We start from the raw sequence: 144,179 nt of genomic DNA on the forward strand, positions 1-144,179 counted from the left end.
ATTGCCTACCCCTTTTTATGTGTGTGTGTGTGTGTTTTATATCCCTCTCCCCTGTTCCATTTCCATAGACCCATCAGGTCGGGACCCTATTAAAATAGGATCCCGACCCTGTTCCATTTTCCCTTGTCGCTCAACAGACCCAAGATTTTTTTTTTCATATTCAATTCCCCTTGAGGCTAGAGTGACCCAAGATTTTCCCCCGTGTTCAATTCCCTTGACGCTAGAGTGGCCCAAGACTTTTTCCCATGTTCAATTCCTCTTGACGCTAGAGTTGCCCATGATTTTTTCCCATGTTAAATTTCCCTTGACGCTAGAGTTGCCCAGGGGGGTCTGTAATGCTAATTCCCCTTGACGCTAGGGTGCCCCACTTAACTACTGTCTGGGGCCAAAAAACGTCAAAAGCCCTACTTTTCTGCTAATATTTATCAGCTCCAATCAGGGGCATCGGAGCTGGAGCGGCGATCACCGCACCAATAATTCGGCAAGATAAAAAATTTGTGTTTAACTCCACTGTTTATCTGGTAGGAATATATAGGAAATAAGCATAAATATGACATATTATTTATCACGTTGGTAACGAAGTTCGATATTGGTAAAACGGCCTCTGTTTGCGATTTGTGTTGAACAATGCAGGACCAGTTATTGTATAATTGGAAGTGATTAATGCACACAAGTAGATAACATTGATAGATGATAGGCAAGGTGAGTGGAGACGTGCCGAACGAATAACCACAACGGAGAAAAAAATCCGTACTGGCAAAAATACTTTGAGGCGATTGATGTTACTGTTAGTTGTGTGAAAGACAGATTTGAAAGCCAGGATATCAGTCTTACCTGCATCTTCAAAACATGATTCTGAAATGTGTTACCGACGATGCAAAACTCAGTGACGATGTGGACTATGTCGATGCCTTCACCAAGGACGACATTGATTGTATCAACCTTGCAACACAACTACAGGAATTGAAAGTCTTCGTCAAAAGTGAAGCCGAGGATATGGAAAGGCTCACTGTGCAGAACATGGTTGAAATGATACAAGAGATGAAACCAGCCTCTCGCCAACTATTCTCAGAATTTGTGACTGCGCTGAAATTGATACTAGTAATGCCAGCTTCAAATGACACAAAAAGATCGTTTTCCGCGTTACGAAGAATAAAAACATATTTACGCACCAGTATGACTCAGGAACACCATGACGCATTAATGACGATATACGTTTCCAGACAGGCTACGTAAAGCGTGGACATTTGTGCAATCGCAAACGACTTTGTGGAATTTAAGTAAGCACGCCTGGCAATGTCTGGGAATCAGAAGGAAAGTACTAATCTGCTAATGTAAATGAATTGTTTGAATTAAATGTTTAAATCATTATTTTGATGGATTTATGTATTAAATGAAATAAAGAGAAATAACCGATTAAGTTTTAATTTGAATATGCTTTGAATGCTCCAAAATGCTCAATTGTCTGTGTCAATGTTTTTTAAAAGTCCATGGGGAAGGACCCCCGGACCTCCCCCAACAGCAGGTGTGGGATTCCCACTCCCACACCCATCCCTGTCCGTCGCCGCCCTAAACTTAAAACTGCTCTAGCGTCCCTGTCAAAGCCCCTTTTCTAACCGTCTGAAGTTCTATGGTATTTTTGTTTTCGATAAAAATGTGGGTCTATGAAATCCGTATTGGTATTTAGCCTAAGATCAGATAAAGAAGTAACTGCAGTATACATTTAGAATTCGTAAATTGAGAATATCATGATGAACGGTGTGTGTCTGCATTAAATCAAATTGTTTGAGTCAGTGATTTAGCTTATTTTAATAATATTCCTGTTATTTACAAGTATTTGTGGCCGTTGTCAGGCTTGGAAGTATAATCAGCTTTACGCAGTTTGTGTCATTCTTTAGGTATAAAAACTCAGTTTATATTAAGTTGCAGGCATAGATCTACATATCTACAGCTGCTTTCCGTGTTAGATTCGATCATGTTTACAATCATTAACTTTCTCAAACATAGTGCCTTCCCACGAAATATTGACTGCACCACTGAAAGCAAAACCAAATGTTTGCTCAACAGCACTCGTTGATATATTACCTGTTAAAATGTAGTCCTTGCAGTGTTATTAATTTCATGTATGGAGAGTTGCTGAGTCATTCATGTGACAGTTGAAGCGGCATAAGAATGATTCCCCATTGACGTGATTGGCATATATTATATACATGTTTGGGTGACATTACATACAACAAATGTTGGTGTATATTAGAGTAGTTGTAACATTCTAGGAAAAAAGAGAAAAGTGTTAAGTAAGCTGCCACAGTAGTACATGAATATTTACCAGCAGCGTACACATGCAAGGGGAGGACTATTCTGTTTACAGTATCATCTATCCGAGATAACTTTGTGTAGGAATCATAGTGGAGTTTGCTTGTGGTATGTATAACACATTCTTGTCTTTCTTCCATACGGCATTAAATATTTACGAAACCCAAGGCAACTGTATCCAGTTGTGATGTTTCAACGGTATATATCAAAGGGTAGTAAAGCGAAATGTAATCTTTGAATCTCTGTGCCAAAAATAGATATTCCTTTATAATGTACAAAAGTTTCCTTTTTCATCCAGCAAACGACAAACTGAATTTAAGGTGCAAGTGAATATGATACATTCTATTTCTGGAGTCAATACGTCTGGCATGAATTTATGTTAAAGTTAGAGCAAGTGCGATTAAACTGTACAATACTTGCTTATGTATTACATATCTTGTTTTGAAAAACTTGATATGAGAAGAGTCAAATAAGCCATAGGCTCAGTTTTAAACTACCGGGCGAGTTTTTTTTTATTACTTTACTTGTAGGTGACATTGGCAAACTATTAAGTACCTTTTGGCAAGATGGCCCATATACTGCTCGTTATCATTATATTAATATAAAGAGCATGAAGCTCTTGGATGCATATTATAGTATAATTAGAACTCAATGTGGAATGCCAAACAGCAGTAGCTTTATCATATTGTTATATTCTTTAGCATATATATATATATATATATATATATATATATATATATATATATATATATATATATGACATGTTCCATTTTAGGACAAATATAATGCTAAAATTGAGTCATGACCTTAAATTCTATTTTCGATTCGGTTCTATTGGCTCCACTAAAATAAAACCACATAGTCAGAATGTGGGAAAACATAATGCCTAATAATGTGCACAGAATATGTTAATGTGAACCAATCTGCACGTATGGGAACTTTGTTTGAAATATATATTTTTTATGTATACCTATATTGTGTGCTTAACCTTTGACAGTAATTGAGGGTAGAGGCCGACCTGACTAATCTTTGATTTCGTATACAACATAATACATAGCTAACTCTTGTCTATGATTTTAGATTACATTTTACGATCATAATTATCTGAAGGTAAACATGCTCAAGACATTGTTATTCTCCTGGAAAGAAACCCTTGGTGTAGTTGATGCTAGTCATGTTCTTTGCTATGGTTTCGGCAAAAGACCTGACCTTGTTTCCAACTTAGAATGTTCTGGAAATAAACTTTGGACCATCATCATTGTTCTGTTATTGTGTCTTATTTTTTATGTAACCGATGTAATCAATAGAAAATTACTCATTCCTATTTTTGTCATCTGTTTAGAGGAATCGGTCATTTCTTGTGTTTATTTGAGATGATTTAATTTATTTGTTTAAATTATTGGTCGGAATTACATTAGCATATTCATTACCATTAACAGTTGGCATTGTGATCTATTCTAGGATTTTGGATCCAAAAACTGAAATAAGCTTTTATGACTACAAATTTGATGAATCTTCGTCTATTGATGGGATCACGACCAGAGCTTAAGTTATTTGTTGTCAAGCGGTGTGTACGGCGATGACTAGTCAGATCAATCCGGGCACGGAAGTCTCTCCCGCATGTGGAGCACACAAGGGTTGGTATAGGAGTACAGGTGTTGTAAGCTCTGGCCTTACGAGTGGCACGTTTTCTCGGCGCCTCAGCAATTTTCTGCTCTTCTGCTGTTCTGCTGCGCGGGCGCCAGATGTGATTTAGATGCGCAAGGAGAACATGTTTTGCGCAACTGTATCTCATAAAGCACTGTTGATATGAAGATTTTTCAAGGACACCTTCAGTGTGTCTTTGAAACGCTTCTTTTGGCCTGCAACAGCACGCTTTTGCTCGCAGAGTTCGCCATAGAGCAGCTGTTTTGGAATCAATTCCTCGGGCATGCAGACGACGTAACCTGCCCAGCCCTCTATAGCACAGCGAAGACATATGGAATGACGGCCACGTGAGAAACTCGGTATCAGGAATTGTATCTTCCCACCTTGTATTGCACAATCTTTCGGAGACAGCTCGTGTGGAACCGACTAAGTTGTCAGGAATTTCTACGATATACAGTCCACTTCTCTATGGCATACCAGAAGGTGGTGACCATTGCAGAATGGTGCACTTTCAGCTTGGTGGTAAGAATGATTCGTCTGCGGTCCCACACATTTCTACGTAGTCTCCAGAAGGTTGGGCTGGCTTTTGCAATTCTCAATGTCAATGTTGACTGCTTTTGAGAGGCAGCTGCCCAGATAAGTGAAACGCTCGACAGCCTGGGTTTTCTGACTCTTCATTGTGATACAAGGTTCGCAATATGGCTTCCCAGGGGCAGGATGATATATGACTTCAGTCTTTTTGTTGCTGATCTTGAGGCCGTAGTCGTCGCATGCCTCAGCGAACCTGTCTTTATTATTTCATATTATATATTATTTCATATATAAATGCACTTGGAACTTTTGCGTTGCCTACTCATTCGCTAAGTAAGCCTATGGTTTGATTTTGCATCCGTCGAGTCTTTCTTCGTCCATGAACAATTGTCGTATCAGAGTTTGATCGAATTTAATGTATAAGCTTATATTGTAAACTCATCAAAGACCTATAACTAACGACCGAGACATGCTTATAATCGCTAGATGTTATGTCTTCTGACTGGCAGGGCATCATTTTACTCTATAGGTCATATTTCGAATCAGATTTTAATCCTGGTAGTGTAGCTGATTTACCAAAATTTAAAATATTCGTCATTACGAATAGTATCTGTATGTATAATCTTGAATTTTAAATACCAAGTTTTCATGCTAAAGAGAAATATATGAAGATGGCAGGAAAGATAATTTAATGTACATGTGCTGAAGGCGTGTACAAGATAGATAATATATAGTAATCTTAGGAATCATAGAGACAACATAAGTGCCATTCCAAGATTAAGACATTGCGCAAATAGAAATGGATGGCCAACATTAAGATGAAGAAAATGAAAAATACTGAATGACTGTGAGTATTAATGAAACTCAGAGTATTATCGTTGAATCCTCCAACTTTCATTATCATTTTCGTCACTTTTTATATATATGTTGAGAGAGAGAGAGAGAGAGAGAGAGAGAGCAAAGACCGCATAACGTTTCTCGGTGCATCTTCAATAGGCAAGGCCCGCCAAACAAGTTATGGAAACGTTATGTCTCTGGTAGCATGATTATTAGATAAATTAATAAAATAATTTATTATACTTATTTCCGACCGAGACATACAAAGACTTATAAAAATGGTACTAGAAGCTGCTTGCTTGGCGCTCAGTATTAAGAGGTTTGTGTTAGGACTGGTGGGCCTGGTGTCAGAATAATGTGTCTGAGTGAGGCATGATGCTAAATGTCTGCGACATGATGCCCCAATGCTATACATCACTATAAACTGCCATACTGCAGACATCGTAGCGATATGACTCAAATTGTTAAGCTACGTTGAAAATCCAAAACACCCGCATATTATTATTATTATTATTATTATTATATGTACCAACACACGTGCAATCGATAGAAACACATGCGATTTTTGCAATGTATTTTTTAAAATATTTTATAATTTTATATCCGTAACATAATGATTGCTATCCTTCTGAGACAGTGGGTTCCATAAGTAAAACAAACTTTTGGTGCCCACTTGGAATTTTTATATATATATATATATATATATATATATATATATATATATATATATATATATAAACCACCTGTGTATTGACTATTGATAAATATATTCAAATAAAATGGGCTTAGGATTTAGTTATAAAGCCTTCTTAACAAATATTCAAAGTATACGGATATTAACAAAAACACAAATTAAATGTTGAAACGAACAACTTGGACTGAGCTGACAAGAACGCATTTACTGAAATCGGCCTTTAGTCCCTTAATTTCATGCACCTCAATGACACTATTTAAGCCAAAACAGACCCTCATATATTCGTAAAGGTATATCGTTTTCGACCGGTATACATGAATTAGGGTTTTTTCACTATTGACTTGGCTATCGTTACAACGCTACCGTAAACAAAAGAACAAACGTATAACAACAATACAAGTAACAACATTAGAAACATAAAAATAAAATAAAATAAAAAATAATGGGTACTACAATAAGTTCAATAATTCAAATGAGGATAACATTCTAAGATATAATGTATTATAATGTCATAAAAGAATATTTTAGCATTAGTTCAATATATTGGAATATTAGAGAATCACCAACATTTCATTGGGTTTAATAAATTAAGTAACAGTAGGTCTTGTCTATATTTAGTCTATATAATCATGCAAATCAGTGTCGGATCCACCTGAAGAGTAACGTGAAACCATTGCATAGTGCTTGGTATGTGTAAAAGAGATTTTGAATATCTTGTTGATATTTATCATGCATAAGTATAACAGAGTTACTAAAATAAATACATAGGTTTCATATATACTTTGAGATACCAAAGCTGCTGTCTGAATGTTGATATCATTGAATGCAAAAAAGAGCTTTAATATCCCACCCCAACATGACTGGAGATAAATTAGAGAAATATCATATTGATTATAGGCCTGTAATAACATATACAACTGTACATCAAGTCTTTGAGGAACCTGCACCACCTGCTATGTTACTACCTTACAAACCATGTTATGGTTACGGTGCTGGAACAGTTGAATAAGGAATAATGAAGAAGGAGGGTATACTTTAGTAACGGACTACCAAATGAAGGAATAGTGTATCTGAATCATATTATCAAGTCACATGTGATTGCTATTTTAGATGTTCAAATACGAAATAGATTAAGTATCACACAGTTTGTTTCTCCTCTTCAAGGCACGGTAAAAAAATAAATGGAAACTTCGAAATAAAAATCTGTATTTAGGTTCGATGGAGAAGGTTATAACACAGATAGAAAAGTTACTATATAATTTCAAAAATATCTCGCAGACTCAATTTAAACTCGGAGTTAATCTTACTGTAGGTATCAAGGTGGTAACGATTACAACAACAACTGATGGTAATTCATCAAACGATATGCAGGAAATATTATAAAACTCATAATAATTATGTTGACATGCATACATTTATTCATTATATGAAACATGATTACTATTTCTTTACTTTGTCTGTGCTGGCAAGAAAGAAATAGATTAATTTTTGTTAGATCATTTTTGTTACCACAAATAAACCTTTTAGAAAAATATCAAATAAGTCAATTAATGCAAGAATTAATAGAATGGTATTATCAGCCATTAAAAAAGAATGGGAAAGTTTATTTTATCTGGAATTAAAGTCTCCAGTGGGTATTACTTTGCAAACGGAAGCAGAATATTCAACGAGGGACTCCAGACTATCAATACATTCTTTGTAGAAATGAAGACTGTCATCGGCAGGAAGATAAACACCAAATCCGAAAATAAGAATTAGATTCGGTCGTTACCACGATCTACTTACTTGAGAGAATATGCAAGAATTTCTTATTGCCACACCGCTTTTTCGACTTTAAGTTTTTAAGTCATGCTCACTATTATCTACTATCGTGTAAAATTTAATAATATTTCTTTGAGTGGCTTGTTAACTTATGTTCACATATGACTGCAATATGAATGTCTAATAGATCAAACAAATTATATTAACGGTGTGCAGATGACTGTATGCCCTTTATGTTCCAAGTAAATAAGCTGAGACCATTAACAGGTAATATAATAAGAAACAGAACAAAAATAGGCAAGGTTATAACTTGCTTGAATCTGAGTAAGAAACTGAGTAACAACATTCTAAGGAAATTACTACCACTCAACCTGCGCTTCATAATATTCTTCTGGGCTGGTGTATCGCATATTTAGAGTCACAACGGTCATCATATTCATTGTCATAATCATAGTTATCATAGCTATATCTGTTGCTTCTTTCACCACATAAATTGAATGTCTGTTATGATAGTTATTGTTTCCATTCGAACCAGGTGATTCCTTTTCTCTAAACACCTTTTCTCTGTCATATCTTGAATGAAGCTGGTTTCTTGTCATCCTCTTTTCACAGGTTACGCCGGACGCGGCCAAATAAAATCTCGATTTCCTACAATTCCTGACTTCTCAATAGGAATTTTTATCTTTACAACGATGTTTCCTGTGTTTCTTCTACAACTGGGTAATAACACTTCAATTGGTTTACTTTTCATACCAATTGCAGTTATATCTGTACCTATTTTTGGTAAGACAATGTTGCTTCAAGAATATATAAATCATGTTTAAGTACAATATTGTGTGTGCCATCTGTCTCTAATGTTTGAAAAATTCGTTGTATTTATAAGTAATTAATCGTTGACTATCAACTGAAGTTTATGGTATGGTCACGATGATAAAATATATATACAAGCATCTACTGAAACACGAGTTATTCTAACATGACCTTAGTAGTGTGATAATTTATATTTCATATCAATACCAACTCGATACCAGTTTGGCGCTATAACAGTAACACTTGAAAACGCACACTCGTTGGCTGCACCACCAGGCTTGAAATAATTTAGGGATCGTATCTTAAACGAGAAAGTGGAATTCACCGCTGAATCCGCCATAGTTACATTTACAAACGAATACGTTACAGTAACATTGACTCAACAACGACAAAAAGATCTCGACTGTTATTTAACAAGGACGTAATTATCCGTGCTTCAGTTCTTGGGCGAAGACGAAAACGATAGTGTCAGATATTATTCAGTGGTAAAATTAGTATGGCTTGATAGAAACCTGGAGTTAGGCCCCGAGAACGCAAACTTGCCTGCAATTTAAATATTCCCCAAGTAGATATTTTCTATGATTGTATGACTGGTATACAGTAGTAATTGGTTGGAAGTGTTCTTGTACCTTAACAAAGGCAGCCTGTCGAGCAATTATACTATATGACCACTTCATTAATAGAAGAAATATAATGGACTCTAAGCACTACCGACGTGAAAAAGTTACCAAAGCGGAACAACAACTGCAAGATGAATTCGCAATGAGAATTATTTTGCCTTTGAAATTCAAAAGTGCATGCCAATGCAATTTGTGGAATCGACACGGAAACAACCGTTGGTTTGCATGTGGTGGGAATCACAGTCACAGGAACTACCAATAAAGTTTGTTGTTGGAGCTATATAGATAGTAACCGGTATCACGGCGGTCCTATTCAAATCATCTCGATACGATTACATTCGCGAATACGTGTCTATTTAGAACTTATCGCAAAGGCAAAAAGAAAAAAAACACTCAGTACGATTAATAAATTCTACTCGATCGCTATTGAAGATATAATAATTATAAAGACCGAGATAGAGACTCTACTGGTGGAATTGGAAACTCACCATCGGATCCACACACAGATACGAAACCGAGTCGCTATCGACCAAATACAGCGGATTTATAGATAGTGAAAATGGATTAGCTGTTTGCCTTTGTATATTAATCGGTTTGTTAGACTGACTTTGCTTTGCAGAATGGCCTACGTGTTCAAAGAGTGTAGTAATTGTATTTCAGAAAAAAAAACTAATAATTGTATCCCACAGGAAAAATAAATTAAATAAGTTAATAACAGCTACACACTTTTAAGCTAGCCGATTTTAGTGTATAAAATAGTTCACACTAAGCAGTCTGCTTATATTTTTATTGTCTCATAGCGCTTACACATGCGTGCGACAATCGAGTAAACGAAAATACCTGCAAACAATTTATTTTCCTGTAATACAAAGTGAAAAAGAAAAAGGAACTTGCATTATTGTGAATTAAATTCCAAATAATCCTTAAAGTTCTATAACAAGTCCAAAGTTTAGAGTGTTCCGAATGAATTCCAATCTTGCCTGTACTGATGTACTAATAATCCTGAATAGGTTGATGTACCAACAGTGTTGATGTATCACAATGATATATTCCAGAATGCCTTCGAATGAATTCACCATATTCCCAACATAGTATTTTAGTCCAAACTTTCAATCAGCACTTTATAATTCCAATGAATATTTTAAATGAATGATTCCTTTCATATTATATATGAAAACAACTAAAAGTGATTCATCAGACTCATATAAAAATCGGAATGGGGACATTTGTTGACAAAAATATTCTTTTATATACATCCGCAATTGACCTATTTGGCAATAGCATTAATTTTTTTGAAAAAATCTCAATCATCTTAATGGAAAATTACACCATAAACTTTGCTTCCAGAACTTTCTAAGGTCATACTAAGGTCTAGATTTTGAACTCAAATTCAAATAAACATCTTACAAAAAGTGACAATCTTCAGGAAGGCCAGAATTCTACCCTAAATCACGGACAACGGTCAAGCACACAATATAAGTTAGATATACATAAGAACTGTTGATTTCTCACGGAAGTGTTCCTGATGACTGAAATAGGTGCATATACCTGAGGCGTTATTGTATCTGACTTGCTGAGCATCTTTACACTGTATATGTTCTATTTCTCACTAGATTTTAAGGATTCCTGTATTAAAGGTGATTGTGTCAAGATCTCAAGTTGTGTTTATTATGAATGAAATATGTACGCTTTATGTGTGTGATTTAGATTTTAACTTATCCTTAAAACAATTTTAGTCATATCTCTATGAAGGCTGCAGTGTGGCAGTTTATAGAGATGTCTAGCATTGGGGCATCATGCCGTAGACATGTAACATCATGTCCCACCCAGTCACATTATCCTGACACCAGGCCGACCAGTATTAACACTAACCTTTCAATGTAGAGCGCCAGGGAGGCAGCTGTTAGTACCATTTTTATAAGTCTTTGGTATGACTTGGCTGGGGTTCGAACCCGCAACCTCCCGCATCCGAGGAGGACGCTCCAATCACTTAGGCCATCGAAGCGGTTGACACTCTTAATAATCGGTCTTAAACATCAGCGTTACATAATACTTGTTGACGGCACATATAACATTTTAGTGTGTAAGAGATTCGATGTGTATGTATATCATCGGTCATAAATGTGTAATATGAGCGAGAATATCGTTTTAGAAAGGGGATATATCTTTTTCTGTAAAATGATAATAACTGAATTGTCTAGACAGCTACCAAAGTCATAATTGAGACATTTCTTACACACACACACACACACACACACACACACACACACACATATATATATATATATATATATATATATATATATATATATATATATATATATATATATATATATATATATATATATATATATATATATATATATATAACCCGCTAGGGTTCGAATTAATCTATACTGCACCGACAAAGATAATACTGGCTTTGTTCTCTCGCACTGCATTTATTAAAACCTGTCCAAACAGACCGGATGCCTCACACAAGAATCATAGCCAACTTAAGATGACTAAATATATTATGCAGTATAGATTCGTGTGCACAAAAAGGAAACTCAAATACTCTCACATCTATTAGGTCCTTTTGTTTCTTCATCTTATTTTCTGAATATCCCATTTTAATTGTGCAATATCTTAATACTTCAGAGGCATTACCTTAATATCAATATTTCCTAAGAGGTGTTTCTTCTGCATTTCACACATTCAACACATACAGAATATATTTTTCCCTTATTCATCCCACTATCTTTCTCTTTAATACGGAAACATTCACAGAGATATAGATATTTCGATAATTATTTAGTTTTGTATTCCTATTATATACGCACATGCACACCTGAGTAGGTGTTATAAATAACCTTGAACAACAAACTCCCGTCGTATTTACCAGGCGGGCTAATGTAAACAGATATACGTGCCATTTGTAAGGTGCATATTCTGAAAGCGTAATCCATACTGTGCTCGAATGAATGCGGGTTTCATTAGTATCATGTTCCTTGTACCCCCCGGCTGACTTGCTAAGGATATATGTGTCTAGAAACCGGTATTTACAGAAAGAGAGCGAAAATAAAAATACAGCAAATGACTACCACAGTGTGAAAGTATTATTCCATTTGCGGTTTTTTTTTAATCTCACGTCACACAAGTTCGCATTCATTTATTCTAAATGGTGTTAATAAAATATTTCAGAAAACGCACCCTAAGACTCGCGGGTGTATGTGTGTATATATATATATATATATATATATATATATATATATATATATATATATTCTTTTTCTACTTATAAACGAATATATTTCATTGTACAATACATAAAAGTGATATTTTAACTAGTGTACCACAATCAGAAATATATCCTTTCCATTTTTAATACACCAAACTTGTTCATACGTCGATTTAAGAAAGTATTCGGTTTGGGAACACCTAATCTGTTGTTATACATTGTGTTATTGTCATTTTACTATATCTGACCACTAAGCAAGTCCGATTCAGCAATACAACTAACTGAACTTTTAGCTGTTATCAAGACAGTACAAGGGATATAACTTCGAAGGGAAGCGAACAGCGCCGGGTCAAATATCTTCTTGATTTTTTTTTTTAATGACTGAAAGGTAATTTTATTTAACAAAGTGCTCATTTTCCTTGATGCTCTTATGTTATGTGTTTAGGCTTTAATAAACAGTAACAAAAGAAAGAGTGAAAACAACAAACTTTGAAAAATTTAACAAATAATTTATTTCCCTGGAAAAACAATGTAACAATGAAAAATAAGAACTTAATGTTTTAAGAATCAAATCCATAAATAATCCAAGAACATTCCACGAATTAAATTTTAGAAGTCCTAGCAGTGAAATGTTCCAGTGAAGTCAAGCTCTAGTCCCGACGAAAATTCCAAAATGGACGGCAATGACGTGTACTGTAGTCAGTATAGCGCTGATTTGTTTACAGTTCTTTGTGACCCAAATAAAATAATATTCAGGTGTTTGAATTCCGAATAAAATTTAAAGAAATGTCTTTGTCCAAGAACTCTGTATGAGCACTCAAATATATCCAGGAAAAAAATTGATCTTTTAAAATCCAAATCATTTGAACAAATATTAAAATATAATTCCAAATTGGTCAAACACAAACACTTTCCAGTGTTCAAGGTAAAAGCCCAAACTGAGAAATATCTCTCTAAACATCACTATTAAATCTAAATACTGCGTAATTTAGGAAAACCCAGAATTGCGAAATAGAGGCTGTTTTCATCTAAAATTCACATACTCCCAGAATGACCTTGTTAAAAACCAATCATTTTACTTCCAGAATAAAATAAAAATAGAAAGTTGTTTACTTGTCTCAGTGATTTCTGGATCAAGATCGGATTCCTAGAAAACAAAATTACATTACTCTTACATGTAATGAAATTAAAAATAAAAAGATTATACAACTTACAAACAATTAAATTAAATCAAATATAAATCAAATCAAATATACGTAACAATGCATTCATAACTTCTGTTAGGCACATACACTCAAGTGTAGAAAGGCAAGATGGGAAATCGTATATTTTTCCCTGCGAAAATAAGGATGTATTTCTTACATGATTTTATACAGTGCCGTAGAGAGCGATCATGGGCCCTGGGGTAAGAAATACCCGGGCTTTTCTTAATTCTTGTTCAAACAAAATTTTTCTGTTATAAAATTTGAAAGTGTTGTTCGGCCCGGGCCCCGGGGATATATCCCCGGTTGCTCCTCCCCCTCTTGTCGGCCTGCTTTTATATAGTTCACGCGTCACACTTCTTTCTGTACACATACTTACACCATAGATTGACATCTATGTTTATAGGTAAATAGATACAAGTGCGATGCGTTTACTGACATATTATTCCATGAATACCATGTTGTAATTAATGCCAATTTGATTGACATTGACTATAAAATAATATTATGTTTGTCAACTGAACGAAGTTAAATACGTTGAGATAAAGGGATTGAATGAAGTCAATATCTAGTCCACTAATTTGAAACAACTTTAAAAAGCTATTTTGCACAGCCTTATTATTTAGCTAGGATCATTGAAACGTTGAGCTAAGGAGGTCTATCGATTTACAACGACATTAGTCCACGTTTTCAAATACGGAATAGTTTACGCCAATAATGATAGAGAACACATACTGACTGAGCTAAAATAGACGCTCAAAATGTAAAATCAAATAAATCTCACATTAAATGCAAATTACTCAGCCTGTATTTTGTACAAGATTGGAGAATTTAGCGATAGCACATTTAATTGGTTATATCAGGTGGACCGATCGATTTTTCAATATCTGGATGTGTCAAGATATCGATATCAAATAGACATGGGCGAATTAATGTGTATACAGAGGACTTAGCTGAGCGCAGCATATATACAAGAATTCAGGTATGTTACGTTACACGAAAACTATTTTGACAGAACTACATTATCAATGATGATAATAATTTATACATTGAGCAATGTAGTTTCATGTACCTGCACAACTGTTATAAATTGCCATCTTTTTCCGGACATCTTCATGCGTTATTGACAAATGATTGTGACAGAATCAGGATTTGTCATCACATCTATGGTCAAAACTCTTTTCAGCAATATGTGCAAGCTTTTGGTAGGTTTCAATACATCACTCGGGACTCGGTAGTGTATTTAAGCTAGACATTTATGTGGCCCCATGTGATCACGAATAAGGGGATATGAAAGAGAAGTTAGTTTTCCTTGTAACGACAGACTGAGAATTCTCCAAAATTTGGCTGAGCGGTTTGATGGGCTGATGATATATCTTGTGATGACGAGATGACGTCATGTTTTGCGAAATTATGGAGAGCTTCTTTCTCTGACTGAGACAATCCTTCCTGGCTGTAAACAAAATAATGATGAAACATATAATTTAATCAGCTTACAATGTAACTTTGACGTGAATATTTGCAGAAAGTGTTTAGATAAGATTTGACACACACACACACACACACACACGCACACACAAAAACCACACACACACTTTGTATCGTCTTTCTTTCGGCTGGTTTGTTCGTAAATGTTACCATCATTCATAGGTCAAGATATATCGTCGCCTGCAACTGGCATAAATCCGCTACTCACGTTTTTCACGGATTTTCGAGAGAGAGAGAGAGAGAGAGAGAGAGAGAGATGGGGGGGGGTAGTTGCAGGTTTTGTATAGACTTACCTTAATATTATTACTTTGTATTGTCCATCCATATGATCTTATGTTGGTCGATTAATCTAATACCGGAGGGGGGGGGGAGAGAGAGAGAGAGAGATTAATAATTGAAACGTCATCGTTTGTCTAGAAAGAATATATACAATAGCCTACTGTTGAAACCATATTTACATTAGTATTTGGTGGTCATGGGCGGATCACAATTTGATATACCAACAGTATTGGAAGATCAAATTGCCTTTTATCAACACTTTACTTTTTAATGCGATTGGTATTTATCCGACGCAGAACACCCTAAGCTAATCATATCTTCAACTGTGCATGGCCTGACACATTACTTAGATCTTGTATCCACCCTAGCCTAAACATAGTCCCTATCATACTATTTGTTTGTATCATATGCAGCTGAACCTGAGCTGCTGTTTTTTTTTCAGGATTATCCACTAACTGGCATTCCTAACTTGAGACATATTCATTAATCGCCTGCCTAACGCTAAAACGTCAGCTAGTAAACATTCTTTCGTTCCAAATGAGCCAAAGTTTTAGTAAAATTTTGCTTCAGTATCATACATACTTGCGTTAGCCCCTAAGCGCATATCAACCATGACTGCTTCCCCTCCAAGACAACACCCAAATGCAGGCTTCGTAGCCACACTGGAGTTAACATTTTCAGTGAGCAGACATTTTTGCTTCCTACTTGAAGACATCATTGTTTTTGCCTGTTTTCCTTGGGTATTCCACAGAAAAAAGACGAGGCTCTGTGATACTGTGATTGAATTGCTGTTATTGGGGGGCTTTGCTACATCAGGGTCTGCATTAATTGGCCATGCAACTTTCAGCTAATACAGCGCTATCTTACATCCACTGAAGGAGGTCTTTAAGGCTGTCAGGTTTTGGTCAAACTTTAGTTTGCCAAGTGTCTCAACGAATGCATTAAACTCAGTAATATAACTTAACCAGTTTGGAAACTTGCAAATATCGTTATGCCCTCAAGACGATTAAAAGTTGGAGATGTCGGTGATACCCTTCCAGTATTCATAAATGATATGGATTCAAGTACTGATCAAACCTACCACTAATATATTTAACCTTTGTGGTACTGCCTTTGACTTTTAACCCACGTTAAGCAACCATAATACAATTCATAAACGTATTCATTACACATGTAATAAAGTTCATATATGTAGTATATTATTTCAACCAACAAGTTTCACAACACTGGAATGCAAAATAGTACAACATTCTTAATACCAAATATTCAAATGCATTGACTTAGATTTTGTTTTAGTCTATGTTTTCAACACCATTTAAATGTTCCTATGCTTATATACTCTCATCTAGTCCGGAATTCATGGCCTAAATATGGAATGCCGCATCCATCTCTACGTTGGTCAATTCACAGTCCCAAGGTGGGACTCACATGTAATGGGTCCTGAGAGGGGGTGTGGTTAGGGGTTTGCACCAATTCAACAATAGATACACTGGGATGACTCGATTTGTTACGAAGAAAACAACAGTAGTCCCAGTTTTTGGTACAGGGTATCAAATCAGACTGGATACACTGTCCTCAATGTGGAATTAACACTATAATGTAGCAAATGCTGATAATCCAAGCTGCGGAATAGCAGATAATTTCCATTCGTAATTGTGTGTGTGTGTGTGATTTGGGTTTTTAACGTAGGTTTAACAATTTTTCCGTCATATCGCTACGATGTCTGCAGTGTGGCAGTTTATAATGATGTCTAGCACTGCCGCAGACATGTAGCATGATGTCCCACCCAGTCAGATTATCCTGACCTCCCGCATTCGAGGCGGACGCTCTAACCACTAGGTCACTGGAGCGGTCATGTGATTTAACGTATTATGAAGGATATATAAATAATTTCATTCCAAGAACCAATCACAGTTAAACTTATATAAATAACATTTGATTTCCAGTGATACATAGGAATTCATGAACTGGAATTAATACTGATTGGGTCAGTGACCTATTTTTTATTCTGACAGCACCAGTAGAAATACATGAACATTGAAGTACTGAAGCTCGATTAGTACCGCCAAGAGTAGACAGTAGAACGGTGAAAATAACTAATCGAAATAAAAATGTGTGTGTATATGTTTGCATGTTGAGTGTGCGCGTGCGTGTATGCAGGCCGGCGACCATGCAATGAATGTATGTACTTTTAATGAAATAAAATAAGGTTAAGGTGCGTCGTGAACAAGGGTGTTAGTTGTAAAAAGCGAACAGCGATACAACACACATACTTTAGCCGGCAGCTCTCAAAGAGAATGCTATTACTATTTTGATGAAAACCTCTAAACTGGACAAAACATTCTGGATCTAACGAAGGCCAATATTCAATGTTTTACCCGCAAATTCATCGAAACGGGTTTCTTATATAATTAAATCTTTTCTTCAGCACGTGGATTCGTTTGGACTATGGAGATTGCACCCAGAACAGAACAGTTGTCTCCGTAGCGTCTCTAAAATATATATTTAAACTATTTATTCTTGTGATTAATTACATGTGCACATAACTGTGTTCCTGTGTGCCCTTTTCAAAAATTATGAACGACAAAAAGAAGTAAAGTTTATTCATAAGCATGCCATGTTGAACATTTAAATACCGAAGAAGAAGAAGAGGTTTCTGGTAAACATGAAAAGAACAAATCACATTATAGTTGTCGAATCTGCACACAAGATGCAGAATATGTAATGTACTGTAAAAAGCTTTAGCCTCGCCAGTTCACTATTCAGTTAGCGTATACTGGCAAATATTAAAATGGGCTCATTTAGTGTTCAAAAAGGTAAATGTGTGTGTGTGTGTGTGTGTGTGTGTACCCCTGTTTGTGCGTGTTTCTGCGTAAGTAAAAAGGTAGGAGTGTATCTTCATTCGAATCAACCCCAAAAAGTGCGTGGCACACCACAAGAAGAAATAAGTGAGTCACAAATATAAATAAAATATATTTAAAAAAAAACATTCACAACATTTAGTAATGTTTGTTGAGCTGTATAACTTGCAGATATCTATATGTGAATAGTATAATTTGCCCTTATATTATTATCCACGGAACCTACGACTATTTAGTGTACAAAAAATCATTGTTGTACTAGCTACATGGTTTAGAATATAAATTAAGATATATACATGGTAGTTTGAAATATATTTGTTTGTGTCAAGTTTTGAGACATGACAGCTTTGATAAAGTGAGGTTCTTCATGAAATATATCCTATGACTGTATTGAAAAGCATAGTTCTACATTTATCAGTCCATATAGACAGGTATTCATGCAGTACTTATAACAAAGTTGACATCTCAGTGTCATTCATTTAAGCTTTGAATACCTTCTAACGCTTTTATATAGCATTTGAAAAGAAAATCAAGCAATCTAAACAAAGAAATGGGAATATTGTGATAACGGAGTTATCGGCTTACCTTTTATAAACTTTTGCTTTTATTTCCAAACAAAAGATGCCGGGCATGTCATATGCGTTATGCTTTACCTGTGGAAGATATAAATACATTGTGTGAGCTCACCACAGCACTACGTAAACCCATTCAGATAATTTCCTTGTCAAATGAACGTACCAGTGCGGTGCACATTTTCTTGGATTATTCTAAATCTTATGAGTATGCTGCTGAAGTAAGTGGAAGGCTTACATGCTGTATGTTCAGCAGACGTGATTTGTTTTGATCTGTGTTTGCTGTATTAAGCTTTTTCATAAGCTACACGTCAAAATACTAATGAATACCATGTAAATTGACATATACTGTTTGAAACGCCATGTAATACAGGATTGCGCCTTCAAAATATATTTTTGCTTTTTGGCTCATCTTGGAAGAGATAAAGTGAATGTCTAGTACTACTGAAAGAAATTATAGTCTTACCTCTGAATTATTTCGAGATGATATGAATCAATCCCGACACATTGGAAATATATTGATCACAATGTAATATTCCAAATATATTACCAGTAATGAAGGGGGACGATATAGCGACGATGGGAGTGTTAAAAATGGGTGTTTGCCTTATGGCGACAAGGGGAATTTAACATGGGGAATTTAAAATGGGTGCGACTATAGAGCGACAAGGGGAAAATGGAACATAGCGACAAGGGATTGGGACTGTATAGCTAAAAGGGAAGTTGAACAAGGGTTTGTCTACCGACAAGGGAATGGGACATCCATCCATCCATCCATCCATCCATTCATCCATCCATCGATCGATTCGTAGATCCATGCATTCATGCATGCATACATCCATCCATCCATCCATACATACATACATACATACATACATACATACATACATACATACCTACATATATACATACATACAAATAATTATACAATAGACAAAAAAAATTGGATAGAGAAAATTGATATCTTTTCAAGACATGTGAGTGGCCATGAAAAGGACCGTTTAGTTTTTTTGTTAACATGATCAAATTAATATATATCACATCTGACTGGCCTTCTTCTCTGCCTCAAACTTCGTCTGACATCTGGACCGTAGAGTAAGACTCGCTTCAGACAGCCTTGCCTCTCCACATAGATTCTTCGTTTCCACAGGGCCGTCTCTGTCATCTTGGTGATAGCCCATGATGATTTGACATACATGGGACAGTCCGGGTTGAACAGCATCGACGATAGGAGGGTTAGTCCACATCTTGTGACGAGAACAGGTTTATGGAGTGAGGTGAACCGCAAGTTATTTATAGCGGAAGAGCGGATCGAAACGGATTGAGCTCTTTCACCAATCCTATCACGGGTTACAAAATTAAGTCACAGTGAGAAATCTGTCTTCCAATCCAAGAAGAGCTGCCTGTGACGTCACTTTCTCTACATAGGTACGCTAGCGTCTGTGCGCAGTGAATCGATGCGACATTGTTAGAACATGGCGGAAACTATGAAAACGATGAATTGTGGTGCACCGGCCGTGGAGACGAGGAGTGATGGCATATCAGAGGTTGATAAAACAACCAGTCCTACTTCCAGAAGAGAACGATTTTAATTGGGATTTAGCGGATTTTCTCTCTTCACAAGAATTTGTTCTGGTACCAGTACCTTCGCAAATTTCTCCTTCCTTACCGTAGGTCTAGGATTTTAAGCAGAGATAGAAAGAAGTGGAGAAAGTTTTGCAACAACGAAAGAAACAGAAGAATCCTTTCTCTTTCAACAGCAACAGCGAGAAGAAGAGGCAAGAAGAAAACGAAGGAATAAGAAGAAGCAGAGAAGAAACAAGGTGTAAGAGAGAAGGAGGACAGAGAAAGTCAATCGGCCAGGGTACTCTTGGACATTTTGGCAGAATTTAGGAGTCTGAAACAAATGTATCAGACTTCTTTTTTACGACCCAAGAGAGCAATACCTTCCCGGGCCAAACACTCCCAATCCCGTCGACACTCCCACTACGTTTGAGATAGCATGAGTGGTGATCTCTACCAAATAACCAACAGTAGCAGGTCAAGAAGTAGGCCTTGGCCGTGGCAAAGGGATAAGGCATTTAAAGCTGATTGCCTCCCGTTCCTGAGATTTAAAAAAGAAAAACAAAACAAAAAATTAACACCCAACGGTCCTTTTCAGCGCCACCCGCGTCTGTCGTAAAGAGACTACTCATTGTCTGCCAAAATCAAATAAAACTCAAATCTCTTTCTCCCATGATGCATGTGTGTGAGTGCGTGACTGTAGGTTCTTATAATTTTAAAAACCAAAACCAAGAGACACTTACGTTTTTCTTATGTTATATTCTCTTTTACAAATTACAATCAAATGTCACAACACATCACTTTAAAAAGTTCATTAGCTTCTTCTTTTCTTTTCTTTCTCTTTTGATAGAATTTTTTGTACTGTCTCAGGTTTTTCCTTTCTCCTCCTCTTCTTCCTCCCTTTCTTCTCGTCTTTTTTTCTTCTCTTCTCTTTCTGGACGGGTCTGGGTTCTTCCTTTTTGGAGGGTACCTCTTATTCCTGTTCGGAACCGCTCTCTTCCTCTTGCTTTTGTTGTTTCATAGGGTAGTCTGAAGACCAATGTCCATTCTTTTGACAATGATAACATGTATCTTGACCTTTGTCTCTTTTAGCGCCTGTCTCGCGTTGACGTTGTGAACACTAAATAAACCAATGTCCTTTCTTCTGACATATATAGTATGTGTCTCAACTTTTATCTCGAATGGAGGGGATTAGTCCGTCGGTTTCTCTGAAGAATACCTTCGTATGACGCTTCGCAAAGCTCTGATCAGAAGTTCGATCTGTGTTGGCTCTTCCATCTTTCTTGAAGGATTGAGAGCGAAATGAATACTCTGAGAGAAGACACTGACCCTTTATAAAGGGAAGACACTTACCTTATATATATATATATATATATATATATATATATATATATATATATATATATATATATATATATATATATATATATATATATATATATACATATATATACATATATATATATACACATATATATATACATATATATATTTATATACTTATATACATATATACATATATATATATAGATATATATATATATATATATATATATATATATATATATATATATATATATATATATATATATATATATATATATATATATAGTGACCATGGCGTTTACATTTGAGTCATTTAACATTTCGCAATCAAGATGAAACGATTTCATGAAAAAAAGAGAAGAAAGTAAGAGGCAGAAATGTGACCTATCGGCTCGCACAGTAGCTGAAATCTTGGCTCAAATCCATGCCAGCGATTTTGAAGATGACATGAGTGAGCCAGAAGCCAGAAGCCAGACCAAGAGAGTCTACGCCAAACCAAAGTCCACCGGCAGTATCCCCCGAAAAGTATTACCACATTCAAGGGACGGATAAAAACTCCTCTAGAAAATTTAGAACTACGGTCTACACGTACACGGTGAAATTTAAAGAATTCATATCCGACGTACCGCTAGAGAAAAGAAAGGGGTTCATCACTGATGTGTGGAATTCTTTGTTAACCACACTGAAACGAAAGTGTGAAGCCAAAGAAGACAATCGCTTGAGACTTTCCATTTATCACAACAGTTTGAAGTCTCCTGTTTGGATCGAGTTTAACAGCCCAGCAGAATTGACACCTTCCAAGGTCATCGACAAGATTCAACACTTGCAGCGATCCCACGACCAGTTTCACATCACCGATGGAAAAGCGACACTGTACATGACCCACGTTTCTCTTCCCAAGGGGACCGGACAACGCAGCGGAGAACCTTCGTAGCATCAAGCATAGCCTCGTCCAAATTAACAGCACTAAAGACAAGATGTGTTTAGCCCGTGCTATCGTCGTAGGTCGAACGTTCGCCAATAAGAGCAACACGACAGGATGGAAGAGAGTCTGGAAAACTATTCAACGATCGGGCCGAGTCAAACAACAAAATGAAGCGGAACGCCTGTTTCAGCAAGCTGGCCTATCCAAAGACACCACTTTTGGCATTCCTGAAATGCAAAAATTGCAAGACGTCTTGGCTCCATTCCACACTTTCAAAGTGCACCCTCAAGAAGTGCGTGGACCACTGTTGTTTCGAGGCAAAAATTTCAAAGACGGAAAATATATTCACGTCTATCATCACAATGAACATTTCGATGCCATTACCAGTATCACCGCATTCCTGGGATGCGATTATCATTGTGAGAAATGAGACCATGGGTATAAAAATCGAAAGCAACATAAGCATTGGGGATCGAAATGTGAGAGATGTTTGGCCTCTAAACCTTGTCCTGACGAAGGACAAAAACGAGTGCATTGCCCAGCATGTCAGCAAACTTTTGTCAGCCCAGCCTGTTACCAACAACATCTGAAGAGGCAAGGTTCACAGCAGAAAAGTGCTTGTCAACTCTTGAGATTGTGTCCTACTTATGGACACGTTATAAGTAGCAATAATACCAAGGCTCACATTTGTCCAGGAAAGAAAGAAACGATGCCTCATTTGTTACCAAATCGTGGACTTGGAACACGAATGCTACATTAAATAATACCAGCCCAGACAGGAGGAGAAGAACGAAGATGACCAGAAGAAAGGGGATTTCATCTGTTTCGATTTCGAATGCATGCAAGAGACTGGCATTCCCATTCCTAACTTCTGCATGGCTCATCAAGCATGCAAAAAGTGCATCCAAGAACCTATCATTTGCCATTGTCCCCACTGTATCAGGTTTCCTGGAGGACGTGAAAAAATCTTTCGAGGAATTAACACTCTGGCCCGATTTTAGACTCTATCGATGAGATGTGGAGCCCAGAGGACATCGAACGTTACGGAGATTGTCATCGCTATGCAACGGTGAGGGCTCCCAATTTCTCGGGATACGATGAACAGTTTCTTCTGAAATACTATACGGAACAAAGCACCGAACGTCCTAAAGTCACCTTGAAAGGAGCCAAACTAATTTCCATGGAAGTGGGACAAGTGCAGTTTATAGATTCGATGAGTTACTTGACCATGCCGTTAAGCCGAATGACTAAAATATTTGGAATGACAGAACTGGCCAAAGGTTATTTTCCGCACTTCTTCAATACAGAAACCAATCAACATGCCGTTATGCCACATATGCCTGATGTTCACTACTACGACCCCTACAACATGCGCACCGAACAACGAGAAGCTTTCTACGCTTGGTACCAAACTCACGCCCCGGACCCCTTAGACTTTCAGGAAGAAATGTTAAAGTATTGTCGATCGGACGTGGACATTTTACGACGATACTGTGGACAATTTCGAGAACTGTTCATGGAGCACGGAGGGATCGATCCTTTGAAGAAAGCCTGCAACATTGCCAAAGCGTGTTCCTTAGTGTACCGCAAACTATTCATGCCCGAGAAGACCCTGGCTGTCATACGCCCTCAAACGACCAGTTTTGTCAAACGTCAGTACGCGATCAAAGCTCTGCGCTGGCTACATTTCTTGTGCGACAATGAAGACAAATGGATCCAACACGCCCGAAACGGAGGAGATGAAAAGACCATTCGAACGTATTCGGTGGATGGTTGGGGCTTAGAAAACCCCAAGATTGTGTACGAGTTTAACGGTTAGAATCTGATGGAAGGACGAAAACTGACTTTAGTCCCTTACAAACAATGGATGGGGAATTAAATCGTTGGCAAGAACAACGCACGCCGCATTTACCTCACAATCCTCATTTGACAGAGATGTCTCAGCTACAACACGAATGGCAATCATTGATGGATCACAGCGATTTGTCAGAAAATGATAAATCGCAACGGTACGGTCAAGTGTTACAACGTCTTCAACTCTTTCACCAGAAAGCTATATACAAACAGCTGGACCGACTCTGAAAGATTTTAAGACTCTGATGAAAAGTCCATCACCACCACTACCTCCAGTGAGCAAGACAGACGCAGCCCCATGGATGCCTGAGGAAGAAGAGGCGCGAGAAGTCTTTCAAACACCGTCAGCAGCTCCCATCCCTAGTAAGATTGCAGCGTCCTTGTTGACCCCTTCCCCCACACCCCAACGAGAAGCATTCTCTATCAAAGAACCCGTGAAGTGTGAAAACGTCGTGTCAAAGAAGTCAAAGAACATTGTAAAGGATATACGCCGAATTCGCACGTCATTGACTATAAAAAGAAGAGACCATCATGTCCTTCAACACAGCCTCAACAACAACAGTGACCACTCCTTCACCGAGTTCTTCTCTGCAGGCTCTACAAAAGCAACCCCATGTGGGGGTGGTGGGGAGAACGTGTCCCTAAAACGCAAATCGTCTTTTTCTGCCAAATCTTTGTGGTGTATTGTGTCATCGGTGCTGCCATCGAAAATTTGAGTTTGCAACAAGGAGACAAACAGTTGTGGACCATTTTACTGAGCAGTTGCATCGGTCACCTTCTCCCCAATCCTTCCCTGTAATACTCTAACGGTAACAACGGGAGTCTTGCGGTCAACGTAAGTCACTCTCCCAAGAGTCGCCACAAAAATAACAATAACCCTCTTTTGGACACTCCTCTGACCTCGAGTGACCCCTCGGACAGCATAACTCTGGAATTATGAATAACCAATTTTACTTAACTTTACTCAGCGACATTTCCATGGATGTGTTTCCCCACATTGCTTTGTGCTGTTTCACGGCCAAATTATCTCAGACCATCCAAGTGGATCACGGTTCCCATTGGGAAGTGGCTTTGGTTGAGATGATGCACCATAAACAAATCAAAAACATCACTGAAAATCGAAACACTTTTGATGTCAAAGTTCTGAACGACCAAGTGCATCAATCCATGAATGGAAACGTAACTGTAGATTCCTCTTTGAAACGACCAGTGTCACCCGAAACTCCACGGTAGATCTTTATGTTGAAAATTCCTGCAGGCTATTATTATAACGGTCAAGATCTGGTGGACACGATTGCTTCCAAATTCAATGCGTTGTTTGGCAAGCCTTCGACAAAATGAAACGAAGTGTCACGATCGAGTACCATAAAGTGACTCGTCGCCTCTGATGAAATTTTCGGATGGCAAAACGTTGTCCATTACCTTTTGTCCTGAATTCTTTGAATTTTGGATGGAGACCTGAAGATGATCAAGGGTTCACTCATACCACCCATCACCAACAACTTGAATTTTGCGAAGTTTTCTCGTTACCCTGTAGAACTGAACCAAAGATGAAATTTGATCTTTGTTTACTTTGATGTGATGGAGTACAACGTGGTGGGACACAATTCCGCACCCTTACTGCGAGTCATTCCTTTCAAAGCGAATTTTGCCACGAACAGTGACGTGGAAGGTGGAAACACCTATCACGTTCACCGCGAATTTGTATAACCTCACTATTTACCCGTCAGTAAGTCGTATTTCGACAGTGTCATCATTGGTATAAAAGGAGATCTCGGACAAAATATTTCATTCTACAAAGGGAAAGTCACGGTGAAACTCCATTTTCGAAAACGATTCTCTAACGACTTGTAAGTCATGTATTCTGTGTACCGAGGAGTCGCTCGACAGAGAGGACATGGATTAGGAGATATGCTGAAATCTGCGTTTCGTTCAGTGGCTCCCGTTTTGAAACCGATAGTAACAGGAGGATTGCACGCCTTGAAAGATGCTGCTTTGACGCAAGGCAAAGAATTTCTCCAAAATGTCATCATCCACAAACAAAATTCCAAAGATGCCTTCTTGAGAGTAGGCAACAACGTCTTGCTTCAAACTGGAATAGACATTTTGGGCCGACGAGAAACTCCTATAAATGCACAGGACGTTGCCCAGTCAGGCATTCCTGCTCCCCTGACACGACAGCATGGAAAAGGCAGAAAGAGACGACAAAGACATCCTCCAGAGGATTTCACACACACAGAGCTAGAAAGACGTATAAAAGAGGAACCGTCAGAGAATTAGACGTTTTTGATTATTATCATAAACATGATGCACCGAGAGTCTTGCGAATGTTCCAAGTCGGAACTGGATCTGTTTGCCATGCCACCTACTATGATGACGATGCAAGAATCCCAATGGGTAGAATTTCATCTCATCTCCTCTTTGACGACCTCATCCCCCATCGAATTTGAAATCAGACCAAAGAATACATCGATCTGAAAGCAGTTACGTGTACCTGGAAGTCAAAGTGATTAAATAGGATGACATCACTCGGGGAGCCAATGTTCGAATAGCTCCTGTCAACAATTTCATGCATTCCTTGTTCAGATACGTGGATTTGTACTTGAATAACAAAATAATAGGCAGCAGAATGGATACTTACCCATACCAAGCGTACCTCGAAAATCTCTTGACGTACGGAAAAGATGGCAAGAAGATTCATCTGGATGCTTGCTTAGTATGGAAACTTGACATAGCAGGCGAGGGCAAGTTTCAGACACAGTCCTAACAGCAGCTGACGATTCTCACAATGTAGGCTTTAACGACCGTCGAAAGAAAATCTTGCAAGGACGTAGTTTAGAACTGATGGATCGTTTGCATTTGGACATACGGTTGCAAGAAAAGTATTTGCTGAGCTGGGTGGATATCCGCCCGAGACTGACTCTCAGCAGTACCGTTTTCCATTTGATGGAGCAGAATGATCGCCAAGTATCCGATACGACACGACCAAGGCAGCGACGAGCCACACTTCCACCCTACAAAATCCGGTCAACTGCGAGTGAACTTCAGTTTGCAGAAGCTCTAACCGATACGGTGAATATGATCTTGTATGCCAAATTCGACAACACTCTAGAAGTCAACAGTTTGAAAGAAGTAATTCTAGACTATTATAAGTTATGGAAGACTCTTGTCCCTCTTTGAATGGTGGAGATTCTTTGGGAATGAAATGGGGGGATATCTTGTAAGCTGAATCACCCACCAAGAAAGACAAAGACGAAGTGAACATGATAATGTCCAGATGGCCAGAACAAGAGAAACTTATATAAATCGATCATCCCAGTTAAATTCAACACGATAAATGTCTGATGGTGAGTGAAGAAGAAAACTTGGACGAGTATCTGGATGACGTTGGGGTCTCATCTCGGAAGAGCCAGTGTACCATTAGTGGTATAAAGACTTGCGTGATCATTCATCCTTTCCATTGACTGCTCTTGAGGTCCGTCGGATCCAATCTGTCTTTGCATATAGTACGAAGACAAAGCAAAGATACGATTACTTGCCAGAGATTTTCAAGCAAAAATTCAAGATTGAATAGATGACTCGTCATTACCTGTGAAAGGCACAAAAATGGATACCTGGGAACTTTATTACCTTTTGAAAAACAGTTCGTACACCGCTTCTTGGAATTCTGTCGTGTGAGCTAAAGACGAACTTCCTCACCGTAAACCTAAAGACCATCAATCTTATGTCATCAACACAGACGACAGTCATGTCCCAGGAACCCACTGGGAACCGTCTACTTTCACGACGATGGCCATGTGGAGTATTTTGACTTGTATGGCTTACCGCCTTTGGAAGACGATATCTTCAATGGATTTGTGACCATAATGGATATCTCTTGTCTTTAGCTTGGAAACGTAGTGTACATTAATGGCCAAATGACCTCCATCAGTGGAAATCTAACTTGGCTTCACAAAGTTGTAAACCTTGTCAATTTTAAAAAAAAATGTGTTGATGTTATTTATTTATTTATTTGTTGGTTGTTTGTTGGTTTAATAATTTATTTTTGATGAAAAAGTATGTTCGTGGTTTGTTTTAAACCTTTAAGATCAATATATATGCTCTTTCACTTCTCTCTATCCCTCTACATTAGATAAGCTATAGCATTCCTACGGAGAAAGAAAACGCAGGGATGTTTTCTATCTCGTCCTTTCTTGGGACATATAAAGCGGTGCGTTCTCCAGTCTGGCCATCCATTGTTGACTCGTCAACTCGTGAGCATGTCTTCAAAATTAGCTAAACTGAATGATGCCCATGTCCCATTTACATCGTGTCACGCAAAACCTGATGCCAAAGCCTGAAGAGATAGAAAATGTCAGGATGCTTAAAGCAGCACAAGACGTCATAGAAGAAGCCTTTATAGAAGAAATTAAAAAGGAGCAAGAAGAGTGTACAGAGAAGTACAGACCTCAAAAGCAGCAGCAACATCAATAGCAGCAGCAACAACAACAACATCAGCAGGAGCCAGAAAGAGGCTTTGTGGACTGTAGAGTGCACACTAAGGAGTTCTCCTTCTCCTTCCGAAGAAGCAGACCGTATCCCGTGGCAATAACTGCGGCGAGACAGGTATGTAATCTCAGGCGTAACGAGAAATTGCCAAAACACTTAACAAACAAAACATCCCTTTTCAGGGCTACCCCAAAAATCTAGAAAAGACATTCCACTCTATTGCCAAATTTGTTTGTATTTGTGTGTTGGTCTGTGAGTGTGTGTGATTGTAAGTTTAAAAAAATAGAAATGCACCTATAAACACATTGTTTCCCTGGCTTTTAGGATAGTGTGTGTGTTTGTTTCAGAGTTGTATGTATGGCTGATAATAAAGTGTGTTTGTAGGAAAAAAAGTGAACGTGAGTGCTTCTTATAGGTCCGCACGGTCCATATTTTAGTTGTAGTGTGGTTATTGTTAGTTTTTGTGTAAGAGGTGCTTTCCGTCACGTCCATGCTCAGATATATAAAGCGGACCATTCTTCAGTCTGGCTACTCATCGTTGACTCGTCAACTAAAAGAAAATGTACAGGATTTCAAAACTGTTAGAACTCCAAACGCACTGGAGTATGCCCGGCGCCTGCTGGCTGAGCTGGCTATTGAGGCGATATAATATAGGTATAACGGTACCAATTGCGCAAGTCCAGGTGGGCGGAGCTTAAGGTGTATGGAACATTGTATTCAGAATTAAAGAACAACACTAGCTGTGATTGGTGCATTATGTAAGAGTTGTACTTTCTGTTTGGCTTTTAAAAAAGTTGAGCCTCTTGGCAACATGTGAACTTGTGTTAATTTCTATCTAGATCATATTTTGTATTTTTTATGATTTTTAAAATATATGGTACACATGGCTGAAAATGTGCTTGTTGTGACTAGATAACTCTTACCCCTGTCTAGTTCCAGTAGAGTTATCTCTCTTAAATGCAATGGAGTACCTGGTTATGTCATTGTCAAATTGACAATCTAGCATTGTTCTATATTACAGTGTGTGACACGCATGCCCAAGTAGGACAGAAAGTATATTTATTTCACAAACCATTAGCATTGAGGTATATGGAAAAACAATTGGTACCGTGATACCATAATGAAGAGCCAGGATTGAGGAAGAGGAGGAGGAAAAAGAAAAAAGAAGAGAACTCTAAGAGGAAAGCAATTTTGCCTCACCTCATTCTAAGGCAAACATGTGAAATCAAGACTGCGGTGAGGACACCTCCACAGCGCCAAGCACCACAGTCACTACCACAACCAACATCCGCTGCCCCCCAGATAGAAAATTAGGAGGAAGAGTTTTAGAGACAGCGGCAAGAGTGGTAGCCTCAGCGAGCCCCGCAAGTAAAGAGACCATAGCATTCCCAGACAGGACGTAGAGTCGTGAGGGAGAAAAACTTCACCATCCCTCAAAGTGTGAATTGGGATGATGAGGCCACTCATCAACCATCTGCGCTGCGGACCACACGCATAAATTGGGAGAAGGATTGGAACCGCCGTTGCGTGTGTGATACCACACCTGGGAGGTGTAGGCATTAACCAGGTGCATTTGGAGTTGAAAATAAAAAACCTTCTCAGGGCTAACCAGATCTCTAGAATAGATAGAATGATTAAATTGCCAATAATATTAGTTTTGTTGGTAGTGCGTGTGTGTGTGTGTGTGTGTGTGTGTGTGTGTGTGTGTGTATGTGTGTGTGTGTGTTTGTGTGTGTGTGAGTGTATTTGTCTTTCCCTTAACAGAAAACCCATGTTCCTACATTAATGAGTATTTGTTTTGTGTGAAAGTGGAGTAGTGTAACCATAAACACTGACTTCTTTTGCTGATGTAATAGTATATGTGCGTGTATGTGTGTATCTTTCCCTTAACAAAACCTTACCCCTACACTCATAAGTGTTTGTTTTGTGCAACTGTGGAGTAGTGAGACTATAAACATTGACGCCTTTGCTGGTGTGATTGTAGGTGATGGTCTGTTTGATAAAATAAAAAGTTGCCTTCTGCACTATAAGTTGGTTTGGAGTATTTTTGATTTTGTTGGTATTATTGCGTTGGTTTGTAAAAAAAATAATTTAGGTTAGCGCTCTAATCTCTATGGATTGTTTGGTATGTTATATAGGTAGTTGGTGAGAGGGATATTTTCCTTCACATCTCTTTTTGAGGTATACAAAGCGTCGCGTTCGTCATTGTTGCCATTCAACATTGAATAACAAAGATAGCGAGCAACAATCTAGAGAAAATGCAGAAGTTGCAAGAAGTAGTAGATGATCTGGGGATGGTGGAGGAAATGCTAATCAGGATGGAGCATGGTTGTTATATCAGCCACCGATTGAAGATGGAAATTAATAATTAAAGGAGAGGGAAGGACATATTAAATGGCATTATCAAAATGGAAAAGGAGGAGATGGAGGACTATGAAGAAAAGTAACAAATCAAAGCTTACAGTGCTAAGGTGTTTAAAGAAGAGGAAAATGAGAAGAAGAAAAAGAGGAGCATGAGGATGAGGAGAAGGAGAAGAAGGAGCATGGAAGAAGGAATAGGAACAATGTGCTGGATATAATGAGAAACTGGAGGTAGAAGAAGGAATGACAACAATTAGACGAAAATCAAAGGCCCTTTTCAGGGCCACTCACATGTTTTGAAAAGATATCTATTCTCTCATGCCCAGTTTTTTCTTTCTATTGTACAATTGTTTGTATATGTATGTATGTATGTATGTATGTATGTATGTATGTATGTATGTATGTATGTATGTATGTATGTATGTATGTATGTATGTATGTATGGATGGATGGATGGATGGATGGATGGATGCATGCATGCATGCATGCATGTATGTATGTATGTATGTATGTATGTACGTATGTATTTATGTATGTATGCATGCATGCATGTCCCATTCCCTTGTCGCTAGACAAACCCTATGTTCAATTTCCCTTGTCTAGCTATAGTCCCAGTCTTTGTCGCTATGTTTCATTTTCTCCTTGTCGCTCTATAGTCCCACTCATGTTAAATTCCCCTTGTGGCCAACCATTTTTAACACTAAAGTCCCATTGTCGCTATATCGCCCCCCTTTACTACCATTACCGTTCTAATCCTGTATCAAGAATGAATTCAAAATATATTTTCTTTTCTTTATGTGTGATTTATAGACTTCATAATAATACAACTTTCACAAACTCCGGTAAATTAAATCTATATCTCTCTGCGCATTATAATACCTTACACACAAAATTTCCTTGACTTGTCAAAGATAACGTCTAAGCTATCTTTTTTCTGTAGGTACAATATGAAATTACTGGATATAACATATAGCCTGATTAAAGTCACAATTCAGTCTCTAGCTGCCCTGACAAACATACACATTTCAGAAAATGTGGTTACATTAAGCATATCTCGGATGTTCAAAAACTAGATGTATGGTTTAGTGAAGGAGGTAAAATACTTTAACACATAATCCCAGTATTCAAATATGTATTGTTTGAAATGTCTATTTAAATCTATCTTCTTAAAATCACTGGACAGTTTGATATTGGTATGATATGTACATCCCAAACTTAAATTGTTTACTATGGATAAGCGTTACCAGTAGTTAAGTGGGGCGATTCAGGGTCTATGGGACTTACCATTAAAAACAGTGTCCCAGCACTATAGGGTCTATGTAAATTTAACATGGGAAAAACTAGCCCCGCACTATAGGGTCTATGTAATTTAACATGGGGAATACAGGACCGGCACTATAGGGTCTATCTAAATTTAACATTAACACCCCCCCTGGGCCTGTACAGGATCTATGTAAATTTAACATGGACAAAAGCCCCTGGGACCGTATAGGGTCTATGTAAAATTGAAACAGGGAGGGTCTCTATCGTTTTCTAAAAAAAAAAATAAAAAAAAAAAAATAAAAAAAGGGGGTTGGCAATTAAAAGTCGACGTCTTTTCGAGAAATTGGAGTGGCCCTGAATAGGGCCTTTGGGTTTCTTCTTCTTCTAACTCCTCAACTTCTTTATCCATCCCCTTATTTTTTCCATCATTCCTTTCTTCTTCTTCTTTTCATTTTCCGGTATCCAGTCCGGGTGACCCATGGCTCGGAACTTCTGTTGGATTTTTATCCAGTTAGCGTTCAGTTTCTCTAGTTCTTCCTTTCTCTTTCTATTTTCTTCTTCTTTTCTATATTTTGCCCACCTGTCCTTTATTTTCTCCACTTCTTCATCTATCACCTTTCTCATCTTTTCTTCCCCTTTTCTCAATCTTTCAACACTCCTTTTGACAAAGGACCACTCTGACCTTTTTTCTATCTCTTCCAAAAACCTTCTTACTTCTTCTACCTTCTCCAGGGCCTCTTTTAATGTCCCCACTCTGACATAAAGGGGATTTATTAGCCCTCTCAATCTCTTCACTTCTTCTTCAATTAATCCTTCTATCATCTCCCTGGCTAATTTTAGTTCGTTCACGTAGTGCATACTGGTTCTTAACCTCCAATCTCTTTCAATCCTTTCAACTCCATATTCACCATCCACCATCCAAAAATAAACATGCCTTAAATCATTAAACAGTTGGGACACTTCCATCTTCTTTTTTATTCCTTAGAATGGTGCGAACGACGAACTTTGTGGGTTCTTGTAGTTAAAGTGCGGACGTGAAGGAAAACATCCCCCTAAAAAATAAAATTGATATTACCTCGATTATCACTTAAAACGCGCGGACGTGAAGGAAAACATACCCTACTTTTCTCATTTCATATGATCTACTATCCACATACGTGAAGCAGCAATAAACTAACCCCAAATCTACTATGCACACATGCAAAGCATTAAAATTAAACCCAACTCTACTATTCACCCACGCAAAGCATTAAAATTAAACAACCAAATCTACTATCCACACAAACGTACGTGAGCTCTTACAAACAAACACACACACACACACACATAAAAAACACACACTCACACACATAAAAAGAGTCAGTGTTTATATTCACACTACTCTACATAGACACATTGGCAAATCGATTACTATTTCTTTTCTAGAGTATTGGGTAGCCCTGAAAAGGGCTGTTTGTTTTTGAACTCCAGTGACACCTGGTTAATGATGGCACCTTCCAGGCCTGGCACCACACATCACATCTTCTTCCCCAGTCTCCTTTCACTCTTTTTGGGGGGAGAGCAGAGGCGGGATAAGTGGCTTCAGAACCCCAATCTTCTGTCTCTGGGATTCTGAAATTTCCTCTCTCCTTTTCTTCCTCTTCTTTGTTTCTTCTCTCCTCCTCTTCTTTGTTACTTCTCTCCTCCTCTTCTTTGTTTCTTCTCTCCTCCTCTTTCATCCTTCCCTCTTCTACGATGGCCTCTGCAGCCAGCTCATTCACTATATGCCTGGCATATTCCAGGTGTACATGAAGTTCAAGCAGTTTAGTCTGGTGTTCATTCTGGTGGTGTTGATCAATCAACTAGGGTAGCTAGACTGCCGAACGATTTTTGATTTATAATGAAAGCGCGTACGTGATGGAAAACATCCCCTAAAACAAAATTGATCTTACCTAGATCATAACCAAACAACGCGCGGACCTAAAAGAAACACTCATTCACTTTTTATACTACTCATCACTATTCTAAAAAATTGTATTAAACAAATAATATACTATCCACATACGCAAAGCAATCCATTCAAACCCCAAATCTACTCTCCCCACACGTCAAACAGCAAAAAAAATCATCATAATCTACTATCCACACAAACGTACGTGAGCACTTACAAACACACAATCATATACATAAACACATACACTCACACTATAAAAAAGAGTCAGTGTTTATATTCACACTACTCTACATATACACATTGGCAAATGGATTACTATTTCTTTTCTAGAGTATTGGGTAGCCCTGAAAAGGGCTGTTTTTTTGTTTGCTATGGCAATCTTTTAGTTTCTAAGAATGCGATGTCCTCTGACGATAGACTTTCTGACGATAGGTCTGCTTCTTCGGAAAGAGAAGAAGAGCTCTTTGGTGTCGATACGACAATCGACAAAGCCTCTGTCAGGTTCAGGTTGCTGCTGCTATTGCTGCTGTTGCTGCTCTCTCTACTGTTTCTGAAGTCTGTACTTCTTTGTCCATTCTTCTTTCTCCCTGTTCACTTCTTCTCTGAAGAGCTCTTCTATCAGGTCTTCAGTGACTTTTAGCATTCTCACATTCTCTATCTCTTCTGGCTTCGGTATCAGACTGTGTCTGACCCTATGCAAATTCACGTAGGCTTCGTTTAGCTTAGCTAGTTTGGAGCACATCTTCGTAGGAGGATGAGTCGACAATGGATGGTTAGACTGGAGGCTTCCCCGGTTTTAAAGTCAAAGCGCGGACGTGAAGGAAAACATCCCTCCACGGTTTTCGAGCCGGAACGTTCAATGAGTGCCATGAGAGGGATAGCAAGAAGCCAAAGAGCATGAAGCAAGATTTCTATAGTCAAACAAATCACAAAGGCATTTTTTCAAAACACAACATTTTTTATTCAAAATCACTTAACACCAACAAACAACTCTAACATTTTTAACAATAATCCAACAATATAACATCAGACATTTTGTTTCAAATGACAAACATTTTTTTTCCAACTCACACATTATTTTGGACAAGGCTGACAACGTTGTGAATGAAATTGTGATTTCCACTGTTGGAAGTCATTAGGCCATTGATGGACACTACGTTTCCTAGCTTGAGACAAAAGATAAGCATAATGGTCACAAAACCATTGATCTACTTTCACATCGTTTCTAGAAGAAGAACGAGGACCAAAATGAGTCACTAAATGTTCTAAGGAATAGCCCAGGCTGCGATGATGCAGAAAATACACACAATATTGTCCACACACCAAGGAATCTGTGCCTTGTAATTTCACATTATTGAATCGGGTGGTCTGAGCATTTCTTCTCAAAAAGTCAATGATATCGTCTTCCAAAGGAGGCAATCCATACGAATCGAAATATTCCACACATCCTTCTTGAGGAAAGTAGACGGCTATCCAGTGGGTTCCTGGGAGATGACTGTCGTCCGTGTTGATCACATAAGCTAGATGGTCTTGAGGTTTGCGATGAGGGAGTTCATCTTTAGCACAGACGACAGGATTCCAAGAAGCCGTGTACGAACTGTGGTTCAAAAGGTAATAAAGTTCCCAGGTATCCATGTTTTGTGTGTTTTTTTTTCTTCTTCACAGGTAATAATAAGTGATCAATTCGATCCTGACTTTTTGCTTGAAAATGTCTGACAAATAACCGTTTCTTCGCTTCGTCTCCCCACTCTGATTCAGATCTTCGATACGATGGATCTCTTGAGTGGTTGATGGTGGACAAGAATGTTCACGCAAGTCTTTATACCACTGATGCAAGACGACTTCGTTCGATATGAGACTCCAAGCTTCGTCCAGATACTCGTTCAATTGTTCTTCTTGACTCAGCATTAGGCATTTATCGTGTTGAATTTGATTGGGATGATCGTTCTGACATCCATAGCAATCTTTCTTGATCAATTCCGTCATTTTTTCGACCAAGTGTTTGGCAAAACAGGAGACTAAATGGGCTTCTTGTTCTGGCCATCTTGACTTCATCATGATAACTTCTTTGTCTTTGTCTTGAGATTCTTCTTCCCCGGTCTCCTCACATTCCATCTTCAAAGTTTCTCCACTAGGCAAAGAGGGATAACAGTCTTCCATGGCTTCTAATAGTCTAGAATGACTTCTCTCAAACTGTTGATTTCTATGGTATTGTCAAATTCTGCATACAGGATGACGTTCACTGTTTGATCTGGAGATGGATTTGCAAACTGAAGTTCCACACGAATCTGACCGGATTTTATAGGGTGGAAATGTCCCTCGTCGCTGCCTTGGTCTGGAGTGAAATCAAAACCCCACAAAGCATAGCCTCCTGCATAATCATCGTACGAAATACCGTGACTGGTGTTGGCTCCTAACTGTCCGGTGGTTTCGTAAAGGGACAAGTACGATCTCAAATAATTCTTCGCGACACCAAAGTTGGGCTCAAAGGGTCGGGTACACAAGGTCTTGCCGTCGCGACTGATTTCGATCTTGGACACATTGTAATGTTGAAACTCAAAAGGATTTTGATCGTGGGTTCCGTTGAAGGCTAAATTCCTGACGATATCAACAATCAAACGCTTGGGTAACTGTCCTTGGAACAGATGATCTTCGATCATAGATCGCTGTCCAGCGGGAATGGTGAACGTTTTCACTTCTACGCGTCGTATCGGATACTTGGCGGTCGTTCTGCTCAACGTCTGACTGACGTCGTTTCCCACTTTAGGTAACACTTCCACACGACGCACGTAAAGTCGGGCTTCTTGAATGATAGTTTTGTATTCATTGGCATGGGCCATCAAATGGAAAGCGGCACTGCTACGATTCAGTCTCAGACGGATATCCACCCCGTTCAGCAAATACTTTTCTTGTAACCACATGTCCAAATGCAAACGATCCATCATTTCTAAACTTCGCCCTTGCAGAATTTTCTTACGACGGTCGTTAAACCCCACATTGTGAGGATTGTCATCTTCTGTCAGGACTGTGTCGCTAAACGTGCCTACACCTGCCGTGTCAGGTTTCCATACCACGCAAGCATCCAGATGAGTATTCTTGGCTTCTTTTCCGTACGTCAAGAGATTTTCCAGGTAGGCACGATATGGGTAAGTATCCATGCAGCTGCTGAACAGTTTGTTATTCAAGTACAAGTCCACTTCGCTGAACAAGGAATGCATGAAATTGTTCACAGGAGCTACTCTAGCATTGCCTCCTGGATTGGTGTTGTCCGTTTTGATCACTTTCACTTTCAAATACAGGTAACTGCTATTCAGACCGATGTAATCTTCGGGTTGTCCTTTGATTTCAAACTCGATGGGAGCGGAATCCGTCAAAGAGGAGACGGGATGAAATTCCACCCACTGGGATTCTTGCATGGTCATCATGGTGGGGGGCATGGCAAACAGATCCAGTTCCGACTTGGAACAGGCGCAAGACTCTCGGTGCATCATTTTTTTCTCTTTCTCAATAATCGAAAACGTCTAAGTCTCGAACGGTTCTTCTTTTCTTTGCATTTCTAGCTTTAGACGTGTGAAGTCTGGTGAAACGGTGTTTTCTTCGTCGTCTCTTTCTGCCTTGTCCTTGCTGAATGCTTGACTCCGTAGCGTGCAGGGCATTTATAGGTGTGTCTCGTCGGCCCAAAAGGTCTTTGCCCGTTTGCAGCAAGAAATTTTTGCCTGCCTTCATGAAGGCTTCTTTAGGATTTTGTTTGTCGATGATGACATTTTGGAGAAATTCTTTGCCTTGTGTCAAGGCGTGCAATCCGCGTGTCACCATCGGTTTCTACACCGGGGCCACCGAACGAAAGGTCGATTTTAACATATCTTCTAAACCGTGTCCTCGCTGTCGAGCAACCCCTCTGTACACTGGATACATGACTTACGAATCGTGAAAGAACCGTTTTCGAAAAGTTTCACCGTGACTTTCCCTTTGGTGAATGAAATATTTTGTCCCAGATCTCCTTTTATAGCAATGTTGACCGTGTCCAAATACGACTTGCTGACAGGCAAATAGTGAGGATGTACAAATTCGCCGTGAACGTTTTAAGTGTTTCCACCTTCCTCGTCATTGACCGTGGCAGAATCCACTTTGAAAGGAATGACACGCAGTAACGGCACAGAGGTGTGTCCCACCACGTTATACTCCACCACATCGGAGTACACAAACATCAAATTCAGTCCTTGGTTCAGTTCTACCGGGGCACGAAATAACTTGCTAAAAGACTCGTTGTCGTAAATGAATGGCATTTCGTTTTTCTTCATCATGGCCATTCTCATCATGTCCATGTCTCCGCCCAAAATGTCAAACAATTCAGGACAAAATAAAATGGACACGATTTTACTCCCGTCAAATTTCATCAAGAAGTGACGGGCTGCTTTGTGGTATTCCATGGTGACACTTTTTATGACACTTTCCAAAGCTTTCAGAAACACGACATTAAACCTGGAGGCTCTGGTGCTCACCAAATGTTGACCACTAAAATAATAGCCTGGGGGAACGAACAAGTGATAGGTGGTGTACTTTTGATTTTTTTGTGCCAGGGGTTTTCTTGTCATATTTGTCATGGGTATCCAAGTACTGTTGCAATTGTTCGTCATGAACTTCCACATCAAAAAAATTTTGATCGGGAAGGACATTGAGGACTTGGGTCGGGTGAATAATTTCTACTAAAGCCACTTCCCAATGGGCTTCGTGATCTAATGGGATGGTCTGAGGTAATTTATCATGTAACAGCACAACGTGTTCTTGGGAAACACCTCCATGGAACTGTCACTGGGAAAGGTTAAGTAAAATTGGTTTTGGTGACTCATAATTCCAGAGTTCTGTGGCTGTCCGAGGGGTTACTGGACGTCAGAGGCGTGTCTCCGCTCAAAATGGGGTTATTGCTGTTGTTGGAGTGGTGACTGTCACTGGCACTGGACACAAGGTTCCCGTGGTTCCCGTTCGAGGAGAATTTCAGGGAGGGATTGGAAAGCAGGTAACCGATGCAACTGCTCAATAAAATGGTCCACAATTGTTTGTCTCCTGGTTGCAAACTCAAATTGGCAATGGCTGCCCCGATGACACAATACACCACGAAGATTTGGCAGAAAAAGACGATTTGCGTTTTAGGCACACGTTCTCCACATCACACCCACAAAGGTTGTTTTTGTAAATCTTGCAGAGAAGAACTAGGTGAAGGAGTGGTCGACGTAGCTGCGTCTGTGTGAAAGGGCATGATGGTCACTTCTTTTTATTGTCGATGACTTGCGAAGCGTCGATCCAAGAATCAAAACTGGGTGGATATCCTTTCCAACGTACTTTGACTTCTTTGACACGTCGTTTGCCCACTTTACGGGTTCTGCGTTCGAGAATGCTTTCGATGTCGTACACGTCGTCTCCTTTTTTGGTGACACGTTGTAACTCGGGTAAGTAAAACGTTCCTTTGAGCACTTCTCCGTTCATGTCTTCCAATTTATAGACGGCAGGATACGGCCATACACTCGTCCAGTGACACGAAACAATTCGGTCGTCCAGTTAGGTAAGTAGCCTTTGTCGAAAGTGCGTTTGGTTTTGCCAATGCGTACGCAATCTCCTACGGCCAACACTCCACTTTTCTTGGGGACAGCCCTCGTCGGGGACGTACCAAACAGGCGCTCAAACACCAACACTTCGTTCTCGGGAGTCACTTCTTGCGGGGCACGTCCGATGCTTCGATGGTAAGATTGGTTGTACGCTTGCACCAGGTGCGGTAAGATGTCGATGTACTTCAGAGTGTGGTGATGCGTAAAATATTTCCACATCCGTTCTTTCAAAGTGCGTTGAAAACGTTCCACGATGCTGGCTTTGGTTTCTGGATTCTCGGTGGTAAAAAAATGAATGTCACGTTTCTTTAATTCTTTTTGGAAAGCTTGATTCAGAAATTCGGTGTCCTTTTGCCATCGAAGAGGGTGACGACCACTTTGTTTCAACACTCGTTGCAGGGCTCGCAATAACTAGCTGCTCGATTTGGAAGTCAAGGGTACGACCCAGGCAAATTTGGAAAAGACGTCGATGACACAAAACAAATATTTGTAGCCACGATTGTAGCTGGCCAAATGAGAGACATCGGCTAAATTGGCTTGCCGTTGATGATCGATGCCTTCCACTAGGGTGCGACTTCTGGAAAACTTGCGTCGAATGGGTTTGTGTAAAGTGTAGGTAGCTTGTTCTTGTAACCATCGTTGCACTTGAGGTAAACGGAGACTTTCAGTCGCATTTTGGCAGCACGATACAATTTTTGAACTCCTGCGTAACCTGCAGGATGCGAGGGATCGTAGTAAATGCTGGCTAACACTTTTTCTATTTTGTGTTTATGTGTTAATAAGGCACCCACACTTGGAAGATGCTACTCTTTTTCTCTTGGGGTACTTTCTTGGATTGCAATGCTTTGCGTGTGCGACCAGCAATAGGTGTCGCAGAGGAGGATGTCGGAGCAGGGGATATCGGTTCTTGTTTCACTTCTGTCTTCACTTCTGTCTTCACCTTCTTTTTCTCTTGTGATGAAGAAGGGGTGGTCATCATCTTTTTAATCCATCTAATTCTGGAGGGAGGTGGTGTTGTTAACTTGCGTACTTTTTCTGGTGGAGTTTGAAACCCTTCTTCTTCTTCTTCTTTTTCTGTCTTGGTCACTGGTAGTGGTGGTGGTACTGGTGATGGTGCTGGACTTTTCATCAAGGTCTTAAAATCTTTCAGAGTGGGTAGAGCTGTTTCGTCTAAAGCTTTCTGGTGAAAGAGTTGAAGTCGTTGCAAGAGTTGACCGTACTTTTGCGATTGTTCTGTTTCGGACAAATCTTGGCGATCCATCAAGGACTGCAATTCGTGCTGTAACTGGGACATTTCGCTCAAATGGGGATTAGGAGGTAAATGAGGGGTGTGTTGTTCTTGCCAACGATGGTATTCCATCCATCGTTTGTAAGGCACTAAAGCTAGTTTTCGTCCTTCCATGGGGTTGTCAAGAGTCGATTCTGAGATCTTGGGGCTTCAGAGGGCTTTTTTATCTTGCTCCCATCAGTCCTCCCAACATGGTTCCCAAGACTCCTTTCAACAATGGGCCTAACAAGAGGGGTAAAATTCCTCCACGTTGGACTAACATCTTCTTTTGACGAAGGGGAATTTTCTTTTGAACCATTTGGCGAAGAACGTTACGATGTTTGCCTAAGCATTGTTTCTGGTGTTTGGACAAAGGGATCGTACGTTTCAACACGTTCAAACAACATTCGCACACGGTATCGATGACCTCTTTGGAAGCTGATTGAATGAGTTTTTTTCGTAGGGGTGGAGAAGCTTTGGACAGGACAGATAACATGTCCCCATGTCTGACTAAACGTGGTGGCAGTCCTTTCCTTTTCTTTCCTTGGTGTTGTTTAGAAGAGGGATGTTTTCTGGAGGGTGACATCTTCAGGAGCACCAAAACACTGATACCCTACTTGGTCACACACCTTTTTTATACTGGAACGCGTCGCCACTGATTGTCTTTACGTCGTATCAACTTGAGGACAGGCATGACACGTCGTGCAGGGGTACGTAACGGACTAAATCGAGCCAGTTCTTGCTTGGACAAATCCAGTAAACTTTGTAACATGCCCGATCTTTCTTGGACTTTGATTTTGGGAGAAGGTACTTTGTGAGCAGCGGCCACTGCCACTAAATTGGAGGGTCCTGCCACTGGGGAAGTTCTTGGGGTGATCAACAGAGAAGTCCTTGGTAAATGAGGGGTGCGTTGTTCTTGCCAACGATGGTATTCCATCCATCGTTTGTAAGGCACTAAAGCTAGTTTTCGTCCTTCTATGGGGTTGTCAAGGGTCGATTCTGAGATCTTGGGACTTCAGAGGGCTTTTTTATCTTGCTCCCATCAGTCCTCCCAACATGATTCCCAAGACTCCTTTCAACAATGGGCCTAACAAGAGGGGTAAAATTCCTCCACGTTGGACTAACATCTTCTTTTTTTGACGAAGGGGAATTTTCTTTTGAACCATTTGGCGAAGAATGTTACGATGTTTGCCTAAGCATTGGTTCTTGGACTTTGATTTTGGGAGAAGGTACTTTGTGAGCAGCGGCCACTGCCACTAAATTGGAGGGTCCTGCCACTGGGGAAGTTCTTGGGGTCATCAACGGAGAAGTTCTTGGAGTGATCAACGTCTCCAAGTACTCTTCAGTTCTTGGTGTCATCAACGGGGAAGTGGATGAACTTGAGGCTGCCGGAGACGCAGTCACCGGCGTGGCAGGTCGTGGTTTGCGAGTGTAAGGTTGCGTCCTGGCCGCAGTGCCTTTATTGCGACTAGTTTTCTTCTGTGGACTTTTCTGTTTCTGGGGACTTTTTCTCTGTTTCTTTTTCTGGGGGCTTCTTTTCTTTTTCCGGGGTGGTGTCTGGTAAGAGGAGGGTCCCGCCAATGGAGAAGTTTTCCTTGGGGATCTGGTCTTTTTCTTCTTCTTGGAGCTTCGTTTGACTTTTTTCTTGGAGAACTTTGGGGGCATTAGGATCCCATCTTAAGAGAGAGCGAATGATGACCCCTCCTCGAGTACCGCTCCCTCCAGGTTTCAAAATGATTTGATTTTTGGTTTGAGTGCCGATGCTGAGATCGGCCAGTTGGGTCAAAGCGACTTTGTTTCGATCAAAAAGGTGTTTGGTTTGATGAGGAATCTGAATGATCCCTTGTAGTAATTGACGTGCTGTCACCGTGAACCATCGTAAGACTTCTTTGAGGCTAGCTTCTAAGACACGAGCTCGTGTTTGTGGATTTTTTTCTCGGCTGATGCCATACAAGGCACGAATCAATTTGACGGGAAGATGCGACTGAAGGGACGTCATGTTGACGTTGTGTGAGACAAGTGGGTACGAAATTGCAAATCATCCGGGGTCGTAGGTTTCAAATCGACGAGTAAATAGGCGTGTGGAGTTTGAGTGGCATCGTCGTACGCCTGAGTCAGCCAAGGCGTTCCTAACTGTTTGGCTAAGACTTGCACTTGCGATATATCTCGAGGGCTTTTAAACAAGACCACGTAATGCGCATTGAGACTGATGGTGCGATGGGCTTTACTTTGTTGAAACAAATTTTGAGTGATGTAAACGACACTGGCATTATGATGATGCCCTTTGCACGTGAACCACAGTTTAATTTCTTCTTCGTCTTCTCCTAACATGTCGTCGAAAAAAACCAAATGGGTTTGACAGGAGTCAGAGACGATGCCGTCGTCTTCTTTAGGAATGCCTTCCACAAACACGATGGAATCGCCTTGACTTTCTCGCAAGAGGCTGTACGCCGATTGCCACTCTTTGTAACACCACACGATGCGCTGAGGTGGTCGATCGATCAAATGATGTTTATGTTTGATCAAGCGTTTGACGAATTCGGTTTTGCCTGAACCGCTAGGTCCAGCAATGAGCATGTTAAAGGGATGGCGAAGATACAAAGCCTCCCAACAGGCACGATCTAAGTGTTCGTCGATGACTTTGAGAGTAGAGGAAGAGGGAGCAGAGACAGCAGAGGTAGCCATAGTGTTAGGAATGTCACTTGTGACACGAAAACAGACAAGACAAGAGTTTATATACTTTTTTCTGGACACGTTTATTGAATGTTTTAAACATGAACACGAAAGACAAAAATGCATAAAAGCCAAAGGCTTAAGTACAACGATAAAAGTCACATGATAACCATCAACGTGGAATAGAGACAAGTGTCTGTACAACATGTTTTGGGTAATGTTCTGACCAGTTCTATAGGGGGGTAAGGTCACACAAGTGTCCTCCCGAAAGGGTCTTTCAGGCATGTCCACGACAGTCCTGTCCTGGGTGACGGGTTCTTCTGGCACTGTCACTAACACAGGTTGAAAAGTAACTTTTTTCCTTGAACAACTCTCGTGCATGCTGGGCCTCTTCTTGGATCCAAGCCTCAAAACCCCCTTTTTTTCCAGTCACGGACATCTGTCCAATGGGGGTGTAAGTCACAAGCTACACACACATCGTCATACACGTCTTCGGTAGCTAAAAGTTGACGAATCTTTTTTTCCCGTAGAGGTCGAGAAGTATCCAGCCGAAAACGCAAGGCTTTGAGCAAAAGGAGTCTTTCGTGACCATTTAAGGCCATTGGGGTGGTAAGTACTGTTCGTAAAGAGTCCACAAGGAATCGGCTGGTAAACGAAATCCCAGAAAACAAGTCACTAAGACACACACCACTTGTCGACCCAAATTGAATGGATACAGTTCTTGTAATAATCGATGGTAATGATCCACGGTTTGAATATGGTAATTGAGTTCCTTCCACGGAATCTGTTCATCTGTTCAATTACATGTGACATAAGCCGTGGCATAGATTCCTGATTTTATAGTCTCTTTATTTCGGAAGCAATAAAGGTACTTTCTAACTAGACATCTTCGTTCTCCAGTAGGGAATCTAAATCTTGCATACTGTAACCGAAACGTCAGAGTTTGTCTAGATGTTTCGTCTTCCGCTAAGCAGATTCCACGTAAAATATGTTGGTAATCCTTTAACTCATCTTCCTCAATACGTTGCACTAGGTGAATCTCGAAGTAACCAAAATTACGAACGTTTAGTTCATTCACTAACTGAAAGTGTTCAACAAGGTCTGACCACTGAAACAATTTCTGACGAATCAGTCCTCTTATACCATTCAGGTACCAGTGGTTAAAGATCTGGTGACGTAACGGATGCAACTGTACTTTACGTTTCACTTGTATTTTGACCAGCTCTCGGTAAATGCGTTCTCTCAACTCCACAGGCAAAGCACGAATGTTCTCTTGTAAAGAATCCATGAATAGGTCAGTCCGTACAATTCACAATCTTCTCCTAGAGCAAACCTAATCCACATAGTGAGTAATTTCTGACCACTGCCATTCAGGGTAACGTCCAAGAATGTCATTGAACTCTTTTGATGTAAACGGTCTAGAGTAATACAATAGGACGAATGCACACTTGACCCAGAGAAATCTAACACACTGGTTGACTTTTTTCACTTTCCTCTTATGAATTTCTCGGCACAAAAGTTCTACAGTCACCCATTGAGATTTCACTCTGGCAAACCCCTGCCAAACTTCCTTGCAAATCTTCTCTTGTAGTTCTTTAGGTAATGATTCAATATCGTTTTTGAAATGAAGTTTAAATACCGGTCTCGGTGATGTCCAACATTTGATTCCTAGCCAATCTGGTTTCTTCTTCGTCAACGACATGGTTTGTTACTTCAATGTCTCGGTCCCACTAAGGGTAAGTAATGACAATTCGGTGACCAACGAGCATGTTCTAGGTAGGCCGAATCTTGCGGTTCCCAGTGGTGAAGTGACACACCGCAACTGAAGCACTTGACTTTATCTCCTTCGCCCAAGTAGAAAAATCCGGCTCTGGCTAATTCTTCGGGGGTCGGTCCTCCCAGATACTTAGGCCATTTTCCTTTGAACGATTGAAGACGATTTTCAAAGTCGAAGTATTCCGACAAATGCACAGGAAACGAATATTCGTCTTTCACAGGTTCGTTTCTATAAAGGTTGGGTGACATGGACAGGAGTTTGCTCAAGGCTGGATGACATCCGTAGGGGGGTAGACGTGAAAGTGAACATCCACCTTTAAAATGAAGCCCAGTAAAGTGTCCAAGAGGATGCGTTCGCATCCCTCAGGTTTGACACGCACAGCATCACTTTCCATGATAGGGGCAGTGAGAACAAAGTTCCCATGATGCTTTACGGCATCGCTAAGTTCACAGCGTACAGCATCGTTCCCATCGCAAGGCTCACAATCGCATTTCACTTCAGAAGCCCCACACTTAAAGTGTACCTGTCTGAACTTGTTTTGTGTTTCTCTGAAAGCATTCATCTTGTTCGCTTGGACTTGGTAGTCACAATGAACTATCGATCTTGCCTAGGGTTCCTTTTTATATACAGACCAATACCGACGTGTCCATACGGTAAGGTGAAATGATTGGGAAGTCGCACACGCTTCTGGTACACGATTTGATAGACTTTTTCCAAGGGTCGACTGACGATGTGGTGAGTGGGTAAACGTACAATCTTGTTGGGTTGATAGGTGGTCACTTTAAAGTGTTCGTCCTCTCCAGATTGCAAGGCTTCTTTCAATACCCTAAAGTTGACCACACGACTGGTAATTCAGAGTCAATCCTTTCACTTTACACTTCGTGTGCACTTCTCCTTGTGGGTCCCGGTATTCGTAGCCGTAATTTTTTGGACCGCCACTGACGAAACTTAGAATCTTGTCGTCGGGATGCTCGTCAGTCCAGGCTCCTAAACGGTCTCCTTCGATGTTAGGGTGTTGCTGACCAGGTCGATCGATGTAGATGCAACTGTCCGTGTCAAAGTACAGGACGCGTTCCCCTAACAGTTCCAAAGCTTCGTACAATTTTAAACGAGCATGAGCTGTCACATAAGTCGCAATGATGACATTTCCAAAAGGGTTGTCTTGTACAAAGTCCAGATTTTCTTCGTAATTGACTAAGATCAAATCCTCGCGAACGATGTCCACGTGTTTCATGAATTTGGTTTTGTTGTTAATCATCTGGAAGTAGCGGGAAGGTTCTGTCAAATACTCCGTCTTGGGTAAACACGGACGTTGTGCCATTTTACCCCACAAGCAATTTAACATCACTTTGGCAAACGATCGCCTGCCTTCGTTTTTCTCGATGTGATCTAAAGAGATGCCTTCTTGTGCCCGGTATTTCTCTTTGAATTTTATTTGGTCTTCGGGAGTGTGACACCAGGAAGGAGAGCCACTGGCTTCTTGCTTCAGTTCCAAAAAGGCATCCACGTAGTCGGCGAAAATGCCTTTCTGAGTGGGGTCACCCTTGTGATATTGTTGTGTCTTGGGAAAGTGACAAATTTCGTACACTTCTAACAGTTGGTATCCCATGTCCAGAGCTTTGAACAATTCTACGCTGACCCAGGTTCGCTTCAAAGCCCGTTCTTCCTGGGTGTGCTGACAAGGCTGATCTTGGTTGCACGTTTCGGCACAAGTACGGCACAAAGGAAACATGAGTTTGCCTTGGCAATGGTGAGGTAAGACGGGATGGTACAAGTCCTTGGAAGGCAAAGCTTTGCACTTGATCAAGCCTTCGTATTGTCGAATGTTTTTCAGGTCGATGTTTTCCGTGAACAATTGTGGGTGCCCTGCAGGAAAGCGGCAATATTTGCACACGTAGGGATACAGCAAACACACGTCCAAGTATTTGATTTCTTCTCCTTTCTCTTCGTCGGCTTGGTACAGCAAACAGGGGCATTGGTCCTTCCTCCGTACAAACTATCCCTCGGGTTCAGGGGGTCCATGAACTGGTAACTTTCCACGAGGCGTTTAAATTCGGGATCAGTTTTTTCAAACGGTGATCGTATTCGTGTTCCCACATTTCCACCACTTGGTATCCTTCCTGTTCTAACTTTAGGCGTCGCTGACAAGTGGCCTGGTACAAGTCTTCCATGGTTCGTTGTAAAAACTGATTTTTAGTGTCACGGTCAGGGTAACAGACAGGACATCCGTGAAACAAGTAACCGTTAAATTCGTACACGATCTTGGGGTTTTCTAAGTCCCAGCCATCGACCGAATGCGTTCCAATGGTCTTTTCGCCCCCTCCGTTGCGGGCATGCTGAATCTATTTGTCTTCCTTGTCGCTCAAGTAATGTAACCAGCGTAGGGCTTTGACGTTTGACATAGTTGGTCGTTTGAGGACTGATGACAGCCACGATGTTTTCAGGCATGAATCGTTGCCGGTACACTAAGGAACACGCTTTGTCAATGGTGCAAGCTTCTTTCAAAGGATCGACCCCTTCGTGTTCCATGAACAGTTCTCGAAATTTTCCACAGCAACGTCGTAAAATGTCCACGTCGGAACGACAATACTTTAATATTTCTTCCTGAAAGTCGAAAGGGTCCGAGGCGTGAGCCTGGTACCAAGCGTAGAAAGCTTCTCGTTGTTCGGTACGCATGTTGTCAGGGTCGTAATAGTGAGCCTCAGGTAAATGGGGTAGAACGGCGTGTTGATTGGCTTCCGTATTGAAAAAGTGTGGAAAGTACCCTTTAGCCATTTCTGTCATTCCAAACGTTTTAGGCATTCGACACAAAGGCATGGCTAAGTAACTCATCGAATCTTTAAACTGCACTTGTCCCACTTGCATGAAAATGATTTTGGCTCCGTTCAAAGTGACTTTAGGACGTTCGGTGCCTTGTTCCGTATAGTGTCTCAAAAGAAACTGTCCATCGTATCTGGAGAAATTGTGAGCCATCACTGTGGCATGACGATGACAATCTCCGTAACGTTAGATGTCCTCTTGGCTCCACGTCTTGTCAATGGGGTCTAAGACCCATTGGGCGAAATCGGCTAGCGTGTTCGCTCCCCGAAAGATTTTTTCACGCCCTCCGGGAATCTTGCTGCAGTGAGGGCAATGACTGAAGATAGGTTCCTGAAAGCACTTCTCGCACGCTCGATGAGCCACGCAGAAATTAGGAATGTGAATGCCGGTCTCTTGCATGCATTCGAAATCAAAAAAGATGAAATTGCCTTTCTTCTTGTGTCCATGCTCTTTCTCTGGTTGGGGTTGATATTTTTGCACGTAGCATTGGTGTTCCAAGTCCACGATGCGGTGACAAATGTGACATTTTTTCTTTCCTGAACATACGTGTGCCTTGGCATTATTGGTACGTATGCCTTGTCCACACGCATGGCACAATCTCAGGAGCTGACAAGCACATTTCTGCTGTGAACCTTGCGTCTTCAGATGTTGTTGGTAACAGGCAGGGCTGACAAACGTGCGCAGACAAGCAGGACAATGCAATGGTTTTTGCCCTTCGCTCAGACAGGGTGGAGAGGCCAAACATCCTGAGCATTTCGATCCGCAGTGTTTGTGTTGCTCTCGATTTTTATAGCCATAGTCACATTTCTCACAGTAATAACCGTATCTCAGGAACGCAGTGATACTGGTAATGGTATCGAAATGGTCATCGTGATGATAAAGGTGAATGTATTTTCCGTCCTTAAAGTCTTTCCCTCGAAACAACAGAGGTCCGCGGACTTCTTGAGGTGCTCTTTCAAGGGGTAGAATGGAGCTAGAACATCTTGCAATTTTTGCATTTCAGGAATGCCGCAGGGTGTGTCTTTGGACAGGCCAGCTTGTTGTAACAGGAGTTCTGCTTCACTTCGTTGTTTGGCTCGGTCCGATTGTCGAATGTTCTCCCAGGCTCTTTTCCATTCTGTCGTGTCGTTCTTGTTGGCATAGGTTCGTCCCACCACGATGGCTCGGGCTAAACACATCTGGTCTTGAGAATTGTGAATTTGGACGAGACTCTTTTTGGTGCTGCGAAGGTCGTTCACCAATAACACCTTACTGCGTTGTCCGGTCCCTTGAGGAGGAGAGACGTGGGTCATGTCGAGTGTGGCTTTTCCATCGGTGATGTCAAACTGGTCATTAGATTGTTGCACGTGTTGAATCTTGTCCATGACTTTGGATGGGGTCAATTTTGCAGGGGTGCTAAACTCGATTTAAACAGGGGATTTCAAACCGTCGTGTTGTGTGGAGAGTATCAAGCGATCTTCTTCTTTGGGTTGACATTGTCGCTTGAGTGTGGTGAGCAAAGAATCCCACACCCGGCGATGAACCCTTCTGCTTTCTCTAACGGTACTTCGGACTTGAAATCTTTAAACTTCACCGTGTATTTGTAAGCCGTGGTTCTAAATTTTCTAGAGGAGCACTTTTCTGTCTCTCGAATGGAATCGTACTTTTCAGGGTTAACTAAGGGTGGTGAACTTTGTTTAGAGGGTTTGGATTCTGGTTCACTCATGTCCTCTTCAAAATCACTGGCATGAATTTGTGCCAAGACTTCAGCCCTGGTACGAGGCGATAGATCACGTTTCTGCCTCTTACTTTCTTCTTCTTTCTTCTCAAATGAATTGGATCGTTTCATCTTGAGTGAAAAACGTCAAATGACTAAAATTTAAACAGCACGGATTAATTTATAGTCATGGCAGACCAGCGTATATAAAAGTGTGTGTGCCTTGTCCTTTCACTATTCATTTCACTCTCTAACCGAGCACAACGATGGAAGAGACTAGCCAAATCGAACGTTTCATCAGAGCTTTGCGAAGGGTCATTAGAAAATTTTCTTCAGACCAGCCTTCAGACTACTCTCCTTCTTTTCGAGATAAAAGTGAAGATACTTGCTATATCTGTCAGAAGAAAGGGCATTGGTCTTCAGAGTGTCCAGACCGTCAAAAAAGAAAAACAGGTGTTAAAAGAGACAAAAGTCAAGATGCCTGTTATTATTGTCAAGAAAAAGGACATTGGTCTCCAGATTGCACAAAAAAGAAACAAGAGGAGTCCGATGAAGAGAGAGATTCTTCAGAGGAAGAAGAAGAGGACGAAGATAGCAGACAGGTGAAGAAAAAGAAACAGGAGAAGAAAAGAAGAAGGGAAGAAAGTGAGGAGGAAGAGGAGGAAAAGACTGTCACGGTGAAGAAATTTAAAAAAACAGAGAGACTAAACAGTGAGACAGAAGAAGTGAATGTACTTTTTAAAGTGCTCTGTTGTGAATTGTGAATTGGATTGTAACTATTGATAAAAGAATAAATTAGGTAAAAGAAGGGTAAGTGTCTTTGAGTTTTGATTTTTAAATAAGAAGCTACACTCACGCACTCATATACACGTGCTATATGGGTAAAATGTTGTTGTTTTTTTTTATAAAGTTATTGGCAATTGAAAGTCTATCTTTTTTCGAGAGACGTGGGTGGCCTGAAAAGAGCCTTTGGGTTTTGGTGTAGGGGTGAGTTTAATCAATCAACTTTAACTGTCTTAAGCCTTTGCCACGGCCGAGGCCTACTTCTGATGATGAGGATTTGGTTGAAATCACTAAGGGTGGTACGGTAGGCTTAGTCACAGGGTTGGCGTGTTTAGCTCGGGAAGGTCGTATTCTCTTCGGTCGTGATAAAGAAGTCTGATACATTTGTTTCAGACTTCTTAACTCCGCTAAAATGTCTAACAGTACCGTGGCCGTTTGACTTTCACCCTCTTGTTTATTTACTGCTTCTTCTTCTTGTTTTTTTCTTACCTCTTCTTTCTGTTGTTGCTGTAGGAGAAAAGCTTGCTCTGCTTCCTTTTGTCGCTGTATAAATTTCTCCAATTCTTCTTTCTGTCTCTGTCTAAAATTCTCCACGTGCGGTAATGAAGAAAGAGACGAAGGTTCCGGAACAAATTCTTGCGAGGTAAGAAAATCCACAAAATCACAATTTACCTCTTCTGAAAGTAAGTCCGGGTTCCCTTGTGTAGTCTCCACTGCTGGTGCACCCCAATGGATCGTTTTCTGAGTTTCCGTCATGTTGAATATAGTCGCATGGATTGACAGCGCACAGGCGCTAGCGAATCTATAGAGACCACGTGACGTCACAGACTGTTCTCTTCGGATTGGATGCGAGCTGACTGAATTTTGTAACGCGTGTTTGGATTGGTCAATGAACTCAATCCGTTTCAATCCTTCCTCTACCTATAAATAAGCGCAGTTCACTGCATTGATTTACCTGTTCTCGTCGCCTCAGCATGTGGACTGACGTTGAATCTTCCACCCTTGTGTCAACAATGATGTTCAGGACAGACATACCCATGTACTGCTTCTCCATAAGATGTTTTAAATATTGGTCTGTCTCAGTCCTTTAATAATAATAATAATAATAATAATAATAATAATAATAATAATAATAATAATAATAATAATAATTATAATTATAATAAATAAATAAATAAATAAATAAATAAGTAAATAAATAAAGAAATGATAACAACAATACTGACTTTATCTAAAGAGGGTAAATCAATTTGTGAAATTCACTAATCTCCCTTTAGGCCAGCTGCAACCCATCCACCCCTATATATATATATATATATATATATATATATATATATATATATATATATATATATATATATATATATACAGATACACACACATATATATAGTCAGCATAGTTTAGTTAAATTTATATCACTTTCTCAAGGAAACGTTTCATCTGTTTGGTTTTAGACATCCAGTAGTGTACTAGAAATATTGGAAATGGAAGAAACTGGGAGCATCCATATTTTACAAATACGTATTTATTTACTTAAATCCTAGTCTCTTTACACTTCTGGAAATAGATGTATTTGTAACTGTTATGTATATTTGTTTTCATTGTTTGTTTGTTAGTTTAATATTTTATATTTCATTACTTGCTACTGTAATGTAACATTGTATGCTGGACTTGTCCAAAATTAAGTTCATTTCTGCTTGACCTGATTGATTTTTTAAAAATTATTTTGATTTTATGTAAACAACTGATAATAGCCTCTATTCTCTCTGTGTATGATCTTAATATCAGGATTTTTATTCAGGTAAACATGAAGGATTAAATATGTTGATTTGGGTCAGGGCTTTGGAACTTTCTAAGTGAATTGCACACGTTATTATGTTATAAATAAACAAGGCTCATTAGATGATTCTAGATGGTTTGTATTCCATTAGGCAATGTATTTTGTTTAGAAAATGGCAATTGTGACCCGAGGTAAAAAGTAGAGAACTATAAAATCTTGTGACTGAGAATTTGTTCATTCGTGCTTTAACATCTAGCACCTTCAAGTTGTATCATGTTGTGACCAGTTTGGACTGAATTTTATTTTTTTCAAATTATTGAATTCAAGTGATTATTTTCTCTTAAAATACAAAAGTGCTCTGATAAAATTCTTTGATAAAGACATTCACTGGAATTTATTGTGAATTCAAACCTGGAATTATATTTCTGTGATTCAACAAAAGACTGTTGACACATTACCACTTTAATAGATATAACAGAGACGTCATCGCCGTTAGTTTTGGATTTCTTCGGTACTTGTACTGAATTTTATTCGGGACATTTAATTGCTATGACTTGTGTCTGGTCTAATTCTTGGATCATTTTGGGATGTGATACTCAAATCCGTAAGTTCTTTTTCCTCATTTTCATTTTGTATTCTAGGAACTGGATTGTTTGGTAAATTTTACAACGCTTGCTGTCCTTCACTCTTTTCTGTTACTTATTTTAAGAGAATGGACTCGTAACAGAAAATTGTGCGCTCGTCCTTGGGATACGAAATTTGATAAAATATTTCAGAAAACATTGTTTTTGAAATTTAAATTACCCTAGTTTCGGAATTTTAAAAACCCCAAGTATTTTATTTCACAATTTAGAAGTCTTTAGTGTAATCAATAGGCATTTTACAATGTAGTCTAAAGTGGAGATCTTTATTTCAAATCATACACAGGAGTAGTTAGACCCCTTGATAAAAGAAGAATTGCTCCAGCTTGCTAGAAAATATGATCTTTCTGAGGCTAAAGCTTTTTTAATGAAGCAAGTAATAAAAAATATGTTGCTCTAATATTTGGTGAAAAAGAATGTTTTAGATAAAAGTGCTTTGGATTTTAGTAGTAAGTATCAGACTCTAACATACACATAAAGGAATTAAAATTAAAGTACAAGATGAAATTAGAGTTAAGAAAGCTTTAAGTTCAGAAAGAGACAGAGGAGAAACAAATGCAAATGCAATTAGTTAAAGAGGAAAGAGAGAGGTGTACGCAATTGGAGAAAGAGGAGAAACAAATGCAGTTTGATACGGAGGAAAGAGAGATAAAATTGCAATTGAAGAAAGAGGAGAGAGACACAGATACAGTTATATAAAGAAGAAAAACAAATGCAATTGAAGAAAGAGGAGAGAGAGAGACAAATGCAAATGCAAATGCAAAAAGAAAAAGAAGAAACAGAATTTCAATTTAGATTAAAAGAATTAGAGCTGTCATGTTAAAAGAACATCCCCATTTTACATACAAATGCAAGTTTTGATATTACTAAGAACATTAGGTTAGTGCTCCCTTTTAGAAAAAAGAGGTAGACAATTATTTTCCTCATCTTGAAAAAAAATGCTGAAAATTCGAAATGGCCAAGAGAGCATTGGACTCTGTTATTACAGAGCGCACTTTTTGGCAAAGCCCGCGACATTTATGGTTCCCTGTCAGTACAGCAAAGTCCTGACTATGATCTGGTTAAGGAATGCATCTTAAAGGGTTATGTGTTAGTCCCTGAAGCTTACCGACAAAAATGCAGGAACTATAAAAAAGCTGGACAAACTCATGTAGAATTTGCAAGATAGGTGGGGCTTAGCCACGAAAGTTGATCAAGATTACGAAAATTGACAACTTGTATTACTTGAAGAGTTCAAGAATTGCATTCAAAGTGACGTTAAGACTTATCTTGATCAGCATGAGGATGAAACTTTAGAAAATGCTGCTAGTACTGCTGATGAGTATTCCTTAGCTCATAAAATTTCTTTTGTTAGTAAGTCTTCCACTCAGCAGTCTTCTGTTAAAAAGTGTTTCAACCTAATACGAGCCCTTCCAAAGCTCAATCTGGCACAACTTTTAGAAATCAAGTTTCTGATAAGATTGACCAGGAGTCCTTATCTCTTCCTACGTGTACCTATTTCAGGAAGAAAGGACGCGTTATTTCTGATTGCAACAAATTGAAAAATAAACAACAGAATCAAGAAAGATCTATTCCAAATGCTCTTAATTCTAAGAGGTCGAGGTCACAGTCTTGTATTGAAAGCAATACATTTGTTGGGTCTCATAAACCCCAGTCTGATTTTATTATGAAAAATTATGAACAATTCATGTCTAAGTGTTCTATATCATTAATAGGTGATTTTGCCTTTTACTGTGAAGTCTTCGTCTAATGAGAGTGTCCTTATTCAGACAGTAAAGTACGGGTTTGTTAATGTTCCTCTCCATTGTCTAAATTTGTCATCAGACTTAGTCTCAGGACCGTGACAGTTGGAACAGTGTAGTCTTTACCCATTTTAGGGCGTTCATATATTACTAGGCAATGACCTAGCTGAAGATAAGGTTGCGGTTAACCCACTTGTAACTGACAAGCCTTATTGGGATCAGAAAGTAGATCCTATTAAAAAATAAATCCTTGATTTATACTCAGCTTGTGCAGTTATTAGAGATATGACAAAGAAAACGCTTGAGAATGGTGTTGATAAGGAAAGTATTTCTTGAGCTGGAACATGTATTGGTCAGGCTTTTGATGAGGTCACTTTTACTTCTCGTTTGGATCAATCAAAGCGTATTTATCACAGTGATCCTATTGTAACTATTCATTCTCTTTATTCCGATCAGGGTTACAAACGACAATCACTTGCCGTCGAACAGGAAAAAGATCCTGAGATCTCCTTGCCGTCGAACAGGAAAAAGATCCTGAGATCTCCTGTGTGTTTCAAAAGGCCATTAGTGAAATTGAAGCCACATAAGTACCTGTTTGTTAAATGGGATTCTTATGAGAAACTGGAGACCACCCGAGGTACCTGCTGGTGACTAGTTGTCAGTGAACTATCAAATTACAGTTCAAAAATCGTACAGACAGGAAATTCTTAGTCTGGACCATGAATAGCCATTGACTGGTCATTTAGGGATTTAAAAGACGTATGACAAGATCCTTAATCACTTCAATTCGCCAAAACTTAAAAAGTGATATATGTAATTACTGCTGATCTTGTCACACTTAGCAAATGATAGGAAAACCCGATCATAAGATACCCAAGGCTCATCTGCAACCTATTTCTTCATTTGACGAACCATTTAACAGAATAATGGTAGACTGTGTCGGTCCCTTACCTAAGACCAAGTCAGGTAACCGATACTTGTTGAACATAATGTGTGTGTCAGCGTGATTTCCAGATGCAATTCTTTTGAATAATATTAAAACTAAAACAAAAGTAAAATCTTTGAGAAAGTTTTCTTTTTACTCAATTTGGCCTTCCCAAATCTGTCCAACCTGATCAAGGGTCAAATTTTATGTCTTATGTACGAGTTAGGCATCCACCAATTCCAGCCTTGTGACTATCATCATGAGAGCCATGGGGCTTTAGAAAGATTTCATCAGACTTTGAAAAATTGATTCGGTCATATTGTTTTGATACGGATAAAGATTGGGATAAAAGCATTCGTTTACTATTGTTTGCTGTTAGGGAATCAGTTCAAGAACCTTTAGGATTCAGTCCCTTGGAACTAGGTTTTGGACATACTGTGCGTGGACCACTGAAGTCGTTGAAAGAGAAACTTCTTTCTAATGAAGATGCCGAAATTAATCTTCTCGATTATGTTTCCAATTTTAAGTGTAAGTTGTCAAAGGCTTGTGAGATTGCAAGAACTAATCTGCACTCTATTCAGTCCAAAATGAAATTAATGCATAATAAAAATGCAAAGGAAAATAGTTTTCAGCCTGGTGATAGAGTTCTGGGTCTTTTGCCCGTACCACAAAATCCTCTTCAGGCCAAGTATTATGGTCTTTACACAGTTGAAAAGAAAGTAAATGATCTAAATAATATCATAAATACTCCTGGGAGACAAAAACAAAAAAACAAACTTTGCCATATAAATATGTTAAAATAATATGTTGAGAGAAAGCCAGGTTAATCATGCAATTAATTTAGTTGTACCTGTTCCACACACTGAGGATTTAAGCGATGCAATGCAATCGAACTCTGTTGATTTTGGAGTAACAAATCTTCGAAATTCAGAAATTATGAATAATCTGGACCAGAAACGTTCACATTTGGAGCAAAAAGAAAGAATGAACTAAAACAGTTATTACTTGAATATGAGCACTTATTTCCAGATGTTCCAACAAGAACAAATAAAATCTGCCATGACGTTGGAATTGTAAATTCCACACCAATGAAGCAACACCCGTACAGGAAGAACCCTCTCATACAGGAATGCTTGAAAAATGAAATTAAATGTTTACTGGAGAATGATTTCATAGAACCGAGCAAAAGTGACTGGAGTTTACCATGTATACTTGTTCTTAAACCAGATAATACTTTCCGCATGTGTACTGATTATAGAATGGTGAATAGTGTGACTAAAACAGATTCATTTTCATTACCAAGAATCGATGACTGCATTGATAAAATCGGAAATGCCAAGTATGTCACCAAATTTGATCTTCTGAAATGATTTTGGCCAAATTGTACTGACGGAAAGGGCAAATCAAATTTCGGTATTCGTGACTCCAGATGGACTTTATCAACATAATATGATGCTAATTGGGATCACCAGATACTTTTCAACGTTTAGTGAACATGATTACATCTGGTATAGATAATTGTGATGCTTACATCGACGATGTCATCATCTACAACGACACCTGGAAAGATCATTTAGGAACAATTCGGAAATTCTTTGACAGACTCACTGATGTAAATTTGACAATTAATTTATCTAAACGTGAGTTTTTCTGTGCTTGTGTAACATTTCTAAGACATATCGATGGACATGGACAAGTTAAACATATAGATGCTAAGGTCAAGGCTATCTCTGAATTCCCTGTGTCTATCAGTAAAAAACATCTGATACGAGATTTGGGTATGGCTGCATGCTATCGGAAATTTTGTTCCAATTTTTGCATAAATTTTAAACCCCTGACAAATGTATTGAGCAAGAAAACCAAGGTTCATTGGACTAAAAAATATCAGGAGGCTTTTGATAATTTAAAAGTCATACTTAATAGTGTACTAGTTCTTAGAGCTCCAAATTGCAGTCAATCGTTTAACCTGATTGTTGATGCACGTGATGTTGGGGTTGAAGCAGTATTGATTCAAGAAGATACAAGTTGTGTAGATCATCCAGTGTGGTATTTTTCAAAGAAATTAAATAAGTACCAGAGACATTATTCCACAATCAAGAAGGAATGATTTGGCTTTGATATTTACATTACAACATCTTGAAGTTTACATTAGTGCAGCTCCTTCTTGGATTATTGTGTTCAGTGATCACAACTCCCTTACTTTCATCGGCAAGATGAACAATAAAAATCAGATATTATTAAGGTAGAGTTTGTTGTTGCAGGAATATAATATTGACCTCAGGCAAATCAAGGGATCAGACAGTTTAATAGCAGATGCACTTTCAACTGGATAGAAGTATATTGTTTCATCTATACTTTGTGTCATTCATAAGATTTCATCTTAAGCTTTTTTAAAATACATTTATATCTGAATTATAGTAAAAAGAAAGCTTTATTGTATAAATCTAGTTTAAATGTTTTTTATTTCATTAAATGTCACTGTAATGTAACATTGTATGCTGGACTTGACTTTGTCCGAAATTGAGTTCATTTCTGCTTGACCTGACTGGCTTTTTAAGTTTTGTTATTATATTCATTTTATGTAAACAACTAATAATAGCCTCATTGTTCTCTGTGTGTATCAATTAAATATCAGAAATTTTATTCAGGTAAACTAGAAGGAATAAATATGTTGATTTGAGTCAGTGCTTTGGAACTTTCTAAGTGAATTGTACACGTTATTGTGTTATAAATAAACAAGGCTCATTAGATTATTCTAGAAGGTTATATTCCATTGGGCAATGTTTGTTTTCTTTTTATAGAAAATGCTAATTGTGACCTGGGGTCAAGTAGATAACTATGAAATCTTGTGATTGTGAGAATATCTTCATTCGTGCTTCAACATCTAGCACCTTCAAGTTGTATTATATTGTGACCAGTTTGGGTTGAATTTTATTTTCTTCAAATTATTGAATTAAAGTGATTATTTTCTCTTAAAATACAAAAGTGCTCAGATTTAATTCTTGGATAAATACATTCACTGGAATTTATAGTGAATCCAAACCTGGAATTATATTTCTGTGATTCAACAAAAGACTCTTGACACATCAGCACTTTAATAGCTATAACAGACACGTCATCGCCTTCAGTTTTGGATCTCTTCGGTACTTGTACTGAGTTTTATTCTGGACTTTAAATTACTATGACTTGTATCTGATCTAATTATTGGATCATTTTGGGATTTAAATCGCAATACCGTAAATTCTTTCTTCTCATTTTGACTTTGCTTTCTATGGAAATAAATTGTTGAATTTTACAATGGTTGTTATCTTTCACTCTTTTTTGTTACTTATTGTTAGAGATAGACTCGTAACAGTAACGTCAGTGTCCATTCGTCTCTGTATCACTAGCAAAATGCGAAGAGACATTAGCGTTTGCTCACAATAAAGATAATAGACAGTTCTCTCCACCAGAACCAGATCAAATTCTTCCAGCTTCCGTTTTTTGAAATCATTAATCAGTGTAAAATGTTTTATTTTTCAAAAGATGTAATTTTCTGTTTGGGCAATTTGAGTTACGTAACGTGCTTTAGGATACTTAAAGGGAGTCAGAGATTGCAGCGATAATGCTCGAAAGCACATTCGTCGTGGTGCTCTGAATGCCTAAACCACTATGCCACTGTAGCTCCAGGTTATATCAAATAAATATTTAGAACTAGGTTTCATTGTCATAAAAAAATAGTTATACATCCCAGATGTAATTTTGATAGTGACACCATGCATACTGTTTTTTTTTTTTTTGACTTGGCCTTGCACTTCCCTTTTGATACATTCCATTAGCTTACCTCTCCTAAATACCTAACTTTAGTTACTTTATAACATGACACTGTGTTAATTCATCCATCCGTCAGTAATGGCTTGTTTCAACTTAATGTTAACCCAAGATAATTATGTGCTCAAACAGCAGATACAATTCAGATGCATCAACACATTGATGTTACAAAAACACGCGACAAAATTTGAAAATATCATAATCATGTATGTGTATTGGTTTTGAAAAATATATTTTTATTAAGCTCGAACTGAAGCTTACTTCATCAAAATCTTTATTGACATGGATGAGCAGTACATATCAATGAGGTCATACTGCATCTGACTGGACAGTATTGGACTCTATTTAAAGTTTTAATGTTGTTTTTTTGGATATTAAGATTAAATGGAATTGGTATATCAAGCAAACATTTGTATGACTTATTGGCAAATTTGATAATGAAATAAATCACAGTATTGATGAGTTCTGGTCAGACAACGGCTTCCAAAAGTATGTAAGTTAGGAGGATGAGATCATGTATAGTTGACCTCTTATTTTAAAAATAAAGCATCCCACAAAGCAATTGTTGATTTTCCCCATTAACTATTTCGGATACCCTCTTCATAGAATTTGCTCTGACTTGTACATTAGTTTCCATTTTCTTTCATTCTCAAAGAAAATGAGCGTTTTCATAACAACATTTTTTACCTAAAAATGGTGGAAAATCATGTTAATTTTCTTTAACTCATAGTACTCTCACAAATGATTATTTAGACTTATGATGCGATATTATGTAATATATGTTATTTGTTTCGACTTATCAATACTTTCACTTTTTATTGCAACGAACACTTGACATCATGCAACAAAACGCAATGGATTTGGGGTGGTGTGTATAAATATAGACATGTATGAAGTGTACTACAATTCATATACCTGTACTCGCCATATTTTGTGAACAGATGAGGTTGATTGTTTACAAACAATATTGTAAATTTATAAACCTACACTAAATCAAAATGTTACAGTATATTAAATTCTGTTTCAGTTCCTTTCTACATTATATGAATTCAAAGCGAATGGCACTCTACTAGCAAAAAATAGTGCTTTGAAAATCACGGATGACCATGTTGGACATCAAATCTGAGGACTTTTCTTTTACAGCGAATTAATTGTGGACACGCAATAGAAAACTTTTGTAATGGATGGTGGACAGGCAATAAGGTATTTAAGGAGTGTTTCTGAAAATTTGGAAGAAATCCGTTACTACATTATTAACACGGAAAATGCATTGTTGTCATGTCAGAAAACTTTGTTTAGTCTGCATGTTAATTGCCCTTTTCTCGATCTAGCCCTTCTAACTTTGTTCAGTTCAAGAATATTTAAATTATACATTGTCTATTAAGTTTTAAGTTTCATAAATTATTCATAAACTACATTTAATAAATATTTGTATTTAAAAAATTATGTTGTATAAACATGTTTTCTAAATTTAAATTTCGTATCTAGTATATAATAAGTAATGTTAAATATATAATTATTAATTATATATAATTATTAATTATATACACATATATATTTGCAAGTCTGGCGTTTGTCAGTTACACATTTTCAATTAACTTCTTTAAATAATTACATGTCAGTATGATATATATATATATATATATATATATATATATATATATATATATATATATATATATATATATATATATATATATATCTTTCACTTTTATTTGTTCCCTCAATAGATGTAGAGAATAGTTTATATGAACAGTTGCAATTCATAATGTCCATTTTAGCCATTGTACTCTCTCTCTGTTAGAGCCAATCATTCTTACTTGACCGTAACACGTTTAGTTATTCCCCGCCAAGACGAGGTATTTTTCCCTTACGTATTGCAAGGATTTTGTTCATTCCCAGTTCATAAGACATATTGCCGGACTTACGCAAGTGTGTTACATTTAACAATAGAAAAAAATGTATAGTATGCCACTGTGTTACTTTTTTAAATATATGAACAACGTACAAATGGACAATATTGTTATAAAACATCTGGTACATAATTCTACAATTTGCAAGTAAAATAGGAGGCACATTTTTAATCTTCCATGTATTTTAAAGAATTATGCTTTACCATGCTTAAAGAAGAAATTCAATTTCTTATTGAACTATACTTTATAAATAAAGGCAGCCGTTTGTAATAATGGACTAGGTAATTAAAACAAAGCGGATTTTTGACTGATGTAATGTTATTTTGGGCACTTAAATATGTACATGCTATAAAAATATATGGATTGAAATAAATAAATAAATAAATAAATAGATAAAGAAATAATTCACATTTTGAACAATCACAAGCAATACAATTAGGTTAGATTATTCAAAATACGTTTAAAAATGTGTTTAATATAATATTTAGAACTTGTGAAATAGATCAGCAGGAATTATTATTATTATTATTATCCACAGTTACTTACTGTGCATTTCTTTATATTCAGATGTTGATTACATTCATTGTTAGGTAATATATTTTATTGTATTTTGTGTGGACATTTGAAGGCACATAAGAATCTAGAGTAAATATAACTATAATAGACTAAGAAGTAGATGTTTGTTCACCTGTAGTACGCAGCGGTTTTCATAAGGCTCAGCGCTGCATACAAAGGGACACAACTCCAAGATGAACATTGCGGAATAAATGTACACAGAGGAATAATTTCATGAATAATTTTATGCATGTATGGGATGAATAATGTTGCGTTGTATGTCAATAATAATTATGGCGAAATCATGTGTGCGCGAAACTAATTCGGTAATTTCATCTACATTTCTAGACGCTGACGTGAACATTCACCGAACCAGGTACTGGAATATTTTTCGCAATTCTATCTGGAACGAAATATAATGGTTCAAATGGCTATCTTTACATAAGAAATGAACTCGTGGAAGATTGAAGACTGCGTTGAGTTGTCATTAAGATAGGGCCAATTCATCAACATCTGGCTCAGCAATGTATCGGTGTTCAACACACTTCAGAGCAAATGATCTCTGTCTATATCGGAAATGTACCACTGAACAGCATACATGCCACATTTTCTTAAGGGCTGTTGGTAATACGAATTGGTTTAATGGGTGGGTGGTGTGGTATAGTCAAATATTACGTATAGAACGTACTGAGTTTAAAGTATACATTGTCATTTAAATGTTCAGGTACAATCTGATTTGCGCAACATGTTTTGAGCTAAAATAAGAGACGGATATTGTATTTAACGCGCAATAGATCAAGGCATTGATATAGTATTGAGCTATAACATTATAATTATTGTGTTGTATGAGGACTAATCAAGATGCAAGGTGCGTTACATTTTCATATGCATTGTTCCCTGCATATAATTCGCATTGCAGAAATCACGATGCCAAGCAATAGGGGCTGCAATATTCTTCTTCTTTCAGTCACCCGGCCCCGTGACTGACAGTCCTATTGCACTCATACATGTAACCTAATGACTATCAAACTTTCCATATTCAAAGTACAGTTATAATCGGTACTGATGATAGCAAAAAGAATTGCAAAACTTTTCTGAAATAAAAATATAAAATGACTTATTTGCTTGTTTACTTTTTACTTTTGTTCATCACATCTTTTACAGCATGTACTTCTGTGAATAATATCCGCCAAAGTTTATATGGTCGATCAGCGTTAGTCTCTCATTTTTAATATCCATCTAAAGAGAATTAAAAATACATGACGTTAGCTGCTTATCCTAAGTAAACCTTACATGCATGCATATATGGGCTGTGTATTGCATTTAATTGCAAGTATGAAGACTATTCTAATTGAAATACGCATTTCCGATAGCGTGTAAGAAAGCTTCCCGGAAAACAAGGGCGTGAATCAAATTAAGAAACAGACAAACTTTAATAAAATACATGGAGAATGCTGTTGCTGTCTTCGTCATAAAATGCTGCTTATGGCCAGTACAGACCTTCATACCATTTTGTAGGAACTACTGTCCAGGTTGTTCAGGGCTGACTAGAATCCATTTTATTTGCAATCAATATGTGCAGAAAAAAGTATTTTTTAAAATCCACTTCTCCTTGCCACTAAATGGATTATTCATAAGCGTCGGTGGCATTTCATTGTCACTACATACAGACTCCATGTTGCTGTACACTGCATCCAAATCTGTGGACAAACGGGCAGGGAGTTGTGTTTATTTTAAAGTATTCTTTCACACACTCACTGCCAAATGCAGTTTATGCTTAGCCACACAACGAAATTTATTTACTTCTATTGCCTGTTGTATTGGTCTTTATGTGCTGCTCAGCCGCACAATACAAATTGATCACATGCTTTCTTTACTTTATGTTTTAACCATTTTAAAATCTCCAGAGCGTTTTTGGTTGCAGATAGTATTTAATTTGTTTTTAGATTCATTGACCGGTCGGTGGAGATTGCTTCTAAAAAGATAAACACACAAACATACAAAAGGCAAGTGTCAAAAATATGCTTGTGGCTTTTAAATCGTACGTATATGCGTCTGAACTACCGTCACTTCTTTACTAGCAGCTAACGGCGTGTATTAGCATACTACAAGGTTTGACAACAACGTTCAAATCAACCTAATTAGAATGATCATTTATAACATAAATAACTCTTTGTATAAAACATGCGCGAGATACATTCCCGATGCTGCTTCTAAAAGGTGCAATGCAAACAGTTGAAATGCAAAGAAAAAGTTACATGCATACGTGATTCACAAATTCTAAAGTATTGCTCCTCCAATTACACTGAAAGGTCAGCACTTGATATGATCTTAAAGAGAATTGACAATCATAATGTAATAATCAAAATGCTTATGTAGAAAGCCAGAAAGTGGAATATACATTGTTTCATCTTTGGGTGCAATTAAAAATTCCAAGTTCGACAGTAAAATTTACTATAAACGAAATAAGGGTAAATATAGATAGAAAAATAAATGTAAATCCAAAAATGAAACTGAAAGACTTTATGAGACAGACGATGATTGGTAATTATCTAATCGAACAAACTCTGCGTATTATATTGAAGTTGGGACTCCAAGAAAGATATATAGGCTCTCAATCTGGAAACCCACCCGTCTCTTTTAAAACATTATCAGTGGATCCACCAGAATTGCGTGAATGTATGTATGTCTGTATGTATGCATGTATGTATGTATGTATGTATGTATGTATGTATGTATGTATGTATGTATGTATGTATGTATGTATGTATGTACGTATGCATGAGTGAAATGAGTATACATGACTGCATATCTCCGTCGGCATTATTCAATAGGCAGAGGACTTCAGGCTCAACATGCGTTTAGCCTATGGATTTTGCTTTTCTTAGTTGTAAATAAATAAATGCTCGGTGGAAAGGTGGCGAAAGCGTAGATTGCTTTCGTGACTTATTTTTGAATTTGCTGTGTACATAGCTTTTCAGTTAAAGTAATGTATCCATAAGTATCTGAACTGACTTGGATCTTTTGTTATAAATGGTATTGCATTAATTTCATGCTTTATCAAATTGTAAAATATACCATAACAGATGAGAACATTTGGGTTGTTTTTATTTGTAAACTTTCTCAATATATGTAATGTAACATATTTGGGAACTTTTTTTATATATTGAGTCACGACAACAATGACTATTCTAAGTCCATCTTAGAGCTGGTAATATTATGTCAAATTGTGTGATTTAAATTCATGTCCAGTCCTGATGGTTCAAGTTAAATTCTGCTTAATATTGCAAAGAACCTTGGTTGTAGACGACTTTCATCTTAATACGCATGTAATACATACTGTCATTGGGGTATAGTGATTTCATTGCTTACGCTACAGATCTAGATGATATGTTAAACTCTTTTGTTATAAGTAAATAACTTAAGCCAAGGTGACAATGTAATAACGCCTATTTCACACGGACATTTTTATAACAATCTGACTTTTAATTAATTAAAGTTCCCTCACTATAAACCGAGCTCTCTCCCTGTAACTGTTTCTCATATCGTACTATCGAAACTATGTTCATGAACTTTGAACTGTAGTAATGTTTGGAATGTATCCAACATCTTTCGTAATTCTTTTCTTCTTCTTCTAGTAGTTGTTCCATCATCAGCAGTAGCAGCAGTAGCAATAAATGTTTACGGTTCATGATAAAACTTCTATTAGTAAACCTGCTATTACTATTATTTTTTATAATAATTAACATCGCCATTATGATCATTGTCATCATTTAGAGATGATGTTTACTCTGTCTTAAACATTTTCAGTGCAATGAATGAAAACTTAACGTCTTATTGGTGTTGTTGTGATTGTTCTTCTTCTTCTGTTATTTGTGTTACAGTAACACACAGTTAGGTTCGCGAAACGTACACTTTAAAGTATATGCAATGGAACCTTTGCTATAGTGGTCGTGGGAGCGATCGTGGTGTTTTCTAAAAAATGATGGAAGCAATTTCTTTGGTAAGATATTTTCTGTTGAAAATATAATATCATTCAGTAAAAGTAATATACCTTCAAAATGTATCCAAATATTTTGATGAAACCTAATGAACAAAGTTAAATGTGACATCAAATTGGGATATTTAATTCTCGTTTAACTGTTAATTCTCGGATAAAAAATGTATGAATTATATAAGGAATGACAGTAATGTTACCAATATTAAGATGGAAGCCACCAATAATGTACCATCGTAAATAATGGGAAAATATGCATGTTGGACAAATATTACTCTATCCATTTACCATCTTTAGATCGTTCGATACTGATTCTGTTTTTAAGATTGTTATGGATAGTTTTATTCCTGTTTACAGTACAAATTCAACATGCTTCTGCTACTAGAAAAACGAGCATGGGCAAAACCGTTGGGCAGAATTGATAAGTATGATTCTATTTGGAATATTCTGAGATATTTTTGGGGCAATCCACTCTTTCAAGATCTCATTAAAGTACTATTGATAATAAGTAACCTGCGACCATCCCCACCCCCGGTTATATGGTTAAGTCATGACCATTTTTCTTTACTCATACACATATTTTCTCTTTTATAGATAAATTAAAATGCCAGAATCTGGACGTTTCTTTCTCTTGTTGGTGGTAGCTTTATTGGCAGAATTGTCGTTGGGTAGGTATTGTAATTGCATTCATTGTTGTGAATATTTTAATAACCTTTATTGCCTATTTTTTTTTGTATCAATTAAGGCATATATCGAGTTCAAGAACAAGTGCAGGAACAAGTGGTATCTCTTCCATGTACAAGTCGCGTGACAAAGTTTTCTTTCCGTCTGTGTATGATAGATCAAATCACCAGGAATACAAGCATTTTAAACATTAAATTGACGCTCGATTACCAAGATACCTGTCTGGCAGCGAAGATGAATATTTTATTTAACCATCTTCATAACAAAGATAAAAATGTTCCGCTTTCATAAATGCCGCTGACAGAAGTAACCAAAATTACACATAGTTGTTGTGAAACAATATGTCAGTTTACCACACACACAAGATTCCAAAGTAGATATAAGCAGTATGAAAAAGTTCGTAATACTGGGGTCAAAGAAAAATAATAAACGATTGACTAACAACGAAGTCACTCCTTATAAGTTGCAAGATTGTCATTAATTAGCTCTGATCAAGTCTTTTAGCTACGAGTTTCATTAGAATTACATCAACACCGATTCAAAACAGGTGGAGTATATATATATATATATATATATATATATATATATATATATATATATATATATATATATATATATATATATATATATATATATATATATATATCTGTGTGTGTATACATACATACAGTTGGAAAGACAGACATACAGGCAGACAAACATAGACAAAGACAGAAAGAGGATACAATAAGAATCCTTGGAATCCTTGGCATCCGTCCGTCTGCGAGAGACGATGGCATAGCTCCAAAGTACGCTTTTGCTTATCCTTCTTTTTAGCTCTCTTTACAGCTTGCTTTATTCTTCTCTTTTCCTCTGCGTTTTGAACTCCCTGCCTGACAGCTAGACGCCAGCTGGAACGGTTGTTTGCACAGCTCTCCCAGTCGTTGACATTGATGTTTGCTGTCTTCATATCCTTCTTGCAAACATCTTTGTAGCGCAGATGTGGTCGTCCAGTTGGTCGTGCACCTTCTGCTAACTCCCCATATAACAGGTCCTTGGGGAATGCGACCTGGGTCCATTCTCTTGACATGGCCGAGCCAGCGAAGGCGCCTCTCGCTGAGTATGGAGAACATGCTGTTCATGTTGGCGCGTTCTAGAACCTCTGTGTTGGGTACTTTGTCCTGCCACTGGATGTGCAGAATGCGCCGCAGACATCTCAGGTGGAAGCTGTTGAGTTTCCTCTCGTGTCTTGCATAGGTGGTCCATGTTTCGCTGCTGTAGAGAAGTGAGCTGAGCACGCACGCTTGGTAGACACACAGTTTGGTCTTCTCTGTGAGGTTGGGGTTGTTCCAGACCCTATGGTTAAGTCTGGCCATCACTGCTGCTGCCTTGGCAATCCTGCCGCCCACCTCAGAATCAATGGAGAGTGAGCTGGAGATGTTAGACCCGAGGTATGTGAAGTTCTCGACAACTTCCAAATTGTACCCATCGATGGAGACAGAGGGAGGGGAGTCTGTGTCCTGTGCCATGACATTCGTTTTCTTCAAACTGATGGTCAGTCCAAATTCCTTACATGCATGGGAGAGGCAGCATACCAGCTGCTGAAGTCCATCTTCCGTGTGTGATGTCAAGGCTGCATCGTCGGCAAAGAGCAATTCACGGATGAGTACCTCTGTGACTTTAGTCTTAGCACGGAGACGGGCGATGTTGAACAGCTTGCCGTCAGCCCTGGTATGGATGTACACTCCCTCGCTGCAGTCCTTGAATGCGTACTGGAGAAGCATGGAGAAGAAGATGGCAAAAAGCGTCGGTGCAAGGACACAGCCTTGTTTGACTCCGCTAATGACTGGGAATGCTTCAGATGTTGCCCCATTGAAGCACACTGTGCTGTGCATGTTCTCGTGGAACGACATAATGACAGCAAGCAGACGTGGGGGGGCAGCCGATCTTCTGCAGGAGTCTGAAGAGTCCACTCCGACTAACCATGTCAAACGCCTTCGTCAGGTCTATGAAGGCAATGTAGAGGGGCATCCGCTGCTCGCGACACTTCTCCTGCAGCTGACGTAGTGAGAAGATCATGTCTACAGTTGACCTGCGGGCTCGAAATCCACACTGGGATTCTGGGTAGACGCGGGAGGCTATGATCTGCAAGCGCGCCAATGCAACACGGGCGAAGGCCTTTCCGACGATGCTGAGGAGGGAGATGCCCCGATAGTTGTTGCAGTCGCTACGGTCTCCTTTGTTTTTGTACAAAGTGACGATGCTGGCGTCACGCATGTCCTGTGGGATGTATCCCTGTTCCCAGCAAAGGCAGAGGAGTGTGTGTAGGGGCTGGAGCAGTGCTGGTTTTCCGCTCTTAAGTACTTCAGGCGGAATGCCGTCTCTTCCAGGAGCCTTCCCACAGGCAAGGCAATCGATGGCTTTTCCGAGCTCCTCCAGGGTGGGCGGTGTGTCTAGCTCCTCCATGACAGGCAGGTCTGGAATGGCGTCCAGGGCCGTTCCAGTGACATTGTTTTGGGTTGCATATAGCTCGAGATAGTGCTCAACCCATTGCTGCACTTGTTTCCCCTGGTCTGTGATGACTTCGCCCGTCTTGGACTTGAGGGGGGCGGTCTTGTAGCTGGGGGGGGGGCCTGTCGCCTTTTTGATACCCTCATACATTCCTCTTGTGTCCCCAGTGTCAGCAGCTGTCTGTATTCTGTTGCAAAGGTTCAGCCAGTAGGTGTTTGCACAGCGGCGGGCGGTCTTCTGGGCGTTATTCCTTGCAATCCTGAGGGCTTGTAGTGTTCTGGGGCTAGGTGCAGCCTTGTATGCCAGGAGGGCTTTCCTCTTTGCCTCAGTCACGGGCTCCATCTCCTCCCAGTTTGCCTCATACCAGTCGACATTCTTTCGCTCCCTCTTCCCGTAAGCTATGATGGCTGAATTGTACACAGAGTCACGGATATGGGACCACTTGGAATCAATGGTGTCATCAGGTGTCACTTTGGTGATGGCTTCCTTCAGTTTGCTGATGAACTGCTGTGTTTTCTCTGGGTTGCTTGCATAGCAGGTGTTGATACGTGGGTGACCCTTCTTCTTGGCGTGGTGCAGCTTCTTGGGTAATATTCGCACCTTGCTGGCCACGAGGGAATGGTCCGTGTCACAATCGGCACTGTGGTAGCTGCGGATAAGGAGGACACTGGCCAGTTCTGCACGCCTGGTGAGGACGAGGTCTAGTTGGTGCCAGTGGCGTGAACGTGGGTGTCTCCACGACACCTGGTGGATCTCCTTGCATTTGAAGAAAGTGTTGGTCACACATAGGCTGTGGGAGCAGCACATCTCCAGCAGTCGCTGACCATTCTCGTTGATCTTGCCCCTTCCGTAAAAGCCGAGACAGGTGGACCAGGCCTCATGGTCAGCTCCCACTCTAGCATTGAAGTCTCCTAGTAAGTAAAGGCTTTCATTGTTGGGGATACTGGATATTGCCTGATCCAGAGCCTCATAAAACTTGTCTTTCTCCTCGTAGGTGGAGTAGAGGGTTGGGGCGTACACACTGAAGATGTTGACCGGGCCTAAGGATGTTGACAGCCGGAGGGCAAGGATTCTCTCAGTACCTGATGATGGAGGTTCAATGAAGGCGATTAGCGTGATCTTGACGGCAAAGCCTACACCATGCTCCCTAGGTTCATCCAAGGGCTTCCCCTGCCAAAAGAATGTGTAATTGGCTTCCCTGATGGTGCCGCTGTCAGCCAGTCGGGTCTCCTCGAGGCAGGCAATGTCGATGTTCAGTCGGGAGAGTTCTCTGTCAATGACAGCAGTCTTCCGTGCATCGTCGATCTGCTGTAGGTCAGTGGTCAATCCAGGACACATGGTCCTGATGTTCCATGTTGCAAAACGAAGAGTTGGAGTCTTTTTATTTCTTCTTTTAGTCTTTCCTGGTTCAGAGTTTTGTGGCCCACTTGTCGAGATGGTTCTCTAAGCTCCACGCATCCAGTGAAGCAGGCAGGCCATGGCGGGCAGCACCTTACTGACTGGGGGCTGCCCAGCTTGAGGCGGGCGGTAGCTGTCCAGTGAGACCTGATGATCTCTCCCACCGTCAGAAGTAACCCCCGGCGCCAAGCTCTACGCCAATCGAGCTTTGACTTAGAACCGGTAAACTGTTACTTCTCGTGTTGTGCCGACGCCGTACGACGACGCTGGAGTGTCCTCTCCAGTGGAGCTATGAAGCCTGGGCAGGGTGGTATGGAGAATCAGCTGTTGCCCATGCAGCAGATCCCCCCCTCTCCACGCAGCTGGTGTGCCCAAGGGAACGACGAATGCCGATACAGCTTGGCACCAACGGCGTCGCAGGAGTTGCCGGAATGACGTTGAAGTCAATGTCATACCGCCTTAGGGACTCCATCTCCGGATTTTCTGTCGGGGTTTACTCCCTTAGCCTTTCCCATGAGTGGGTATAGCCACAAGGCAGCAGAGGTGTGGAATCAGAGTTTTCCTTCTCCTAGATGAGCTACCATCCAAGGTTTACGAGTCCCATCTACCCGAAACAACTGGTTTTAAGGCGCCAGTGGGCCACCTTCACCCCTTCTCCTGTTAGTAGAAAAACATGGTCTGCCGGGCTTGAAATCTAAGCCACTCGCGATGGCCAGGAGCTGGATTTTAGTTGACAGAGGCAGTAAGAGACGCAGGCCGTATGGGGCATTTTGGAGGATTGGGGCGCTTGTCTCCCATTCCCACCCCGGGCAATGTCAACCTTAGACCACATGCAATAAGAAAAGGCGATAGTTTGTGGAGCTGGTATTTTATCTATATTTCGCCATTGCAAGCAATTTAAATAAGTGCAAAATATATGGTCATCTCTAGACCTTTTACAGGGTTTAATTTTTTTAGACGAACAATGATAAATGATTTGGTGTAAACAGTTCAAGTCAAGTAAGACAATAAAACACTATGCTAATACATTATTGTTATTATTATTATTATTATTATCATTATTATTATTATTATTATTATTATTATTATTATTATTATTATTTCTATTAATATTATTATTGGTTGCTATGGTGGCGACGGCAGAGTCGAGGGTATTTATTTTATCATATACTTTAAAGTATATGATCTTTAATTTCAGGGGCAGTAAACATTACAAAATCAGCCTGCCTTGGGGATTCAATAGAACTTTTTCAAGACATTAAGGTCGCTAGTAGCAACACAGTATTGTCCATTTACACCAACGGTAACAACCATACACTAATTGCCATGTGGACTATGCAGAATTCTGTACTAATTCCAACCTTTATGAACGGATACAGTGAAAGGTTGTTTCTTGACAAATCTGGAAACATTTGGATATACAACATTCGTGAATCAGATGAACATAACTACGTCATTAAATGTTGTACGATAGGAAACTTCACTATGAATGAAGTCCAGTTACGTGTTTTAGGTGAGTATTCCTTTATACTTAGTGTTTCTGGCTTTTCAGAAGCTAAATCTGTAATCCTTTAAGATTTGTTTTTGTTTGTTTGTTTTATTTGGATTGTTTTGTCTAGGAACTTTACTTTTAATGTTGACGAAGATGGAAAGCTCGCCCCATGGAGAGCTCGCTTCGGAAGACCTGCACTGATGGAGAACACTTCCCGACATATCTGTAGAAGCCGGCCCAAGGTGGTTGGAGATGTCGTCCCAGATTGTCGGGAAAGAGCGAGTTCTTTGGTATATTGGTTTCCTCTGTCAATTATTACCTTAAGTATTAACTAAGAATTCAGACTGTTATCATTAATTACCTCAGTTCTAAAAGAAGATGAAATTGTCAGTTCTTCACAAAATTGAATTATGCTTTAGGCATACTTGATTGGGGGTGGGGTGAGGTACGGATGCACGTCAGTAACGTTAGTGTACGAACAGAAGGAGTGAAACCTTCGGATAATCCTGACGTATTTCAGTTATTATAACCCAGATTAGTTTCTATTAAAAAGGATATTCGGTGATATAAAGTAGATAGTATCGAAAATAAGAGGCAAAAATTAATTTCCAATCAAAATAATGCGGTTCATTTTAAATAATTAATTAAATAAACAGTCACAATAAATAAGACTGCTTTTGATGGATGGTGTCAGACCGTATGAGAGAAAGTTGAAAACTATGAAATAATCTGATATATGATGTAAAAAAATTGGGCTGCGCTGAATTTATTACTACATTGGGTACGACACAGATGACTATATCGTCACATGTTTGGTAACTTTAAGATAAACAAGTCTGATATAACGCTACACAATGGCAACATTACTAAACAGCATCAACAACAGCAAACAGCGATCCTTCGATGACCGGTAACAATGGTCCCACATGTATTCAAAAATACTTTAAGGAAATTATACATTCAATTTGCATCTACCATCACAGTATTTTAGACCTGAGTATAGGTGACTCAACGCACTAATTTATTTTTTGCAGAACACTGCCTATAAATGTTAATCACCATTAAGTATAATCTCAGCAAAGTAATTGATAAAATAAAGCAGTAACCGCTATGGGTGCGACATCTCCAAATAATTATCTATGATCTTTGGGACGATTCACCAGACGCAATGGAACGACTTCTCCAACAATCATGGGGCGACTTATAATGACACCTGTGATGAGTTCTCCAAAGGACGAGTTTTCGATGGGGCGAGCTCTCCCAAGGCGAGGTCCCCGCTATTCAATTTTGGCGTATGACAGATCAGGTTATTTATTCAACTACTTTCAATTTGTGTGTGTGTGTGTGTGTGTGTGTGTGTGTGTCTGAGTAGTAAAAAAGACACGATGACCGCTGTACGCCAATACTTTTATAACATTAAAGAAACACAATACATATACCTTGCTTTATACCCAGCTTTTGTTATGATTCGGGGGATAAATTTGCGATAATGTTTGAAGTTATACTAATATTAGTATATATCTGTTCAAGTCACCAACATAATTTAAGAAAAAGTCAAAATGTTAAATTAATCAAAAATATAACCACACAATTGACATTTACTTTGTAAACCACCACGATCATATTTTGTGTATAAAAATAGCGTGAAAAAGTCACACATACAATATAATAAGAACAGTACCAAGGTGTTTCGAATATGATCTAGCCAGGTTTACTTTGTAACGTTATTAATATATTCAGTTAATATATGATCAAGAAAATGTCGCTATTCCCTTGAGGATAAGCATGACACATTTCCCTGTTGTGCGAATATTATGCAAAGGGAGACACTAAAAAACTTGTATCACTCTATGGATCAAACAAACTTTTGCTTTTTATTGACATGAGAAAATACACGTTGTGTGAGATTTTGAATTGCAATTTTAGTTTTATTCTTTTCATTATTGCCCGATGCGTTGTTCATATTATCAGAGGCTAAAGAATGTTTGTAGGTTCGAGAGATTTCTATTTAATTCGCAACATTTGCGCGCAGTCCAACATTCGAAGTGTTACGACTCTGTGGTCACAAACTAAGTAGCAAAATGAAGCAAAACCAAGAAGGTTTGTAAAACATAACAAAAACTTTACAAACAAACAATTTAATTATCAGTCATAAATGAAAAAGTGAGAAGTGCTTACATTATAAGGAAGTGAATCCAAACTAATCCTCATAACGGTCTATGAAAGTCCTAAATGAATGAATGGCTTCTGATAAATTTCAAAGACGGAAATGTACTAGTCCTCCAAGTACTAGTCCTCCAAGAACTGTGACGTTGTCAAGATGGCGTTGTACTTAATTTCTTTGAATAATTTATCACATTTCAAGAATAATAATATAGTCCAAAATGAGCACTTTTCTTTTCCACTGAACAGTCCAAACAAATATTTGTCCTCTGAAATTATGTCTAAGTACAACATAAAACACGTCTGTCGACTTACAGCAGGAGCACAAGAAGTGAGAATGAATGAATCTGATTGCTTAATTCTCGCCTTATATATCCCGTCTATTGAGACTGTATCTCACAATAGATCCCACATGATGGAATACACTACCCATTTTACGTTGATTTTGCCTATTCACGTGACCCAGCCCAATCAATGGAAAGTGACTGAATCTTTCCAGAAACGACGAAACACCATTAACCAAAATGAGAAATTAAGCCAAAGGCGCCATCAAGTCTTTCTATTAAGAATCATTATTAAAAATTGTCAAAACATGTGTAAGGATCTATGTATAGATTCTATGTAATTTACGTTCTTAACAGAGCCAAGTCACGTATACAAAAATGTATACAAAATAATGCAATGCAAAACTCCTATACAGAAGAAAATGTATCAGCGATTAAGTTCTTTTCCTTTGAGGTGCCGAATATCGATGTTGTATTTTTGTAAAATCAAACTCCATCTTAAAAATCTCTGATTTTTAGTTTTCATTTTGTTGATGAAAGAAAGGGGGTTGAAATCACATAATACACTAATCGGTGAAGGAGCAGAATTAAACTCCACTTCAAAGTGTTGCAAAGCCAAAATTAAAGCCAAACACTCCTTCTCGATTTCTTTGGTGCTTATTTATTTGTTTTTATTTTAGTAGAAATAGAGCACTCTGGATGATTCACGCCATTTTTATCTTCATGAATTAATACTCCATCAACCCCTACATCACTTGCATTAACATACGTTTTAAAGGGTTGTTTGAAATCTGGAGCTGAGAGAACTGGTGCAGTCTAAAATTATGGCCTTTAATTTATCGAACAACTCAAGACATTGTTTTGTTAGAACAATAAAACTTGGCTTGTTACGTACTAAATTGTTCAGGGCCTAAGCAAACATGGAACAAATTGAGCAGAAGTTTCGATAACATCCAGCCATACAGAAAATTCGCATCAGTTGCTTTCTACGGTTAGGTACATGGAATGAAGAGATAGATTTAACCTATGCTTCTACAGGCTTAACTTAACCATGTCCCACAATGTGCCCTAAAAAAGTGATACAAGCGTGGCAAAATTCACTTTTATTTAAATTAATTATTAAATTTACATCACTCAAGCGAACGAGGAATTTCAGGATTGTTTCCAGTCGATCCGTCAATGAATCGTTGTAATTAAGGACGTCATCGATGTATGCATCACAACCATCTATCCAAGATGCTCTAATATTCATTAAACGCTGGAATGTAGCGGGAGAATTTTTCATACAAAATGGCATCATTTTGTACAGATAGAGTCCATCTGGATTTGCATGTGCCGAAATTTCTTTTGCTCAATCCGTAAGTGGGATCTGCCAAAATGCCTTTAACAGATCAAACTTGGTGATAGTTTGCATTTCCAATTCTATACATACAATCATCGATTCTTCGAATTGGAAATAAGTCTGTTCACTCTTATGTTTTAAGTGCACATACGCAAAGAATTATCTGGTTTCGGCACAAGAATGCACGGCGAACTCCAATTAGTTTTGCTTAGTTCAACAAAGTCGATCTCCAATAAATACTCAATATCTTTTTCAAACATACCTGCTTGAGATGATTAATTTTATAATGGTGCTGTTTTACAGGCTTGGAATCTACAATTTCATCATCATGATAGATTTTGTTTGTTCGAGTTGGAACATCTGGGAACAAGTGCTAATATTCACATATTTGCTGGTTTGGTTCATTCTTTCCTTGTGAATGTAGATGTGAACGATTATTGTCCAGATTCTTTATTACTTCAAAATTCTGATAACTGGTTGAACTAGAATCATTACAATCTGGTTGTACAGTTATCATTTAAATTTTCGCTGTGTGGGAAGGGAACAACTAAATTTACTGAATGATTCATAGAGCTAGCTCGATCAACATACTCCTTTAACATACTGATAAGGCAGAGTTGTTTCTGTTTCTGCCTCCCTGGAGTATCGATGATTTAATTTAAGCCTCTGAATTTCTTTTTACCTGTATAGAGACCATAATACCTAGCATGAGGAGGACTTTGAGGTATGGACGAGAGAGTCAGAACTTTATCACAAGGTTGAAACGTTCTTTCCATTGTAGTTGTGTCATACCTTAATTTCAATTATGATTGGGTAGACTTAAGATTAATTCACAAGCTGTTGATAGCTTGTACTTCAAATCAGAGATATAATCAAGTTAAATAACTTTTTATTTAAGCAACTTCAATGGTCCGCGAACAGTGGATCCGAAAACAAGTTCAAAAGGATTAAAATCCAGGGGACTCTTGAACTGATTCCCTAACAGCAAACAAAAATAAATTAATACTTTCGTCCCTATCATTTCTGGTCTGAAAGCAATATGACCTTATCATATTCTTTAAAGGCTGATAAAAACTTTCCGACGTTGCCTGGCTTTCAAGATGATACGTAGAGGACGTGAAATGTTCAATGCTTAATTCATACATAACTTATTCGGAGATCCCTGACATTAAATTAGAACCTTGATCAGATTGGACGGACTTAAGAAGGCCAAAAAGTGTAAATAAATTCATTAAGGCCTTGTCTATAGTTTTAGTCTTAATGTTCCACAAAGGAATTGCCTTTCGAAACGTTGTCAGCGCATACATTATGGTCAACAAGTATTGGTTGTCTGATTTGGTCTTTGGTAAGGGACCTACACAACCTACCATTATACTACTAAATGGTTCGTCAAATACAGGAATTGGTTGTAAATGAGTCTTAGGTATCTTTTAGCTAGTTCTTCCTACGATTTCACATGTGTGGCAAGATCTACAGTATTTAGAAACATCACTCTAAATTTTAGGCCAAAGAAAATCGTTTAAGATCTTGTAATAGGTTCTATTGACTCCCAGATTACCATCCAATGGAATTTCATGGGCTAAATTTACAATGCCCTTTTTATATGACTCAGGTACCAGAATGTTGTAGTTTACTGACCAGTCGTCATCAGTGGGTACCTCCGGTGGTCTCTATGTTCTCATCAGGACCCTATTTGTTTAAAAGCTAGCAAGCTGGTACCTCAGCAGAGTCATCTTCACTAATTGCCATCTAAAACATACATGAGACTTCTGGACTGTCTTTTGTCACCCTGATTAGAAATAAGAGAATAAGTCTTCCTCAGGTCTTTGTCGCAGCCGCGGTTAATAAAATGTTCAGATAACTCTTCACGTATGGCTCATCCATTTCTAGACCAATCTAAAATATTCTTCAGTATCATATCAAGCTGAAGCCAACTAGATGAAATATAGAACATTCAAACTTGTATTTCTGTAGAAACAGTCATGTTAAGTTTTGTAATCTCAACGATGTTTTTGTTTTTCTTTGTCTTGTCTCTGTTTCGTATTTGGTTTGAACAAGACTCAAAGTCGAACGCGCTTAGGTTACTTAAAACTAGCATTGCACTGATCATCTTCAGTTTATTGTGTTTATATATGCGAAAAAATCAAGTTTTATAAATTTCAATAAATAATTAATTTCCAAATATACAAATTGAAACTTTAAAAGGAACTTAAAGTATCGTGAATTAAATCCAAAATGGTCGTAGATTTTGTATCATAAGTCCAATAGTATAGAGTCTACCGAATGAATGTCAAGTCTTAAATTTGCTGATATACTAAAAGTCTTGCATAGTCAGTACAAATGGGGATTATCTGGCTGATGCACAAGAATGAATGTTGATCTCCTGTTACATGGAATTGCTTGAATGACATCTTTCTCCAGTATATATCGAATTTCCTTTGTCATAAATTCCTGCTGAAATGATTCATCCTGAATGGATGCTGTTTTGCAGGTGTAAAATGTACAATATCAACGTCATGGTAGACTTTATTTGTTCGTGTTTGAGCATGTGGAAACAATTTCTCATAGTCGCATAATAGCTGTTTTAATTTATTGTTTTTTTTTGTGGTTGCTAAATTGTTCATCAAATGCAGGAATATGCTGTGGATGATTCTTAGATATCTTATGTTTGGGGTTTCCTACCATTTGACAAGTGTTACAAGATCTAAAGTATTTTAAAACATAAGGTTTAGTTTTCCACAAATATATTTGATCGAGAATTTTGTGTTATTGACTCCTATATCAGTGGAGATTTAATGGCTAGACTAAGAATTTATTATCGATATCAATTGGGAGCAACAATTTGATAGCTCACTGACCTCTCGTTACCATCAGATATCGCTGGTGGTCTTTATTTTCTCTGAATAAAGTATTTTTGTTTTACAAAATAGCAAATTGGTACTTAATTGACTTTAAGTTTTCTAATAGCCCTCTGAAACAAACATCAGATCTTGGGATCTTGTTCCTGTTTGGCAACTGGTGATTGTCGTTTGTTACCCAGATTAGAATTAAGAGAATGTGTAGTATAAAGAGTCAGGGTCGGCTACTAAATTGTCACTCCGAGCCAGGTAGTTTGGTAGCCGCATGTTGACACACTTCCTTTTATACTTTCCATGGTTTTCAAAATACTGAATTATTTATCATCTTAAGAAATCAAATTTGAAGTTTCTTTCAGCCGCTCGCATTGTCGTATTGAAATCAACATCACCCTTTGCAAAATTCGAGACAAGATGACCACTTTTTCTTCCTATTCCTGGCAACACAGCGCCTATCCTACCAGACAGAGAGAAAATTCCCCAATGATTTTCTTGCGCTTAATTTTCACTATACAAGTCAAATAAATTATTTTGTTTTTTGATCGCAGTAAAATGTTTCGCACTTATTTTTTAAGTTCACTTTATTTCCCGATTGGATTGTAATAGACAAAGTGACTCCTGGTATACTTTGCACGTTATTAAGTGGATGGTACATCAGCAGCAAAGCCTTTACTGTCATTAGAGAACCAGGTGGTGAAGTAAGGACTAAAGCTCTAAATAACGCACGTGGTTATGACCACTTTGCGCATCATATGATCCTTCCGCTGCAAAACAATTTATTAATAACCTATTTACTTCGCTTATATTGACCGGAAAAGCGCAAGTGAACTTTGTTCTGTCTAGAATTTGTCAGCTAAAGCCAAGAATATGTAACAGGCTGTAATTAATTGTAAAATGAATTTGATAGCCAGCCTTTGTCATTATTTTTGTCTTCAGTGTAGAATACGTTGGTTCAATAAGTAAGTTACCTGCATTATCACCTGGCTTGAGTCTTTAAATATAACATCTTGATGTGCTTCCAAGGCTTTGATAATCATATTTGCTTCGTATCATGTGATGCCGCAGCTTGTTCTAAATTCTTCTTGACAATCTGAAATAATGTTTCTTATTCGTCGAAATCGCTAAGTGTTTTTCACTTGTCTTGGCTGGGATTGAACGTATAAAAATGGTTACATTGTCATAGCTAAGTCCATTTTTTAGCAAAGTTAGTGATGATCATTTTTATAAGCAGTATGCAATTAGTGTTTATTCAGTTCTGGTACCGTTGTAGGCAAGGGCATGACAAATACATCGTCAACAATTTTGATGTAGAACACAACAGGCGCCTACTGAGATCAGGCGATACTATGACAGGACCATCCAATATGTCGGCACAAAAAAACAACTTGGCTAAGACCTTCTCGTGAATATATTTTTTTTTAACCCATTCTCTATTTAATCTTTCTAACTCTACAATATTTAATTTTATATTTATGCTTTTAGTTACGTTATATCGATACTTATGTACCAGGTATTCTCCCATATTAACGTCCCAGGCTGCGCCTTACACAATGTTCATAATGTATGCAAAGTGTCATATGAGACTCAATTTATTATTGCTAATTTTCGAAATATATAAATTATGCAACATATTCGTTATATAACTTTTATCTTAAGATAGATAAAAATAAAAAAAAACAAGGTATTATCACTACTAAAAGCATATGAGCACCGACGTTTCTTGCATTATAAATTAAACTTAACAATCCCGTGTTACGTGAACCAAGGTAACAAGATGAACTCTTTGACTTATTGACAAGTCATGTAACACGGCAAGTATTTGCTGCAAAAATAGTACACCCCACACTGTGACAATTTATCTGAAAGTCATTTGTACCCGCCCACTATTCACAAACATAAACCTGGAGAGAATGCGTTCCTAATTTGTTTTACATTTATCTACACCCTATAATTGGCCATTATACAATGTTGCGTCCATATTCATGAAAATATAAATAGACATGAGTCAAATATAACACTGGCCAGATTAAATAGAACGTGCAATGGCTTCACGAACAAAAGATAGCTACGGGTAAGGTGAAGTCCACTTTCCCAGTTATTAAACATGCATGAAGTAGCACTACGCACAGAGAGTCTTTGTATAATATTTAATAATAATATAGGACATGGACTAAATCAAAAATTTGAAAATAGATGTGATGATGGGCAACCTTTCATCTGTTTCCTCTTTCTCATTCGACCCCTTTTGGCAATTTAGCAATTATGAAGTTGGAATAGGGATTATTTAAGTTTTGAATGTTGAATGGATACGAAAATTTGGATGCAGGGATCTCGCCAACAACTCTTGATAGCATCGGGGTAAGTTGAAAGTGGAGTCATATCGTGTTTTCAGAACCATGCGTCATCATAATGCAAGTTTTAAAAAGCAAAGGATTATACAAGGAAGTACATTCTTTGTTTCCGAAGGTCACTCTAGTATTTCAATTTAAATGATAATAATCTTTCTATTTTCTTTACCTGATAGCTCTTTACCGGCACATGGATATCAAAAACCTCGAGGGGATGTCTCAGGAATGTTTTATGTGCTTGCTTTGGGGTTGAAATTTGGCCCCATTTCTAATCAGAAATTTAAAATAAGAAATATTTAATTTAGCACAATGACTCTGGAACAGAAATTTTAATAATTAATTCAGTATGTGGTACAAGAAGTCGAAAGCACCTAGCTTTATAGTTTAGGCTCCATATTGAACAATAATATTTGGACGAATCGATTTCCATTTCCAGTGAGAATAGGAAATGTTGCCAAACATATGGACAAGCGCGTGTAGAAAGTTCAACATTACAATGTTCAACATGATCATTGTAATCCTCTGTTTGCGAATATGTTCACAACGGATGTTTAAAATACACACGAAATGCTGTTAAGGCTTATACTAATATTAAAACTGATTTTTGTTAACGCTATCCCATTTGTTTTATTCAAAATGACAATATTCAAATAATCTTACAGTCTGAAATCTGCAAGTCTTAAGAGTATAGGTGCTTGTTAACAATTTTAAGCATAACATATTGGAAATATAATTACTAATTGTATTAGTACTGGGTAGATTCAAAAGCACGGTGGGCTAAAAATGATAGCTGAATGCTGTGGTAATCTGGACAGAATTCATACTGCTACATAGTCATGTGAAAAGAGTTTTGAAATATAAATAAGAAACAGATTGGTATCGATATTCTTTTGGTATAGGTTGCGCAAATTCCAATTCTTCCTGTGTAAAAATGGAAAATTTAGGCCATTGTCGGGTATACGCGTGGACTGAATTAATTGATAAAAATGTATCAAAAGCAACTGAGCTACTATAATCTAGGATATGTCAGGTGGAAACGATGAAAACAACTAACAAAGAGGATAACTCTCGCAAGTTTGTTTCTTAAAATGCGAATGTGCATTAAAATAAGATATTTTCTTTAGTCTTTGCTGAGTTAGTCAAGTCTCCAGTAATAAAGTGTCCACGTCAATTCAATGGAGAATAATTTGAGTTTAAAGAAAAACGATTTTAGATTCGTTGATGGTAATATATATGTCTTTACATACAGTCAGTCAGATATGAAGACAAAAGAGACAACCTTCAGCATCTGTTAAACCAATGCTACTTAAAATCATAGGAACTTTGAAAAGGCACACAGTGTAAACACTTAGTTATTCATTGCACAGATTTACTAAAAGCACTACATAATTCACAAAAGACGTTACATCTCATTCATAGCATCTGTCAAAGTTAAAATGAAATGTATGTTTGGAATGAAGAGACAATGAAGGGACCGTTATTTTGCAAGCAGTATTCTACTTATACAACATGCTTTACAACATGCTAGAAAGAATGTCGGGTTCGGAGGTTCAAAACGAATGATTATAAACTATGGAACATGATGGTTAGGTCTTCTAAGGAATAGTTAGCCATTCGTAATTACTCCAAATAGTAGGTGTCGTTAGGCTGGCATCATAATCTTATAAATACGCTTTTCAGTTTCGAATGTTGAGATGTGAGTAAAAATTATACGGTTCTGGAATGGTGTAGAGATAATCTGACGGTTTTGTATTGGAAAAGGTTTAGAGGTTAAGGTCATTTATTGATAATGGTATTGCAAAGCTGGATGAGACCGTAGGCATTGGTAATGTAATTCGGTGTGCATGTCATGCTTTCATAGTAAAGCCGGTAATACTCATATGGCAGACCTGCATGGGTTTTGTTGGAGGTGGTGTAGATGTGGTGGATGAGATAACATTGGTCCCTGTCACTGAATGGGAAACAGGGTATGTAAAGGCCTGGCAGACGAGGGAGCTCGGGTTTACTGGATACTATAAAAATAATGGTATTGCAGCAGCATCGCATGTAAATAGCTGCTACAATGTCATCCCACGTGACTGTAAACTGAAAAGGTAAGAAAAATGACCGTTTGGCGAAAATTGGAATGACTGTTTAAATAGACGGGTTTAGCTATATATGCTCTTGCTGTGGTAATAACAATGAAATATCGTCACATGCTCTATTCAAATCAAATTTGTTCATAAAATTTGTTTCTCTAACCCCTGCTACAACTCCTAAATCTCCTTCTTTCGTCTACTTCAGCCGTCTATTCATCATTAACCTCTTCGTCCTCCACCGTCAGAAAATAATAAGTTTTTGACATAGCCCAAAAGGCTTACTATAACAAACGTTCGTTTGAGATGGCGAGACAAATGTAATAGTAGCAGTACCTGGTAGTATTGATAAAATGATAATTTGGTTGTTGAAAAAGTGGTGGTTAGATTCTTTCGTTTAAACTGATTACAGCACATGACTAGTCTTGGTATTGTGACTTCGCTATTTGAAATTTTCGTGAAAGGTATAAACAAAGCATCAGACAGAATTTGTGGTATATACACTATTTGAAAGTTTAAGATGATCAGTTGCTGCAACCATTAGTAACGTTACAGATTATTGTTTGTTATGGCATAATCTGTACACTTTACATATTTTTTTACATTACCATACTTTAAGAGATCACTTTATGTGGTTCTGTTTGGTACAAATAAGCCCAAGAGATTCATGCGCATTATTCTCTTTATTGATTAGCTGCGATCGTGGGAAAATGTTCTTTTTAATGCAGTATGGAACATTTTCTTTTTACTAATACTATGACTATTTTGGCGGCCATTTTTTGAGTTGCCTACATAAAGGGAATTGATAAAAAAGGTCACGTCTTTCTGAATATGACCAACTTACCAAACAGGGGTCGTAAGGCCGTGTATTGACTATCATGCGCTAAACATAATGTTAAACCCCCAAACAAGAACAACAACAAATAAAATTAACGAGTATTTGTCAATTGATAGCGTGCATGAATGGAAGCGTGGGCGGTAATCCTATAAGAAAAAAATTAGCCATATATACAATAATGGTTAAAATGTTAACTTCTAGAAGCAAACAAACTCATCCCAGTTCATAGAAGAATGTAAACATAAACCAGCCTCTCAAATTTTTGAACGTTCGACCTATCAAACCACAGTATTTTTACGCGGTAAAATAGCTCAAACGATCTAATGTTTCTTATGTAAATAAATTCCGACTATTTCCTGGTCCAAATCAACTAATGCAAATATCCAGTCACAAACTCATTACAGTAAATATGGAATTTCTTCATCCAGTAATAACCCTTTCGCTTGAATGTCCAACAACTTAACTGAAAGTGACACGCCTTTGTATCCGCTTTGTTACTTTGATATTCTAATCTCAATCAATCAAACGTTGTGACAACATACATAACTTCCATACATATTCTGTGTTAAACAATGATGTTCTCTGAGTCATTTATTCCATTTTGAAGACCAATCACTCTTTTTATTCTAATTTGTAAGAGAAACTGTGCTTTTAAGTATTGGTTATAAACGTGCTTAACAAATCGACAAGAGTTTGAGACCATTTGTGACGCGCAACAAATGAAAGGTACATCGTCTGAGTCAGAGTAAGCGAAAGTACTTTTTCTTTGTTCTATTTTCATTACAATAAAAAACTATATTATATGATGAAAAGAATCTCAGTATTAAAGCTATGAAACTCGTTGAATAACTCCAGCTTTTCCAGGCTGGCAAGAGCGGGACATTATTCAACCTGTTTAATAAATTAAATATTTAATCATTACCCATTTGAGATCCTCTATTTATTTCATGGTCAGTTAAAGTTGTGGGGATGTTTCTAAATTGCCGTATGTCTTTCGAATATCCAGGTGCTTCATTATATTGATATATGTACCAGTATGAACATGTCGTTGTTGCGTCATTTTCTTATCTATACCAATGTCAATCGACAGCAAAATACACCATTTCCACCAAAAGAATACTCAAAGTTCACTTTTGACTCTCAAATATATTTAATTACCATTATAATGATGTTTTAGGCTGTCATAACCTAATTCTCTTACAACAAATTCCTCAAATAACATTTATAGTGTTTCGAACAGTGGAATAAGATGTTGCAATATATGTTCTATTTTTAACTTAAGCTTGTAAAAACAAACCGCATAAGAGTTGACGCTTTAATTTGACTTTACAATTCATTCATCTGTTAAACCAGAGAGATCATGCATGAAGACCCCCCCCCCCCACATCCTAATTCTTCGTCACTTGTTACCACTAAATTTGTCTCTTCCGCTTACATTATATTCAATGCTTAGCTGCACCTGTTTCATAGTTGTACTGACGTTTGTATGAGTCAATCATATAACAGGTGAAGTCTAAAAAAGTCACTTATGCAGCGTTTATGTTCTTCCGATCCATTTATATTTTGTTTTCATCAATGAATATCCACTCAGGATTTGATGGACTATTAACGTTATGAGATGTTATATTAAATTGTTTAAGTCTGTGTAGTTGTTTTTGTTGTGTTAATCACCTAAAGTTGTTGAGCATTTAGATAACCATTTTCGTACATGAAAGAAAACATGATTCCTGTATACTAATTATCCTAATTCTGGTACACTTTGATTAGTTAAATTCCTAGATAATATTCCTCACAACACTATTGAAACCCCCATTGCATAGTTTAATTGATTCTGCCAGAATGACATATCACACTGTAAGGCATCACCGTCAAATCTTTCAGTGCAGTTATAAAACATATTTACTTGTTTGTATGTATACTAATCTTTTTCAGCGCAATAGAAGGTGTCTCTTCAAGTATATGTGGTTAACAGGATGGTAATGGAGAGGTTCAGAACATGGATAAGATGGTGTATTTTTATATTTATGTAAAAAAAATCTGAAGTACATTATTTAACTGACAAAAATTGTTGCACTTGAAATCTTTTTGTTTCTCTAAATATTTAATCACATTATAAAGCTTAAATGGGTCAGTCGCAAGTAGTTCTTGAAACGACCCGTATCTAATTAATGTTAGCTCTGTGAAGGCAAGTGTTGTGGTTTAGATAATACATAAGAGATTTTACAGGCTGCTTTGGTTGACTGAATATTTCCTATAATATGTGGTTTTCATAATTTAGTAAAGGTCATGCTGATGTGGAAAAATAAATATTTTTATTATGTTTTTCATCAATAAAAAGAGAAAGCCATATAAACCATGATTAAAAGCTCGATACATTTTTTCATGCTTTTTATTAAATTTTTTTAAAAACAAGTTCTTGTGTGGCGGGAAAATATGTATTTTTTGCTACTTGTCTGTGTGCATGTGTGAAAAGGAAATAATCTGTGTGAGTGCGTGCATGTGTATGTATGTGTTTGAGAAAGTAGATTCGAGTGGCTGTTTGGGCGAAGAGAGATTTACTACCAACCAGCAGATATCATTATGCCACTCCAAACATCGCTCATTATTTTGCTTTTCAAACGACAATACTTTCGTTTTCGCTTAGAGATTATCTACTGTTGATCAAATATTTAATTCTCAAATCTGCCACATTTAAGGCTTAAGTAATATGTGCATGCACGATAACTCAAGTTCTATAATGTATGCGTGTGGCATTTTTAGGATAATAAATTTCAACAAAATACACTTTACCTCTTTTCTTTTTTATATTCTCAGATTCGTTTTATATAGAGTTCCGATATAAACATATTTTAATTCAAGACGGTGAACATAATTTTATGTGTTTACTTTATGTACATACACACTACTTGTTCATTTTATCGGATTTTTTTTTTAAAGATGTAATTATCCTGAAAGAACTCGAACTTGTTAAGCTAGTTGATCACAGGGTGCTTCATTACACTTGCCACTGACGGTAAAATATTGCGTTAGCTCATATAGGATAGCCGTGCTTTGAAGGCATGAAAGCTTTAAAAATGTCAAATCCACAATATCTTACCCGGCATATTTGTCGAGATATAGACTTCGTGACCAGTATTAATAAAAACAACGTTTGCAAATAACATCAATATATGACTATATCCTGCAATGCAATGTAAATTGACTGTCAAAATTTGAAAATGGACCTTAGAAATGATTGTTTTATTCTTCCCATCGCAATAACAAAATTTCTTAGACTAATATTGTTGGTTTTTAATCTGTTAGTCCCACCCGAAAGACACTGTAAACCAAAGATCATACGCGAGGCTGACACTTTGAAAACTGATCTGGAAGTCGAGGGTTGTGGCAAACCTGCAGCATCTGCTTATTTCCTGGATGAATCCGGAGTTTCGCACGCAGTAAGTGAAGAAGTAAATCTACCAAATCTTTCATTCTCATATATATATATATATATATATATATATATATATATATATATATATATATATATATATATATATATATATATATATATATATATATATATATATATATATATATATGTGTGTGTGTGTGTGTATATATATATATATATATGTGTGTGTGTGTGTGTATATATATATATATATATATATATATAGAGAGAGAGAGAGAGAGAGAGAGAGAGATTCATTAAAGCTGAAACGTCGGTATAACGGGATCCACTCAAAATAGAACATACTTTCTCGTTCACATCCGTTACCTCAATTATTAAATATCAGCAGTATCAATATTACATTGATATAGTCAGCAAGAAAATAGTTGGTACTCTTGACTGTAATCGCTCATTACACCAACTTGTCATAACATATGCAAGGCTGCATATCTCGAGCTTATATGTTTCAGCTCCATTCGCAATTTTCATTCGGTTCATGCCACTGCAACACTTCTTAGTACTTTCAAGACAGATTATTGTAATTCACTTCTGTCTGGATCGTCTCAGTATCTACTACAAAAACTTCAAAACAGAGCTGCTCTGATTAGATTTTAAAAACTGTGCGAAACTCCTCCTGCTCTGTAACCTCCACTTGCTGCCCATTCAATTTACAATCAAACACAAGTCGGTTCACTATGCTACATCTCGTTATCTGACCTCATCCAATATACATGTCATCTAGAAACTTACGCTCATCTAGAAACTTACGCTCCTCTTCCCACTAATAAAACGAAGTCATAAGGACAATGTTCTTTTGAGTTCCAGGGCCCAGCTACGTGGAACGATTTGCCGATTAATCTTAGACACAAAGACACTGCGATCTCTTACAAGATTGCTCTTAAAACGCATCAATTTTAACTACAAGCACAAACTTAAAGATTTAATAATGTTTACTTCCTTAATTATTCTCAGCAAGTTTTGTTTTGCAACTTCATAATGTTTGTTTTTGTAATCTTGTCCTTGTATATGCTTTATTGTTACCCAATATTGTAAAGCGCTCTGATCTTCTAAGGTTTAGGCGCTCTACAAAATTTACATTAATGATAATAATAATAATAATGATAATAATAATAATAATAATAATAATAATAACAACAATAATAATAATGATATTATTATTATTACTATTATTATTATTATTATTATTATTATTTAAGTAGCCAGGACTGTCATTTGTCTTTACTGAAACAAAACCAACAAGTTATGTAAAACTTAACAAATAATTTAATTATCAAAGGTATAAGTGAAAATATGAGAGGAACTTAAGCATTATGAAGTGAATCCAAAATAATGCCGATAAGATTATATGAAAATCCCAAAGTATGAAAAGTTCCGTATAAATTTCAAAACCAGAAATGCACTGGTCCGCCAAGAATCCTGACGTTGTCAAGATGGCGTCGTCCAGAATTCCTTCAAATAATTCATACATTTCAAGAATACTATTATAGTCCAAATAATGAGCACTTTCTATCTCCGTTTAATAGTCAAAATAAATATTTTTCCTCTCGAATAATATATAATTACAACATAAGAAAAGTCTCCAAGCTTACAACAGGAACACAAGAAATGATGACTCCAAAATCGGGAATGAGTCTGATTGCACAGTTTCCTACTGATATACACCTTCAATTGGGACTATATTTTACAATATACCACACGTTTTGGAAATTACTATTCATTTGGCCTAGAATTTGCCAACCAATGGGAAGTTAATGAATTCTTCTAGAATCATCTACACCCCGACAGCCAATGAAACCTTAAGCCAAAATATGTCATTAGTTCTTATTATTAAGACTATTATTATTAGAACCTGACATTTAAAATACTGTTTTGTCGATCTAAGTAGGCATGGCATGAAAAACTAGGCCAGATGGCTGATTAATTAAGTCCCCGTTGTCCTAAATTTGTTTTATTTTTCTGTATAAGTTTAATGGGGAATAAGATGCTATTTGAAAAAGGAAAAATGCTGATACTCCCGAAAAACTAGATCTTGAGGGGATAATCGATACAGAGGGTTTATATATATATATATATATATATATATATATATATATATATATATATATATATATATATATATATATATATATCTGAAACGATGCGGTTCACTAATGACCCTTGAAAAACACAAAATCTGGGAACCTTTTCCATGGGAGAAAGTCTTTTAATATTTAAACTATTCGAGTCTGTTGAACAATGAATGGACTTTAACTTTGGCATGAACTGGTGTTGCCTGGTAAATTAAAGGTCATCTTGCGGTTAGAAAAAGAAGTAATATTTCCCTTTGAATCGGTTTTAACCAGAATTTGAACGATTTATATACTTCTACAGAAAATTACCCCCCTCCCCCCCCCCGAAAAAAACCCAACAACTGTTTTTGTATATCAGATGCAAATCGAATTCCTATGTGTAATAAGGCAAGTATTAATTTCAATAAGGAAAAATTCATTAATATGAACCAACATTTGTCAGACCAAGTTAAAGCTGAAACAATGTGTTCGCACAGCTTTAAGCAATCTAAATAAATATTGTAGTGTTTGTTTTCTTAATATAAGTGATGATAAAGAAACAGCATACTCACTTCTTTGCTTGGAATGTTATTCAAAGTAAGCAAATATTTGGTGCAATCAGAAATTATATGGAGCTATATGCTTACAATTAATCCCCTAATCGTTGTTGAAGGAATAAAATCTGCTTTAAGCCGAATCGATAGTAAATGAATAATCTTAATTCCAGTCTTAACATTAAAACAGTGAACACACGGGAGGATGGTGTATATATGAAATGAAGACAAAGTCGAAGGTACTCTCTTGCTTGACGAAGCATACTGTAATTCTGATGACCATAAATACTGATAATATTACTGTTTCACTTGCCAGTTTATTGCAGAAAAGAGAAACTACAGAGTATTGCGTCAAAATTAAACCAACGATCTGTCCACCTGTGTAAGTAAAGCTATACAAAGGCAACTCTCTGCAAGTTGTTTAGTTCACCACGTTGTACAGTCTCTAATTTCGACTGACTTACTGCAGGTGTCTGTTTTAGGACATTGTGCCTTTCCGTTCAGCTATGCCACGCTATACATCACACACAACGAATTTAAATATCACCAACAATGCGTCTAGTTTTGTATTTACTGTAGGGTTCTTTAGGTAAAAACCATTTAAATAAAAACTATATCGCTTATATATTTATAAACAATTACGTTATTTACATGATGTCATTCAATTATGTATTACCGTAATAGTCTCATATGTACAACTCGATAAAGGCAAATGAGTCTCTAATCAAAACTGAAACAATAAAATCACAATATAGAGAAAAACAATCATACGTAAATTGAACATTTCATATATATATATATATATATATATATATATATATATATATATATATATATATATATATATATATTTATATATGTGTGTGTGTGTGTGTGTGTGTGTGTGTGTGTGTAAATTTATTATTAAAATTATTAAGATACTTGACTAAGGAAATTATACTTGTTCCAGCAGGCATATTATCATAACGCCGTCATGATATGAAGTCACCTTGCGGGCATGTGATGTAATTTCCAATTAACACTATAGTAGAAAAGTCCTGTGGAGAAGTAATTCTAGTAGAATAATCCACTCATTGTACGAATGTTCACTAATATAAAATCATTGCTCGCTATGCATGTAACTGACAGTATCTGATTTTGTAGTAGGTATGTTTCAAATAACATAACAAAAACTGAACGAACTTTTCTTAATAAACACGTACTGGTTCTAATTCTTGCATTAATTGTCATACAATTATTGTGAACAGATTTATCTTTGCTAAATTCAACAAATCTCACATTGTTTTTGTTATTGTCAACTTTTCATAGGAAACCAAGTTGGATCAAAATTAACTAAATCCCACATAATGAAAAGATTAACCTATTCTGGGCAGCAAATCTCCTCCTTCAATATATAGAGTTACAGAGTTTCAAACTTTAGTTTTGTCTGTTGCTTTTGCATTCTATGTTATACATAACAAATTGTATTTTACAAAGTTCTGTATTAAAACATCAAAAGCAACCGGTCATATAATATTTCATTCGGCATAGTTCGGTTTATCTTTGTCCTATACCACTAACATATTAACGTATTTATGCCGGCATTCTTAAAAGCATAAAGCGGTCCAATTATCGTTTGCAAAATTATATTGTGTCATTACCCCCTGCCCCCAACAAAGGTGTGTTTAGGGAATGAATTAGGCTAGGAATCATTTGCTTGGGACGGATTATCCTGGAAAGGAAGTATGCTATTAATAAATTCTAGGTGGCTGTATGCAGCATCTCCATTTCTGATTTAGTAGTGGTGCAGTAAATGTGACTAACATGTAGCAGCAGGTCTTAGTGCTTTTGTGTACTCATGTTTCTCTTCCATCCATCTAAATTAAGAATGAAAACTATAAACACAATTTGAGATAGGTTCGAGAATTGTTTACCGATAGCACGAATATTTCCATGAAATTATCCAATGCAAATAAGACAACAAAACTATAAAGAACATTTTTCTTTTGTAGCGTAACGAGATAAAGTTACAACCTGGACAAGAGGCGGGTACAGTTTATGCCTGCATCAATAGTCCTGCAATGAGATGCGCGAAGAGCTTAAATTTATATGACTACTGTACAGTTTTCAAAGATGAAAGTAAGAAATATGTCTTGTTCTCTTGCACATGTCATTAGTGTTGACGCCTCCATCAGTACTTAATATGACATTGGTATGCAAACATATTTTAATATTAGACTACTCTGAGCAACCTCTAGCTCACTTCACTAATGTTTATAATTCAAGAAGCATGTAACAAAGATTTGCGCACATTGTCTTCTTTCTTACGGTAGTCAGTGATTACTTCCCTCCAGCATCTTCTTATCAGATTGATAAATTCTATGTGGATATAGCGGTCTTGAAGCAACGTCTGCTACAGTACTTACAACAATTTAACCTACTGTTTCCTTAACCGTTTGATACCATTTGATACCTTATTCTTTCAGTACCTTTTCTAACCGTGCCTCCGTATTTCCTGCCTCTACAGCAACACATTTTTCAAAGCTTCTGTACCATGAATTCGTTATAGTATCTTCCATATTTGTACTGCTTCCCATATCGGAAAGACTGTTTCAAATGCTACTTTTGCTATTCTAGCCGCAAATGCACCATATTCAACGGATAAATACGTATGTCCCTTAAATTAGCAACACATTTGAAGGACTTCCCATTAAGAACTACATGAAAATGATTTCACCCAATTTTGACGGAGAACAACTTGGAATCATGAGGTTTCAAATTAGTACCAAGATGGCTAATTCATAATTAAAATAACTGTACTGTAGGTATTAAAGCAATTTCACTAGTTATAAAGATCCGCCATAAATATGAATATATTTTATTAAAGTTGCAAGATCACTAGGTATTACAACTGGCATTCGTCCTCCTGTTGGATCACACAGCGAAATATATATTCATGTCCAGTACTAGTATTCTTGCATTTTGATTATTGTTTCTAGATAGGTTTTCTTTTAGTTTTGGAAGCAAAATGTTAACTAATATTTAACGATTAAATAAATAATAAAATTCAAAGCGGAATGTTTGAATCATATTTGAAGTTTATATAAGTCATATCAACCTATTTCACTTACATCATCGTAATTTAATACGTGGAGATATTAAACTAAGTAGCTGGTATTCGTAAGGTAAACGATGGCGTTCTTGATTACGTATGCCTAAGAAGTATATTGTAATGAATATCGTAGCCTAATACTTCCATAGATATCAAAAAGAGTCTGTTTTGCGCAATTTGTAAATGGCATTGATGTTTTGAACCAAAAGACAAATTAATGTCTGGGTTTTAACTAGGATAGGCTATCATCTGTGGGAAAACAAGTAAAGGTTTACCACAAACTAAATCTTGCGTTAGTAGGAGTCTAAATGAGGACTAAAATTATCACGAAAACGAGATGCACAATGATGTTACAACCACTAACGTCATGCCACTGTTTAGGAGGTACAACCCTTGAAAGTCACTAATATTGATTTTGTTCTTATTTTTTTGAAACACCTTAGTAAGGCCTCTTTTATAAATTTGGCGCATGCATACAACATTTTGCCGTAGAGAAAAAGTAATTGTTAACGAAGGGTACATTTTCATACTAAAAATAGCTACATGCAAAGTCAAGCTATATTAGATTGTATATTAAAATTGTTGTCGGATAGATTAGTGGCTCGTACGTAAGTTCTACTACAGGACGGCAAATAGAACGGTACAACATACAAATATTTTATCACGAATTACATGTGATTTATGCAGATGTTTTATGAAAAATACGCGGTTCATTTAATTGAAACCATTGTCAAAAATTTAGGAAAAAAAACGTATACCATTTTAAAGGATTAAGAAATGAAACAAAACAGTACGATGTGTGTGGTGAGAGCGTGAGAGCTGTTTATCATATCATCTGGCTAGTTATGGTATGAACGTTTCACTAATTGTGGACATGCTGACATGTTAAGCTTTTGTCCTTCTTTCTTCATTTTATAAGGGCGCTGACTTTAGTAGTCATAGTTTCTTATAGCACCACATTATGTTGTGAATTTATCTTTTCACTGTAGACAAAAATTCTTTTTACTCATTCAGTATAGAGAAAGCTAACTTTTTATCACTTTTATGACCAGCAGTCGAATTTAGGTTCAGCTTTACCCGCATATCGCACCATGAATACATTTTGTCTATCTGTGCTTTAAATCAGCAGGAAACTGTATGCTATTCAGTTAATGCGATTGTTATGCCAAACAAGGTTTAATTCCCAAGAAATCAACCGTATAATAGCCAGGTAAGTTAAGTTCTTGTTATGCTGTGTATCCCTGTATGTTTTGTATTTGGCATGATAATACTTCCACTATGAATGGGCTTAGGTGGCGCTCCGTAGTTTCGTATTTAAAAAAAAGGAATTTCCCAAGGTTTTCTTACGGGTTATATTGGCTATTTAAAAAAAGACCTTGTACATATTATAAATGATTAAAAGAAATTGCAATTCCCTTTATATTGGTGTATGATTGATGGGTGTAATTTGGGTTAGAGAGTATAAAGCGTTGCCTTGCTTCAGATGTGTATCAAAAAACTGATAGCTTCCATTGGTCATTTTCACTTCGTTGACTTCAGAGGTCACTTTGAAAGAAAGAGTCGGAAACATTTTGCTTACAGTTTATTTAATTGGTAGGTCATTCAGTGCACTATCAGAAGTACAATAGCCAATGAAATTTCAGCTACAGTGCATGAAAGCAACATAGAGCATGCCAACATTCTCTCCGCTGTGCATTTTGCAAATGCAAACAACTTTACCTAACATTTAGCACTCTCATCAATGTTATTGTACCTTTTTGTTGAGAACATCATACATGATTATACGAAAATAGGAAAAACAATTACACATATTTTTGTATTTCTTTTAAGGTGTCGCTCTACTGTTTCGTGTTTGGTTAGGGTTAGAATTTCCCATGGTTTCCTCATTGGTTATACAGGCTATTCAAACTGGATTTTGTATATAAAATGTACTGAGAAAAAACGTTTAATTCCCATTAGTTTAGATTGATTGGAGTAATTTGGTTTATAGAGTATACAGCTTGGGCTTACTTTAGATGTACTCAGTATAAAACAAATCTGTCAGCAACTATTGGTCATATTTACTTCCTGGAGTTCAGAGGTAACTTGTAGAAAATAGAGCCTATAACTTCTTTAAATTTTATATACATGGTAGATGGTAATGTCTAGTCTGGCAAAATTAATTTTCCATATTTGTATAACTGCTAATAGCAGGATGCGCTTTAAACTAATACAGGATGAGTTTTGAGCACATGGGAACAGCCATTTTGGTTAGGTGTTTGTTTAGAGCAGGTAAAGAAGTACAATATCCAAAGAATGTCAGCCACAGTACAGGAAAATAACCTCGTGGTATGCCAGCATTCTCTCCACTGTGCATGCTGCAAATGCAGACAAGTTCACCTAACACCTTTCACTCTCACAGACGTTCATAATATCTGCAAGTTGCCTTTGGAGACACCGTTTCTCTTATCAAGGGCTCAACTTTAAACTTCAGCTCGAAATGTAGTCTTCCTAGAGACGTAGAAGAGGTAACCCATTACTATTACGAATTTCGAAAGTGCAACTTATATAACACAAGCAAAGCGAAATGCGTACGAGTTATTTTATTATTGTTGCGTTTTACCACTGACTATAATCATAATATTAAACAGTTTGGGGTTGCATTTTTGACAGTTACATCTAACGTTACATCTTTTAACATCAGTTGTGAAAACCCAATTGCTGCATATAAGACCGTACCGAAGAATTGTTATTGATCGCGTCGATGTCATTGTTCGTTATGAGGCGCTAGAAGGTCACGTTTTGATCGCATAGCGTTACACATGTGATAATATACACCAGAAATATAACAGAAAGTTCTACTAAGCAGGTTTTTATCGTATACCCCATCTTTTAACCATGCACATTGTGGCCCGGGGAGGAGGGTGCGGCCGGGCTATGCTTTTGGCAAACAGGAAAAACAATTCTTTTCCATGCTGCGGTCTCTAAAGGTGTCTAGTCTAGTGACCGGTTGGCATTGTCTGCAATGCCGTGGGAACTGAGGGATTTTATATGAGTTCATGTGTGCCCGTAACTCCTTGGCAACCCTATGGTGTGTACTATGCTTCTAGAAAGGTGGACATTTTGATTTCGGCCGTGAACCAGCACTTTAATGCGAGCACAGTGGTGGCATGCTGGGCATAGGCATCATGTTAGCTCTGTGGTGAGAGATAGAAATTTGTAATTACATGAGTTTTGTTGTTTCTGCTCCTTTTGTTGACCCGACCGACATCACACAGCTCACACTTGTCCGGAATTTCCAGCGAGACTTGGTATGATTGTTTCGTAGGCTCTTGTTTATCCGTTGGTTATTAGTTTATTTATCACAAAGTTATTGATGGCGAATGGTTATGCTTTTGTGTGTTCGATCCAATCTGCTCTTTATATGAAATGCACTTTTTGTATTGGTCGAGGATTAGTTTGAACTCATACTCTTATATTGCATTGTCTCTGCATATATGCGTGTGTTGGAAAAGTAGTTAGGGCATGCTAGCGTTCACGCAGTCACTCACCTCTAACTTGTTTTCTTGTGAACAGGAAAGACGGTGATGTAACGAGAAATAAATGTTAGCTTCATTGACGTCTTTAGAACACGCAATACTACAGTCTACAGAAAACTTGCCAACAAGCTCACAGAGAATCAAAGCAGCGTGGCTTCTGTTCACAGACATTGTGTGTTTTTGTCCCAATATTGAGATACGGCATAACATATTCTTATCAACTAGATTCTTTTGAAGAGGAGCTTTTTTTTCAAAATCTATCACAAAAATACCAATTATCATTGATTGTTGTCGTAACCTCCCACACCTCGCCCGCGTTTGCGTTCAGGACTTGTGGTGAGAATGTAATTAAACAGCTCACCGTGGACTGGTTTAGGGTGCTCTGGACGGTGGCTGTGCTTAGTGTTTAACTGCTTTGTATCCTCGTTCCATCTTAATGTGAATCATGGGCATTAATATCATTTTGGTGCAGATTATGTTCCATCAGGGGTTGAGTTCCTTGTCGAAATTAACACGTGTAGAGGTCTGCTCCAGTACTCCATCATTGTACACTGTACACTGACACATGATAGTCAGGCGGCACCAATAGTTTTTGTTCTTCGTCTGTGTCCAGTAGATCACCCATCCCGTGCCAAAGTTATTCTTTTAAGCTATGTGAGCTCTAATTACATTGATTAGTTTGTCTTGTCTATATTTTGTATTTGCCTTTGAAAGATGGTTAGGGTAGTTGAGAATCTCAAGGCTGCTCGTTTACGTTGAGAACCTTAATGGTGTATCGGCGGTCAAACTTGGATGCAAAGCCAGTTGTAAGGCCTTCCTGTTAAACTTTCCCAATACTGTCATTATGTGCTATGAATACCCCTATAGCGACGTAGAGTGCAGATCCTCTAGCTATTGTTGAACCTCGGCGTGTACGTGCCGAGCAAATCTCATTCAGAAACTAACATATTTTTCGAGATGTTCGAAGAAGTACACGCTACTCCACACCAAAACAATAGGTACAGTGCATGTAATATAGACCAAGAGACAAGGTTCTGGTAAAATCGAGTAAACTTTACCATATGGGTGCGCGACCACCGGTTGTGGTGTCAATGTCCTAGATCATCTATTGACAGTCTTTCCGACCATAAGCGTGACGGAAGGACTACCGGCATTGGCTTAAACATTTATTTATTACTTTCACATTTATTGTAATGTGAGAAAGATTCTCAGCCAGATGAAATGCTGCATTGCAGGTCAAATTTGGTGGAACGCATTTCGAAAACGGCATTGAGATGATAGAATACGAGATCATCTGTAACGACGTTTTTGTGAATATATTAAAATACTGGAGCATACAACATGACATGAAGAATGGCTTGGGAATGATGTGTAACAGTTACATCCTCAGAGAGTCAGCACATAAAACTGGCCCTGTGATACGATAAATCCTGCTTGCCAATGTGCAATACCCAACTATATTTAAAACTCATCATTATATGTTTGCGGAGCAGGCAGATACAAATCAGCACATTCATACCTCGCCCAGGCCGTTGACAGAGCGAGAGAAAATGAGTTTGTGTACGGTATGGTAAGTTTTCTCAATAACGTCCTTGTGTATGCTAGGTCAATCTTTGGTGCGCACTCACAGAAGCTTACCGCAATAATCGGAGGGGCAGTCAATGCGTCAAACCAGTTATTCGGGCTTGTAAGCACAGAAATATTGTGGCTGACAACGTCTTAAAGTCGATACCCGCATGCCATGACGCAGTAAAAAAAAGCAAGATCTTAATGATAAAAAACATTCGATGACATGGTGGCCTGAACCAACGTTAACTTAAACTCGCCTAGGATACCGGAACAAGGGGCATGGATCCATGTTTGCAAAAGAAACAGTGTAACAACCCCAAAAGACGAAGCATGAAGAGGTGGTTTTCAACCGCCGATGATAACGGTAGAAACTAGGGCAACAGAAACCGGTGAAAGAGCAGATATTACCATACAGAAACCACATAAACTTGTTGCTAGGGCTGTCTGGTTTCAGAACTCATCAACGTTTGGATGAATGTAGATTGTGTTAGGTCGTGTACATCAATGCGTCCGTACGTCGGTCTTCCCGTCGATTAACATGAAGGGGTCTGCATCTATTGAAAGAGGGTGGTCCTATCTCGCATTATAATATACATGGATGAGTAGATGAGAACGACGAACTCAAATTCTAAATGGGTTATATATATCACCTCAAGACATACTCGAAATATTTTGTCAGGCAATAAGTAAATAAATAGATAACTAATTTATTAACAGATACAATAACAAATACATCGATTGGACATTATGTTGACTTTGTTTCTGTCGTCGTCAGATAGGTCTTCATAAATACAATGTTATACTTGATAGTGACATAGCATAGTTTATTTTGATCCATTACTGTACACAAGGAAGACATTAGGAAAATTCAACTTGATCGAAAACATTTCTGAAGAGACATACATTCTCACAATTACGTTACTAGATCGACATGTAACGCTCATGATCTCTTACAAAACGCAACAAGAAAAGAGTGAGGACAACCAGCTTCGTAAAATTTAACAAATAATTTTTTCCCTAGAAAAACAAGGTAAAATGAGAAAACGAACATACGGTTCTACGAATCAAATCCAAATATAATCCAAGATGAGTCCAATAATTAGCAAAAAGAAGTCCTTGTAATAAAAAGTCCTAATAAAACTGATTTGTATCCCGATGAAATCCAAAATGGAAGGCGATGACGTATGCAGTGGTCAGGGTCATACTGATATGTAAACAATTCATTGTTGAATTACAGTAAATAATATTCCAGTGTTTGAATTCTGTATAAATTTCTATAACTGTCCTTGTCCAAGAACTAATTTAGAGTACAAGTATTTCCAAGGAAAAATAATCTCTTGGATCCAAATAAATTTGAAGAAAACAAAATAATTAGCCCCCCAAAAGCTGGTCACAACATAAAACACTTAGACTTCTATAGAGTTATTTCAAGAATGACTGATCTTTCGCAATAAATAATAAATCTATCTACGGCGCAAAACAAATGCCCGTATGTGGGTCAGTCCACTGAATAAAGTTTGAAACAATTGCTACATTTTATTTGTCACTTGCTCCACTTATCGCCTCTATTTCACTTTATGAATCTTTTCTCAGATAAAGAATTAAAAAAAATTAAAAAGTTGTTTACTTCAGCTCTGACTGATGTCTGAATCAACGTCAGGAACTAGGTCAGCATTGGATACAAAGTTTCTATTATTAGTGTTTACGAAAAACAGCCTGGTCAAATTGAACTGAATTTCTGGAAAATGAGTTTCTGGAAAATGGCAAATCCAGTAAATAAAATTACATTACAATAGCATGTAATGGAATAAAAAAATTATAACTAACAAGCAAACAGTTAAGTTAAATCAAATATAAATTAAATGAACTATATATATATATATATATATATATATATATATATATATATATATATATATATATATATATATATATATATATATATATATATATATATTTGTGATATTACAGATAGGATTCAATCAAAATTGTCAGAATCATCCAGTTTGACGACGGATACCATAGCGATACTTACATGCGTAATAGGCATGGGCTTTGCGGTCATAACGACGATTATCGTGGTCTACTTTCGCCTAAAACGTAAGTTTTATATCTTTCGTTAGTGTTTTCCATTCATTTGTATGAAACTTTAGTTGAAATTGAATTTATGCTGTGATGGGATTTGTATAAAATGAGCACACACACACACACACACACCCCTCTATCATATGGCGAATAACAGTCCTTTCAAGTGTAATGGATCCAGCAAGGTTTCACCTGTGTCAGGGACTGATTAAGATAAATGTAATAAACTGACAGCTAACAGTTCAAAACTAGTATCTAACTTGCTGAGCGCTTTCAACTCTCAGTGAGTCTTTTTCATCGGCAAATACATAATATAGACAAGTCAAACTAATCAAACAGAAAAACCGTTGTGTTTGCAAAACTTTACATGACTGTTTCTACAAGAATTAAACGTTTACATTTATTATGTTTCAGCTAGCTTATTTCACTTTTTGCGGATGCTGGAAAATATTTTTTTATTGACCTCTAAATCGATGCTTTACTAATTTAATCGTCAGATTTGCATTACTGAGTCGATGGAAGAATTTCCAATTGGTTTCCAATGATCTTACCATGTCGGTGTAGATGTCGACGTCATCTACATACTCGTCCCAGTTATCTAGAACATATTGTAGAAAGATAAACATACTCTGAAATATTGCAGGCGATTTTTTCATTCCGGATGGCATCACTTTATACTGATATATTTCGTGTGGAGTTGCGAATGGCAACATTTCGTTTGCTATTCTTTTGCTAGATATTGACAAATTCCTTTTAAAAGGTAAAAACCTGGCCACACATTTCGCATTTTTAACTTTGGCGACGCAATCATCGATTCTTTGCATTGGAAATTTATCCGATTTGATGACACTATTTATTTTTCAATAGTCAGTACACATGCGGAATGGATTCTCTGGTTTCGACACAAGAATTCACAGTGAACTCCAGTTACTTCTACTTGATTCTTTAAAATCGTTCGTCAGTAAATATTGCATTTCTTTTTTCCAATAGTCTTGCTTGAAAGGATTCATCCATTAAGTTGCTGTTTCACAGTGTAGAATCTATAATTTCACTATCATGGTCGATTTCATTTCTTCATGTTGGATCATAAGGGAATAAGTGCTCGTATTAATATAATAGGTGTTTTACTTCCCTCCTTTTCCGTGTTTGTAGATTATTTTATTTTAGTCCAGATTATTTAATATTTATGAATTACGAAGATTAGTTAAGCCGGAGTCACTACAGTCAAATTGCATTCCATCGTTTTCATCCTCACTGTGTGAGATAGATGAGACTAATTTGACTGAATAATTAGCTGATCTATTTCTGTCAACATAATCCTATGGGATATATATGAAAAAGTCGCTTATGTTACCGCCTCCCAGGAGAGTTTTTAACATAATTTATATTACTTCTTTAAAGTAAATAATGACTGTAACTTTCAGATCGAAGAGGATTTTGTGGTATAGGCAAGAGACTGAAATTGTTATCACCAGGCTTAAAACTCTTTTTGTGTTCATTTCTTTTGTAGCTCAAGTAGTTTTTGTTACTTCAAGAGCCTTTGGCAACCTATATTTGAAAAGACAGACATAATCAAGTAGACTAATCATGGAAGCTTAATTTGAAAGAAGTTTCTCAATGGTCCACAGCCAGTATGTCCAAAATTTATTTCGATAGGACTAAGACCCAACGATTCTTGAACTGATTCCATAACAATAAATAACATAAAACGAACACCCTCTTCCCAATCTTTTCCTGTGTCAAAGTAATATGATCGAATCATGTTCTTCAATATTTAATTATACTTTCAAAAGCCTCTTTATTTCAGGATGATAGGCCGAAATGTAACCTGTTAGGTGCCTAATTTATGCATAATATTTTGGAAAATTCGACACATATATTTTGACTATTGATAAGACCGGATACGTTTGGGAAGGCCAACAATTATAAATAGCTCTATCAAACATTTATTATTGTTTTCTATGTTTAATATTCTTCAAAGGAAATGTCTTTAGATGTCTTGTGGAGGCACACATGATGGTTTTTAAAGTATTATTTGCCTGAGTTTGCCTTTAGATAATACTGTCTATCATTATTCTGGTAAATAGTTCGGCCGTTGGAGACATTTGTTGTAGATGAGCTTTAGTTATATGAGTTCCTTACCAACTGTCAAAGGTGACGAGATCTACAGTATTTAGAAACAGAACTTTTTATTTCGGCCAATGAAAATGATTGTGGGTCTTGTGATAAGTCTTATTGACTCCAAGATGACCAGCCAAAGGATTTTCTTGAAGTTACTGTCAATATCATCTCGGAATGGCACTTGATAGCTCACTTACCACTCGTCACCAGCTAGTAGCTCAAGTGGTTTCCGTCTTCGCAGAAAGATCCCAATTTTCAAAAAGGAACAAACTGTGATTGCAGTTTTACTAATAGCCCTTTGAAACAAACAGTAGATCATAGAATCTTGTTTCTGATTTCCTTTAACAAGCAAAGAAGTCACTGTTACAACAATGACAGGCACGGAAACATATTCTGATACCAAATTCAGATAAAGAGGATGAATATTAACAAAGCCTCACCCTACTGAGTGTATTCATTTATTAATGGGCAATGGCCTCGCTGGGTATAAGGCTAATCCACAAGTAACTGACAAGCCTCCTTTGGACAGAAAGTTGATTCTGTTTCGATTGCAATCTCTGATTTATACCCTGCTTGTGTAGTTGCGGGAGGTATGGCAAAACGAGCTCAGACTTTGATCGGGAAATGTTTATTCTTTTAGCTGACATATCTATTAATCTGCTGTTCATGAGTTTCCTTTTGTTCCTGGTATTGATCAATCAACCGATATTGATTACAGTGATCCTCTTTTTACTGATCATTCTCTCTCTTTGAATCAGCGAGACAAAAGACAATCACTCATTGTCAAAGAGATCTGTCTGTTTCAAAGAACCATTAGCAAAACTCAAGCCACGAAAGGACCCGTTTCGTAGTTTTTGAAAATTGGGGTCCTAATAAGAAACCGTAGACTACCTAAGGTACCCGCTGATGATGAGTGGACAGCGAGATGTCAGATTGTTTGTCCTAAGTTATATCAACTGCATTTGACGAACCATTTGGCTGAATAATAGTAGAATGTGTCGGTCTCTTACCTAAGACCAAGTCAGGCAACCAAATCTTTTGACCATAATGTGTGGTTCCAGAAGATTTGCAGAGGAAATTCCATTGAAGAATATTAAAACTAGAAGGATAGTAAAACCTTTGATAAGTTAAGAAACACATTTTGGGCGTCAAAAATCAGTCCAATCTGATCAATGGTCAGGTTTTGATGTCTGGGATTTTCCAGCAAGGTATGCATGGAATAAGCATCCAAATTTGCAGTGTTCTGCCTATAACTCCGAATGTCAAGGGACGCTAGAAAAAGTTCATCAAGTTTTGAAGAATGTGATTCGGCGATATTGCTTTGAGAAACAAAGAGATTAGGATGAGAGTGTTCATTTGCTCTTGTTTGCTTTAGAGGAATAAGTTTAATAATTTTTGGGTTTCAGTCCTTTAAAACTAGGTTTTAGACCCTTGAAGGTATTAGAAGAGAAATTACGTTCGACCGTTGATTCCAAATTGAATCATTTTGACTATGTATGTATGAAATATAAATTGTCAATGGATTAACAAGTAGCAGTAACAAATCTTCACTCTACTCGGTCAAAAATAAAATTAACTTATTACAGAAATACAAAGGAAAGAAGTTTTCAGCTTGCTGTTTTTCTGTCTTGTCCATACCTCAAAATCGTCTTCAGGCTAAGTATTATGGTCCTTATAAAATTTTAAAAAAAAGTAAATTACTTCAGTCATATCATTAGTACCTCTGAGAGCCGAAAACAGGGACGAATTTGAAGTATAAAGGTGTTGAAGGAGTATGTTCATAAAGATAGCCCTGTCAATCATTTAATCACTTTAGCTGCACTTGTCCCACACAGTGAGGATGCCAACTATAGCATGCAGTCTGGCTGTATTGAATTTGGTTTAACCAATCTTTGGGATTTAGAAATATTGTACAATCTGGACCAGAAACTTTCACATGTCCAGTCACAATAAAAGAGTGACCTAAATCAGGTATTATGTTAATATGAACACTTGTTTCTATGTGTTCAACAAAAACACAAAATCTGTCTTGACGTTGAGAATGTAGATTCTACAACGGTGAAGCAGCAACCGTAGATAATACATTCTCTCAAATAGGAATGTTTAAAAAAGAAATTCAGTCTTTTCAGAAGAAGGAATTAATAGAAAATAAATGTAACTTGAGTTAACCAATTGTCCATGTTTCGAAACCAGATAATGCGTTCACCTTGTGGGCTTACTATATAAAACTGAACCGTGCCACCAAAACAAATTAATTTCTCATGCCAGGATGTCTGCATTGTAAAAAGGAGAACTGCAAAATATGTCACTGAGTTTAATCTATCGAATGAATTCTGGAAAATTATATTCACGGAAAGAGGAGTGGGAATTTCGACATTTGTAACTCCAGATGGACTTTATGAATATGAAGTGATATCGTTTAGTATGTAATATCCTCCTAATGAACATGATAATAAATAGTCTAGCTAACTGTGACACTTTCATTTATGCTGTCATCAAAGACCCCTGGATAGATCACATGGAAACCATTCAGAAATCTTTAGGACGACTGTGTGATGCAAATTTGACAATTAATTTAGGTAAAAGTAAGCATTACCTTGTTTGTCAAACCTATAGAAATTAAGGTCAGGGGTATTTTTAAACTCGAGTGCGTATCAATAAAACAACTTATGTGACCTATCGGTGTGGCTCGATATCACTGAAATGTTTGCTCAAATTTGCCAATACTGTGGAACTTCTGACGGTTTTGTTGAGCAAACAATTCAACTTTAATTGGTCTGACAATTGCCGACAGGTTGTTGATAAATTAAAGATCATACTTAAAGGTGCACCAGTTTTTTCACTCCCAGATTTCAGTGAATCGTTGAACGTTTATGTTAATGCGAGTAATGTAGAGATTATTGGATTATTGATTCAAGATGAAAACAATGGTGTGGAACATCCAGTGTACTTTTTTGAAACAAAATAAACATAAACCATTATTATTATACTACTGAGAAGGTTTGTTTCGCTTTGATATTGGGTTTGGAGCACTTTGGAGTATATATATATATATATATATATATATATATATATATATATATATATATATATATATATATATATATATATATATATATATATTCAGCTCCTTCTCGGAATATAGTCTTTAGTGGTCACAATCCCCTTGCTTACATTAACAAAATGAAAAACAAAATCAGAGATTGTTAAGATGAGATCGATGTTGCAGTAATACAACATTGATTTAGGCCTATCATAGCAAAATATAATGTGGTTGCAGATGCACTTTCACATGCATAGAGGTACTATATTGCTTTATATTGTAAATAATTTGTATAATTCATAAGACATCTTCCTATGTAATTAAATTATATGCATATTTGATACAAATGTAAAAGAAAAATTTATTGTATAAATCTTTTGTTTTCTTTATGAGGGAAGCTGTTCTGGATATTTGTTTGGCATTGTGTGCTTTATCTTTGTCTGTAATTGGGGATATAGTCCTATCTAATTACTTTCCTGTTTGTCTTGTAAGTAAATTATAAATTAATTGATTACTTGGGTCTGAATTCACGACACAGTCTTGATTACGACTTTAGAAGATTTTAGAAATGAATATTTATACTGTTTGTTAAGTTTCAATTAGGATGATGGAAATGTGTCAGAAAAATGTTATTGCGACACAGGTCATGTGGGGATGTATATAAGAAAGAGGTTAACATATATTATTTATTCCTACTTTGCATTCAGCTTTAAAGTCATTTCTAAATATAGCAAGATTAAATTTAAGAGGAATTATTTAAGACAGTTGACATATTAGCTCATCCAAGCCTATTGGCACGTCAGCAAATTCACTACAAGAATTCGTTTTGGAACACTATAATTTTAGACTTGTGTTAGAACATTTAGGTAATTCGGGATTTAATTCATTATAATGTATGTTTCTTTTAAATGTTCACTTTGTATTCTAGCGAATAAACTATTTGTTGATTTTTTTTAATCTTGTTGGTTTGGATTTTTGTGCTAGTTTGTTTAAGACTATAGATTCGTGAGAAAATGAAAATTTAAGAGACACTGTGTTGTAAATTAGATCCCAAATAACTCTAAATATCATATCACAAGTCCAATAAATAGAATGGCGTGAATGAATTCCAAGAGTCCGTAGTGTCCTGATGTAACATAGTGATGCCGTCCAGAATGTCTCTGAATGAGTTAACAGTAATTTAGTGTAGGGTGCATTAATCCAAAGATCAATTAGCACTTTAGTAATTCCAGTGAATATTTTAAATAAATGATTCCTCCCTAATAATACCTGACAGACTGATTTAAAACTTGTATGAATTATTTGTTTATCAGATCCCTATTTATACAAGTTTTCCCTTGACCTACATCGTAATAGAATGTGAGGATTTCAAACGCAAAAGCTACACTAACTGTAACCAAGACTGTCATTGAACTCCTGCTACGAAAACATGTGCATAACTATTAAGGTCAAACGTTAGCTATGTAAACATTCTGGTTATAACATACAAGATTTAATGGCCCTCAAAAAGTAAAACAAGTGAAATAGATATGCCTCTATATATTTTGACTTTCTTTGATACATGACGCTACCACCGGAACACTACTAGTCACCATCTCGAGTTGGTTACCGGATAAAGTTTAAGTTTGCAATGATGAAATTACAGCCATACTCAAAGCTTTGATCTACATTGAAATCTCTCAAAAAACAAGTTTTAGTATTTGATAGTATTCCCTTTCCGCATGGAAAACCTTGAAAAGCTTTAAATATAATTAACCTCTAATATTGCAGATATTACATAAACCTGATAAGCTAATAAATAGGGTAGAGAAAAGGCAAATTAGGCAGTCAAATTTGATCACCCGTTTCGATTAGAAGATTTCGTATACTGATTTCAAATCATTTTTAAATCAACATACTTGTCAAAGTATATTGAATGATATTTCCATATACAAAAGTTAGAAGATCAAACTCACTATTGCAGAGTAGTATCCCTTGCATTGAACAGTTCGCAGTGATGAGGTAGTATTGTGCTGGTCGCATATCGGACAAACATAAATGACTCAAGAATACCGCATTAGCGATGGCTCTCAACTACAGTGCATGGTATGCCAGTGCGTGCTGACAGTGACCACATACAAGTTGATTGTAAAGACTTCTACTCTGCAAGACAAGTATTTCGAGAAAGCCTGGACATTAGTGAAGGGATACAGTTCAAATAATACATTTTGATCATGTGTTCCTAGAATGTTACCTTCTTTAACATCATGTTTATATTAATTTGGAAGGATTTAACATTCTATCTCTTTGTGCAATTTATGTTTCTATGTTCTTCGAACTTTAGTAGGCATCACTTAGCCACTATTGTGCCTAGGCACCGTAAAATACTCCTCCATGCATGTTTTCAAGTGTCTCTAAATGAAAACATTCTGTTATTTTTTCAGGGTTGAGGCCTATGACAGCAAGAGACTATCGCACAGACATTGTACTTGCCTCATCTGCAGGTAAAATGTGATATATAGTAGCTGTTGTTTGTTTATTTTATCTCCTTGCAATTATTGATTGATATAGAACAACCAAGTTCTCTAAATTGAGTCAGATTCCTTACTCAGGTTCACGAAAATAGAATATCGTTGTTTATTTTCACCTAATGATAATTGATCAATATAAAAACTACATTAACGGTTGAATGGTACTATATAAAACCCAAACTATTATATCTTGTTATACTATACTTATTGGGCTATGCAACTAATATATCAGTGAAAAATCCTATAAATATTCACTGAGGTTATTTCCAATGAATTGCTACATCTTCATGATTCCCTTTCTTTTACAAAAAATTAATGTTCCTTTCTGACTATTTAGACAAAAGCCTCAGCTTATAAGCACTAATGTAAATAACTCCTCCCAAAGTGATATTATCAGGTCAGAAATCAAAATGGTCATTTCTTCCTTAGCAATAAATGATATTAGATACCCATGGATATGCATATGTTATATTCAACCCCTCATTTAACCAAATATTGAAAATGTAGCTAATATATACATCACATATTCATTCTAGCTGCCGTATTTGCTCTAGCTGCCTGATAGGTTGATTGTTGGCAATAACTATGGAAACGTTAGGCTCATCTTGACTTTGCCTTAACATGTTTATTGAATTAATATTGTCAGAGAGTGTACGAGACTAAGTTGTTCAACTCACTGACGAACTTATCATAACTTAATGCAAAGCCAGGTACGGCTTTCCTTTATTAATTCTATGACAAGTAAACATAAAAATGCTTGACCTCACAGAAGGTGCACGCATATAACATTGTTTATCTGTTATGCACCAATACTTGAAATGCAAAGAGGACACGCCATCTCGCTGATGAAGGGATCATGTAGAATTTGCCACAGGACAAATAGACTCGGTGTAGCAAAACCTAATCAAAATAATGTTTTCTTCTATTTCATAATAGATACGTAGTGTGTTCATGTACATTGTTTTTTGTTTAAAAGGAAATGCAGAGAAGAGCTTTTTGCTACGTACAAGTATCATCTTAAAATGATTTAATTATGACACACCTACTTTCAGAATGATAGGATGCAAAACGTAAAACACATGCAACATGTACTTATGTGCACTAAAGAATATGGGAGTAGGTAATGCGACTTTTAACAGAACACCAGAACTGACTCTTCAGTGAATCGTATTTAAGATACTATAAATTGCATATTTAAATCTTAGTCTCAGATAAGAAGACTTCTGAAATAAATTTTGAAAATAATACAACATTTCTGGTCCAGTTGTTCATGCAAATAGCCATAACTATGGGAAATTTGATGGTTCGATTGAGCAAGTAGGCTTTAGAAAACTCGTAAAATCTAGATTTTCACATTAATCAAATGGTCCTTAAAATACACTAGCACATGATATAATCTCGAATCTACTGCATAGACCTACGAAACCACTACGTGTAAAACCACAATTATGGCGTATAATGACAAATCGATGTCAAACGTAATACAAAAATATAATGAATATAAAACTGCCCACCAAATAATAAAATACAACACAAGACAGCTTTGGCATTCCAGATGTCATGATGCCCGTTAGTTGTGCTCGAATAATGACTTTTATTAAACATGCCATATTTTGGCTCCTAACTATAACGAATTGTCATTTGTTTGTCCGCTGTGCCTCTCAAACTTGTGTTTGGATGCTCGGATGAGATATATAGCAATGAGTTATAATATAGTTTCTAAAGGTGAGTTGTTTTGATTAATAAGGGTTCTCACATTTACTCAAAGAATGCATTCGGTTCCTCTTTGGTACCACATAGCTTTCTTAATAGCTATGCATACAAATGGCATGATCTCTATAAACATTGTAATATGAATAGACATACTTTCAAGACTGTGTGTCAAATTGCATTAAAAAAATTGGCCAACGAAGATTTTATGAACAGAACAAGTTTTGCCACTCTACTTTATGATCATTGATATGTTTTGGGACGAATATTTCGCTCAATATACGGCCACATTCATTTAATTATATGAGGAATTGGAATATTCAGTGTATTAAAGGGAATATATTTCAACAGGATTTACAATCAAAATCGAAGAATCGAATAAATTGAGAAATTCTTTGGCATTATATTTTCTTCAAAGCCAATTTTAGTTTCTGAAAATGTATCCACTTCATTGAAGATGTAATATCGATTGATATTAAAAAATTACACATTGCATTATGGTTAACATGTTTTCCAGGGCGATAATGTAGCGGTCAATTGGAATTTTGACTACCCACACCCTCCAGCTGTTTTGATAAGAATTCATAATAAACGTTATAATAATCATTCATAAGCAATATTGCATTGACAAATTTGAATGGAGATAACTGAGGTAAAATAAATTCACACGATCGTTTTTTAATACAATTCTTATTAGAGGATCTAGTGTGTACAATGCTAATAATAATAATAATAATAATAATAATATTGATAATAATAATAATTATTATTATTATAATAATGTAGACTATCATCATGCATTTCCTCATTTCAGATCAATCTATTGATACTGGTGTGTTTCTCTAGAAATCTCTTGATTGCTGTACGGTCGAGTGTCCACAATGCAGCATGACACAAGGAACGTATTATGATGTGTTCTAAGATAAAACTTTATTTTGAAAAGTAAGGTCAAACATACAGGAAATGCAATACTTCAATTGACCCTAATTAGTTTAGGTCGTCACGATAAGGTTTACTTAAAAGTTCTACGACGGCTTTCATGCCAGATTTATTGTTTTGTTAAAATTTATAATCCTTTACAACATTGCTGATTACATGAAAAATTAACTCACAAGTGATATAAACAATCAGCAAACTGTATTTAGTTGTGCACATGTTAATTTATGTAGTCTATGAATATCATTGCAAAAATATTCCTTAAATGTTCTGATATATCTGGTATCAAATATCAAGTATCAAGATTACTACTATTTTCAGTTTGATGACCCCTAACTAGGACAAAGCGTCTACACTACGTTTTTGTTTCGACAGTCTTTAACATAAAATAGTATTATCTTTCTCAACTGTAATTTGCTAAAACACTAAATTGGTCATATTCTGTGATTCAAAATGGGCTAGTATTTTAAGGCTCAGATGAAAATCCTAGAAGCATGTCCCTGTGATAAGTCTTTTGGCTAAAATTAACCCAAAAATGAATATGCAGATTTAAAGGATTATAGGTCCTGCTTATTGTTCTTGTGTTCTTTAAAGGTCTTACCAGTTTGGCATGACCTAGTGAAAGATTTGCTGGATTACTAAAAGTTAGTTTGAAGATTTGTTTAGATATAACGCTAAATGCTAGGGGGCAAAACGAAAAGGAATATCCGCCTTGGAATGCCTTTTATGTTCAATAAATGAGAAAACAAAACAAACAGCTTCAAATGATGTTCTCATTATAAGGCAAATATAAAATTTACAAAATTAGGACGAATATAACGAATAAGCTAAATTTACCTTTAGATTATTGAATTAAAAATAATGAATATAGTTCTTTCTTTCAAGATTAAGTTCCGTTTGACCCTCCATCATGTGCATATTTCTGACAGATTGTTATATTTCAAGATTGTCGACATATGTATGTTGCCATTTTCAGATGTAGATTATAAGGTTTGGGTTAGCGTTCATAGTATATTGATTCATAGATAGTATTGGTGTTTTATATATAGCTTACAGCTTTATATCTCCTATGTCTGAAAGAGGAAACTCAAATAATTGCGCAGGGTGAAATAACTATTTGAGTTTTATCTTTGTTAGATATTGAAGTAATCCCAAAAAGTGTAAATAAGCCAAAGAATGAAAATCTAAATAAAATATGCTGCATAATTTCATGTTCTTCTTACAGAAAGTGGCACAAATTATTAATCTGATTTGTCTTTACAAAGCTTCTCGCCACTTTCACTGCAACGAAAAAAAGGATTAAATAGAAAACGAAAGTTTGGATGAATAAATATATTCTTTTGAGACAAAAAAATTCGGGACAATATGTTTTCTTTTGAGTACGATCATAGCATATTAGTTGTTAAAGTTGATGCTTCGATATTTGGGAAAATATTTGATTTATATGTTTGCATGTGTTGTGTGTTAACGTATTGATCTAGTAAGAAATCTATGGATGACACTGCTACATTTGATACGATCATTCAATCTCTGCTAAGATTGAAAGCGTTTTGAATAACGATTGCAAAATTGTCATATGTGTTAATTTTAATGCCCGCATGTCAACACATCCAGAATGTGTTGTAGTTCATTACCTGACGAGTATATTGTTGATGATCATACTATTAAATCACAAGATAATGTACAGCCAGACCATAATATAATTCGATTGTTTGGGTTTTGCAAGCAGACATGTTCACGTATAATAAATGGTCCTTTAGACAATGATATAACTGGCAGTATACCAACGTTGGGCACGATGGATTTAATATAACATATTATGTTACTGCTTATCAGTTTTCAGCAATGTACTATCAGTTTATGTTAATATGTCTAACAGTTTGCCAGTTCCTTGTACTGTATGCTTTTCGTTAGAATTTAGTAATGCTATTGACGTCAAGGGACATTTCTGAAAGAAAATGGAATATGAATGTATATATACTAAACATTAATGTAGACCAGGTTCACGACTAAATACAAATGAAACTTCAGTGCCTATTATGTAATGGAACTGACATAAATTATTTACGAAAACTACTTGACAGCTGTGCTTCTGACACTATTGAGATTTGTTTTGGCGACATTACCTGATATTTTCACAATGATTGTTTGTCATTCGTTGAAAGACTAAAACATATAACGATAAACTGCTTGCTAAATATAATAAGAAAGAATATCAATCGTTGGTTTAAGTATACATGTTAGAGCAAGAAACGGTTACTTTTCATTCGTAAATTGAGTCATTATTAAATTGTAAAATACCAGAAGCAAGACACGAAATGACAAGTGCCAAATGTAACTACACGGTCAAGTGAAATATTAGAATTTGAAACGGCGAACTTTACTTATACAAAGTTGTAAGGGAAAATGTTGCAATATGCTGAGAAGTTTAACTCCTCAATATCAGTTATGGTCACATTTGAAAAATATTTTAAAGTGTCAATAAATTCTAATTCTAAGGATCACTTTAAACCAGATGACGATGTTTTAATCTTTAACGAAAGATATGTAAAAAACAGAGTTCAATATCATGTGTAATGAGTTAGATAAAGATATTCACTTAAGAAGTAGATAAGGCTTGCATGAAATATATACTATTAGGATGCTATGCTAGTCCAGAAATTTTAAAATGGTATTTTAGCTGAAATAAATAATTATATATGGATATTACTCATAGTTGTGCAGGTACATTATTTAAAAAAAATACCATGTTTGCATTCATCATAATCCGAAGGTAGTTTTAGAAATTTTACCTGTGGTTCATAGAGCAAGACGCATTGTTTAGATTTCAAATTTCATTTTTCAAAATTCACATTCTTTGAACAAATTTATCTTGGGGATGCTCCACCCCCTTTCCTAGCTTATCGGTTCCTTGGAATTCCAACTCCTAAGGCTGACTTTATGGAATGCTGCAATCTTCCGAATATCAAGGTACAGCGCTTTAATGTAGATTATTTCTATGGTAATGATTACCCAGTACAAAGACTGATTATACTTGTCACACCACCCAACATGCACTTACGGATCATGCCGCTGTGTTGCCATCTATTCTGCTGATTTGCCAACTAGGTTGTTTTGATGCCGACTATATTATTATGTAGCTAACTATGTTTCCCTGTAGCCAGCTATATTGCCATGTTGCCAGCTATGTTGCACTTTTGCCAATTATGATGCCCTGCTGGCAGCTAAAGATAACCAAACTGGCAAGTGTACTGTACACAATAAACGTCAATACTAAATTATTAAACTAAGAATATATATATATATATATATATATATATATATATATATATATATATATATATATATATATATATATATATATATATATATATATATAATTTAGTGAATGTGTAACTATCGAGAATAAAAGCTGAAACAGTAAATTCATGTGACACTTTCAACGCATGAAAAGAATTGTAAATATAATGTCAAAATACTATAAAATAAACTCGTGCATTATCTTGCGTCTGTATTCAGCTGTAAAGTAGATATTGCATGACAAGATCTCTGAATAGTTGTGCCAGCAATTACAATAAATATCCTATAAAATAACTAAGCAAGTGCAAGACCCAAAGATAAGTACCCTTACATATCATGAAATATCGGTGTCTTGCTACAAACGAGCTACAATGACACGTAACTCTTACTCGATATTTTGTTAAGTCAATGTAAACATAAAATTAAACTTGGTAAAACTGTACGCGGCCATGAAATCCAATACATATAATCATTGTAACTTCAAGTTATTTTTTTGGACTATTCTGTGATAGGGTATTATTACTCTGAGAACGGGTTATGCGGACATAAATGTCAATTTAGTTTTGGAATTCTGAGATTTCTTGAATAATACCAGAGTCCGTATGCAGCAAAAGCAAAAAATAGATAATGTCATCAGCACAGTTCTTGTTTTTGTGATGGGGAAAATTACATTAAAAACACAGATCATGCATTTCTTTGAATGGTACAGCATATTTACATATAAGAAAACAAACGCATATGACAAATACGGTTTATGATTTTTGTCATGATGTAACAAATGTCCATTTCCAGAAACAAAGTTCATGCTTTCTCTCTTTCATGCTCAATGTTGTTTACTCCAGTCTTGACAAAGTCTTTTTTAGCTCAAGATGTATACTCTAACGTGCTCTTCTAAATGTTCGATTTACTAAGTTATAACTCATGCAACCCTAATTACAAAAATTATTTGCATAAAGCTTTATATTCATGTATAGTTTTGTGTAATTAATAGTCATTCCCAAGAATCAGGCTTCTTATACTATTCAGATAACAGCAGTTTAAAATTGTTCAAATCATTAATAATTTGCATTTCACTTGTATCAATACAAAGTCTCTATAAATGCTTTAATGGAATTCAAAACATAAACAAAAAATTGCGCTCCTCTTGTAAATAAACTAGCAACTAGAATCATATCCTGGATCATCCAGGGCAATGTAGCGACAGCACGGAGGCCATCAGAAATGTTTAAGGCAAGTTGCATCTAAATATTTCTTCTTCGTGAAGTTTCACATCGCAACTAAACTACTGTGCTTTATCAACTTGTCCTTCTAGATAGTAAGTCAGTTTCATTTGAACGACTGGAATCAACCGGTAAATTTATAAAGCGAGAGAAAGGCACAAAAACAAAGCCTGCATTCTTTATTGATAAGTGACTCGATGAATTTGTGGTATCTAGGCAGATTTGTGAGTGCACGGATGAGATCAATAGGTGGGCACAGGAACGAAATCGCAGGTTACAGCATCGCTCTTATCAGAGGGTACATCATTACATTCAGCTGTGTTGCACTTGGAGTTAGGTGGTCAATCACAGCACATTCTACTTTGTCGATGCGTCGAAATTCAGGATCTGTTTTGAAACGTCGATCTTAGTCACACTCCCACAGTTCTATCACTTGTTGTCCGTAACTTTTTAAAATTTGGTTCGTTGCTAAGTTTGATTTGCAACGTTTCCGTGGTGGAAATGAATTTTTTTCGGCTGTTTTTTGATGAGAAGAAACCAAATAAATATTCCTGAAATTCGTGCAGGATCTATGGATGTTCTTAATTCCAACTATCCACAGAATAAGATCTAATATTCGTTTCTCCAAGTGTTAGCATGTATCCAATTGACCGGAGGTTCACACAGTAATGTAACCAATGCAAGGCTTTGGCTGAAGATCGACGTCCGACAGATCGATAAGACTGAGGTGATGTGATGGCTAATTTATTCTCGGGGATGAACTTTTTTCCGTACACAAATCAACACACGTCGACAGTGAAGAAGCAAGAAAACTATTCATCTAAGATGCAAAACGTATTCTCTAAATTTCCACAAGAAATTCATAGGCAGTTTCATGGGATCGTAAAATGTTAAACGTTTCTTTTTTAAAATAAAAATGGTCTAAAGAGAAGATTAGGTGCCAGGTATTTCAAGCTTATGATTATTATATTCGCTTAAGTCAGGATCGTACTCATGAACATCAGACAAATGCGGAAGAACGACGTGTTGAGTTGCTAAGCTAGTTAGCTATTTCTATAATTCCAAATGTTTCCAGCATTCTACCTAGAAAGATATTGGTAAAAAGCTCATGAATATTTAAATTTTACTTTCCCTACTCTCACGTCAATGATTTTGGCTCCGTTTATAGTGACTTTCAGAAATTCGATCCCTTTTCTGAATACTATGTCAAAAGAAAATGTAGATAATAGCATAAGAACGTTTGATCAATGACTAGCATATTGATGACAGTTCCCATAGTGCTATAGTTCCTCTTCGCTACATGTGTCGTCTTTAGGTTTAAAATCTAGTGCACTTAAACAAGAAGAGTGGGATAGCCATGACATACTGTTTTGGGTCCGCCTCAGATCAAGGTACAATTCCGACGGTGATAAAACAAGGTTCTTGGATGCAATGTTTGCAAGAATGAGAAGCTGCACAATCAGTGGCAATGTGCTTTGTGTTGTTTCTTGAGAAGATTCACAGTCAAAAACGATTATATCAACAGGTTTATTTTCCTTGCCTTAGTCTGGAAGCTAATTAGTTACTCTATATCTCTCCACAATTAATGTCATCCATTATTGCTAAATCCTTGGACAATTTGTCGCATTAGTAACTGCATCCGAAAAATCCCGTACTATTAGTAATAAAATCGAAGAAATCTTGATGATGATACTCATGAATTTATTTCCGTCTGTACAATTAGGTTTTCGAAAAGCGAGATCATTTCGAACCACCAGAGCGAACACTTTCAACGTTTGACGCGTGGCCAGCACTTCTTGGAGTTTTTGCATGTCAGGTGTTGTTTGTCCATCGAGTTCGAAGATCACCATTACCTCACTGATTGGTTTGGTTTATAAGAATGGCTGATTAGGTCAGTTTATGTTCCATACTATTTATAACACATTTGACAAGTGATGCATTTCGAGTACTCCACACACGCTTTCGATGGAAATGCGTGCTTCTTCCAAAATTACTTCTGCTTGTCTTCGTTTTTTGGCTATTTCTGATGGACTAATATTTTTCCATTCTGCTGTGTCGTTATTTGCTTCAATAACTCTGAGCCACTGTGATGGTACAGGGAAATTAAATTCGATATAAGTAGTCGCTAATCTGGACGATGCTTCGTTTGGTACTGTAAAATTAATATCCCGCTGTCTCATGGAGGTGAAATGTGAATCATGTGAAGGCTATCCTTATTATCAATGATCTCAAGCTCGTCATTTTATTGCTAACGTCAAATGTTTAGAAGAAGTTAATCATGCAGGCGTAATAAACGCGATCTACACAAGAGGTTTCAAACAGTCGGGCGTAATGAATGGTCTCAAACGATCTTGATATTTAGCTTGCCGTCTTCGTTTTAATTTTTATACATTGACCCAAGTAAGTCTTTAATAAAGACAGCTCGTTCTAAATATTCAGTGAGTCACTTGTTCGGTCGCTGACTGAAAATAATCTTCAGGTGATAGAGAAAGATTTTCTTCCTTTGACCATCTTGACTCACTAATCTAGGGGGTAGCTGCTGCATGATTTGATTCAAGTGTGATCAAACTAAATCATTTGTATCTCTCACTCGCTATATATAGAATTATAAATATACGCCAGATAGAACGGAAAGCGCAGAATTAATATTTAATACAAATAATCATACAGATTAAAGAAATTTTAATTTGTATTCTACGGAGATTCGAACCTAGATCCGCGGGTAAACGTCACCCATCGCCTGCACACAACAGTCCATATTCCCTAACGACCAAGCACTAATCACCAAAAATGATGCTACTTAATCGGTGTTATTGGCACTCGTGCGTAACAGACATACTCGCATGACGACCTAGTAATTAATTCTCATCTATCTGCACAGTCATTCCGGATTCATATGAAAGAAATCAAGATATATAGGATTAATTACACAGAATTATAAATATACACCATACAGAACGGAAAGTGCTGTCCCTTGATTATATAAGAGAATGCTTGATAATAGTAGGCAGAATTGATATTTAATACAAATAATACTGGGTTGGAATCTCCGTAGAGAACGAATTAAAATTTTCTAACCTGCATGATAGTATTGTTTGTATTGAAGCATTTTATGGACATAACAACATCAACTACAACTACCTTGGCCATTATCCATGTCCAAGTTGCTGTAGTGGTTGTGTTAGGTGCAGCCACTGCCCACTACGAGAGATAAATAGTAGGTTTAAAAATTATTTTCTTAACAAGTATAAACACCCCCATGTAAAATGCACGACTTAATGTACTTGTACTTTGCCGTTCTGTCTTTCAATATTTGGATTGGCAACAATTGTTCTATCCAAAGCAACTTTTGAAACTCAGTGAAACAACATTGAGTAAGGACAGTCAACGTGTTACATCAAGGGTAAGTAAATGTAAATTATAAGCAAACTGAAGAACAAAATCTACATCAGAAAGCATTATATCCATGCTCATCAAGTAGCACTGGGTACGTGTTTAGTAAACGAATTTAAGCCTAAGAGGGAAGAAAGAAACAATATAGTATCACAAGTTCTAAACCTGACTTGACTCAATACAGCATTAATGTTAATGTTGGATTTATTTGGATTGTAAAAGTACACCAATGCTTTTCCCTTATGTATGTTGTTTATCTCCTTTTCATCTTGTTAAATATTTTCGATGGATAGCTTCGCTGTCAGAATCTGAAGATGACCGTAGGCTTCACGCCAAATTATTGAAGGTAATGTGGGGGTATGTGTAATCACTCGTTCTTTTCTCTTCCTACACTCCATGTATTGCGGTAGATTAGCATGTGCATGTGTGTGGTGTATTCCTACTCCTTTATAGGGTTATAAGAATTATAAGGGTGGAGTTGTGGTGATAGTATTGTCTGTAAGAGGATAATATGTACTTTATAGGTGGATATATGTTTTTCTAAGCTTATAAGGGAATAATAGCGAAGTTGAACGGGGAGAGCGAAGTCGTAATACCCTTTTGTTTACATGATATTGGTCACTAGTATGTGTGATCAGTTTATGAGTTGGTTTTGGTAATTCCAAACGGCATGTTGGGTTCAGATATGGGGTGTTGATAGCAAGAGTGTGTGATGTATATTACATGACTGGATGTTGGTCATTTAAAGTGCATGTTACACCGCTTAAGAAATTTCGTTTCCTTTGTCGTCATTCAGACCCTGCAATAAGCATTTATATCGAGAGAGGCTAACTTTCCGTTGTTATAAATTCTCTACAGGGCTGCTTAATTTTTAATTCTCATTTTGGCCAGAGAGTTATTTTGTAGCCGTAGAGCCAATTGTCCAAGGTGGCTGCCTGTCTCCCAGGGACGACATATTTTGCCCCGATTTCGACACATACTACTAAAGGAATTTTAATCAAGTTATATTTAGCTTCAAGAGGATAAGAGGGACTTCTTATATACTTATTTTAGTTTAGAAATATATGAATGCTGTATATAAAGCTTGACATTAGCACAACAGTATATCTCATTTAATTAGTTGCTCCGAAGATGACATATAAACAAAGGAGAATATGATGAACCTCCAGACGTGCTATTGGTGGGCGGGACTCATCAGCAAGCCCGACAACCAGTTCTGCCTCCTAGGAGCAGGGTAAAGTCTCGTACCCCGGCTTGATGACGCAGGGCCCAACTCACATAAGACGACTTTGAATATAAACAAAATGTTTATCAAAGCTGAGGCTTCTGTTTCAGACCAACACCCAATTCAACCTCTTGTAGTGCAACAAGGATGAACCGATATACACTTTTTTGCGGCACCATACCAGAAAATCACAGGCTAGAAGCTCAGCTAGAATAAAACATTAAAGTGTCGGTCTAGTTTGAGACCAGCTTCACCTCAACAAAGCGAATTAATGAGGCCGAGTAGCGGGTTTTCCAAACCAGCACCACAATTCAATGGCACGTAGACAAACACATGCACGAGTGCTCCGGACGGAATTTTGTGATGTGCAATACACTCGATCTGGGTGTAATCTTCCGCTAGTTTAGAGACTTCATCGACATTGCAATGCCGACATCTGTTCCTCTATGTTGCTTGATATACGTGAAGAACACCGACAAGCGAAGCTTCAAATGAGCTACTCTGTCGGTTCTGTATCTCGTGGGCGAAAGCTTACAACGTCCAGGTAGTACTACTGGCACCTGGGAGAGCTTAACTGCGATAGGATAGATTTACTAGTGGAAGGGAGCGACACCCTCGGGTTAATGGACTTTGAGCAAGTGTGTAATATAATAGGTATTGCTATATCTTTATTTTAAACTGCAAAGGTGTCAGATTGTTGGCATTTTGTTTTCTTTGGTTTCGAAAATCCTCACTGCGAGACATCCTTGATTATTACTAAATCAACCATTTGGCATAAGATTCGAGCCGCTCATTATTATCAAAGTATGGTTCCTGTACATTAACGTGGCTGCGAAACACGATTGGTTTGCTATGGTGTGTGCTAGTTATATGGTTGATTATTGTATAATCACATTTTTGTATAAGACTCCGATCGTTAGCTATCATTTCGACATTGTACCTGTCTCTGGCCACAACATGTACAGTACTAATAGTATTGTAAAATGGGAGTTCTGGCCTCCATTTTCAAGCTCATAAAGATAGGAGTTCTGGCTCACGCAGAGAAAACAATTGGGAATTGTCTTATAGAGATGGGGAGGGGTTCTTGCTCACTTAAGGTCCACTAAAAATCGGGCTTAATTTTCCATATTATATAGATGTTTGCCTATGTCCGATAACGAGGGTGTATATGCCATCAGTGGAGTATCGTTTATCGTCGAATGGACATAGTCCTTTTTTGTTAATGTGTAGTGTGTAGATGCGATGTCGTTGTGACTGAAATGTTCTCGTGGCGGAGTACTGGTGGTGTCCATGCAATATATAACTGTAGTGATCGATAAGGGCTATTTTTTCGACTAGTGGTGTTTTTGACTCCTTTGGCTTTTTTCATGACGGTGCCATCGTCGAGAGAGATGAATTAAATGTTTGGTCGAAGTCCGATAAACTCCGTGATGGGTATTCTATGAGTTTCATCTTTAAACTTGAGCGCCCGATGAACTTTGTCGAGCACGAGTCCATGATGAAGCAGTCGATGTTGTAGCCTGTACCTGGTTTTGTTTAGATTTGGGACAAGATTTTTCATCTTGGCGTCTCCTAGCTCGAACTTCCTTCTTTGCTCGATTTGCACCCGGGACAGCATCTCGTTGGTGACAAGAATTCTTTCAGTACAGAATGAATACTCTTTTTGAGCGTCGGGAAGATGTTCTGGGTAAACAAGATCGACCTCGGCGAAACATCCAACGTGATCGCTGTAACCGGAATCACGTTCTTGTAAAAATTGTTTTCCGTTGAGGCAGTTTGAACCTCCTGTGGGAAGCGATTGCAACATAACCCATTCATAGAGGTTGGTTGTGTAGAGACAAATGAAATACACGGGCGGTTCTCGTATCTATTCACTAGAATGTTTATCTAATAATTATTGGTTACGACGAGAGTACATGTGTTGATATATGCAGTACGCGCACTAAAAAGCCATCCGCGTTAGGATTGAGCACCAATGGATACTCCATTTTTAATTTGTACGCAAATGTGATCAGCGCCACGATGTATAGCCACCATTTTGCGGTTGAAGGTCATCGTGGAGTCGTTCGAATCGGATATACCGTAGTTTATCTCAACGAGGATAAATCTAATCTTAAAGACTGTAAGTCAGCCACGACAGAAACGTTTTTGGAGACAAAGTCTTTTGAAATACAGTTTCCTACAATTGTGTTTTTCTAGTTAACTAAGGAAAAAAGTGGGATTTTTTGGGGGGGATATTGTGAATCTATATACTTCAGTGGATCTGTACATCAACTTCAGGATGCAGTGCTTGAAAATGACATCTTTATCATAGACAATATTGAGGATTCCAGTATCGTAGGGTTCTTTCTGTTGTGCCGCCGTGTGCAACACGAGATCGTTTCATATCCCGACCACTTTGTTGAGCGTAAGATTGACCCTAATGTCTATGTTGAGATGGAACGCGTGGCATCCTCGAAATCATTTTGATTTTGCACGATCGCATAAGTGAGATATCGGTGTTGATCTACTGAGTCCATCTGGTGGAGAGGGTTTACTCTGTTAGCCTCATTATTTACTACGCTGTGGTCAGCCATGTTTTCTCTATTTTTAGGGCTGAGATAATTTTAAGAGCCTTCTAAAGTATTTTTCCCAAATACATCTCATTCCGTGCTGCCTTATCAGATCCTTGTCGTAAAAGATCCTAACGATGTTGTTTCTAGATACATCTGCACGTTGCTCTCGCGTGAATACGATTTGCTTGTGCGATGATCCCTGTGATTTCATCACAAAGAGGTTATTTCGTACCACACGCGCGATAGCTTCTCTGAGCGCTTCTGGATTGTGCAGGATCACATCAGTGAGAAATACCTCGTCGGTGTAGTCAGACATTTGTATATAACTAAGATGACAATTTTTTTAAGTGGAGAATTTTATTTGCCGTAATATTTCTCGAATCGGCTCAGCGACGTCAAGACGCACTGAGATAAGATTGTCGATAGTTCTCATTACCTCGAATGAACTCTTGCATGTCAAAATGAGTTAACATGACACGAGCGGAAATTATTAGCATTTTCTGACATGACAGCATGACCTGCTTAGTGCTATTGTTTTTGGCCTCCAGTCGGAGTTCAATTCGCATTATCATCGTTTCAAGAGATGTCTGGCTCCAGATAGAATCAACATCATCGGATGGGCCATCGCGTACCACTCCGGCCGCTGTCACGGCTATATGTGCTGTTGATACGACTCTCAGTACGCGCTTGTATCACAAGTGCTCGTGCTTGTACACGTTGACATGTCGCTGGCAAAACCGATAATACGATTCTAGCTCGTGACTTGAATCCCGCAGACAAATTCTTGTCAATGTGATTGAAGTCGGTGATGAGCTTCATCCTTTGATTTTGCGTCAACAAATCTTTGCAGCAGCAGTTAAAGCCATTATAAATGAACGTTAATTGTATCTTCGCTGACCTTAATTTCACTCACCGTTTCTCCAACAACCCAAAGTGGAAATCTATTTAAACATTTTGTGATTTACGTGAGCTGATTTAATTTTACAAGATCAGACAGCGTATCAGGAATCGCTTTTACAACATGTAACAACCGGAAATCATCAGCGGCATAAAGTTTTTTCGATGATGTTTGTAAACGTAATAATAAGACAGGGCGATTTTGTCCACTTTGAGATTTACTTTTTCAGTCTTTTATCGCTTAAAATTTTTGTCTGTCCCTTCAGGTCCACTAACTCTAGTATTTTCTTCGATATTTTTCTCGATCATTAATTTTATGAAGCAGTTAATGAGATGCCTTTGTAGCATTGAAAAAGTTTCCTTGTGGAAACAAACTTCCACTTTTAAAAACACTTATTCTATTGTATTCCGCGTGACATTTTCCAAATCCGTATATGTCGCTGCAGCAATATCTAGAACGATGTTTTCTTGCACGTTATACATCTTCACGTTAAAATGTGCTTCCATGGCCTTGTTGTTTTCAAACACTGGTTGTCCTGCGGCCGGTTGTGGAAGAGTTGGTTTAGGAACAACCTCATCGTCGAGCGCTATTACTCCCATGGTCACCTCCACGTCTCCGTACTCTAATCCGTCTTGTTCAGAATAGTCTCTTTTGTCCATGGTATTGCGTAGTTTTCGGTTTCCGCGAACTGTCTTTTTCAATGATACTTTGTCGATGCAGCCGTGATCATTTTTGTGTGCTTCATCGTCTTCCTATCGACCAAATCGTCGTCGCTTAATGTATCCAGTTTTCACTACGGTATCAACCATCTTCGGAGGCAGTTCCTGGATAATCGTGTGAACAATTCCTTTCAAGCTTTTTGCCAGCCGTGTCGATTATCTTTCGTTACGGAATTTAAGTCCTGCAAAATACTAGTAAACGGCTTCTCTGAGCTGTTGTTCTCGTATATGTCAAACTGAAATATGAGACAGTTTTATCTCATTGTGTTTCCGGTGGTCATGTTCATTAATACTGATTACTTAGACCAATTTCTCCCTTGATTGATATCCGAGTAAAACTCCGTGGTCTGCTTGAGCACGTGATTGTCATTTCCAACATACTACACATCTAGCCTGTAAGTAGTGTCGAACAATAGCTGGTGAAGTTCGATAGCTGCACGGACAATTTCCGCCATGGTGAATCTTTAATTTCGACCTTTATTCATTGGATATTGGTAAAATATCGACTTATTTTAGGTTGCTATGATATATGCAATATTATCCAGTGATAAAATTTGGAAATAAGTTAATCCAGGATTAGAAGGTACTGCCGAGAGTGCAATAAACATAAACTAATCGTGGAATACGTCATACTTGAGGTGGATATTTAAAATTAAAGCGGTGTGGAACCAATCGGATAGGTACCGTCGCAAAGATGATCAGCAGTGATATCTGGTTTTATTCCATCTAACTCCCACGCTAGAATGCGCTGTGTTCCAGAGCTGCTCCCACGTACATGAAATTTTCAGATGGCTACTGTAGCAGGTAACTGCTCCTGAAATCAGAAATTGGATGTAATTCCAGACGTGGCCCACTCGTTTTTAGCATAGGAAGTCGCCGGGCGATTTGCAAAAACAACATAAGCATGGTATGAGCTTATAAATTTTGATGATGCTGAAACTCCACACCGGCTTCCATTATTTACTGTGAGCTGCTTATGACACGGCGCGTATCCACGTATATTTTCGTGGGTATCTCTTTGTTTGCCATTGGTGGATAATCCATCACTGCGATTTTGGTCAACAGTTGATCATAACCATTACTGTTAACTCTGAAACCTTCAACGGTATGGACTACGATTGGTGTATAATTTCTGAAGGAATCTTTGTCGATCAAGATATAAAGATCCATCATACCAAAGTAATAGACCATAGTCGTTCTCATGTTCAGCCCGGTATACATTCCAGGTAGAATTCCGCGATATTGCTCCAGATGGAGGTGATGACATTGAAAGATCACTGGTAAACTTGGCCAGTTACGGATCAATTTCCAGATATCACGCCACCAATTTTATCTTATTTTGTAGCCAGTGCCACATCAAGATCTTCTGACGAGACGACGCGAGAAAATACCAGAGCCTGTATTGTTGGAGCTGGTAAACCATATCATTGTTCCTCCGATGTAAATATTTCCTGTCATTTGTCCTCCGGTCAACAACAATTTTGTCTTTGCCAGTCTATTGAAGTGTGACCATCGCCGAGATTGATGATGCTGTGACCGTTTATGTTAAGATTACCCCTATCGCGATTGACCTTTTTAACCAGCTCATCCTTGCTGGCAGAATTGTTGATTCCTGTCCTTATAATCGTTCCAAAGGAAGTGAAGGACATGACGGGGTGAATTGTATAGAAAATGAACATAATTAATTTCGATACCAAGATGAAAACTAAAGCGCATCATCATCATTTGTTTATGCTGGATTCCCATTACGTGACAGGTTATGTTAAAACTAATCTGCTCATGAACATGCTCCTGAACAACATGTTGATGTACGAACGCGTGATCATTTACAATTTAAATCCTAACCTGGACAAATAAAGGACAAATAATGTGAGTTCGGAGACATTGGCTTCAGCGATTCTAATATTCAATATTTACACTCGTGGATCCTGGTCAGATTCAACCCGTAGAAGAACTGGATTCGGACACTCATAAGATCATCGTGTTTGACTATATTAAAATCGACCGCGAGAACCTGATCCACATTTGCGTGTATTTCTCGTTGTCGAGAAACAAACGCTGCAACAGCAATTATCCCACTCAGTCGTACTACGATGTGCCTAAATATATCCGACGTAACAAGGGATACTTTGTACTGTTTTAGAACTCGACAACAGAGTTATCTACACGATCACCAGAGACCAATGCAGCTGCATTAGTGAGAAAGAATTCAAAGACTGCTATGCCGCTGACACGTAAAGAGCTAAGCACAATTTAAGACGTTTCATCGCGATGCGGAAACTATTCCGCAACGATATCGAAAAGGTTTTGATGAATGTTATGTACCTTTTCATATGTCTCCATCGGTATAGCAATACATCATTCGAAAAGATCATCATTCGTCTTCAGCGCGAGGACGTTCTCAAAACATGTATCGAGGACCGGGTGGCATTATGTCAGCGCATTCTCGAGGACAAGATAGGTTAACAGTCGTTTCAGAGAGATGCCGCTGGGGAATGATTCCATCCGATCCTCACTTAACGACGTACTATGTATTGCATTATTAACATTTTTTTTATCTTTTTTCTTACCTACATTTGTATTAAAGAAAAGTGTTTCAGGTGTATGCCAAACTCAAAAATCGAACTGCCCAGTTTCATCATTAATAAAATGTTTTCACGGTTCCAATAGCAGAGTAACTAATTTGTCTAACAGTGTCATTGTCAATGGAAATGTCAATGTTACCAGTTATTGTATCTCTTGTTTTTGATCATTAAATGTGATATAATTTCTGTAATTATTCACCAATGCTATGGGTTTAGTTGTCGAAAAAATATGTTAGGAGAACGTTTGTATTATTTTAAATACTAACAGCTGATCCTAATATTTTAATCGGATTAGTATTTAGAATTTTTAGCATAAATCGGTAGCAATCTTCCCCACATTGAGCAAGTAATTATCCAATTTATTGTTAATCATCCAATTCAGTGTTCATATTTACAACGTATGTCTTATTGCAAATTTACTGGCATCCATTGTTCTATTAGAAACAAAAATATTCAATACTTTGGGTAAAATATACTAAACATAATTTTTCATGTTATTACATACGTTATCATCCTCGCTTTTGATTCGATTCGTTTTTATTTGATGTATATTAATATTATGTTATAAATCTTAAAATTGTTTGAAACATATAGTGGAATTGTAATGTTCTTTTGCTTACTTTGTAAGTTATTTACATGCAAATCAAATGCATTATAAACAAGGAATGACAGCTTTTGCCATTTCAATGCCAAGTTGATTCATCTTCAATAATATTTTCTTCTTTAGTAAAACGTTAAAGGTAATTTGAATGATATGTGATGGAGTGATTTCCTCCTTTCATTAGTGGATGCAATCCTAAACATTTTAGAGTTAATGTTCCATTTAGTTAATATTGTATTGGGCCATTCATTCTTATATAATGTTATCCGATTATACATTAGCTATCAATTAAACTATCTAAATTTCATTTATTACATAAATATATCTAAATGTATCCAAATTATGATTTCTTTGCATTCATTTTATTAGCACCCATGAGGTATTTAATTGAACTTATTTGAATATATTTGTAACAGGATGAAACCGGTGGATATTAGATTTAATGAAGACACCTGACACAAGACAGTGAATAAGATGTTTATTTATAATCGAGTTTAACGATACTTGAATACATGACTCACTAGTTTATAGACTTACTTCAATCTTTACAACCTAAATTTAATGAACTAAAAGCTCTAGTCCACTCCTCCTAAACTGTAGAAGGTTCCTTTGCGAACTCCCTACCCAGGCCTCAGTATATGGGCCATAATTCTGACCCCTCAAATGTTGTCGAAGAGGAGTTCTTGTTGAACCATCGTCACCTATGCCACCGTTGAAAACAGTAGTCGGATCAATGAGCCCCAATGGGGACGAGCGATTCTACGAAAAAGCTGAGAAAAAAAAACAATGCGTTTTAAGGCCCGAATATATAAATACATATTATGTATGCGTGTACTGAACTTAATTGATTATGCATTAAATTCTTCTTTCATAAGAACCTTTTTTACAAGAGTTTTGTGATAAAAGCGACAATAATAATCGTTTTAGTTTATACAGACTTATATATATATATATATATATATATATATATATATATATATATATATATATATATATATATATATATATATATATATATATATATATATATGTATAATCATCCACTAACACAACATGAACTTCCTCCTTGAATCAGTAATATGACCTGTTACATTGGGTCCATTAATTAAAACTGTTGATGAGCTTTACCTGAGTGTCAGTACCAAGTGTCGCCACATGTTGAAAAATGAGGATCTACTGATTATAAGATTATAAATGCTCTTTAATTTAATTTAAATATAATTATTACTAATTATTGAAATTGTAATTTGTGTTGCTTTGTAATTAAATTAATACTTCTTTACGTGTTGCGAATTCTGACAAGAATGAATTCAATTTATCTTACTCACCGGTTGAAAAACAGAATATTTTTGTAACACGTTGAGCAGCGGAGAGGGTGAACACAGTATTTTGGAACGTCATTTTTGAAAAAAAGAGCTTCTTACGAACATGAAAAATATAAGGTAAATAACGCCAAAACTGAAGCCTCTAACTGACCGACAGTTTCTCTAATTGGGTTAATTTTTTTGTTAGTCTTTGTCGTTTGTATTTTTTCAAAATTCGTTTGTGTGTTTTCTTTACCAGCAGGACGTTTCATCGCGGTCGCACCCTGTCTGCTGCTATAATTAAATCGTTCTTATATCAATAATAACACCGGGTAGGGAGTCTCACACAGCTAGATTGGCTAGAGAAATATTAGAAGCAATCAAAAATCAAAAAGTTTCTTCCTGTTTGTGATTCTGTCCTGCGAAAACTACAAGAACGTTAAAAATCTCAGGATGAATTCGCAGAAGGTTCAGAACAATTATTTAAGCCTGTTACAAATGTTACTGAAAGAGTTGCAGAAGCTTCAGAAGGTCTTTTTCCAACGACAAAACAAACTGCTGAGCAAAGTGAAAAGATAGCAAGAAGAACGAAACAAACAAAAAAGATTTTACTTTCAACTGAAATACTCCTGCTCAGCCTCCTCCTGTAGGTGAAGAAATGCTTGAAGGTATTAGTGAAATGAAAAGAAATCTTGCACCCAAACCTAAAGTAGAAAAGAAAGTATTGAATTGATTAAAATGTTTAGAGATGACTTTATTGAAGAACTAAAATTATTAAAGAAAACGATTTGCCTAGGAAGACATTAGAGGGTATTTTTGGAAAGACAAAATTTTTACAACCTGATTATGTGAATGATGATAATTTCATCAAGTGGCTAGGTCGCATATATTACGACAAAGGACAAGCTGGAAATAACGATCTAAAATATAGAAGTTTTGTTAGTGAAATAAAAAGACTTTATAATAAGACACTGGAACAAATTTCGATCCCACCGCAACCTCGTAGCAAGAGCCTTCATATCAACTTTCCTCCACCGTAGTAACAAATAGAACGACAAAAACAACAAAAAGAACAGGCACACTCACCAACAAAATATCATCGAAATTTTAAATATATTTACTCCTGAAAGTATCAAAGAGATTAGAAGTGATAAGAATAAAGCAATAGATATTGCCGCATATATATGTGATCAACAAGAAAAATATGTAAAACCTGTGTTAAAAAGCAAAAAGCTGAAAATTGGATTAAATATATATATCTCGTTGCTAAAATATAGATTCTCTCAGTGCAAACGATCTAGATTTTATTGAATTTTAACAAAAAGTAAAATATAAAAAAGATTTAGAAGTTTTTGATTCATTATTAGGTCTATATACTGCTAAAATAAGAAGAAAAAAATTTTATGATGTAGAATCTGACACACCTCCCAGCGCTACTGGAAGTGGTTTTTCTCCCCTGACTACATCAGGTGGAAGCGTTTTTATTGCTTGTCCTTACAATATCATTTACGACGTAGGTATATTCGAAATTCTGATTGGAGAAAAACGTGCGAGAAATAATTCTCCAGAAATAGTTAATACAATCTTGATATTTGTCAACGATTATTTACAGGCGGCATGTACATCAATGTCTATGGATGTCTCATTAATGAAATTTCTGATGATTATAACAGTGGTTAGATAAATTAATAAAAAATAAGATGATTATACATAATGTTCAACGCTGACCGAACATGGTCAGAGTTGTAAATTAGCGACTTCCAACCTATAAAGCGATCTATGGTGATGGATTCGTCAATGTTGTTCAGGATTTATTTTAAAGGCTAGCCCCAAAAACAATACCGATTGCAAAACAACTAGGAATGAAAGCTGTTGATCTTGTTCGTAAAAAAAATCCTGGCGCAATTGGTGATTTTACTGGTAAATCGTTCTCGGCAATCAAGGATAGACTAGCGCGATTAATACGACGAAAACTTCAGCCACCAATGAAACTGGCCAGCAATGAAGTTATGCCTGCAAATGTCAGTAAAATAATAAATCAAGCTGCAAATAAAAAACTAACAGAGTTGACTGGTGAAGAAGAAAATAATATAACTACAAGTTTGATAGCAGGAAGTGGTCTTCGTGTTAGACGATATCAATTATAATAAAATGTTTAAGTGTATATCCGATCCAGCCTTTGACATGGATGCGCCAGTTCTCAATGATGAATCTGTACGCGATTATCAATATTATTCTTATGACGCACGACAACCAAATCAGCGTGGACGAATTGAATTACAAGTTCAAGATACAAACAGATATTTCTTACCTGCTGAAGTATTTATTGAAGCAGAAGGTGAATTTATAAAAACAGATGATACTGAATATGAAGCTGATGTTGGAGTTGGTTTTCTTAATAACGGCATCATGGCGTTGTTTGACAGTGCTACGTACATTATCGAAAGAAGAAATATTGAATCAATTCAGACGGACGTCGAGGTTACCACGACGATAATATGTCTAGCAAGATATTCAGATGATGTATAAGATCAGCAGGCCCGACAGTGATGTTCTTCAAAGACGATTCTGACCACCCTGACAGCAGATCGTGCAATTAAAGACCACCAAGAAACTTTGCAGACAACGCCGACGCTGATGTGTCGCCGGTGGTTCATGGTGCCAATCCAGATTTCAACTCAGGATTTACATCACGACGATCACTGATGAAAGGTGATCGTGGAAGATTTTCATGCGCAATTCCACTATCTCACATCTTTGTCTTTTGTAGAAACGTTAGAAAAGTTATCTTTGGGGCTAGACATACAGATGCGCTGGTAAGAAAGGCTACAGACGTTTAAGCAATTTGGCTACCTGCTGGTGAAGCTCGTAAAGTAATATTAACAAAACTTCCGTTGTGGATGCCGGTAATAATAAAAAAGATTGCCGAATAATAAAAATTACTTTATTTTATGGATCAGGGCGATACATCGATATTATCATGGTTAACGGTAACCACAGACAGTGTTCAAACCAGCGTTAATGGTTTATTTATATGTCATATAGCATCACAGCAAGGTGCATCTGTACCACGACATATATTTGTTACTTTTCAAGATTTTGTGCGAGTAAATTTACAAACACGTTGTAATATGATATTTGATAAACTTGGAGTTAGTGAAGTTTCCTTAAGAATAAACTGACATCAAGAACCAGCTCAGGATATATTACTGAATTTTGATCAAAATCATGTAGCACGTGCATATCATCGGTTAATGATATTTATGGGATGCGATCAAAGTGTAGATACTGGTTTGCAAATATCACAACGAAATTTTACGACGCTGTATCAGATTTATTACTTTTCGCTGGAGCATCTTGATTTATCTAGACAATATGCCGTTGATATTCACTTTCGAGCTCAAGTAACACAATCGCCTGTTGCCGTAGTTGGTCCAACAATTCTTCATGGTGCTTAAAGAGCAATCGCTGTTATACTAGCGGTAAAGCAATGTTGCTTGAAGGTGCCCGTAGAAAACCTGTAATTAAATCGCTCACGATATTTATAATGTTGTATCATCATGTTAGCGTCACTCTGACTCCTGGTCAGATTAAAAAGCTTCAATCAAGTTCAGCAAAGAACCGCGGAATAAAAATATCACTAAAAAATAATCAGATCACAGGTGGTCAAAATAAACTATCATTGTCAGAACTTCAACTCAGACATTTCAGTAACAGCAAACAGTCAAATACAGGCGGTCTATTTCCACTTCTTGCTGATATAACAACATTAATAGCCGCTGCAGCTCCAGCTTTAGCACTTGGTGCTGTTGAAACTGCTGCTGGGCTGGCATTACAGAAAGCAAGAGGACAAGGATTTTAAAAAGAGGGAAAGGCCTAAGATTATCAGGAACCCCTTATCGATATGGAGAGAGTCTGAGACTTCCAGGAACACTTCGTTAATCTTTCCAATGTTAAAGTTGGATTTACATCATGCCGCTAAAATTAAATATTATCAATTTTAGATGTGTTTTTATGCGTGATCAATTACTAAAACAACCAAACAATATTGAAACAGGCATTATTTATCTCCAAAATAGTTCTAGTCCTGGCTCTCACTGGGTGGCATACGCAATTGATCCACGAGGAATTGTTTACTTTGATTCGTATGGGTTGGCGCCACCAAAATAATTGTTAAATTACGTGAAATCAATAAAAACTCCAGTCTGGTATTCAACATTACCAACACAAACAATAACCGATCCGCCTATATGAGGCCGTGAAGTAATTTCGGTACTCGAAGCTGTCAAAATCTACATTACAACCTCATAAGGTCGTGCACGATTTAATCAAGTAGACGAGTCGTTTTAACCAGATCTTAAAGTATAATGTTACATATTTATGGAAGATCTTCATCTAACTAAAAACATATAACTGACGGAATAACTCATGAAAATATAAGTGAACAGATTAGTGATGAAATATCTGAATTATTAAATCTTCCAAATATAGATCCGAACGAAGTGGTTGTATTTCAGAATAAGCAAGGAAAATTAAAAACAAGCAAACTTTCACTGCAATATATTATCGTTAGACTTAACGGAATTGTTGAAAATACCGTGGCTGTGTTAGATAGTAATGGAAAAATTAAACCCGCTGTTACTATGTCAACGATATCAGATAATATTCGTGGTCGAGTATTTAAAACCGGCGATACAATGACTGGTTCTCTGAATATGTCTAATAATAAAATTACTGGTCTTGGAAAACCAGAATTAGACAATGACGCTGTAACGAAGGAATACATCCTTCCAATGATGAACTCGTTAGTTTCAGTTAATAATGAAATGACTTCATTTAGAACTGATTATACTACTCGTGTGAGTACATTTTCTAATTATCGCAAAAGAATAAATGGAATTATTGATGAGTTCTTTGAAAAACCAGCATATGTTGGTATTAAACGTTTCGACATAAAAGAATTACAGACAATGTAGTATATACAATAACGTCTGGACAAGGACTATGGTCACACCTTAATAAATCTATCAAACATCGCGCTGAGGTTATCGGTATGTACAGGCTCTCAGTACTTGGTGTTACAGCATTTATAATATCTACCACAATTTCACAGCGTTATCTTCTAACTGGATCTTCTGGATCTATGTTAGTGACGTTGGAGCAAAGCGACGAGGAAACATTTACTGTGGAACCCGAAGAAGAAAAAACTCGGCTTGAGTTGTCATTGGTGTCTTAAATTAGTAGTTAAATTCCCACCTACTTAATATAATGATCTCCCCAATCATCGTTCAACAATTTAGATTCAATCAAGCACGTGAATGGCAAACAAAACTTAAAAATATCGTTGACGAATATACAGTAAAAGTGAAAAATATCGCAGACGTGTAGTAGTCGTTGACATAAATGTTTATTCAGCGTCTGCTGTTACTGCTGGAACCGGTGTATTATTATCAACAATAACATCATCGCCAGTGAAGGCATCAGCAGTTGTAACATTTTGTTTCAGCTGTAACAACAATTGATGTCCTTCCTAATATCATCGCAAAAAAATATGCACCTGTGCAAACACAACATTGCATGATTATATAAAACAATTACATACAGCGACATTAGCATATTACAAAATATCCTCGTTATTATCAACAAGTATTAGTGACAGAAAAATATCAGATTTTCAGTTCACGGAGACGAATAAAATCGACGAAGAAGCAATGACCGTGATAGAATCCACGCCTGATTTAAATCGGGATTTAAATAATGTCAACTCCACTGACATCGTCAGGCGAGATACTACAACAGATTGTCGTTAATACAACTCCGTCAAAAACAGCAATGATATCGGTAAGCTCAACTGATCATGAATTTAATGTTAACTTTCCAACTGCGATTACAGTGAAAGAAATAGCTCTTTCAAAATTACAAGTCTATCATAATTGGCCAAATATCAGATCAAAGTCATTTTGTGGATTACAAGCGAATAATTCGCTTGTATTTGAAAATAAAAATAAAGATGATGGACCTCCCGACTGGCAAGTTATCAGAATTTCAGCAGATAATTATCTAATCGAACAAATCAATGATGAATTCCAGCGCAGAATCAAATTTATGATTGGAAGAGCATCCAAAATAGCTATAACAATTCACGAACCAACGATATCAGCTGCGATAGAAATATATTCGCAAGACTATGTTGTAGATATTTATCGATCATCGATCCGAAGTGTGTTAGGATGGTCTGAAATAGCACCAGAGTATAAAGGACCACCAGAACCAAAACTCGCTTGTTTTACAACAGATGAGAAAAAAATTACAAACGTTCCAAAATATCGAAATATTTTTCTGTGGAATGGAACTGATGCTGTATATATTAATTATGCTTTTCGTGATGAGTTAAGAGACATGGACGTTTATAAAATGTATTCCGATCGCATTGATTCTGAGATCAATCAATCAATCAATAAAATACAAAATCTGGTTTCGTCGTTATCACAACACTATAAAGATGACATAAAAGAACAGATGATAGAAACAATAAAACATCAAAATCGTTAAGAATCAGATTATGATTATGTTAATAAAACTTTTATTCAGGAAGTATTGAAACATGTTACTTCTTCTCCCCGCCCTAGAAAACCATTTATCAATGATTATAAAATAACAGAAGAAGGGAATAAATGACCAGGTGATTATACGTTTGTGGTACCTAAATTTAATAAAGAGGAACTAAAAACATTATCAGTTAAAAGTTTCTTAAATTTATTGAGTCATAGAGAAAAATAGCCCCAGCAGCATCACTTCCGAAACATAATAATGATTCGTACGGTCATGGCTTGCATATTTCACCAGGAATGTTAAATAGAACTTCAACAATCGCAGTCAATCTTGTATGTGATGCGATTGATGGCAGCTATCAAATAAATCATGAAAAATCTAGTCAGTCTCAGCAAAAATACATATTTCATACACATTTACACTGCCAGTACCTCCTGGATATTTGATTGTACAAGAGCCTGTTAATCCTGTTTACCTACGTTGTCATAATCCGTTCTTATCGAGGATACATTTACTTACTGACAATCCGGACACTTAACTGATTAAAGAAATGAAAATTTGAGTATGCGAAAGATCTTAACGATTTTTAATCATCAAGATATGTTTATAGAATGCTTTACAAATAATTATTTAATCAAGAGGTAGTATATAATGTACCAACATGTGAGAACTTTAATACACGACAAAGAGGTACTTGAAAACGCCATCAGAACAATAATGACACCGCCCCCAGTCAATACAGAACAATTTAGTGTTAATATAATTATTGATGAATATGGCAATGAAAATTATTTGTTGACGCAGGACTAATTAAATGAACTACAGCGAGAACATATTATTACAATTACGTGTGGTAGAGATCAGATTATGAATTATGCACATTCTTGTGTTTAAATTGATCATCTTAAAATATTGTCTAATTTTTCAGATTGATGGGTTTATTACCATAAACTAAGATAAATATCTCATTAAAAAAATTACAGACATAATTTGTTTTACTGATCTAACTTTCGTCACTACTTTCACAAGTGACGTTTTTGCTACAGTCACTGACAACATTTTTGCTTTCACTTTCACTTTCGTTTTCACGATCTGTCAATCTTTTTTATCTGCCTCAGACGAGTGTTAATAATTTGTTTTGTTTCGTATTTGTGAGCTAATTCTGATCTAACTTTTTCGACCACCTTGAGAGCGAAATGAATTTTTTAACTTTCGTATCTTTCACAGTAGCCATAGATTGAAACATAGCTTGTTGGATGAGCTAAATAAATCTGTATTCTACTGGAAATGTATATCTATCTTCAAATGTATGTATATGCAATGATTCTAAATCACAAATAATTTTTTCTGGATCAAGTAGAACCTTATCCCGTCTTTATTGAATTTTTTTAATTGCAGAAATATCATTAATATTTTCAAAATTCATTTGTACATATTAAATTTATATTTAAAATAAAATATATCAGGTCATCGTTGGCTGTTTTTTAATCCAACATCGACCGTTTTTTATTTTGTTGTTTTAAGGACGGCACAACATATAACTTTTTTAAGGACGGCACAACAAATTCTTTTTGTTTGAAGAACGGCAAAACATACAAGGTTTGCTTTAGGACGAAACAGTACATATAATCGTAATTCTATAACTTTACTCTAAGGACGGCACCACATATGTTTGTTTTAAGGACGGCACAATATATATAATCTTAATTCTATAACTTAATTCTAAGGACGGCACAACATGTAATTTTTGCTTTAAGGACGGCACAAAAAACACAATCTTAATTCTATAACTTAATTCTAAGGACGGCACAACATATAATGTTTGTTTAAAGGACGGCACAATATATTTTCGAGAGCCTTCTCTACGTTCAACACATTTTTTCACAAACACGCCCATAATCAACCCCGGGAGAGTGCAAAAGATTACCCACCAAGTCAAGACATGGTGGGTGCATGTGTTTTTTTGTGTGCAAAAGTTCGATCTTGGGGGTTGGACCCCCACTTTTTAATGAAAAATGTTTTTAATGAAATATTGCGAAATATCGCCACCGTCGACAGTATGTCAGTCACATGAATTGATCAAGTATGAGAATAGGTCGCGTTAGCAATGTGCTATGTTCCAATCTTGTAGATATATGTTTCAGAAATTATTATAAAGTTACCTGTTGGATTTCCTACAGATGGTTATTATCAGAAATAGATTTGAATGACAATAAAATATTATTATGTCGAGTAAAATTACAGCGTGGATTTATTTCTGTTACTAAATACACTGTAAATAATCGACACGCATATTTCTGCTATTGACTCTGTCAAGGTTAAAATAGATGTAGGTCTGTATACTGCTGACCTAAAGATCTAAAAATAACTCAACTGTATTACTTATTTATTTTTACCTTGTCCTTGTAAAGGGGGATGAAATTAAGATGTAGATATCGTTTCACTAATTCGAGCTATTACAAATTTATATTACTTAATTGATACTAATTATCACACATACGGTTAAATTATTACATAAGTTAGTCACGCAGTAACAGACGAGATAAGTGCTTGATTACTGTACCGGAAAGAACTTAACAGAGTTATCTCCCTTCGACAATAAAAGTCTCAAAATGGTTGACAGTGAATAATGTCAATGATAGAAACTTGAGATTGACCAAATAACTGTTTTATCATTATATCAATTTAAATATATATTTGTCTTAATTACAATATGGATGACATATTATCCGCGATTAAGATTAAGCCGTCTAAAGAAAATATCAGTCTTGACAGAATACCCCCTGACTAACCGATGCAAGATCTGGTTGATCCGATGAATAAAAGTATGATTAATACTATTCATGATGTCAAGAAAGAATTTAGCAAACACGGTAATATCATCTGTGGTCGACATTCAAAATCGTACCCAACACTTATGCCACAATGAACGACAAAAGAGCGGTAACGATTATTAATTATCAAGATAGTCGAAGATATTTATTCAGAGTAAAGTTTATTGTATTAGCAGAAACAAACAATAATACTTGGATTATCAGTGACAAACGTGACCATGTCCTTCATAATGTAAAAATTGCCGTATTAAGTAAAAATTCAAAGTCAGGAATGTTGACTGGAATAGGCAAACCGTATTATGAAAGAGCGTATCCTGTAACCGCGTTTATTTATGGAATTTATCCGCAGAATGATAAACCCAGTGTTAATAATCTAAAACCGATTAAATTTTCAAAACTAAATAGTGTAGCCGAACGAGTAACGGAACATTTTCCAAAGGCGATACTTGAAAATGTTTTAACGGATAAAAGATGTAAAAAAGATGTAAAATAATAAACGAGTGGGGAGAAATAGTTAAAGATACTGTAGCGTCTGTCAAAGACGTCGCTGAATTAGGAAAGAAATGAAAAATTCCCAGTCAACCATTACTGGGTAATTGTTTTACCTCTCCGTCAGTTGCAGCTCAATTCATAGAAACCAACACGATTGGATTTTCTTGAAGAAATACAACGCAGTTGTGTCGAATACGGACACGGTAGATTATGTAATACTAATACTAAGAGATGTTATTTCGGTTGATATGGTTGCATGTTATCCCGGAAGTTTTCTTGGAATGGGAGAGTGTCCTAAGTATTTTTAGCGATTTGGACATCCCGCAACCGAGATGACCAGTGTATCGATAAATGGATCATTACCAGATTTTGATTTGAATAGATTCGCTTCTATCGGGTCATTTAAGTTTGCCGAAAATCTTCATCCGATTTGTTATGTCTGGTTAGGAAAACATTTTTCAGAAAAAATGTGGGCGCCAACATTATTATTACGATATATACTTGATGTAAACGTACTATTGTTGTTAACAGTAGGTAAAGCAATTATATCATATCGTCCGCAGAAAGGAGTTTGGTTACCACAACAAAAAGAAATATTCTGATGATGAAAATCCTGATATGACTGATTTTGAGAATAAAATAACAACAGATCATGGCAGAAAAATAATTGGTAAATTTACCCAAGGAGTATCATATGATCATAAACGACATTGTACAAGGTCATTATAGATGATGCTGAACTAGATTTTATAATTGCTGATACAACGACTAAAAATACGTTTATATGTCGAGAAACATTGTTTTTGCCAAATGGAACTAAAGTAGGTACAATTGTGAATTATACTGATGGTGAGTCACCACAATATACTCACTTAAGATCTTCAATGCTCGCGTAGGTGTCGATAAATCTATTATCGATGATAACTAGAAGAGTTTGCTGTCAGAGTCGCTACGGATTCGTTCTATATCAATAAAAAATACAGGATTGCTGGAACAACTACATATGGCCACTTAAAAATCATGGAGTGAATGGAGAATAAAACAAGAAAATATACTGAATTATTCTGAATCCGCCGACGTTGAAATTAAGGATACGTATTCCTAAAAAAAATCAGATATCAAAATTATCATCTGCGCCATCTGTATTTGATCCTGTAGCTTGACATAAAACAAGTTTGTCTCAATGGGCCTGGAGTTCTGGTAAAACAACTCGTGTGACTGAATTCTTCTTGAACAGTTTGTTCAGAAATAGTTGTATTAACACCTAAACACCTACTCGCAAGAGAAATGAGAGAATGAAAGATTAAGTCATGCACTTATCGTAAATTCTTGCGATGGACGGGAGATAAATTTACTCCTTAACGAATGGGAGACAAATATATTCCAAATACTATTGTTTGGGATCAAATATGCACCGTTTCATTAGAAATGTTAAACCTATCTCTTGATTGGTTATTGACAAACAATACTGCTGTAATAACGTGTGGCAATCATGGTCAATCACCGCCTTTTGTTGGATTGTCTCCACATGAATGGCTGAGGAATTTTGTAGATTATAATGAAGAAATAACTAATGACCATAGAGCACTTGCTCCAGATTTAAGAGAGTTTAAGAAATTAATCAGACTACAACCGAGTAAAATTCAACGTGAAATGATGCGTGAAATATTTACAGAAACTCCTATTAATAATTGCTGATCCACAATGGCGTAAACAATTTCCATAAACCGATAATTAAAGAGTGTGCCATCCATATACCCACTGGCAGAGTATCCAAATAACCAGAAACCTGGAACACCGTTCTTATAAGCCATATGGGGTAAACATCTTTTAAAAGTCAAAAAGGAAGGAGGAACGTTTCCACTGGTAGCTATGCATTAATGTGCTGTGATGTGACCAGATGTTGTGACAGATTGTTGGTAACTGTGTTAGCCTTCGATGCCAAAAACATTCCGCCTACATTTTTATTTTCCACTAATTTTTGTTTCGTCACAATTTAAATTCTGATCTGGGTTGTTGTCTAATCCCAATCTGTGTAGACTGTCTTGAAATAGAGTGAAGTATTGATTTATCACATTCATGTTTGCCATCCTGTTCCTGCTTCGGTCCTGTTGCTCAGCATGTTATGTTTCTCTGACAGTTCAGGATGTCTCTTAAAAATTTCCTGAACCATTTGTCACTGGAAACATTATTCTTGTTGAATAGAGAAGGACGCCAATTTTGCTTCATGATGGTAATTACATATTGCCGGGTAATTTTTCTGGTCAACGAAAAACCTTGTTGTGCCGAATACTTCATATAAATGACCATGGACGATTCTTCAGGTATTCGAGGGACTTGTAATTCCCTTAAAGCTTGTGAAATTGTGAGCCTTTTCAGCTGTACACATGACATGGCAGACTGTAGATATTCCGTTCTATACCTCTTTGGCATTGCTAAAAAAAAACAAATTCAGTCTGTTATTGTTTATGTTGTCTTTGCTGTCGTAGGTAACATTGACCAGAAAGATGTTATTTTTCTTGACAGTTTTCATGCTGCTTGTGCTGATTTATTTAACAAAACAAATTATTTCTGTTTCCCATTAATTATTAAAATTGTGACAATGGAGTATAATAATGCACAAAAATCTAATGCATCTGAAATAAAAACCAGTAAAATAACGTGCAGTGGAAAACATCTTCAAGATGCCTTGTTATGTGGACTAAGGGTTATTCGTCAGGTGACTAGGTTTTTTCATAGCTGTTAAATATACATTTTTGATAACCAAATTAAGGATCAACAAAACATAGATTAAAATCCAATTAGGAGGCTGGTTATTTTTTAATCGTCCCAAAAGAGTAAGTATTTACTAATTTAGAAATAAACATTGATATGTAATAATTTATAGTTGCTTTAGTGTCAATAGTAATGTTGTACATGGTTCCATTGAAGGGAAACATTTGATATTCAGTGTAATATTTTCTAAAAGAGTTATTTCCCCCATTTTGGGAGAAATAAAAATATCGATGCTCATTGGTTGTTTCCCCTTTAACCTTTATTTGCAAGTAAAATATATAATCGGGAGACGCTGTGAATGCTATGGGAACTGTGTTATCAAGACCGGTTAATAAATTGGAGATGATTGCTGCTGCCAAGCTGTTGGGTGTACGCTGTGTTAAGTGCGAAAAATGGAGAAGACTTGATCGAGGATGCTTTATTGTAGAAATATTGGAATTCTCATTTACAGCGTCTGCTATAAAAGCGGGGGCCTACATCAAGATATAGTTTCATGACGTAGTTCTTGTTGACCCATGTATGCTAACTATACCACGTTACTCCCCACGCAAGTAAATGGAATCGCAACGGGCTAAAGTGGGGATTTTTGTTATTTTCTTAACTTAATCAACTTACCTAATGCTTTAATTACTCTTCTTATTTTCTAAAGAAAAACCAAATATTCGCGTGCGGTCGGAAGTTATTATTACTATGCCGACAATTGGAACTCGGCTAGAATTGGTCTCTAACCAATATAGTTAGACTCAAAAATTGATAACGGAGTAAATTAAAAACGGTTTCCTGCAATTTCGGGCTAAGCAAGCTCTTCGTCAGGGGAAACGGCAACATGCATATGCAAAATAAACACTTAACACAAGCTCTACGAGAAATTCTGGACTCTACGTGTCAGAGGTGATAGGGGAATTTTTTGTTGTTGATGATTTAGAGAAAAATAGCACTATACTTACTACGAACGTGGTCAAACGCACGGCATGTGAAAAAGAAGCAAATGGGCTCAACAGAGCCAATGCTTTGTGCGATATGTAGTGAGTAAACATAAACTAATATTTCGAAATTACAAAGGTTAGAACCATACACCGGTGGTAGTGCCGTACACAACAAAGACACTCACTTTGCATTTATGATCTTATATACAACAACAGTGTTAATGAATACACAACTCAGTGATATATATATATATATATATATATATATATATATATATATATATATATATATATATATATATATATATATATATATATATATATATATATATATATATAACTAGCCTAAGCGTTTTTGACTCTTAATGAATCTTTTCAAATTCAAATACAAAACATAGACAAGACAGACAAATAAAACACAAAAACGGTTGTGTTTGCAAAACTTTACATGGCTGTTTCTACAGGAATTAAACCTTTAAATGTATTATGTTTCAACTAGTTTATTTCAACATGTTGCAAAAGCTGGAAAATAGTTTTATTGACCTAGAAATCGATGGGCCATAACGACATATGTTGTTTTATGTAAATTTATGTAAGCACAAATTATATACCGGATATTTCATTGTTATATTAGTAGTTATAGGCTACTGAGCAAAGTTAGAGAATTATTTAAAATAAAACGTGTCGGCTGCTAAAGATAATTTTATTTGGGCATGGCTGTCTTTTTCAAGTCTTCTCGGTTTAAACCGCTTGGTTTCAATGTTTTAAGGCGGCGTATCCAGTAAGATTCCTTTTATTTCCTGGTTTCGGAACTCCAGTTCGGGTTGTGAGCAATTGCAATAAGTGTTATATCACTGAAAGTGTGGCCAGGGGAGGAAAGGTGTTCTTCGACCGGGCTTCTGTGCAGCTTCTTTGTCATCCAATCAGATCTATGAAGGTTGAATATTTTGTGTTTCTTTTCAGATTCTCCGATGTACTGAAGGTTACAAATCTTACATGTCATAAGAACTATAGACAATCCACCCACACAATTCCTAGTCCAACTCCTGGATCTTGTCCTAAAACTCAATAAATAACTTTGAATGTAATGATAAAAACTGCCTCCGAATCAATGGAACCGCATTGGGTACAAAAATGGCCCCTTCGTATGCTAACAATTTATGGTAAAACTCAAGGGTCAACTTTTAGCATCGGTTGAACTTACACCATATCAGTGGGTACGTTATATCGATGATATAGAAATGAAGTGGAAACATGGAAGAGAAAATCAGGATGATTTCATATCAAAGGCAAACAACTTCCATCCTTCAATAAAATTCACAGCAGAAGTCTCTAACTCAAACCACGTTTTCCTGGACACAACAACCAAACTGGTAGGAAACAAACTCCATACAGACATCTACTCGAAACCATCCGACAAACACCAGTATCTACTCCCAACTAGCTGTCATCCAAAACACTGCATTAATAACTTCCATTTAGCCATTTACTGAAGACACGCAGAATTTGCTTCGACGACGAAGCATTCCGAAAAAGGTCTGAAGAGCTATCTAAACATTTAATTTACCGAGGCTACGACAAAAACTTGATTGCGGAGGCAACCCAAAGGGCTAAACAAACAAATCGCGATGACCTACTAAAATATGGAAAGAAGGAAAAGG

At 36.9% G+C, this 144,179-nt stretch overlaps 1 protein-coding gene across 3 annotated transcripts; it reads left to right on the forward strand.

Moving 5' to 3' along the window:
• The first annotated feature begins 2,121 nt into the window (after window positions 1-2,121).
• Window positions 2,122-115,406, forward strand: LOC149793224 (uncharacterized). 3 transcript variants are annotated; one of them, XM_089967190.1, is made up of 8 exons: window positions 2,122-2,421; window positions 67,126-67,199; window positions 72,302-72,616; window positions 87,804-87,937; window positions 92,548-92,674; window positions 100,706-100,834; window positions 108,407-108,466; window positions 111,018-115,406. In XM_089967190.1, exons 2-8 carry the CDS (start codon window positions 67,136-67,138, stop codon window positions 111,047-111,049), a joined length of 861 nt encoding a protein of 286 aa, XP_089823316.1. In that variant the 5' UTR covers window positions 2,122-2,421; window positions 67,126-67,135; the 3' UTR covers window positions 111,050-115,406. The 3 variants fall into 3 exon arrangements, with proteins under 3 accessions (XP_089823316.1, XP_089823317.1, XP_089823318.1); XM_089967191.1 differs by lacking the exon at window positions 2,122-2,421 and adding an exon at window positions 14,391-14,617; XM_089967192.1 differs by lacking the exon at window positions 2,122-2,421 and adding an exon at window positions 61,092-61,269.
• The last annotated feature ends 28,773 nt before the right edge of the window (window positions 115,407-144,179 follow it).

The sequence above is a fragment of the Sinohyriopsis cumingii genome, chromosome 8 (assembly GCF_028554795.1).
Source record: "Sinohyriopsis cumingii isolate HCF-2022 chromosome 8, ASM2855479v2, whole genome shotgun sequence".
Classification (NCBI taxonomy): domain Eukaryota; kingdom Metazoa; phylum Mollusca; class Bivalvia; order Unionida; family Unionidae; genus Sinohyriopsis; species Sinohyriopsis cumingii.

Coding starts and splice junctions, on each gene's coding strand:
- LOC149793224 (XM_089967190.1), top strand. CDS start 67,136: ATGCCAGAATCTGGACGTTTCTTTCTCTTGTTGGTGGTAGCTTTATTG. Junction 87,938..92,547: donor AATCCGGAGTTTCGCACGCA/GTAAGTGAAGAA, acceptor TTTCTTTTGTAG/CGTAACGAGATAAAGTTACA. Junction 92,675..100,705: donor TACAGTTTTCAAAGATGAAA/GTAAGAAATATG, acceptor GTGATATTACAG/ATAGGATTCAATCAAAATTG.